Source organism: Leopardus geoffroyi, chromosome D3 (genome assembly GCF_018350155.1).
Source record: "Leopardus geoffroyi isolate Oge1 chromosome D3, O.geoffroyi_Oge1_pat1.0, whole genome shotgun sequence".
NCBI lineage: Eukaryota > Metazoa > Chordata > Mammalia > Carnivora > Felidae > Leopardus > Leopardus geoffroyi.
In genome coordinates, this window is record NC_059339.1 from 67,094,939 (window position 1) to 67,239,117 (window position 144,179).

Here is a 144,179-nt window from a genome sequence, read left to right on the forward strand (position 1 = left end):
GAAAGAAGCATATTGATGGATGACACTCAGTGGATAAAGCTGTAGCTTCGAATGAACCATGAATGGGTTGCAGTGGAGGTGGAAGTCGTTGTCCTGAAGAACTTTACAAAACCGGCTGATTCAGAGCTGGAAGTGCAACAGAGACACAGAAGGAGAAGCAGGCCTGAAAACATGGGTTGATTAATGATCTTTATATGAAGTACTCAGCTTCCCCAGTCCTCACTCTCAAACTTCTTGGACAATACAGCAAACAGTCTGCATTTGCCCCTGGACAAGCCCAAAAGGACTTTCCTCTTAAGAAATTAGACAATCTGGGAGCGCCTGGGTGGCTCAGTCGGTTAAGTGGCCAACTCTTGGTTTCAGCTCAGGTCATGATCTTGTGGTTTGTTAGTTGGAGCCCTGCGTTGAGAATCCGCTTGGGATTCTCTCTCCCTCTTTCTCTGCCCCTTCCCGGATCATGCGCTCTCCCTCTCTCTTTCTCCCAAAATAAATAAACTTTTTTTTTAAAAAAAGAAATGAAACAATCTGAGAAGAGCTAAGACTTTTAATGTGTGCATTGCTGCTCTAGAGTTGGGCTGTTCTTATTTTGTCGTTTGGGAGGCTGTTAGCTTGACTACTGATTCCCTGCTAGTTCAGTCTACAGCCAACCTGCTGATTTTGTCCTTTTCCAAGTACACAGAGCTTCCAGTTAGACATTTCTCCCCATACCAATTATGTAAATATCCACTCACATTCATTATTATTAAATATAAACAGGCAAACAGGACACATGATGAAAACCAGCAACATGAAAAGGAAAGACCAAGATGAAAAAAATCAGAAAACTGACCTGAGATGGAGACAGAGATAATTCAGAAAGAAAAAAAAAAAAAAGACTGTTTACCTGAAACTGATATAACACTGTATGTTAATTATACTTCAATTAAAAAAATAAGGCTAATTAGTGATAATAAAAGTGATTTGACAGGCATTTAAAATAAGTTTTTTCTGGGGCATCTGGGTGGCTCAGTTGGTTAAGCGTCTGACACTTGATTTCAGTTCAGGTCATGACCTTGTGGTTCATGAGATTGAGCCCCACGTCAGGCTCTGTGCTGAGCATGGAGGCTGCTTGGGATTCCCTCTCCCCCCCCCCTGACCCTCCTTCACCTGCACGTGTGCATGTGTGTGAGCACTCTCTCTCTCTCAAAATAAATAAACATTAAAAAAACCTTTTTTCAGCTATTTATGTACAGAAGGCACAATCAGAGAAAAAGAATGAACTCTTAAGATTAAAACTATGATAGCCCTCCAAAACAGGTTCATTGGAAGATGAAGTCGAGAATATAGGGGGAAAAATGAGATAAAAACATGAGACAGAAATATAGAAAGCATAGGGAAAATGACAGTTTCATAAGGACAGAAGTATAGAACAAAAAATACTAGAAGTAAAAATTTCCAGAGATGAAAAGTACACGAGTGGTCAAACTGAAAAAAAAAGACTGAGGACTTACTGGGTACAGAGTAGGTTAAATGGTAATAAATAAATAAATAAATAAATAAATAAATAAATTACATAAAAATTTAAAAAAGCATTGGCTGGACCCATCATTATGAAATTTCAGAACTTACCACATCTTCGATTTAAAGTCCTATTAAAGATTCTAAAAGCTTCAAGGGAGGAAACATGTTACCTATAAAGAAATAAGATGTGGAAGACCATGGTGCACTTCTTTCAAGGTTTTGAAAGAAAATAATTTTACACCTAAAATTCTATAGCCAACCAAACTATTCATGGTGAGAGCAAAATAAAGATTTTTAAGACGAAGGCAAAACTAACATTTTTTAAGCAAAATTATTTTTTTTAAGGTTTATCTTGGAGGGAGAGAGAGCATGGGCATACTCATGAGCGGGGGGAGGGGCAGAGAGAGGGAGACAGAGGATCCTAAGTGGCTCCACACTGACAGCAGAGAGACCAACGCCAGGCTCGAACTCACAATCCGTGAGATCATGACCTGAGCTGTAGTCAGAGGCTTAACCGACTGAGCCACCCAAAATTATTTTTTAAACAAGTTATTTTTGAAAAAGACTTTTAAACATGGAAAACACTCAAAGTTTTTGCCTAGTTAACAAATATGTACTGTGTACCTATTTTGGCATTCTCTTAGGCAGTAGAGATACAACAATAAACACGACAGATGCCTTGACCTCAAGACACTTATATTCCAAAGGAGGTAAGTTTCAAGCATCTTTTCGGAGAAAGTTATTTGGAGATGTACTCCAGTAATAGGTTAATAAAAAGCAAGAAGTTAAAGAAGTGATGGCACTAAACTAAGCAGGCAATGAAAAATCTAAGATGAGAGGTATGCCATAGTCCTAAAAAACATTGATCCGAATTAGAACAAGAAGTCATTGTGCTCCATGAAGAATCTCTTAAAAAAAAAGAAAGAAAGAAAGAAAAAAGATTTCATGTAATAAATAAAATGAGAATCCACTGGAAGATAGAAATAAGGTATGGTACTGATTGATAGTGTTCAGCAATATCCAGTTCAATCCTTCTTAGGTAGATTTTTCAGTGTTCCCTATAGTTAGGTAGGATTGTATCACTGAATTCTGGCTAATGTAATGTGAATTTGATTTTCAGGCCAGGGCAGTTGAGAAAGAGTGGATTTTCTGTTTGATCTTTCCCCCCGGTGTTAATTGGTGGATAGACTGGATCCAATGGAGAGCTCCAAAGATCTCAAGATTGTTAGAGCCACAGCATGGAAGAAAACTTTCTCTTGAGCCACAATGGACGGTGATCTGATTAAGAAATAAACTTTTATAATGTTAAGCCACTGACCAACTGAGATTTCAGGGTTTTATTTGTTACTGCAGCATTTCTTAATCTACCCTAACTACAAATACAGTAAAAGAGAAAGAGAGGGAGTAAGAGAGAGAGAGAGAGAGAGAGCAAGAGAGCGAGAGAGGCACCCTCTTCTCTCAATAAGAAATAAATATACTTAGGACTCAACACAATAAAATGAAGAACAACAAAGTCATGATCCAATATAAAGGCAAGCTAAATGTGGCCATCTGTCAGGGCAGAAGCTGGGTTTGCAGGAGCAAATAAATCTGTGAGGAATTAAGAAAAAGGAATTGGCAGTGACGGGAAGGGGGCAGGCAGCAGCTTGAGGAGAAGGCAGAGTGGAAGAACAACTGTGCTAGGTTCATTTATTCTTAGAGCCACTGGCATCATACCAACTACCACCAGAGTCATCTGCTGGTGTTAGAGTGGAATTAACCTACTTTGGATCTGGAGCAAAGCTACATAATATATGAAAGTTTGAAAGTCAAGAAGCATCTGTATATGTATACGTATAGAGGATAAAGACTCTCAAGGGGACAGGTGGGGAAGTACAAGTAGTGACAGTAAATGAACCATGGCTCAGAAAGAAGATTAGCTTGGTCGGCCACATTTCTGTACATCGGGTCGTCCCCAAGTTCTGATAATTCTCTACAAACCGCACACAAGTTTAGAGCATTTGAGACATCCAAGTCATCTGCATTAGGAAACGCTTACGGAGCAGCAGAGCTTATCCAGCTAAGAAGAGTGCAGTATGGGACCGGGGCTATTTGTTCCTGCCCTGAAGGAGTTTACAGTCTCACCAGGCACGCGTAAGATAGACAGAGCAATAAGAAACCCAAGGCAGCTCCTAAAAAGGGCCAAGTGACTGGTGCAGAAAACCCAATACCCTAATGGGATTTAGAGGAGGGAGAATTTTTTTTTTTTTTTTAAGAGAAGGGAGAAAATCTAAGGGTTTAGAGAGCCAGGGCCAGTGGTGGCCTTGAGCTGCTGAATCTTGAGGGTTAGACAGAGCTTAAAAGGAAGGAGGGCCTTCCAAGTGGAGAAATGGTGCCAGCAAAGGCAAGAAGGTAGGAATTGGGGACCAATGGAGGAAGAGTCCAGCTACGAGATGGCAAATGTAAGTTGGGTCCAAGTTGTATAGGGCCTTGAACAGCAGGTGGGATTTGAGATTTCTTTTGTAGAAAATAAGTAGCATCAAAAATTTTCAAGGTAAACGTGCTGGTACAAAACCTTAGACCATATTTATTCTCCTTGTATTAGTTTCTGAGCCTTCATTGGTGTGAGAATATTCTCCCAAGTTAGTTTGGTTCTGGTGTGGCTGTAAAGGTCAATTAGCCTTGGCTTATTGAAAGTTAAGAATGAAAAGTTCTGCTCCAGAAGATGATACACCCACATCTGTCGTTGCCAAGATTTTTCTTTCCTTGTTACTTAATGTTAAAAACAAGGAAACCTCCCAGGAGTTCTCAGAATTAAGTAGCATCTCCCTTATGTAAGCATCTTTCTTATGTCTGTTGTTATTTATGCAGTTTATTAAAGGAAAGATGTCTTTTTTACAAACATTACCTTGTTAATCTTGGTTGAATTCACCTCACACACGCAGGAAAGATGGCGGGGGCCATGAGAAGGGGGTGCGGAGACCCAAGTATAGCAGGAAGTCTGCCTATAGGTGTTAAATAGGATTCTGGGACTGTGAGGGTTCTAAAAACCTGTTGTCTTATGGCACAGCTTTCGTCTTTCCTTTCTCTAAGAAATGGAAAAACCATGTGGTTTTTTTCCCCCAACATACTTGTCCTTGAACAGAGAATACAGAAAATGTCTTTTATATCTTTAGCCACAGACGTAAGTAAAAATGGGACTACATAAAAGCAACACAGAGAGTGGGTTAAGCATTTGTTTATAGGTTTGGTTTAGTGTGTAGAGGCCTATTCAAGTTCCTTCAGGCAATGGGAGTTGACAGAAGAATATAGATGGCAATACTTAAAACAGGAATCTTCTCTTTGCATCCAAGCCTCATAAAGATCCAAGAGCACCACAGAATCAGACTCAAAAAGATAGGAATGGAGGCTGGGAAATGATCTGAATAGTGAGTTACCAGCCCCGCAGTGGGTTTGCAGCTCCCTCTTTTTGTGCATGGTGATTATGTTGTTTGAAAAGGTAAGTTGAGGCACATTATGATTTTCGATAGTTGATTTGTTCATGCATTGACTTGAATTGGTCAGTGCCAAACTGAAGGTTGTTAGGAGCACTCCACTCACAGGGGCAAGGATTTTACATAAAATATGCTTAAACAAAGTAAATTATTTGATTGGCTATAGGTTACATCATTGCCTTGTTTAGGAAAGCCTGGTTGGCTCTTTGTTATTGGTTGTTCTTAAATTTCCCTTTCTTGGGGTTCAAGTGCATTGACTCTGGCTTAGGCTTGAAATCTCCAAACATCATCCTGAAGAATGTATACCATTTTGCATTCCCGTCAACAATGTGTGAGTTCCAGTTGCTCTATAACCTTGTCAACATTTGGGTTTGTCAGTCTTTTACATTTAGTCATTCTAGCAGGCATGTGATAGTGTCTCATTGTGATTTTAATTTGATTTCCTGATGACTAACAATGTTAGTCACTTTTTCATATGTTTATTGATAATTTGTATATTTTCTTTTATGAAATGTCTATTCTTTTTGGTGAGTTTTTTTTTTTTTTTAAATCGAATTGCTTCTTATTTTTACTAAGGTCAAGGTGTTCTTTATAAATCCTGGATACAAGTTCTTTGTCAGATATATGTTATGATTTCTCCCAGCCTGTGGCTTGCATATTTATTTTCTGATTGGTGTTGTGTGTGATAAGCACAAAATGTTAATTTTGGTAAAGTCCAATTTGTCAGAGTTGGCTTTTGGTTGTTTGGTGGCTGTTGCTTTGTATGTCTAAGAAATCTTTGCCTGCCTGAAGATATTCTCCCATGTTTTTCTCTGAAATTTTTATGATTTCAGGTTTTACATTTAGGTCTATCCTCTGTCTCAGATTAAATTTTGTATATGGTGTGAGGTAGGGTGTTAAAGTTCTTTTTTTTTCTTTTTCATATGGATACAGAATTATTCCAACACCATTTTGTTGAAAAGACTTTCTTTTCTCCATTTCTTTGGCATCTTTGCCAAAAGTCGAATGACCATATAGGTGTGGTCTATGTCTGGGCTCTCTATTCAGTTACACTAGTGTTCGTCAATCCTGAAGCCAGTAACACACCGCGTTATGATAGCTATAACTTTATAGTAAGTTTTGAAATCAAGTAGCATAAATTCCTGAAACCTCGCTCTTCTTTTTCAAAATTGTTCTGTGTACCCTTGTGTTTAATTATAGAGTCATCTTGCCAGTTTCTCCCCAAACTTTTTTTGGGAGTTTGATTGAAATTGTGTTGAATCTATAAACACATTTGGGGAGAACTGACATCTCAACAATAATGACTCTACCAACCTATGCCCATAGTATATTTCTACCAACTATTTTAGGTCTTTTAAATTTCTTTCAACAATGTTTTGATGTTTTCAGAGGAAAGGTCTTACGTATCTTTTGCTAAATTTATAAAGTTTTTAAAAATTGAGATGAAATTCCCATAACATAAAATTAACCATTTCAAAGTGATATTTCAATGGTATTTAATACAGTCACAATTTTGTGAAACCAGTACATCTATTTAGTTCCAAAACATCTTCATCACTCAAAAGAAAACCTTAAGCAGCTTCTACCAATTCTGCCTTCTCTCTCATGCCTGAAACCCGTCAGTCTTATTTCTGTCCCTATGGATTTGGCATTCTAGGTATTCCATATAAATGGAATCATGCATTATGTGACCTTTTATAGCTAGCTTCTTTGACTTAGCATAATGTTTTTAAAGTTCATCCATGTTGTAGCATGTGTCAATTTTTCATTTCTTCTCATGGCTGAAAAATAGTATACACCATATTTTGTTTATCCATTCATCCATTGATGGACCCATGATTTGTTCCACCTTTTGACCATTGTAAATAGTGCGGCTATGATCATAAGTATTTGAGTACCTGTTTCCAATACCTTTAAGTATATAGCTAGCAGTGGAATTGCATAGAAAAAAATTCTATGTTTAATTTTTTTAAGAATTGCCAAACTGTTTTCCACAATGGCTGCACTACTTTACATTCCCGCCAGCCCAAGGTCATAAAGATTTACTCTTATGTTTTCTTCTATGAGTTTTATTGTTTTAGCTTTGATAGACCACACTTCAAGTAACACTGTGTTAGAGCACTTGTAATTCTGAGAACATGTAATACCTTAGTCAAAGGAATCATGCTAATGGAGGAATTTCAGCTTCAAGGGAGTCTGGTGAGAGATATTTTTGTTTAAGAGAGGTCTCCAGCATCCTTCAAATTATGTCAGTAATTGGACTTCCAATTCACCCATGTGTACAAAGGGTCTGGCTTGGCTCTCTTGGCAGTGTGCACCGGAGTTTAGTGGTTAAAAGCAGAGGTTTGGGGGTCACCTGGGTAGCTCAGTCGGTTGAGTGTCCAACTTCAGCTCAGGGCATGATCTCACGGTGTGTGAGCTCGAGTCCCAGAAAAGGCAGAGATTTTGAAATCATAATAACCAAAGGTTCAAATTCCTAATTTTCCACTCACCTACTACGTGACTTAACACCTTTAAATAGTTAAATAGTCTCTGCCTCATTAGGGTTGTTGAGAGAATTAAGTGAAATAATGTGTTAAGACACTTAGCACAATGTTCAGCTTATTGTAATCACTCAATGAAAGTTGGCTGCTGCTATTATTATTGGCTGCCAAGTAATTGGATGATAGTGCCATATAAGCAGAGGGATGAGAAAGAAACGACATATAAAACCACAGTTTCACCAATGACGGTTTAGTACTGAATCCAAACAGTATTTAACCATGTTTTAAAGCACACAATTTGGGGTAAATGTTGATTCTTTAAAAAGTCAATCTCCAGAGGGCCATAAAAGCTATTTTAATCACTACAACTAATTACAAGGAAGTATAAATCAATAAACTTTGCTAAATGGTCTAAAATATAATAAAGAAAACCATCATTAACAATCATCCAGGAAGCCACTGTCCTTAATAGTGAGATGATGTAAAAGTTGGATGAGAAGAACGAATTCTTTTATTTGAAAACTCCAGACGTTAACAATGCTCTCAGGGAAGTTCTTAATTTGCTACAGAGTCGTGGCGTTTCAGCATGATTATTTACTTTAGGTAACTTGAGTTCATTACTTCTAAACTATATGTATAGGAGGCCTGGTTTGGAAATAAGGGGCCATTTGCAGCAAGGTATTTTCAGCTCTTAGCATTTTTTTGGATCCTTTCTCAGCTCAAAACCGGCTATCTTTCCATTCTTCCTCCTGAAGCTACAACATTGTTTCAGAGCCCACATCGAGATTGGAGTCCAGAGGCCTTTAGAAAGCCTTAGCTCTCTTTTAGTCTGTGTGGTGGTTACTGGCCCAAGTCTAGGGGGTCCCAGGGTTATCACCCGATTCCCACGTGTACCCTGCTGCCCTCCAGCTAGGAGAGACAATGCCCACATTGGTTCCTGAGTCAAATTGCTCTCCACCCATCATATCCTTAAGTCAAGCACTGGGTTTGCTTCTTGCCAGCCTATTTATTCTCAGTGGTGTGTTTTCCCAAGGCTGGAATGTGCCCACGAATGCCAAGGGAACAGCAGGTACCCCTTATCAAGGATGATGATGATTGACAACCTCCTGCTCCTGAGATGTCTGTGCTGCTGGGCTCTGTTCCCTTTGTGGTCCCGGCTACGCACCTGGTCACAGCTTTGCTTGCGTCACACAAGAACCCGTGAGGCTTTTTGGACAGTGTCCCTTTCCAGCCTAGTTCCTGACCTACCCTGCGGAGCAGATCAAGTCCATATGTAGCCCATAGATCCATATCATTGGGCTTGATAGCCCAAGTCCATATCATTACCATCTTCATCTATCTATATTGCAATGGGGGATATCAGAGATAGGGACTTGTTCAGCTCTGATGATGAGGCCAAGGGATTGAGCAGAAAAAGCTCGTCATGGCAGTAGAAGAACTGGATTTGAGGCTTGACTCTGCAACTAACTAGCCTTCACATCCACGGACCTCCCTTAGCTAAATCAAAGGGCTGATGACAACGTAAGAATACAAAGATGGCATAAGTATGCATTGGAAAATTGTTACACTAATAAGAGGGGTGTTACTGTCGGCTGATCACTGAGCCCCAAACGGAGAGAAGGGTTTTGCAATCAGAAATTTTGTTAACAGAAAATCTAAAATAATAGTGGTTTAGGCAAGACAGGATTTCATTTCTCTCCAGTACAAAAACCAAACTTGCAAGTGGGAAGTCCAGAGTGAGAATGTTGGTTCAGTAGTTGTTGGGGACCCAGGCTTCTATTTATTATCTTTCTGTGCGCATACTAGCATACGGCTTTTATCTTCAAAGTCACCTCATGGCCCAAGATGGCTTCTGGGGCTTCATCCATATCACAGACATCAGAAAAGAAGGAAAGGGAAGGGAAAAGGGAAACACGGCCTAAGTCAAACTCTTTTGAAGTGACCTTCCTGAAAATTCCACATATTTCTACCTACATCTTATTCACCAGAACATAGTCACACGGCCGCATCTAACCGTTGAGTAAGCCTGGGAAACGTGGCCTTTTATTTAGGTGTATTGCCACCAAAAATGGATACTGTTGGATGGTAACTGACATTTGCCACATACGGTCATTTGAAACCAAATGACATGTTAACATTCTACAAGAGAGAGTTTGAAGTGATAACCATGTAGCAATCTGCTTTTGTGACTGGCTTAAATAAAATAAACAAGATCCACTTAATCAACAAACATATTTTGGGTAGCGACTACATGTGCTCAGCAGTAGAGGGACGGTAGTGAGCGGAAATGGACGTCTCCTGCCTCCGGCAAGTTTATGGTGCACATCTTACAAAAGGAAGAGAGTGTAATTGTAAACTGGGGTGTGGGTTGTGTATGGTGGATCGTGGCAGGTGGTCAGACTTGAACTTGGTGCCCTCAACTGTATAGAGAGACAAAGGACCTCTGTCACTGGGCCCGGGGTCACCTGGAAGCACCCCATTGAATGATGTGGTGACACATTCTTAGCACGCTGATGATATTCCTCTTCTCTGACCTTCCTCACTGCTGACCAAGGCTGTTTTAACTCTTACCCTTAAGTGAAAGGGATCCTATCTGCTTAGAGATAGGAGAGAATTCTCCTCTATTTTCCACAGAGCTGACGCTACACTCATTGCTCAATCTAAGGAAATTGGGGTGTGATGTCCCACTCTCCTTGCCTGTGGCAAATAGATGAGCAATTACTCAGGCGTCCTGAGTATCAAAAGCATCCGTCTGAAATGCCTGTCCCAACAGGAAGTGCTTTATTGTGTGGGTCCAGCTTTCTGCTTTGACTTGCTATGGCCATTTCTGATCTTATTATTTCATTTGGGATAAAAACAGAGAATTTTATTTGTATTGCCCTTAGTCTTCATTAGCTAATAGTTGGCTTCACCTTGGCATTTTAACATGACAAAAGACTCAAAGAAAAGAGCACATCATTTTCCTGCTGTCATTTTGTGGGGCCAAGAATTTTTATTTGTCCTTCTGAAGAGTGGCTTTATTTTTAGCCCCATGCAGAGCTTTAGATGGATGTCCTGTCTGTTTCCACAAGGCAGCTCAGATAACCCAATCATATCCAGTTTTAGGGACAACTTCTTTTTGTTCCAACTTAGAACCATCAAGCATTGCTAGAAGAAAGAAGAGGTATTCACTCTCCTTAATGAGAAAATATGTGGATTAATGACATTTCCATATCATATGCTGGATCATGACTCTTGTGCTCTGAAGGTTTTGGGCTTGGGTGTATAACTTCATGGTTGGCACGGAGGACGGTTAGGCTCTACTGCTTGTAAGAAATAGAGTCTGATAAAATACCTAACAAGCGGGGAGACTCTGAGGTCATGAGTATAAAGACAGCTGCAGTTTCCAAGTGCTTGGGGAAAGATGCACAGCCGGGCTTCGACAGAGCCTGGAGTTTAGGAGGAGAACGGAAAGGCACAACGTATTTCCAGCATCCTCAGCAGGAGAGGCCAACGGTCTTCCACAAGAGCTTGGCCATTAATTCAGTTCAGAGCTATGCCACAGTTACGAACTCCAGCCTCTCAGACATACTGGTGAAATCCTCTGGCTCTAATTTCCTCTTTGCTTCAAAATTATTTGCTGATATTTTAGCACTAATAACTCTGAGACGCTTCAAGCTGCAGTTAGAAAGGAAAAGAATGACATTTCAGGCTCGTTTATACAGCCAGTTGACGCAGCTGTAGGACAAAGGCCTTGAGTTCATCTGCAAGTCTGCTAGTTGACTCCAGCCTGCCCAGTCACTGCTCTTGCTATCTGGTCCTGGAGTTTACACTGGGCTCGGCAGAAAACGACCACTGCTGTCCCCTGGTGGCTGGTCATAAAGCCAGGTCTGCGTTCTCCCAGAGAATTTTCTTGTATTGGCTTAAAGTACAAAGCTAAGGGTGCTGGGCTTCCATCCCCACATATAATATAAAGCCTACATGGAGAAAAAGGTCCACCAACTTGACTGTCCAGTTACCCCCCTGAGCACAGCCGCCAGTTTCAGAAACGTGTGCCACGTCTGAAAGGCTGTGTGAGCCCTATGCTCAGACCCAGGCCAGAACACCTCAGAGAGGGCAGAATGCCTCTCTGGTCAGTCCCAGCATCCTCATATTATCTTCCAGTAGTCGTCACTGGGAACCTGTCCTCGGAGTCCAGAACCCGGTTAGATCCTTCTCTGACTGGCTTCCTATCCCTCATGGGCTAGGAACAAAACCACTAATGAGCCCTCCTTTGGTTTCTCTCTCTGTTTTTTTAAAGTTTATTTATTTATTTATTTATTTGGGAAGGGGAGGGGCAGAGAGAGAGAGGGAGAGAGAGAACCCCACGCAGGCTCCACACTGTCAGCGCAGAGCCTGATGAGGGGCTTGAACTTACGAACTGTGAGATCACGATCTGAGCTGAAATCAAGAGTTGAACGCTTAACCGACTGAGCCACCCGGAGCAACCCCCTTTTGGTTTCCTAATGTGGCAGCAGAAGGTAAGAACATGTACCTCAAGGGTAAATTGTGAATTTTTTCTGATAGTTCGTGATAACGAAGATGGTGGGGGGAAAGTGTCAAATATCATGGTAATACATTCGAAACCTTTTTTGAAATCTGTCAAGGGATGCCACTGGTGTGGAACCTCTTCAGTTAGGATGCTCTTTGGCAACTTCACGGTAAGAGGTCTTCCACGGTAGATTTCTGTGTAACCCAGCAAGACCTTAGAAATCCTGGCCCCAAAGGAGTTATGATTTTGGCCCTTCTACCTCATCTGAGAGGCAGAATTTTTGGCATAAAAGGACCCCAGACTTTGATTCAACATCACAGTAAGGAGGAAGGTACAATATCAACTCCATCACCAACACTGTCAAAAGAACTAGCGGGAATACAGAGGCTTCCTTTACCCATACAAAGATCCTAACACGATGGGAAGGACTCCAGTCACTAACAATGGCCAAAGGAGGCTCACCTAGACTTTAATAATCATTTTTGAAGGAATTCCATTTTCAAAAATAAATTTATTCAAATATTTTATGTCAAAATAATACTAAAAAGTATTCATTGCTATTAGTTGCCCCCAATCAAATGTGCACTTAACTACATGAACACAACTATTACTTCATAGTCTTTTTATTATAGACTTTTTTTTTTATCCACATGAATGTTAAAGAAACTACAACAGAGTTAAATACCATTTTTGATAACATGATTATATTCTTAATTACACTCAATATTAAACTGTAAAATATTTCCAGAGGAATACAATCTTCATTCATACAGCAGGCAAAGTACCAGAGAGGAAGGGGCCACGTCTAAGTCTGTCCAGTTTGTTGTGAAAAGCAGGTTTGTGCGGCTGATGCCATCCCAGCTGTCGAAATGTGATCCCCACTCCTAGGACAGGTCTTGTGTTTCCACCGAGAATCACGTCTTCCAGTGTAAAAGACAGTCTGGCAGAGCCACCCTCTCCGAGTGTGCAGCACCGAGTTCACTTGGGACCGTCCACGGATTTCCCACCCCGGTTGGCTAACAGCACTCCCACGCTCTGGGTTCAGTTGGCCTTGAAAAACACAAAGACTCAAACTTTGGTTCCACCAAAAGATGCGACAAGCATTGACTGCTCTGGTTGGCTCCCCCCTCCCCCCCCACTAATGAATGGCCGCTACAGTCTATTTTACATGGTTGTCCATGCTGCTTTGAGGTCACTTGTCCTTGGGTTCTCCCGAACCTGATTTTGTATGTGATTCCCAAGCCCTTTCAATTCGCAGTCTTTATGTGGGTCAGAAGTGCTCAGTGACAGGCTGTATCTTACAAGACAACAAGAGTAAGTGATTCTGTGCACCTGGGATAGAACAAGAAATGCAGAATGACAACTTCAGCCCCATATAGTCAGATAGTTTAAAAACACATCAAGTAACATTTAGTGTATCCTGAAAGAAGACATTTTTGGTACAGTTTGGATGAAATATTGAAATGGTGACTTGAAAGCATCTTCCTTTGTACATATATTTGCCCGCTCTCTTAGTTTATGCATCTCTGCTGACACTGAGCCAAAGTAGAGCTATTAGATCAGAGTATGCTGGCTTGCGATGCCTCCTTTACAGGAAAGTCATGTTTGCTAGGTTCTAGAAGCTCCAGTTTGCTTAAGACAGCCTGTGGTGAAAGGGGCAGACAGGATTTCATGAGCCAGTGCCCTGCTTTGGCTTTGGCTGGACTGCCCAAGTTAACGTCTATATTTCTTGTCCTGGGGGGTCAGGGCAACCGTAGAAGCATGGCTGGAGTTTCTGTGACTCAACGGCAACAAAACCATCGGATTGGCTATTAACCGCGTGTTTACAACTGATGATAGAGGATGCGGGTCAGGCCACAGTCTCCCGGTACGAATCACAGGAGAGCAGATGAGTGTGGGGTGGCTGAGCCAGGCAGCCTGGCTCGGATCCTGCCACTTGCTCACAGCAAGACCACAGACAACATACTCAGCTCTCTGCAGGTCAGTTTTCTCAGCTGTAGCATATGGTGAGAGCAGTGGACCTTCTCTCAATGGGTTGTTTTGGAGATTAAATAAAAGAATTGACACAAAGCCTTGAGCAGACTAGGAGCACATTGTCAATCTCGATGGAGACTCTTGGAAGAACCTGGTCCTATAGGTCTGACTACAGAGGAGACAAATGGATATGCTATTCCCTCCCTTTGCCTTTGATCTATATAAAAGGAAGACACAGAGTGTTCCATTACAATCCCTCTACATCGTTTTAAGACCTTTTTCTTGTAGTGATTTTTGTAGCAATTATTCCAGAAATGAAGAAAACTAACAATTAGTTACGAGACACAAATCAAAGAGGTAGATGTTGTCAGTATAGGAAAAAAAAATCCTCAAACTCTCCAGAAGGTGGAAGGAAGGAGTAATCTGTGATGAAGAAAATGCAGACATAAGGCAAAAGTAGGGTGGTCATGCCCTTGGGTGTTATATATGGTCTTGAGCATACTTTAATAAAAGCAGCCCCTTTGTGGGAAAAGAGAGAGAGTATGGCAGATGTCTGGTATGCAAGAGTGGTGGTCAACATTTTAGAACTGGCAGAGACTTTGATCAGGTTTGGTCACCTATATTTTATTGATGAGGGTGAGCCTCAAAGAGATTGTATGATATTATCCAAGATAACATGGGGCAGCAGTGTCAGATTTAGAAGCCAGACTCCCTCCAAACAAACCCAATGATCCTTGGGAGACAGAGAAGTGGAATAGAGTCACATGGACCTGAATTGAGTCCTGGTTCTGCCACGTGCTAGCTGAGTGGTCCCACTGAAACTCAGGGTTCCCATGTATGAATGGGGATGACAATAGGATCTACCTTCTAGAGTTGGAATGTTCAAAAGAGATAGATAATGTGGCAAAGAATTTAGCCCAATGTCTGGCATAATCAGTGCTCAACAGATGATAGTTACTATTATTTCTGGCTTGGTCACGAGTTTCTGTATGACTACGAACAAGCCATTTCCCAGGATCCACTTTCTACTTCTGTAGAATGACTGAAAGACCTGGGTGCTTCATCTAGCTACACGGATGACATGTGTATAATGTCAAAAGATGCTCAAAAGAAAAAGAACGTAATGATTAAATTGCTGCTGACATCATGGCACTTTTTTGGTGGTGCAGATTTCACAAAGATCACACTGGGTGTCTGGGCAGGACATGGGGCATGGAAACAACCACAGGTAAGAGAGACTCTCAGGAATAATTCTGGTGTGAAAAACAGTCCTTGATGCAAGGACAAATGCACATAACATTTTGAAATTTTTTTCAAATCATTTTCGTTGTACCGTGAGTTTACAATGAAACAAATACGCAAAGCAGCCCAATGGCTAGTCTACGAGGGCTTGTTTTAGGAGGTGGTTTGAAGATAAAGAAAGAAAGCAAACTACACTTAACACAGCTGGTAGCTAAACAGATAGAATTCATTGCCCCAAAGGGGACTATGCCGAGGTTGAAGAAAGGTTTAGATAAATCCATGGGTAATGGGTCTTTAAGGAGTTATTAAGGGAAAACTAAGAGTATTCAGTGCACGTGCTTAAATTTTAGGATTGGTGTTGTTAAGAACAACAATTTGGCTCTTCTAATGGAATTATGCAGTTAGTAACCTGGTCTGGGTGGAACCTTATTTTGACTCAACATGGAATTTCCTACATCCTAAGGTAGGGCAAAAAAGATTTGTAGAGCAGTGATATGTGGCGATACTTGCTCAGCTTATTAAGTGGATTGCCTGTGGTTTTGAAAAGCTTCCTCCTCTTAACAGTCATATTGGAATCCACTGGGTGGCAAGAACACAGCACACTACCTTAAGGGTCACTCTTGCATAAGACATTAATGCATCAGTCCCTAATTTGGAAACCTGTGGTCACTCAGCAAGGCAGAATTTGTCTCTCTCCCTTGGTGTAATGATTTTTATTTTGTCATCTCTCTTGGGGTAATTCCTTGCAGGCTTGGCATGTTGAGAATCAAATACTGCCTCTAACAATATGGTCGTGATTCTCTGCTTGGCTGATTTAGCTCAGCATTTAAGTAACCACTAATCTTCTGAAAGCACCAGGGTCTACTTAGAGAAATCCCTGTTGTCTGCAAGGATGGAAACAAAATCAGCATGAAGGAAGCATTAGTTACTAAACACAAATCAATCTTTTTTTTTTTTTTTTTTTCCACCTAGCTGTATGCGATGTCACCATCAGAGGCATGGTTTCTGGGCAGTCTTCCTTTTGTAGGTACAAGAGCAGTCGTCATAAGCAAAGAAGATGAGTTGGGGAATAAGAAGAAGTAAAAAGAGTTTATTGAAGTTCCTGAGTGGAGATCAAACTACATTATAATGGATGAATATCATAAATGAGGAGTAAAAGAAGCCAGATACAAAACAATGTTCTGTACAAGGTCCTTTGCTAAAGTTCAAAACCAGGCAAAGCTGATCTTTGTTGAGTGGAGGAATAACTGGACAGGGGTGCAAGGTGGCTCTCTGGGTGCTGGAAGCCTAAGTAGGTTCATCTTGTGAAAATCCATTGAGTTTTGATTTGTTGACTTCATGACTTGATTTTTGAACTTTGATGAATATGTATCATACTTCAATAAAAATGTTATTTAAAAACACATCCTAATATATTCTCTTTGACTTGAAAGAGAATTTGACATTTTCAAATTATTATACCTATGAGTTTATCGGCATTAATTTGGGTGATTCTTGCCTTGATTGCCTTGGTATTCTGAGTTAAGATTTAGTGAAGTCTGACTGTTGTAAAATTATTCATTTCACACAACTGGTGCAAACCTGTCCGCTCTAATGAGAAGGAAACTGTCCAACGTCAACTTCAGACTTAAGAATACTTGAATATATAGACCAGAGCCAACTCACAGGCCCACTTGGTATAACTTCATGGATATGGAAACACAATGACTTATTATTTGACTGTCTTTCTTGCAGAAACATCTGCTTACAGAGGACAGGAAGTGCATGCACTAGGGGCAAGTGGGCACTGAATCTAAAGTCAGGAGCCCTGGGATCTCTTCGCAGCTTTGCAACGTGGACATAAAATGTCACATCTCTCTTCTCCGTACCTCAGTTTCTTGTGTGTAAAATGAAGGGAAAGCATATGAATGAGAGACTGTCTTGGAAATAGTTTTGAGCTCCTGATGAAATATGAGTGACATAATCATCATTATTTAAGACAAATTCTGAAGATTATCACTAATAAAGATGATGACAAGACGTGGGATTGTCATTTGTACAAGGACAGAGGAGGCTTGTGATATGCAGAAAAGAGGCATGAAGGGAAGAACAGAAACCACACACCCGCGTTGTACAGAATTCTTTTTGCCAATAGATTCTATTAAGTTGGAAATATTCCAGAGGGAAGTTCCAGAGGGAAGGATGGGGAAGAATGATTCTGATAGGAATGGGTCACACTGATAAATGACCACAATCCTAGTTGGCCATGAGCACTTACAAATGCTCCCTCTGACATCTGAGTTTTTCCCTGATTTAGCAATTCCAGTTGTTAGGTCATCCTAATGTATTGTCACAGGAACAGCAAGCCTAGTTTTGACATCCCTTCAATTCTAACAATTATATATGTCTTCTGCATAAGCAAAAAGTTGCTTTTGAAATGTTTAGGTATGTTCTGAATATAGTCAATGAACTTTTACTGTCTTCCTTAGAAGCCTGGAATGTTTGTTTTTCAAATTGTTGCCAGGGATGTGACCTTGAACTTGGCTTCAACTCTAGAGAAACAGTGATTGGTTTAGGGAAGGAATGAATGACTCTTCCTACAGAAGACGTTCTCCAAGGTCTGTGTTGCCTGCAATTGTTCACATCACCGTCTGTCAGTAGCTCACTGAAAGCCAGATCTCGGGAAGGCTTTTACAAGCAAAGGAGAGGCAGAGAAGATGAGACACAGTAAACATGATTGAGGACACTCCACTTTCCTGCAGAGGGGCAATACTCAGGCTGTTAGGGAGAACTGCAGACAGCAGAACACCTCAAAACAGAACAAAGATCGCTTCTGCAGACTGAGTACAGACTTTTGTTACTTTTAGGAATTTTCCAGGGAATCTACAAAATGTACATAGCCACTGGCTTAGGAAGTCCCATGCCCAGGCATAACGGAGTTCATCAGTATATTGGCTGAAACACAGGATGCAACTTTACTAATCCCTTGGGCTATGTCGAAAACATCAATAAAGAACATAGCTGAGTAATAATTCAGAATTCAGGAAAATCTCTTTCTTCTGGTAAGCTTACCTTTTAGCTTTTGCTGAGATGGGCACCAAGCTTTTCTTTCCTGATCAAGCTTGCTGCATAGGGGATCTGTAAGATAAAAACAGGCAAAGCTGTCCAGATGAGCTCAATTAAAAAAAAATTTTTTTTAATGTTTATTCTCGAGAAAGAGAAAGAGCATGAGTGGGGGAGGGGCAGAGAGAGAGAGATGGAAACACAGAATCTGAAGCAGGCTCCGGGCTCCGAGGTGTCAGCACAGAGTCCTATGCGGGGCACATTCTCGAGCTGCGAGATCATCACCTGAACTGAAGTCGGACCCTGAACCTACTGAGCCACCCTGTGTCTCCAGAGAAACTAAATTCGAAGACAGGTGCATAGTGGAGACCTTTCATCATGCCTAGAAATTTGAATGCCAGTAAATCCCTCCCTAAGGAGAAAAGGTCTCCATCCGATCGGCAATAGCATGGAGCTTCTGGGACATAGCAATTCCTAAGGCCTGTTAAAAAGCATATCAAGGACAACCAGTGATCACAGTAGACTCTTGCTAGAGCTAGTCTCTGAGGTCAGTATATGACATTTCACCTTAAGAAGTGTTTTTTGTTTTTTTTTTTAGTTTTCATTAAATAATATGGTACTGTTATTTTTTTATTTAGGTATGAAAACTAAGTTATGATGTTATAATGTATGTCCAAAGTAAAGAGACAAGGATGTGATTACAAACTAGTTCAATGCCATCTTTCATTTAATTACAGTGACCGACTATGCTATCATTATAAATCACAAAAATAAGATGAACTAACTAAACACAAATCATTACTCTGGGTAATTTCCCAATAACTACTAAGAAGCATCAGAAATAATTGCACTGAGTGGAAAATACAACCCTTGAGAATACTACCTGGATAAACTTGAAAAGTACTTTTCAGTACTGGGACTTCAAATGAAAGCCTATCCCATTTGATACGTTACTTTTCATTAGAAAATCTGAATGGCTAAAATTGGACTGCATATCTTATTTAGATTTACCTTTCCATTAACCCCAGTGAAGGTAGTCTATCATTATGTTACTTACCTTCATCATTGTAAGACTCAGGACTCTAGAGATTTGCATCTCTCATGCATTTAAAGAAACACATATTCAGCTTTCTAGAATATAACATGAAATATGGCTGTGATGTAAAAGCAGTGAGGGAAATAAAACTGTTTTCATCCGATTCAGCAATGTTTTTGAATACTGGTACATACGCTCTCCATGTTTCCGGCATATCTGTGTTTTGTTCTCCTGATCCCCCATCCACAAATATAAGCCTTTTCTAGTGGGAAGAGACTATGAATCTGTGAGTGACTAATATGGTCCCAATCATATTGGAACCACTATGCCATAATAACTGGTCAGCTGAATAGCCTTTTTTTTTTTTAATTTTTTTTTTAACGTTTATTTATTTTTGAGACAGAGAGAGACAGAGCATGAACGGGGGAGGGGCAGAGAGAGAGGGAGACACAGAATAGGAAGCAGGCTCCAGGCTCCGAGCCATCAGCCCAGAGCCCGACGCGGGGCTCGAACTCACGGACCGTGAGATCGTGACCTGAGCTGAAGTCGGAGGCTTAACCGACTGAGCCACCCAGGCGCCCCTGAATAGCCTTCTTAGTGGCAAAAAAGAGAGAGGACTAACATAACCATCTCACTCTTTTGATACACAGGCACAACATGGATGGTTCCGATAGCCACATATCTGATCAAGAGCACAGACAGCATGAATGAAGTGCCCTTATGGCCTTCATATTTGAGTACCAACCTCATATTTGAGGACATGAGCTGCGATGAGCCGGATGACGACAAGAGCAGTCACATAGGGACCTACTCTAGTTACCTCTTCTTCTCACTGGGCATCATACTACATCTGCTCTCAACAGAGATGCACGTTCCCCATCACAGCGTTTGCTGCGACATGCCAAACACAGGGATTGCCTCTCTCTTTCTGTGCATGATATAACGGAGCCTTGAATGGAATTCTAGTAGTTAGGATAACAATTAGAAATGATGTAAACCTCGGGGCAAGAGGAATTACCTAATACAATGTGCTTGTGTCACGCTCACATTTAGAGACAGTCCTCGACATCAAGACTCCGGTACCACAGTGACTGAGAAAGTGATCCGTCCTGTTCCATCCCAGGCCCTACTGCAAGTTAACATCGCCAGGGGCCCACCGCCTCATCAAAGCCGATAAACTACTCATCCTAACCCTAAGAAAACTGTGGGAAGGACACTGCTTTCATATCTAAGTCAGAATGCTTTTTTCCTTCCTTCCTTTTACCCCAGAAACAATGTAGCATTTCATTAAGGTGGGATGCTGAGGGGAAAAAAAAAAAAAAAAAAAAGCTTAGGAAAAAAGGGATGTTTCCATATATGCACATTTGATTCCCAAATCTACAGACTGGAATTTAAATCCGTTTGAAGAATTACCCACACTCAAACATCGTTGCATTTATGTTGTTAAAACCAAGTGAAATAAAAGCCAAACAAAAACAAAGGCAAAAAGTGCATGAGGTTGTGAGCTGAAAATCATGTATTTTTAATGGTAGGTCCTAAGTCATGAACAACAAAGAATATAGTGCCATGTGGCCCAACTGTTCGTGGGAATTACCCTATTTCATCAATTCTAAAATGTACTTTTTCCCCCCTCATGTTTTAATGTCTCTGAAATTAGGTGTCTTATAATCGATGGTATCTTGGAATAATAGTTGAAAGTTTCTTTTCTTGTGATACATCAAGTAATGGTGTCTCTTACAACTGACAGTGCTTTGGATTCCATGAAATGCAATACTTGATTCACAGAGACTTCTGCAAACACTCCCCAATTTGGGAGCTCATGCTCCTGGAGGCTCCGTTTGAGCTAATTATTCCATTACGTTTCCTGTTCTGGAACTTACAAACACTTTCTTTCCATTTTGACCAGCTTACTATTTTTTTTAACGTTTATTGATTTTTGAGAGACAGAGAGAGAGAGAGAGGACAAGTAGGGGTGGGACAGAGAGAGAGGGAGACACAGAATCTGAAGCAGACTCCAGGCCCTGAGCTGTCAGCACAGAGCCTGACGCGGGGCTTGGAACTCGTGAACTGTGAGATCATGACGGAAGTCAGTGCTTAACTAACTGAGCCATCCAGGCGGGCCATCCATTTTGACCAGCTTAGAAATCACCAAGATTTTCATGGAAAAAAAAAGTCTCTCAAAGCTATATAATAAGTTCTAAATTAGTCACCTAGTTGGCACGAGTCTATCAAAAGTCTGGGGTCTTACCAAGAAAGATAACTTCCTAGTTTGTGCCAAGAAAGAATTAGCCTGAGCTCAGACATTCAGGTGGGTTAACATGTCAAAAGGAGAATGAGGAGAAGGCCACATAACCAAGGAACAAGTGATTGCCTGGTCAGGATGCATGGCAATCGATCAGTAATGGGGAAAGGACCCACTGTAGTCAAAGTCTGGTCTGCTGCTGGGGAATGTTAAGGCAGCATCCAGTCCTCTGACTTGCAGGGACCTCCTTTTCTTGCATATTTAGCCACAAAACCAAAATCCTCTAGTGGCCTAGGGATCTTTTCCTATGAATATAGTGCCAAACAGTAACTGTATTACCTACCTTTAAAAAAAAAATACATAGGACATATTTTTAAAAACTCTCTGGGTTGAGACATTAGAAGTCTGGACAAGTTCCCATCCTAATGAATCCTGGACAACCTCCAAGGAAAGACTGTATCACTGAAGAGCTGTGCCCTTGCCAAGGAGGGAGGGCCCCTCCAGCAGCAGTCAAGACCTCGCTCCTTTCCCTGCAAGGAAGCTCTGTGCTCCCAGCAACAGGAAGTTGTAAACTGCTTTTTTACAAGTCCACAGTGAACGAAACATTAGTACTAAATCTATCGATTGAGCATTATTTTAATTGAGGCTTTTAATGAAGAACTTTGAGACCAAGTTTCCCCTGCTGTGTGTGAGTGCAGCATTCTGGATAAAACAGCAGAGGGCACTTCGAGACTAGCACATTTTCTCCATCTACGCGCCTCTTGGTAGCAATCTAGCAAGTTCAAAGGATGTGAATCTGGATCTAGCCTTTTATCACAGGCTCTCTTCTGCAGCTGCGCAAGGTCCTTCGAGAACTCTGACTAAAGAAGAGTATGTCTTCAACAAACTTACAGTAGTAGTAACTTCTATACAGATGCACTGGCTTGAAAGAAAATTGTTGCCAAATTATCAATGAAAAAAAAAGTTACCAAGGCATCATGATGTGTAAATTATATTATATTCCAGTCCTTGAAAAACCTTAATCAAAAGGTGATACACTGAGTAAAACACCTTCAGCTTCTTTTTTTAATTTTTAAAAATTGAGATCTAATTGATATACAATATAGTCTTAGCTTTTTCATCTTCTTCTTAACTGTACAGCACGATGGGTTTTGTTTTCAAAATTGAACCAACTTTTCCTTGAGTCACAATCCATTTGTGAATGAGATTTTTTTTTTCCTTTGTGCTATAATACAAACTAAGATTTTCACGAGCTTGTCAAGTTTTGGAACTTTTGTATTTGGTTCATAGTGAGAAGAATCTATTTCTTTGCTTGTACAGCTAACTCTGGCTTAGTAAGGAAAACACTTTAAACATTTGAAAACCCAGGGCAGGCGTGGAAGACTTTACTGCAAACTGTGTGAAGTACTTATAGACTCTAATTTTAAGCAATTAAAAAAAAATTAGCGTGTTGCCCATGTATAAATGTTAAACAAACTGCGTAGGCTTTAAATCTCACATTGAGATAAACGCACATTCATTTATAAGTGTACAAATAGAGTCAATTATTTGACTCCGTAGTCATTACACCTTTGCATTTAACAAACTGAAAAAGGAAGCAATGGTGCAGAAATCGCAGTCAGCAGAGAATCTAAAAATGCAGGAGCCAAAGAAATTCATAAGTTTTCTTTCTACAGCAATGATACCCAAGATGCTTTCGATAAAATCTTTTGAATAAGAACACTGCGTAACAGCATAGAATAAATGCACTGTGGGTCTATGGGAATTGTTACAAAATATGATGGTTTTAATATATTTGAATTCTCCATGATTGCAGGATAGGATGGGTTTTTATGTCATCTAAAGGAAAAAAAAAAGCCTATTCTGCAGGCAAATGACTATTCTGTCATATATGCTCTGTAAGCTTTAAATATAAAATAGTTTAAATGTAAAATAATAATTTTGAGTGAAATGCTCTATTCTCAGGAAGCAAAGCATGTAACCATATTTACTGATGAATTAGATCATTCAACTAAAACTACTGAGAAAGTCAAAAATTATGATATCTAGCAACTTCTTTTTTTTTTTTTAATTTTTTTTTTCAACGTTTATTTATTTTTGGGACAGAGAGAGACAGAGCATGAACAGGGGAGGGGCAGAGAGAGAGGGAGACACAGAATCGGAAACAGGCTCCAGGCTCTGAGCCATCAGCCCAGAGCCCGACGCGGGGCTCGAACTCACGGACCGCGAGATCGTGACCTGGCTGAAGTCGGACGCTTAACCGACTGCGCCACCCAGGCGCCCCAGATATCTAGCAACTTCTTGAAAATCTTTAGATCGAAGTCTCTCAGGACATTACCCCCCACATACTTTAGCAAATAAAACAAGCTGAATAAGGGATTTGATAAATTTCTGTTCAGGTGAATTGGAGTCTGCTGCCTCAATTCCAAAGCAGATGGTATAATGTGAAGCCAGGTCCTTCTTGCACAAAAATATATCTAGGCATCAGGACTTGAATAGTCCCACTATTAGAGGTACTGCTTTGAGAAGAGGCATGCTATGAAATTTATTACTCATACTGGCAGAGCATTTGATAACTTGCACGGGCATTTCATGTTTATTAGGCACCTGTGCCTTACTTACTATATTCCTATCAGGGCACAGGTTGGAGCTTCCGAATTCCTTTGGATGAGGAGCTGACACTTAATGGACTATATGGGAGTAGTCTTGAATTGAAGTTTGCAGACCTGCCAGCCTGTGTCTGTTAGTCACAAGGACAGTGCAGTAATACGGGAACACCTCATAATTCACCACTATGGCTTTCTTTAGTCGTTTTAGTAGTAGTTTCTTAGCACAAAAGACAGTTCGAGGAAATCAGGAACGAGCCAGGGAAATTTGGAAAAGAATTAAGAAGACCACTCTATGGGAGTATCAGAGTTGAGTCAGGGGTCATCCCTGGGTGGTGATTCATTCAGCAAATGTTTATGATAGCCATCGGATGATAGGTACTAGAGGCTGCATGAAGACCCTCCCCATATTAAGGCAGGGGACCCAAGAGAAGAAGTGGGAGGGACAAATCACATCTATTTCACCTGTTTCATGTTGTCAGCCTGGATGTGGTTTTGCGGATTTCAGAAATTATATGGTACCTACAGGGCTGGGGGGAAAAATGTCTAGCTTCTCCCAAGGAATTTAATTTGTGACCAGGAATAATTTACTATCTAGAGAAATCTGAATTAATAACACTTGTCTACATAAATGAATATATGATGATAAAATATTTTGCAATATAGTGTAATAAAAACGCTTAGTAATACCAATTTATCCCTTGCATGCACCAAATATCTCAAAAGACACAAGACATTTTTTCTGCTATCAATACTGTTTACTACATGGATGCAGTATCATTTCCTCTTTTACTAAGGAAACCTAATGTCAAAGAAAAGTAAGACATTCAAGCTATATAACTGACCTTAAATAGGGGCACTGAAATAAATGCCTACTCCCTCTTCTAAAGCCCATATTGCTATACGCAACCACTCTAAAATCACAAATTTTTGGTTGTATGCGTGGCAGTTTTTAAGAGTCAGAAAGTGATATGTAGAATCAGTAAGGTCTGAAAATTTTATATCCTTCTGTCTCCAATTATTTGTTTAAATTCTTCCTTTATATAGGGGTGCCTGGCTGGTTTGGTTGGTCGAGTGTGAGATTCTTGATCTTGGGGTTGGGAGTTTGAGTCCCACGTTGGGTATAGAGATTACTTAAAAATAAAATATTAAAAAAATTCTTCTTTTGGACAAAGAAAACAATTAGAATAGTCACAGCAAGTAATCAATAGCTCTTATTATCTAGGTATCAAAAGCTAAGAACAGTAGATACATTTTTTTTAACCCTTTGGGGGCTTAGTAATCAATCAATTGAGAAAAAGCCTTCTGCACTCCCCCCCTCCCATGACTTTAAGTGCAAACAAACCAAACACAAACAAAAACAAAAGCAGAAGAAAAGTCCTGTTTAAGAGGTATCTTACATTGAGGTGACATTCAGAACAGAGAAATGTTAACTGGCCATTGAGGTCAATGAAGACCAGTGGGAATGGTCTAAGAGTACAAACAGCACTTTTAACAAAGCCCCAGAATGGAGGCATTACAAGGTGGCTTTAAAAATGACTCCGAGGGGCACCTGGGTGGCTCAGTGGGTTGAATGTCTGACTTGGGCTCAGGTCATGATCTTACAGTTCTTGAGTTCGAGGACTGCATCAGGCTCTGTACTGACAGTCTGTTTCAGATTCTGTCACCCTCTCTCTCTGCCCCTCCCCTGCTCGTGCTCTGTCTCTCTCTCTCTTGAAAATAAGTAAACATTAAACAAATTAAAAATAAATAAATAAAAGATAAAAAATGACTCCAAGCAATCTCCACTAACACAAGCATGATTTCTCTGATGCAGAAGGAAAATATTAATACTTATCTTCCTTGAGTTATCCTGACAGAGAGCTAGATACCTGGCTGTCTAGACAAGACAGGTGGATATACGTAGATACATGCTTAATAAAATACAGGTAACAGGGAGCAGCTCGGAAACGTCCAGCAACCAGGGCACCTGGGTGGCTCAGTCGGTTAAGCGTCCGACTTTGGCTCAGGTCGTGATCTCGAGGTCCGTGAGTTCGAGCCCCGCGTCGGGCTCTGTGCTGACAGTTCAGAGCCTGGAGCCTGTTTCAGATTCTGTGTCTCCCTCTCTCTGACCCTCCCCCATTCATGCTCTGTCCCTCTCTGTCTCGAAAATAAATAAACATTTAAAAAAATTAAAAAAAAAAAAAAGAAAACGTCCAGCAACCCCAATTATAATAGTCATGCTGGGAATACCACTAAGGATCAGTGTATGTCTCCATCCAGGTGATTAAAAAATATCTTACAAATATGGAGCAGAAATTATCGTCCCCACTGTACTCAGGAAAATGAGAGAGTATGAGACACTGTTTTAAAAGCCCTAATGATTGGGGCGCCTGGGTGGCGCAGTCGGTTAAGCGTCCGACTTCAGCCAGGTCACGATCTCTCGGTCCGTGAGTTCGAGCCCCGCGTCGGGCTCTGGGCTGATGGCTCAGAGCCTGGAGCCTGTTTCCGATTCTGTGTCTCCCTCTCTCTCTGCCCCTCCCCCATTCATGCTCTGTCTCTCTCTGTCCCAAAAATAAATAAACGTTGAAAAAAAAAATTAAAAAAAAAAAAATAAAATAAAAGCCCTAATGATTAATACCAGATCTGTCTGCGTGGGGATGAAGGGTGGTGAATTCAGAATGAAAAAAATCCAAAAAACCCCACTACGTTTATTCACCAGGCACCGTCCTGCTTCCCTGTTTCCACATAAATACAACTGAGTGTCCACTTTTTGGTATGATTAGGAGAGGGTGAATAACACACTTCATTTGGAAATAATCATTTCTTTGAATCACCCTTCAAGTGACTTTATTTTTTTGTTGTTGTTATTTTTTCTTTTTTCTTTTAATATGAAATTTGTTGTCAAATTGGTTTCCATACAACACCCAGTGCTCATCCCAACAGGTACCCTCCTCCATGCCTGTCACCCACTTTCCCTTCCCTCCCACCCCCCATCAACCCTCAATTTATTCTCAGTTTTTAAAAGTCTCTTATGGTTTGGCTCTCTCCCTCTCTTTTTTTTTTCCTCCCCCTCCCCATGGTCTTCTGTTAAGTTTCTCAGGATCCACATAAGAGTGAAAACATATGATATCTGTCTTTCTCTGTATGACTTATTTCACTTAACATAACACTCTTCAGTTCCATCCACGAAAACCTCTCTGACCTCAGCCGCAGCAATTTCTTACTTGACACATCTCCAAAGGCAAGGGAATTAAAAGCAAAAATGAACTATTGGGACCTCATGAAGATGAAAAGCTTCTACGCTGCAAAGCAAACAATTAACAAAACTAAAAGGCAACCAACGGAATGGGAAAAGATAGTTGCAAATGACATATCAGACAAAGGGCTAGTATCCAAAATCTATAAAGAACTCACCAAACTCCACACCCGAAAAACAAATAATCCAGTGAAGAAATGGGCAGAAAACATGAATAGACACTTCCCTTCAAGTGACTTTAATTGATTAAGTGTATTTATACTAAGTTCTCTTGGCAGCAAAGGGTGTGGCTTAGGTCTGGGTAAGGGAAGGAGAGGAAGAGAGAAGACAGGAGCTTCTCGGGCATCCCGGCGCCCCGTGCTCACAAGTTTGCACAGTGGGAGGCGGTGCAGGTACCTCTGGTTCACCCACAGAGACAATTTACACATCTGTCTATTAACACATGGTAGGTAGTTACATCTCGAGGAAACGAACTGACACATCTGTTTATCCTGTGTCTAAGTAAATCTTTTGGTAATTAGCATCTAAACCAGCTGAGAGGTAAGTGGTAAGTGGACCAAAGGGTTTCACGGCAAAAAAACGTGAATAGTTTCTTACACACTGGGTGGTCTGCAAACAAACCCATCAAGTCAGGTTGATTTTTAAGTAGAAATCATCTTACGATTTGTAATTGCTGCACCATTTCTTCTCGGTAGGCTAGTTCCCTTTTCATCTGATCCTGGAAATTATCTGGTAGGAGAGAGAAATAGAGAAAGACATCAATCAAAGTTGCAAAATCTTATTTTAGTAATTTTAGGAACAATGCTCCTGATGGTGCCAGAGAAGCCCCTCTCCGTTTTCGGTATTTTTAGAAAGTATTGTGTGTGTGTGTGTGTGTGTGTGTGTGTGTGTGTGTGTTTTTAAAGTATATCACATGGCTTTTTGAAGGGATGTTTTTAAGGCTCTCTAATGAGAACAGAGAAAATTTTGAGGGGGTAGGGTCTCTATCTCATAGTTCACAGTATCCCATGGCCCATCTAGATGATCCCTCGCATATAATAGAATGCCTGTGCGGTCATGTTCTCCAGCTTTGTGCACTCAAGCCAGTCACAGGTTATCAACAGCTTCCACTGTCTACAGAAGGCTAGTGTGAGTGAGGGGGTGAACCTCAGATCTAGGTGGGTCACAGGAAAGGCAGACCCTTGTCTGCTAAGACAAAGGCCCGTGAGCCACGCCTGCCTCACCTCAATCCCAAGAGAGTAATAAACATACTCTGACTCTGCAAACCTGCAAACTCTCTCACCCTGCATCAGCCTTATTTGTCCTCCGTGGGCCGGGAGCAGTTCTACAGACCTTGCCTCCATCCGAGAAAGGGATCGGGGTGGAGCTTTCAGAGATACCGTTATGCAAAGTATCTTTGCCAGTCTTCATATTGATCATTTTTATTGGGAAACGACTTTCCAACATGTATCATGTTGCAACGTCTCCATGTGATCTTTTCATTTATTAAAAAAAATTTTTTTTAATTTTTTAATGTTTATTTTTGAGAGAGAGACACACACAGAGCAGGAGCAGGGGAGGGGCAGAGAGAGAGGGAGACACAGAATCCGAAGCAGGCCCTGGGCTCCGCACTGACCGCTCAGAGCCCAACACGGCGCTGAACCCACGATCCGCAAGATCATGCCCTGAGCCGAAGTCAGATGCTCAACTGACTGAGCCACCCAGGCGCCCCTCCGTGTGATCCTTTTAAAAGCGTGGGCCCAGCTAACTTTAGCATTTTCTGCCTTCAATGAGAACGTCACAAGATTTCCTATTGAATCTGTTGTGGATAGTCAGGGTAACAGTTTGGGGAAACCAGAAACTTTGTCACATCTTTTCCTCTGCTCTTCCCTTCACCTCTGCAGCCACTGGTGTGTGAGTCCTTTACGGTCTGATGCCATCCTCACTTCCCTTTGCCATTGTCACCTCCCCAACACAGACACCTCTTCCCTGGGTAGCTTCCCAACTGACCACTTGGCCTCCGGTCCCCCCCTCTGCAAATCCCCTTTCCTTCTGCTGAAAACTCTATGATGGCTTCCCAACGTTTACAAGATGATGAATCCTTTACCTCTTGTGAGGTTCTGGGGACTTGGAAATTAAAAACACGATCCTTTTAATTTTTTTGACTTCTACTTTTCTATATTATTTGAATTCCTTCCCTATCCCATGCATGTTTTTAAAATTAGTTATTTAATTCATCAATTAATTAATACTTGGGGTTTTTTTTTTAGAGCAGTTTTAGGTTCACCACAAAATTAAGGGGAAGGTACAGAGACTTCCCATTTACCCACTGCCCCCACACCTGCATATCCTCCCTCATTATCAACAACCCTCACCAGAGAGGGACATTTGTTACAATGGATGGACCCACACTGACACATCATCATCATCCAAAGTCCGTAGTTTGTCTTAGGGTTCACTTTTGGTATTGTACCTTTTATGGATCTGGACAAATATATAATGACATATATCTACCAGCATAATATCAGAGAAAATATAGAATATTTTCACCGTCCTAAAATCCTCTGTGCTCTCCCTATTCATCCCTCTCCTCCACCCTACCCCTGGCAACCACTGACCTTTTATTGTCTCCACAGTTTTGCCTTTTATATTTTTTAAAAAGACTCATTCCCTACTCTCAATTTAATGTGAAAGGTATTGTAATAGGGGTAAGTATGTGGCACAATGCAAGGGGCAAGGGAGAAGCCCTTATCCTCTTGGGGAGTAAAGGCGGAGGAAATGCTTGAGCAGAGATGTAAAGAACAGTGTTTTATAGAAAGACAAGGGAGGAGGAGTGGGGAATAGCAGGTGGTTTAGTTGGTTGCAGCACAGAGGGTAGAGGAAACCCCTGCACCCCATCACCCACTAAACCTGACCAGGGTACCTCCCTGGGATCCCAGAAGATGATAAGGACAACTCAGAGTGGAATGGTCATACTTAGTCCTTACTTAACTCATGCTCATGGCTCTAGGAGGGTACACTTAATACAATTCTTTAAGATAAAATGAAAAAAGGGGCACCTGGGTGGCTCAGTCAGTTAAGCGTCCAACTTCGGCTCAGGTCATGATCTCACAGTTTGTGGGTTCAAGCCTTGCATCAGGCTCTGTGCTGATGGCTCAGAGCTCAGAGCCTGCTTCGGATTCTGTGTCTCCCTCTCTCTCTCTGCTCCTCTCCCACTTGTGTTCTGTCTGTCTGTCTGTCTCTCTCAAAAACAAATAAACATTAAAAAAAAGATAAAATGAAAAAAAAGCCATTAAAGTATCAGAAAAAATGGTGAATATTTTTATAAAACTTGGGTGGGGAAGGGTATCAAAGATAGAAAAACTGAAAAAGGAAAAGATTGATAGATTTGATTAGACAAACATTTAAAACTTCAGTATGACGATAAACTACAAAAAAATTGAACCCTCAAAACATAGAAGATCATAATCAACATCCAAAGCTAATTGGCACAAATAAAAGAATATGTGTGATGTGGCAAAGAATATTTTAGTATATAAAGGGTTCATGGAGATTAATAAGAATACTGAGAAGAGAATATGATGGGCATTCACAAAACCTACAAATGGAAAGCAGACATGAAAAATGTTCACCATGCCGAGCAATGAAAGAAAACAGTATGAGCTACTATTTTTTTCTTTTTTTTTTTTTTTAATTTTTTTTTAACGTTTATTTATTTTTGAGACAGAGAGAGACAGAGCATGAACGGGGGAGGGTCAGAGAGAGGGAGACACAGAATCTGAGGCTCGAACTCACGGAAAGCCTGGAGCCTGACACAGGCTCCAGGCTCCGAGCTGTCAGCACAGAGCCCGACGCGGGGCTCGAACTCATGGACCGCGAGATCTTGACCTGAGCCGAAGTCGGCCGCCCAACCGACTGAGCCACCCAGGCGCCCCGAGCTACTATTTTTTTCATTTAAGTTAGCAGAGATTGAAAGAAAAGGTGTTCCTTTTAGTACAGCCTTTCTGGAGAGCAAATAGACATTACGTATCAAGAGCTTGAAAAAGTGCATATTCTTTAACACAGGAAGACTTTCAAGAGTTTATCCTGAGGGAATCGCCATAGATGTGGGTACGGATTTAGCCACGGCGAAACCCATCACCTAAAGCTTTGATAACTTTAACGTCCAACATGGAGTACATTTATAAACTCAAAATGTATTAAAGACCTAAATGTGAGGCCCAAAACCATAAGGACAAGAACACAGGCAGTAATTTCTTCGACATCAGTCATAGCGACATTTTTCTAGATATGTCTCCTCAGGCAAGGGAAACTAAAGCAAAAATAAACTACTGGGACGACATCAAAATAAAAAGCTTTTGTACAGTGAAGGAAATCATCCACAAAACATAAAGGCCACATGCTGGATGGGAAAAATATTTGCAAATGACATATCCGATAAGGGGTTAATATCCAAAACACATAAAGAACTTATACAACTCCGTAACAAAAGAAACAAATCTGATGAAAAATGGGCAGAGAATCTAAAGAGACCTTTAGGTTGTCCATCCAGATGGCCAACAAACACATGAAAAGATGCTCAGTATCACCCATCGTGAGGGAAATGCATATCAAAACCACCATGAGATGTGGTTACACCTCACTCCGGTCAGAATGGCTAGCATCAAAAACACGAGAAACGACAAGTGTTGGCGAGGACGTGGAGAAAAAGGAACCCTTGTGCACTGCTGACGGAAACGCAGATTGGCGCGGCCACGGTGGAAAACAGCGTGGAGGTTCCTCCAAAAATTAAAAATAGAAATACCATAGGATCCAATAATTCCACGACTGGGTATGTACCCAAAGGAAACAAAAACACAAATTCAAAGAGACACGTACCTCCATGTTTACTGCAGCGTTATTTAGAACAGCCAATATATGAAAGCAAACTAAGTGCCCATCAATAGACGAATCCATAAAGAAGACGTGCTATATATACACAAAATGGAATGTTACGCAGCCATAAAAAAATGATGAGCGTTTTTTTTTTTTTTTTACTTTTTAATTTAATTTTAATTTTTTGTCACTTGCGACAACACGGATAGACCTCGGGGGTGTTATGCTAAGTGAACAAGATCAGACGACGAAAGACAAATGCCACATGATTCCACTCATATGTGGAATCTGAAAAACAAAACAAATGAATGGACAAACAAACAAAAAGCAGAATCAGACCCGTAAGTGCAGAGAACGAACTGAAGGTGGCAGGAAGGGAAGGGGTGGGGGATGGGCAAACTGGGTGAAGGAGAGTAGGAGGCACAGGCTTCCACTCATGGAATGAATAAGTCACGGGGACAAAGGTACAGCATGGGGAATATAGTCAACGATACTGTAATGGCATCATGCGGTGACTGGTGGGAGCTATGCTTGTGGTGAGCATAGCATAACATACAGACATGTTGAATCACGAGTGTACATCTGAAATGAATGTAACTTTGTGTATCAACTATACTCAAACAAGCAAAGGTTTAAAAAAAAAGTACATTTACTTGTAGTAATGGAAAGAGGCTCATGTTACGTGAAAAACGGGAGGGTAAAAGATGGAGTGCTGAATATTTCATTTTGTTTAAAAAAAAAAAAAAAGGATTGGGGCTCCTGGGTGGCTCAGTCGGTTAAGTGTCTGACTTCAGCTCAGGTCATGGTCTCGCGGTCCGTGAGTTCGAGCCCCGCGTCGGGCTCTGTGCTGACCGCTCAGAGCCTGGAGCCTGTTTCAGATTCTGTGTCTCCCTCTCTCTCTGACCCTCCCCCATTCATGCTCTGTCTCTCTCTGTCTCAAAAATAAATAAACGTTAAAAAAAAATAAAAAAAAAGGATTCAATATGCATTAAAAACTGAAACTCCAAAATGTTAACATTGGTTATCTCCAGGTGACAAGACTACAAGCGATTTTTCTTTCCTTCTCTTTGAGTTTCCGTATGTTTAAGGTTTTCTACAACAAGCCATGTGTGTGTCTTTGGGGATATAAAAATTGCTAATCGGCAAATGGGAAAAAAAAAAACCCTAAAATTTCTTCTGTGTTCTAAAGGGTGATGAAGGCACAATTTAAGGAGAGAGAGAGAAGAAATCATTAAGTTGATTTCTCTAATGAGACGCACTTAAAACCAACTATTTCTGGAAAATGATAGTAGAAAAGGAGGTAGCAGAGGAAAGCACTGAGGACAACATGCGTGCAGCCAACACAGCAGCAAAGGCTGTGCTCTGCAAATGCGGACAGTCTGAAAAGCCAGTGTTTTACAAACAGCCTACCTTCCTCAGACCGGAAATAAGAAAACCCATATGGAATATCTGGTCTACCCAGGAGATTCCCACTCATGAACCAATAAGTTTGGGGGCTTATTTTGTTTGCATCATGTTCATTTTGCTATCACTACTTAAAAAAATTTTTTTTAAATGTTTATTTATTTTTGAGAGAGAGAGACAGAGCATGAGCAGGGGAGGGGCAGAGAGAGAGGGAGACACAGAATCGGAAGCAGGCTCCAAGCTGTCAGCACAGAGCCCGGCGTGGGGCTTTAATCTCACAAACCGTGAGACTGTGACCTGAGCCAAGTCCTACGCTTAACGGGCCGAGCCACCCAGGTGCCCATTGTTAGCACTACTTTTAACAGCTATCAGGCCTTTCCTTCTGTATCATGTTCCAGAATTCCCCCATCGCTCCCTCTCTGGAGGATGCTACAGAAATAGAGAGGAAACCACTCAATACAGAATGACTGCAGTAACAGCCAGGGGTGAAAGTTGGGATTGCCGTATTCAAGTAGATGAAATGCAGTTTAAAAAAAATTTTTTTTTAACGTTTATTTATTTTTGAGAGCGGGAGAGAGAGAGAGAGCGAGAGCGAGAGAGAGCGAGAGCGAGCATGGGCAGGAGAGGGGCAGAGAGAGAGGGAGACAGAATCTGAAGCAGGCTCCAGGCTCCTAGCTGTCAGCACAGAGCACGACTCAGGACTCAAACCCATGAACCGTGAGATCATGACCTGAGCCAAAGTCAGATGCTTAACCTACTGAGCCACCCAGGTGCCCCTCTAGTTTGTTTTTAATAAAAGTAACCTTAAAGTAACATGGAAGAGTAGTTCTTTATAAGAATCTAAAATGATGACGTAGTCAAAATCTACTACTGAAATATTTCATGAAGCCCCAGTCACTGGGCCTTCCCTGTCATAACTCACTGGCCTTTCCATCAGTTCTCTTAAGTGCCATGAATTTGTCACATGCAAATCTAAGGACTCAACTTATGAGCCCTCACTAATCTCCTTTATACAACAGTTTTTGGTTTCCCAATCTCATCCTTCATTGTCAGTTTTAATCTCTTTGAATATAACACCAAACTGTGTATCAGTCGTTTACTGAGAGTATATCATGTGCCCACAATATGTCAGGTGCTGCGTGGCCAGCAACAGAACATTTTCCTGAACCTATTGACAATGCCATGGGGTAGAAGGTGGAGGCAGGTGTGAAACAATCAAAAAGAAATCAACAAAAACACCCATAGGGCTAGAAATAAACATAGTAGGATGTCAGCAAAGAGTGCCTACTGTAAGACTATGAAGGCTTCCTGGGGGTGGTGGCTTGAAGTGTGTCCTAAATGATTAGGAATGTTTAGGCGAGGGGAGGCATTCCAGACTAGAGAAACATAGTCCGCAGAGGTCGAAAGCAAGAGGGCAGAGTGATCTGTAGGGTAACTGGAGCTCAGCAAGGAGGAGAGTGGAGGTGAGACTGGAGAGGCTCGGTGGGCCAATTATGGAGCGTTTTAAGGGTCAGTCAGGAGTTAAATTAGATACAACATGATCAACAGTAGGGAATCACTATAGCTTCTTGGGTGGAAGATTTGGAGCCAGAGGCACAATTTGGGCAAGACTGGGCTAATGGCAGCGACCAGAAAGGGTTGGAGAGAGGAAGGGAGGAGACGCCCCAGGGCACCCCGCTGCGCTGGGGGGGGGGGGGTTGGGCACAGAGGGAGAGAGGTGTGAGGGCCCTTGTCCATCAGTTGCCTCATCCAGCAACTTTTTAGCTGGTCCTCAGTTCAGGCCTGGGCTCCTCCTCCTCCTCATTCCCTCCTCCTCCTGATCTTTACCTTTACCCTCTCCAAGCCCTGGATCCATTCCCGTGGTCTTTTTTAGCCCTCAGAACCACAACAAGAAGGCTAAGAGAAACTCAGCAATTTGGACCCATGTTAGAAATGCTTCTCTAGAGCTCAGTGCTAACAATCTCCTCTTCCTCCTCCTGCATCCTTACCACCACCGTCCCCACAGCTGATGATACCGAGCATATATGTTGAGCTGGGATGTGACAGCCCTTCACACTGGTCCTCTCATTTACTCCTTGCATCCTCCTACAAGACAGGAATTACCTAGCCCATTTGACAGTTTCCAAGGTCCTACAACCAGGAAGTGGCCGAGCCCCACAGTGAACTCATGCCTGACAGCTTAGCCTAGGTCTGCAGTGTTCTAAGTGAACCAGGCTTTAAGTGTCACAACTGAGGGTCCACTTCCTAGGAAAAGGGTCTGCGAAATTCTGGCAGGGATTCCTCTCTGCTTCCTCCTGATGTGGCTTCACAAAGTTCCATTTTCCCCTTTCCATCTCAGCAAATCTAAATCTGCCTGCCAGCCTCATGGCCTCTCACATTTAGTTAACGAGCACATAATGTGCATTTGCTATTTTCATCCGTGTGAAATTAACTGCCTCTTTGCGGTATGTCTAAACCACGCATCATTCACACTTGGGCACATGCATGCCACTTCTTTGGTCAGGAGAGTACGCTGCCGACAAAAAACAGGAAAAAAGTTTTGTTGTTGTTTAAGTGAAGTGTTTCATACGTGTGGCAATCACAAAGGATTAATTTTAATTCAAAAGGATGAATGACAGATCTGAATCAAAATGGGCCAGTTATACTATAACATTCTAACCTTTTTTTTTTTAATGTTCATTTATTTTTGAGAGAGAGTGGGGGGGGGGGGTGGTAGAGAGAGAGGGGACAGAGGATCCAAAGCAGGCACTGTGTTGACAATAGCAAGCCGGATGTCAGGGTCAAACTCACAAACCATGAGATCACGACCTGAGCCGAAGTCGAACACTTAACCAACTGGGCCACCTAGGCACCCTTTCTAACTTCTTTTTAGCAGAAACATGTGCATATTCTATGGGAGAGCAGTTAAGAAGGAAAATGTATCAATTATTATCAATTATTTAATTCCCTAAAATGATTAACTTTTATTAAGGAGATTAATTAGGGAGTTAGGTGGGTACTTTAGGGGTTCAATGAGACTTTGACCCACCCTGCTGGATCTAAATTTAAGATTTCAGAGATATGTTTTCAATGTTTCTCTTTTTTTCAAAGCTATAATGTCACGACGATCCCAACACACTGTCAAAAGCTATGGGCCAGTTTGCTAGCATACAGAGAGGGAGACAAACCATAAGAGACTTTTGAATACAGAGAACAAACTGAGGGTTGCTGTTGGGCTGTTGGCCAGGGGGATGGGCATTAAGGAGGGCCCTTGAAACCCGTGGCACTGTTGGTGGGAATGCAACCTGGTGCAGCCACTCTGGAAGACAGTATGGAGGTTCCTCAAAAAATTAAAAATAGGGGCGCCTGGGTGGCGCAGTCGGTTAAGCGTCTGACTTCAGCCAGGTCACGATCTCGCGGTCCGTGAGTTCGAGCCCCGCGTCGGGCTCTGTGCTGGCAGCTCAGAGCCTGGAGCCTGCTTCCGATTCTGTGTCTCCCTCTCTCTGACCCTCCCCCGTTCATGCTCTATCTCTCTCTGTCCCAAAAATAAATAAACGTTGAAAAAAAAATTTTTTTTAATTAAAAATAGATCTACGCTGTAACCCAGCAATAGCACTGCTAGGAATTTACCCAAGGGATACAGGAGTGCTGATGCAGAGGGGCACTTGTACCCCAATGTTTATAGCGGCACTTTCAACAATAGCCAAATTATGGAAAGAGCCTAAATGTCCATCAACTGATGAATGGATAAAGAAATTGTGGTTTATATACACAATGGAATACTACGTGCCAATGAGAAAGAATGAAATCTGGCCTTTTGTAGCAACATGGATGGAACTGGAGAGAGAGTGTTATGCTAAGTGAAATAAGTCACACAGAGAAAGGCAGATACCATATGTTTTCACTCTTATGTGGATCCTGAGAAACTTAACAGAAGACCATGGGGGAGGGGAAGGAAAAAAAATGGTTAGAGAGGGAGGGAGCCAAACCATAAGAGACTCTTAAAAACTGAGAATAACTGAGGGTTGATGGGGAGTGGGAGGGAGGGGGGTGGGTGATGGGTATTGAAGAGGGCATCTTTTGGGATGAGCACTGGGTGTTGTACGGAAACCAACTGGACAATAAATTTCATATTAAAAAAAAAAAAAAGGAGGGCCCTTGATGGGATGAGCACTGGGTGTTATATGTAAGTGATGAATCACTAAATTCTACTCCTGAAATCATTATTACACTATGTTAACTAAACATGGATTTAAATAATAATTTTTAAAAAGCTATCCGCCATTCTCTTCCCTTCTTGAGGCCTCAGCAAACATTCCTGAAACTGAAAACACTAAAGCCCCTGAGCTCCTCCTCTCTGGGTACCGAGAGATCACAAACTTGACACACCCTATTTCTCCTCCTGGTTAGAGCTCTCTTCCATCACACATCTTCCTTGTTTGTATCCCTGCTAGAGGTGTGGTGCAACCCAGTCTGACGTGTGCAGGAACCCAGTACTCTGCAAAGCTGCTACCCGAGAAGGCACGTCTTTTAGTTGTGCTGACGATTACATTTGAGAAACCCTGGGGAATGCAGACCTTCACGCTCGTATTATTAAAATTGTCACAAGGACCGAAAAAGCTTCTCCCGGAGGCTGGTCTGTGGCCCTAGCACAGGAATTGTCAACGTGAGTTTTGTGATTACCAGGTTAATAACAAGGGGCATGCCGACATTTTAAAAAAGAGTCCCAGAAATAACCAATCTTAAATTTACAGAATTCAAAATACAAACTTAACATACTATTTTCTTTCCCACTTTTCTTTCTCTGGAGAGAGGTATATGACTAAATGAAACTCTAAAATGCTTGAAACAACACCGCTGTGATGTATTTGTCCAAACATAACCCAGGCCAAGGCTGGTGAATTTTAGAAATCTGGACACCTAGCATTAAGTCTTTCTGAAATTCTAGGCCTCTGGGAACAGAACTGATAGTTTTTATGCTACATTATCTGCCACCAAATTTGGAATAGAATTTTAACATTAAATGTGGATGGAGAATCCAAAACTACTAAAATTATACTAATCTGAATCAATAAAATAAATATGTGTACGTTGAATTGTTAAATCGTAAATCTTCATATTTATATATATTTTCAAGCACCAGAAAGCACTCCAGCTCTGAAAATAAAAATTCTTTTGTTTTTCCTACCTTGGAGAATAAAAATACCTGATATCTTTTGTTCTAAGATATATAACCTATCAAAGTATTTAAATACGTCTACGTATTTAACGATATATTTGCATATATATTTTAAAATATACATAACACATACAGATACACATTTATCGATACAATAAACACCAAAGGATTCTTGTAAGAAATTTTATCTGTGAGCTGATTCAAAGCATAAATAACAGGCTACAATTTCCAAATATTTGGACAGAGGCCACAGGAAGAGCCTGTGGCACTTTATATAAGCACGTCAGACTCAGAAGCCTATTTTTAAGCATAATAATAGAAACATCATCAACTATCATAATGTAATAAAATAAAGGTGATTTCTTACTGAATACTGGGAAAGACGTATTTCCTTTTAACACTTGGAATTCTTGTTCTAGTCGTCTCCGTAAATCTATTTGTTCAAATAAAACCTTCTGGAGTTCTTCTAATAAAGAAAAACAGAAGAGTCATTTTACTAATCTTTACAAATAACTCTCCAGAGAACTGTTATACATGGCAATTTATTATTAGAAGACAAAATATTTTACCAGTTTAAAAAGTGTTGCATAGACATAGGATAGATTTTGTGCAGAAATCCATGAATATAAATCAATGTAATATATTATTTTAAAGTATTATATTACAGTGTCATGTATTGATTGATATGTATGCATTAATCTCAATTATATCCACCCAATGGTCCATATATTATTCATATGTTGCTTGTCAAGCTTAAAATATGGTGTAGAACAAAAATATCCTCCCATTATCTCCATGGTCTTTTGAAGCTAAGAGAAGTTCTATAGAATTAAAACTTTTCTTTACCTTTCCCCATATTTTCGACATCCTTTTTGAGTGAATGAGGTGAATTTGTTTCTTGTGTGTGTTCACCTTTAAAAAGAGGAGAACAAATATTGGTTTTGTGCAGGCTATTTTCTGAAAGTTTTTCTTTTCATTTTCTTTTCACATCTACGAAGAAGCGTAGTTGGTGTGACTGGAAGGTGGAAGTCCTCAGAACCAAATGTTGTCCTCATTTACTCACGTACAATTCCCCTGAGGCACAGCGGCAGCTACAGGAAGCAAGGGCGCAGTCAACCTAGCCTGAAATGGCGGCCCCGTGAAAGCAGATTCCGGAAGTTAGCCCCCTCCCAGGCCCCACCACTATCCATCTTCTACAACAAAGGTACTTGTTAAATGGGCAAAAGAGGAGGTTGAACAGTTAACATATCCAGAAGAATTCAGATCAGTTCCTCTCCTTCCAGAAGTGAAGGAGCCTAGTGTCAACCAGAAGGCCCCCAAGGCTGAGGAAGCAGAAACCTCCTACCTTCTTGGGTCACCAAAATTTGGGATAGTTAGAAAGAAACAGACTTTGGTTGCCCTTGGGAGCGAATTTATAAGTCTGGAATAATTTCCTAATAACTGATAGGTATTTTTTTTTTTAAATCAACCTAAAACAGAGGTGTGAAATGTTATCTTATGTTGTTTTGTGATATTCACATGCTTGCTGATAGTTTCAGAACTACTTGTCTTCAACCAATAAAAACTAGATTGTAGATAAAGGTTAGGTGTTATTCTCTCCTATTTTGTTTATGTGCTAACTAGAATGATGGCAAGCTAGGAAAATGTCCTTATCTACAGTCATAAATTGAATCTATGTAATCTAGAAAACATAAATAAACCAAAGAAATCCAATCACTTAGCTAACCAGAATCTATTGTTCCAATTTCAACTTGCTATCTGCAACTATCCACATAATGTAACTAAGCTTTCCATTTTCATGTACAGACAGTATAGACAAAGGTGCTCTCAGGTTTCATGGATCCCCTCACCCCTTGACCCCCTTCTGGGTTAGCTCCTTCCTCTGCACCCATGGTGCTGTTTGCTTACTCACTTTCCACACTCACCAGGCAGCGTGCTCCTTGGAGATAGGGGCTCTGTGTTTCCTGCACGGCCAGTGCTTAGCAGAATGCTGGATACATAATAGGTATTCAAGAAAGTGTTTTCAGTTGTCACTGAAAGGAACTCCAGGAGCTCATAAATTCTCAACTATAGCGTGGGCCTGAATGCAGCATTTCAATTCTCTCCTCACTATTTATTCATTTCCCTTCTTCAGCAAGAAATAGAATATAATGGCCCTAGGCACTTGTAGGAATACTGGGAGATTTCATCGTCAAGGTAAAAGCTCCCACAAAGAGGGAAACAGAATTTCTCCACGAAGCAGTGGCCTACAGTATCAAGGACAGACAGGAAAATACTTAGCGTGATATTATAAATGGATGGGGATTCTGCATTCTACCCGATGACCATTGGGAGTAAGTATTTGCAGGAATGAGTGGATGCATATATGTGTGCATATATATGCAAATATTTCTGCACATGTGCATAGTGATGAAAAGATGCTTGCCCTGGATCCCCATCATAAGGACAATAATATCTTAGGCATCCCTGAGTTCCTTAACGACAGGTATTTTCTCTAGTGTCTAGATCATATCTGCACAACCTCATTCCCACTTTCATCTTGGACATGACCTCTCTCCATAGGCTTTCAACATTAAGACCTTGGCTTTCTTCAGGGGCGCCTGGGTGGCTCAGTCGGTTGGGCATCCGACTTCGGCTCAGGTCATGATCTCACGGTTGCTGGGTTCAAGCCCCGTGTCGGGCTCTGTGCTGACGGCTCAGAGCCTGGAGCCTGCTTCCGATTCTGTGTGTCCCTCTCTCTCTCTCTCTCTGCCCCTCCCCAACTCGTGCTCTGTTTCTGTCTCCAAAATAAATAAATCTAAAAAAATTTTTTTAAAGACCTTCGCTTTCTTCATACAGAATAATGAAACTATCTGTGACGCATTTTAAACATGCACCTTAATCTAATTCCTGCAAAATACTACTATCTAAAAGAAGAGTAACATGAAGGCTGATGAGAAATCATAAATACAGAAACCAAGAGTAATGGTATTTTGAAACGAAACAAAATGCATATTACATGCAGTGTTAACCTCTGTCTCCTCCAGTCTCAATCAGTCAAATGCATAGCTGTTTCACACTCACATACAATGTTGAGTCTGAACAAGAGAAGAAACAAGCACGCCCGTCCCTCTGTATCCATCGGCAGGGCAGAGTGACATTTCACCATCCTGCCACTGTCCCAACTACTAGGGAGCATGGTTTAATGGAGATTATTCGTGTCTGAACAGGCAACTCTAGAAGTCATGTCCTTATCACACTATAGACCTTTTTGATTCATTAGTGTATTGTGTGGCCCGTTTATCCTGCATTACATTTCAGTGAGATAATTAAATAGAAAAATTACAATCGGATATGTAAAAATGCAGGTCTTGCAACTTCACAATTTGGAGGTTTACATAGGAGTGAAACCATTAAACAAATGGCTAGCAAATAGAAAGCACGTCAACAACAAACAAATGTGATAATATTAATAATAAGCTTTTCTTTTCATTAGCTTTGTGCAGGTTTTATTAATACTTTACATGGGGGTCTATTTCAGATAGATGCTTTGCTGCAACTTCTCGGTAAAGCCTGCCAATCTGGAGCTTGGATGATTCAAATGTCTCACTTATAAAGGTTTTTTTTTTTTTTTTTAAATGGTTAAATGTTAGGTAAATAAAGAGCACAGACGTTTCAGCTGCCTTTTGTGTATCTTTTACTGGACCGTTGCCTTTTGTATATTACTAATCTGTGAAACCAGATTGTTAATGGTGGTTAAAAATGACCTCTGGGAGCCTGGATATGTTTGTTCACTATTACTGCTAATGTTTTCCATCTGGTTTAAAAAAAAAAAAAAGGCAGTCTAATACTAGATTAAATAAATGAGATTTAGTTGACAATAAGCTTCCGATTTTTATAAATATTCCATTAGGTTAGATGCATTTTACTTTTCCAAAATTAATGAATAGGTTTGGAGACATCCAAAAATTAAAATGTTTACTTTCCTTCCCACTGTATTTCCCCCTAAAAAAAAAAAAGTTACAAAAAGGCAGAGGGAGACCTTAATTTTCCTTTGGAGTTATAGGAAGGAAAATTATAATATGGAAGGAACATCTTTCTTGGAGGCCAGGCTTAAAATATATCTTAAATCAGACTGTAAAAGAAAACAGTCAGGTGGCTTAAAGTTGGAGAGTAATGGATAATCAGGATATAAAATGCATCCAGTGAACCGATGTGACCAGAAGCTGCTGCTCAGGGACATGTCTACACCGGGATTCCACAAGTACATGTTCCAGGAGCCAGTTTGCTGTGACCTGCCTCGCTGCCCATGAATCCTGCCTGCCCTGGAGGGAAGGGGCAGCATAGAGCCACATCAGGGAAACTACATCCCTGAGGGCAGTGAAGCCCAGAGAGCCTGGGGCTATTTGGTTCCTGCTCCCGTGGTCTCTCCAGGGTCCTCCGGCACCAGGCGGACCCACGTTCCAGGTGAAAGTTCCATTCATAGCACCTCCTTTCACGGCACAAGGGTAATTGCTTTCTCTTAAATATCATGGCACACCTCTGCTCAAGAACCGTGCCGTGGCTCCTGATGTCCACATTGCACAATCCACTCTAAGTTCCTCCCCCGTCACCTCCAGGTTCTCCCACTCAGCTGAGCCAAGCTTTCTCTGTCAGTAAGCACAAACCTTTTACTCTAATCGGGCCCTTATTCCTCATGTTGGCTGGCTTTGCCTTATGTTTTCGCTCTTGCTTCAGGCGCCCCTGCCCATCCACCCACAATGAGAACGCCACCCAAGTCCCTACTCTTCCGTAACGTCTTTCCCGACTTCTGCAAACGCTGCTGATCCAAGGGCTGAAGTTCCAAGTCCCTACTGTCTTCACTCTGCCACCTGACGTCCTGGGGTTTCAACTCTGCAAGTCTGGTCTTCCCCAGCTAGAAAATCTGCTTTCTGAGGGGAGAGAGACCCTACCCAACAGGTAACCCCATCACCTCTACCTTCAGGAGGGTGAAATACACCCCGCAAACACCGTTTGCTCTTGATTTAATTCAATCTGGTTTGTGAAAGAAATACAAAGTAATATCACTTTAAATCCTCAATCATCATCATTTTAAGCACTAACTCATTCCTATGAATGAAAAAGCACACGTTGATCCATTTGGCTATCTGAAGACGTGCTCTATATTTTCAGTTTACTGGGGAAGTTTGCGATATTTCAATTTTTGTTCCTATCTGACATTTTGAAAATTTCTTGCAGAGCTAAAACCATAGCACTGAGTTTTAACCGGGACATGAAAATATTAATGTAAAAGTCTTCCATGATCTCCAAGAGCCAAAATACCTTACATTTTTAGAGCTCATTTAATTTTAGGAGTCAAACGAGTAGGTCAGATGACCTGTTCTGTTGGTGGTCACGGGATGATAGGACAAAAAGCTGATTAAATAGGTAATTACTCTTCTCAAGCTAAACTTGAATCCAAAAAACAAGATCATTCAAATATTTTGTACAAATATGTACAAATGTGTGTACATACAGGGTACAAAATGAAATGCCTGACCTTTGGATGAAGAGTGAAAACGCTGACATTCACATCCCTTCTACGGAAATATATTCTCTCTCTTTTCATTCTCCCCTCAGTGTTATACTCCCTGGAGCCTGCAACCAGCATTCGGAGGCTCTGCCCCACGAAGCAGCCCCAGGGGCTGGCAAGTTGCTTATTGCTAAAAGGGCCTCTCTGATCCTTTGGGACTGTTGACAACACTTGATGAAAAACATTTGGAGAAAATGCTTCCATTATGGAAAGAATGTTATTTAATTGCACACTCAAGGATGAATGTGGTCGAAACTATTTTGGTTTGTGGCTGTACCTCAACATAAGACACACGTGCCTTTTAACGTCTGGATAAAGAGTGAAGATTTCAGTCAAATGCCCAGATGCTTCTATAGTTGTCGGGTGGGGGTCTCAAGGAGCAGACCTTGGAAGAGAAGTAGTGACTGCAGATTATAGTTGCACTGTATTCTCACACCCACGGGGCCGGCCTGACGGTCTGCTCTCTGCCTCCCGACAGCCTCAGCCCAGGGCCTAGACTTCTGTTGAACAGACTCCATTTATACATGTTTAACTCTGAACTGTAATAACTAACCTTAGTTTTATAACCTGGTTTTGATTTAGATTTCCAGGGATTTTTTATTTTCTCTTTCTCTAACAACTTGTCTTAGAGGTACAATTCGGATGGGGTCAAAGACAGTCGACATAAGCGAACACACGTAGTACCTTTAATAATTACCAAAAGGTAGCACAACATATGGTTTAGAGAAGTTTCTAAGAACACTTTGCATTTGGGCATTAAAAACTCAATTACACAGGGCGCCTGGGTGGCGCAGTCGGTTAAGCGTCCGACTTCAGCCAGGTCACGATCTCGCGGTCCGCGAGTTCGAGCCCCGAGTCAGGCTCTGGGCTGATGGCTCAGAGCCTGGAGCCTGTTTCCGATTCTGTGTCTCCCTCTCTCTCTGCCCCTCCCCCGTTCATGCTCTGTCTCTCTCTGTCCCAAAAATAAATAAACGTTGAAAAAAAAAATTTATAAAAAAAAAAAAAACTCAATTACACAGAAAACAAGGTTAAGTAATTTTCTCCTCGGTCAGTAGTACACGGACTTCTGCTAATTTCTTGGTGTTAAATTCTACATTTAATTCTTCCCCTGTGACGTGTGGCACTTTAGTGAGGTCACAGAACAGAAGAGAGAACAAAGTCAATACCACTGGAGAGGGTGTGCTACAGAATGAACTAACTAAATATTAACTCCATTAGTGAAAGAAAAAAAAGAGAAGGAGTAAAGGCAAGATTAATACAGGGGAAATTACAGCAAACTAAGAGTTACAGCAAACTTTATACTGCATGATCAAAATGTATTGTGAGTTTGCATACGCATTGCTTCTCGAATGAGTATATCTTGAGTTCACTTAGAATTCTCTGGAGTTTTAGAACTTGTGCTTTCAATTAATGCTATTTGTTTTCTGGAGAATTTTTCACTGTCTTCCTTTATCTCTTAAATTTCATAGAAATTTTAAAAAATCATTCATAAGAAGGGACATTTTTTAGAAATAAAAAGAAACTGACAGCTGAAATACGGGAATAATTTAATTTTGAATACATACATTGAAAGATCCCAGAATTCATTGTTCGTAAAAGTTGCAGCAGTAATTTTGAGGTGGGAGGTTTTGTCAAATTTTACAGGTGGATAAACCGAGGCACAAAGCAGTTAAAGTGTTTACCTAAAGTCACCTAGTGAGAGAATTAAAACTCAGATCTACTGGTTGTGGATTTTAGAATACGTCCTCTTCTTCTTTTCCTTTTTTTTTTTTTTTTAAATCATAAGCATGTTCTAAGATTGAATGGAATAATAAATCAGAGTGCCTCATTCGCTATATATTCATGAGAAGTGTAACTGCTTCTTACTATTCTCAGAAATCTGTCCATAGCATATTAAGTACACTAGAGAATCATACCAGTGAAAATCAAATTGATTTTAAAACTCCTATACATATAACAAGATGCAGCCACGCTCAGACTCCAATGGTGCCGGCGTTTCCACAATGAAATGTATTGAAATCAGGGATGACTCTACTTGCGTGATTTCCTTGACCTGCCATAGCTTTGAGCTGTCTCACCAGCTTGCCCCACTGCATTCAATTTCAAATCACTTAACTTCACTAAAGTTATTCAAAACGGATATGCAAAACCTCACTCTGGGATTGCAAGCAAAATGCTGTCATTTATATTTTTCAGTAGGTGATATTTTGACCAAACTACCAACCCCCTAAACTATATTGCTGGGCTTTAAGCCATGGGTCTAATTTAAAAGATACCTACGGATAAAAGGCTTCCGAGGAATTTTGGCTGCTTAAAAACTTCATGTTTGGTCCTTCGAATTACATAGAAGTACAAGATCTGCTGTGTGTAAGCTTAAAGATCATTAGCAGGGAGGTTCTTTAAAAAATCACTTAAAGATACCATCTTTAAAATTCCTAAAAAGAACCAGTTACTAATAAGGCTGAAAGGTTGAAGGAAAGCTGCATTTAATTAAAGTGATAACCTAAAAAAATAAACTGGAACTAAGTAGGTTGCTAAACTGAATTTGTATCGGGGAACAGTTGAAGCAAGTATCCAGATTTTAAAGATATGGCTATCTCCTTCCTTGTTTTGAGAAAGGACGCAGAAATCTCTTGATAAACTACATTCGTAATTGCCACAGGAGTGAAAAATTCACATCAAAATCAAAAATCGCATCCTGACTTATTCGGTAGTTTGAAGAGACATTTTATCCTTCTATGTTCTACTGCGTACGTGCTGAAATAAAATACCGGTACTTTCCAATGATAACGACTGAATTAAACACTGGCTAAGGGAACACCTGGCTCCATACACCTTATCCGACGGTATGTGATGCAGACCGTTGTTACGGTATTCATATGCTTTACAGTTTACCTATCCCTTCCTCTTGATTGGAAGCAACTTGAGGGCACAGACTGGTATGGATTCCATCTCCGAATCCCCAGGGCCTAGCAAAGTATCTAGCACACAGTAAGCATTTGAAAATATTTGTGGCGTAATCGAGTAAAGAAACAATGAAAATCGACAGTGGTTAGAGGGGTAGATGTGGAAGCTAACAGTTGTTCCACGGGAAGAAATATCTCCAGGACCAGTCAGGGTGTACTGGGTAAAGCTTTCTACTGCTGTCACTCCAAAGCAGTTAATCACAGGCCTTCATCATCTCATCGGCTCTTCCGGAGTTTTGACACTTTGCTAAACGAAGGGATTCTTGGAGTCTGACCATAAGTAAATACGTTAATACCAAAACAAACATAGGACGACTGGACGCCCACTCTAGGATCTTCTCGAATGTGCATTTCAGCACAAAGACCGTGAGCTAATAATCTTCCCTGCAAGACAGGATAGCTGAAGATCCACCAAGTTGAGTCCCAAAACAACCCAAGGAGAGGTAACGCCTTAACATCTTTAGGGTTTAAAACATCATCTCCACATGCTCAGCAAAGCAACCATAAGGATGAAGTTCTTGTGACCCAAGATTCCAAGGTAACTCTAACAAAATAAAATTCTTCACTGGAACATTGGTTCATTTCAATGATATTTTGCATCCCTCCCATGTCCTACCTATCTCCCATTCAATACAGAATAATAATAATATAATAAATATAACATACTACCTACAGACTCCTCTGAATAATGTGAGAATAAAATTGTAATATGGAAAATCAATGTAGAGCAAGTTGCTCTGGGAATCTGTATCAAATTAATTATTGTGAGGAAGGGACTAGTAATATATCAGAAGTATGACTAGATATTATTACCAACATAACTATTGACTGTACTACCCTGAGCTCCGGGCACCGTGGAATTTTTATGTGAACACTGATCCTGATTATACTTTCACCTATTTCCTTTGGCGTTTGTATTTCTGTCTGAATATCAAACAAGAGTGGATTCTGTGGTTTTTATCCGTTCTGGCTACCATCCTTGGGGTTCTGATGGCTTTTCAGGGTTTACTGAACTTACTAAGCATGAGGGAACCAAACCACTCTCAAGAATAGGAGGAACGTATTTTCAAATGGAACCAGCCCAGCCATCCAAATCGGAGGAAGAGGGAGAAATTCAGTTTTTAACAGATCTTCGGAGACTATTAATATACATGAAGAGAACACAACTCTGTGAAGAAATCAGTATGTTCTAATACCTTTAGATTTCTCGTGGGTATGCACATTTTGTCAAATGTTAACTTGAAAATTTTATAAAAAATATGAATACCAGCTATTAAGTGCCACGTAGGAAATTAAAATTCCCAAAAAGAAATTATTCCAGTTTGGGTAATTTGGGTTTTCTCATTAAATCTATGGAATCTCCTCTAAATTTAACAATGCAAACATCAAACTACCTCATAGTTTTGTTCAAATCATTGCTGCCTCTTGAAAAGCTACACACATTTTACATATTTTATAGAATATTTACAAAATTTTTATTTCCTTCAAAATTTGCACCCAAATAGAGTAATAGTTTAGCACAAGCAGCCTTATGATGATTTATGGTTTAGCTAAACGAAGGGTAAGGTCTGGCACGAATTATTCCCTAACTGTGTTATTTTATACTAAATACATGGACCCTATAGTTTTGAGCTTTAATATCACCAACAGCCAACTCTGAAATAAAAACTTCTGAATCCAAGCAATTAAAAACAACTTTCAAATTAATGCACGTAAACGACAGAGTACTAATTCTAACAGGCAACACTAAGTTAAAACCTGTTTTAACATTAGTAAACCAAGGATGAAGTCTACATCCTGCCTCTGAGTGAATTATAATTATTTAAAAACACACTGTCACTGCTACACGAAACTTTTCTTATTCATTGGACTTTGAGCTTCATGGGGCCTCCTCACAAAATGAGGTCATATGTAAAATAAAGTAAAACTAAATAAAATCCCCCTTCTCAGAGTAAGTTATTGATGGTGCCACCGGAATGTGACACAGCTTTTGAACTCTCTGAGCTTGCCATATTTTGGTACAGGGGTATGAGAATTCTCTAAGAGCTCATTGCTGGTACAGCACAGACCTAGCACAGGTCTCCATCCACTTTGGCTGCTGAAACAGCCCGAGTTAATTTGCATTCACCAGAATACATACAGACTCCCATCTGCGGTTTCCAGGCATGGGAGAAATTGGGCTACTTTTAAATCTATTTTTAGCTCTTACAGAGCCGCTAAATAGCATTTGATCTGGGGCTGAGGAATGTTTCTAGAATTGTTTTTTCATATTCATGAATGTGTTGTTTCCAGTGGCTATTAATTTCTATACATATCAAACAAACAAAAGCAATCGAGTATCTAGAAATGTCTGGGAAATGGCTACATATTACAGAATCAATCGAATAGAATTAGAAACCTTTTCTTGGGTGTGTGTGTAAACCTATTAGAAATTCCTTGGTAGCAATCCTTTTCATTTCAGGCCTCAATTTTGTGAAGTATCATACTAGGAAGGTGGTCGTTTCTGGGCAAAGATCATTGCTTTTGTGACTTTACACAGTACACTATAGACTATAACAGGAAAAAAAAAACCAAATCCACATTTAACAACAGTATCATATAGACACTTAAAAGTAAATTTGTGGAAGGTAATTTTATGAAAAGGTATAAGGCCTCAATTATTGAAGTGATGATAATAAAAAATATTTTAAACGTGTTAACAAACAGGTAAAACCAGCTTGCACAAAAAGCCAACATTGTGTATTTCATGTAGCCTTCGTGTGGCCACTAACCGATGACATATACCACAAGACAATTCTTAGTAACTCCTTAGCGCTGTCAACCAAACTTGGAGGTTGATCAATATTTATGGAATATATTCATGAAATAATTTGGAAATATCCGATGATATAGAAAGCTTTCTTCCCGTGATATAGAAAGCTGTGCTTTTCATTAAAACAAGTATTTGCCTGTCGGTATTTAAAATATTGAGGAGTTCCTCTAAGAGAAAATAAAAACAAAGGTTCGGAGACCTTTCTCATTGTACTTTGCTGTTATATAAGATTCCTTTAAGATCCTATTTTCTTTATTTCTGCTCCCCAAACCACTCTTTCTCCCTCTCCCTCACTTCCTAGCTGGCTCTCTCTGTCTCATTTGACAGGCAAATTTGCAGACATTGCCGCAGGATAACAACCTCGTTTGACAGTCAATTAACCGTGAATAGTCAAAGCCAAGGCAGTTTGCATTACATAAATGGAAAATTAGATTCCTTTTTCCCAAGAAACAAAACCCTCTCCTTAAGACACTGCAATAGACAACTTAGTATCAAAACTTCTAATCACGTCTTCCCCAAACCCCTTGGAGACATTTAGCAATCAGTAAAAGGTGGTTTCATTTAATTTGTATAATGTAATTTTTGTAAATGTATTATACATTTTGTGTAGAGATCATTATCATGGAGATAATATAAATGTTGGCATAGATGTCATAAAACACCTTTAATGTCTTTCTGACAGATATTAAAAGCAATAAGCTGTGATCCTTTTTAATGGAAGGTTTCTAAGAGAACATTTCAATTATTGTCATTTTATGCTTTTCCAGCCTGTTTCATTGTGTAACCTGATATATTTCTGAATTTTCTTCTGAAATATGCCCAGCAATTAATAATCTTATTGCTATTAATGTCACTGCTTTCCCATTTGTGTTTTTCTTAGTTATATCTACTAGGAATTGTGTGTGTGTGTGTGTGTGTGTGTGTGTGTGTGTGTGTGTGTTTTATCTTTACCCTTGTACTAAATATTCAGTCTTTTGATTATGAATTTCAGCCCCTCTCTCTGGCATCTGACTCTTCATTCCTATCTATTTGTCCCCAGCATACCTGATCTTTCTCTCCAAAAATCTCCTCCGGAAGCATCAGAGTCTGTGATGAAAAAGCTATGATCCTTGTTCTTATCTAGAATCAAACAAAACACAAAATCTACAAGTGATCACACTGACAAGTGGCAAACAAAGACATCCAAGAATTTTAGCATGTGTTTATGTATTTGTGTAGGTTTCTCGAGTGCTGATGGCCAAGAGTTATGTTGAGATTGGGGGCAACGGCATTGTTATTTGGGGAATCACCATTGCTTGGAAACTAAGGCAAAAACTGAAAAGTGCTGCCTTTTAAAATGCACACCTTACACACACACACACACACAAAGCATAAAATTCAATGGGTGAAAATCCCCAGAATGGTGGGGGGGGGGGGGGGGAGATGCTGGGTGTGTAAGTCTCACACAAACGATTAAATGCAGTAAAGAAAAACTGGTGGTTTGTTTTTATTTTACCTGAAAAGTTGCTGTCATCCTTTGTAGGTAAAATAACTTGGTTATTTTCCTTAGTTTTCTGATTCTGTGTGGAGAAGAATTAGATACACAAATCAATGCCTGGATCAAACCATATGCTAATGTCAACAGTCAGCAGGAAGAAGCATCAATAAAAGTGACTCCATGGAGCCTCAGGAGACATCATTTTTTGATGATGATCTTCTCTGAATAGTCGTGGTACTTAAACATGCATGTACCCCCACACATACCTGTACTGCCCTTTAAGAAGTAATATGTTAATTAAATACACACCTATGGTATGTTCTGTAAATAAACATACCATGTTATTTGTCAAACCTACATGACATTAGGACAGATTCACTTCACTCTGAAGTCCTGGCGCGTGTTTTCTGTGCACACTCGAGTGAACACTGAATGCAGAGCCATTTAAATGTAACTTTGGTTTTTGGGGGGTACCAGCACCACTTGCATGTCTGTGGAGACTGGTTTGGGAGAAGCTGGTCTTGCTGGAGAGCCTGTCTTTTGTTTTACTGGGCACAGTATTTTACAGATGTGTCCATTTTGGCTAGAGAGCTCTGAGGTTCAAACCTTGACTAAAGCAGTTCAAACGAAACTGAATTTAACTTTTGAAGTCAATGAGTTTTCCATCTTTTTTGGGTCACGGTTGGGGGAGGCGCTGAACTATTGAGAAGAAAGGGAACAGCATTATTCAGACTGCTCCAGTTTTTGTGGTCTCACTGCTTTGGGGGGGAACAATTATGCTCCGCTGGGGGCGGGGGGGGGGGGGGGAAACAAAGGAGATTGGTGGATTAGAGTTGGTCAATTAAAGGGTCTTTTCCAACTTCTATAAGCAGCCAACTCAAATGTAGGAAGGAATCGAGGCCCCAAAGCCTTTGAAAGGCTTTGTACAAGACCAGAAACCACATTTTTATGGAGGACCATTGGCAGAAAAGAAGCCCTCTCAAACACACTGAATATTTCATTTCTGTGGGGAAATCTGGTGATTCATCTTTCCTGCGCATATGTAACTGATTCAGCCTAAAGGTGCATTTAAATAATAATAATTAGCTTGAAGGAGCCTAAAGGGGATATTTACATCTTTGTAGGAGGGCTGCTCCTCCAGTGATGGATGGTGGACCGGGCTGCCCGGGCTGCTGCCACCGCCGCCGCCAGCTTTCTGGGAGGCCAGAGGCGGGGGCGGGGGCGGGGGCAGGTCTGAGCCGCTGGGGTCGCCCAGCTTCCCGTCCTCCTGCAGCAGCCTGGAGGAGTTCAGGGCGAGTGGGAAAGCGCCCGCCGCGGCCGGTGCGCGGTCCCGGCTGCTCGCCTTCTCTGACAGCCCTCGGCCCTGGAGGTAGCGGCCGCCCCCGACTAAGGGGTCCCCTAGCAGGATCCCCGTCTCCTCGTCTTCCTCCTCGTCGTCGTCGGGGTCTCGACCTTCTTCCTCCTCTTCTTCGCCCTCGGGGGGTTTGTGGCCCTCCACGTCCACCTCCTGCTCTTCTTCCTCGTCGTCCTCGTCCTCGGAGCTGTCCTCGCTGGGGTAGCTGCAGCTGGTGCCCCCGGGGGACAGAAGGCCTCGGTGGTGCGGCTGCAAGGCCAGCGGGGGCGGCGGGGGCGGGGGCGGCGGCGGGGCCGGGTGGTGGCGCTCAGAACCCGGCTCGTCGGGCTGCGGGGGCAGGAGCAGCAACGGTGACGGCGGCTGCGGGGGGTGATGATGATGGTGGTGGTGCGGGTGGTGATGGTGATGGTGGTGATGCGCTTGGGCCGAGTGTGGCGCTCCCGCTGACGCCCCGTGCAGCTTGGCCAGGCTCTCCGCGTCGTCCTTGCCGCCCACCGGCCGGAAGGCGCTCGAATGGTGGTAGCTGCCTCCGCCTGCCTTACGCCCCTCCAGGAGGTGCGGATGGTGGGGTGCGGGCACTCGGGCTCCCGCGGGGCCCGCGCCGGCGGCCGCGGCCCCTGCACCGGACACGGCGCCGGGGTCGGCTGGCGGCGTGGAGCCCGCGCTGCAGTCCCCGCCGCTGCCGCCCGGGGGCGACTCGAAGAGAGTGTCGCGAGCACCCGCGCCCCCAGCCGGAGGCGGAGGGCCGGAGCCCGGGCCATTGGCCACGACCGGAGGGGGCTGACCTGGCGGGGGAGCGGCATCAGCGCTCCCACCGGCGCCGCCGGGCTCGGCCAGGTCCAGGAAGGCCTGGCGCAGCAAGGCAGGGCTTTCTCCAAGCGCGCAGCCGAGAGCCGAGGGCGGCTGGGGCGGGGGCTGCAGGTAGGTGGGCACGGGAAGCCCGCCTGGGGTCCGCGGAGGCCAGAACATGCAGAAGGGCGGGTAGAAAGCGTCCTTGCGGCCCGCGGGCCAGAAGAGGCCGGACAGGCCGGCCTTGGGCGCCGCGCCCGCGCTGCCCGCGCCCCCCAGGGCCTCGGCCGCAGCGCCCGCGTCCTCCTTCTTATGGCACAAGCCGAAAGCGGCGGCTGCGGCCGGGAAGGTGTAAGGATGCGGGAAGAGCCCCCCGCAGCCGGGAAACTTCTGCAGCACGCCCCCGAACGAGCCCTTGCTGGGCACCGGGATGACCGGGTAGCTGCGCGGGCCTTTGGCGCCAGCCGCCGCGCCCGCGCCCGCGCCGGCGCCAACGCTGGTCACGCAGCCGCCCCCGGCGCCGCCCCCTCCCGCCCCGGCGCCGCCCGAGGCCGCGGCCACAGAGAGGCTGGCGGCGGCGGCCGAGAGACTGGCGGCGGCCACAACGGCCGCCTCCTGCAGCGAGTCGTCGTCGTCGTCGAAGCGCGGCCGCTTGTGATGGGCGTGGGGCGCTCCCGCCAGCTCGGCCAGGGGTGGCGGCGGCGGCGGGGGCGGGGGCGCCCCCAGCAGGTGCGGACCCAGCAGTCCCCCGCCTCCAGCCACCGCAGCCGCCGCTGCCACGGCGGCCGCCTTGACCGAGCTGAGCGGGTGGCAGGCGGGGTGCGCGCCGGGCTGGGGCAGCGCGCGCTTTCTGCTACCGCCGTTGAACATGGCCTTGACGTCCTCCCAGGCGAAGACTAGCTCGTCCTGGGGACTCTTGTCGGTGAGCTTGAGATGACGGCGCCAAGAGTTGAAGTTGGCTGCGTCCGGCTGCGTGTACTTGGCGTCGGGCGTACGGTGGGAGTGGAAGATGAACTTGTTAGGTGAGAAGTACATGTTGCAGTAGCTGCATTTGATGCACTTGGCGCGGGAGCTGTTGTAGCGCGCGGGGATGAAGCTACCGCGGCAGCCCCAGGCGCACTCGTGAGACACGTCGAAGGCGAAGTTGTCGGGCAGCTTGGGCGGCCTGTTTTCGCCCAGGAACGACTTGCACAAGCGCTCGGCCTCACGCTTGGTGATCATGCCGCAGCGGCGCGATGAGATGGGCATGGCCCCGGCGCGCCGCAGGATCTCCAGCTGCACCGGCGTGCACTGCACGCACGTGATGCCCAGCGCCACACGACGGTTGTGGATCTCGTTGTAGCTGAAGTTCTTGAGGAGAGTGTTGGAGATCTGTGCCAGGCACAGGCGCTCCTGCCCGTCGATCACCAATGACACGATGGGAATGCCGTAGAGGATCACCTGGCCCACCTGGTTGGGTTTGAGGTTGGCGTGGCCCGGCCGCGGCTGGCTCAGCGCTTCGGGCTGGAAGGCGCTCGACGGCGATGCCAGCAGGATGTCGTTGGGCCCCGGCAGCGGGCTGGAAGCCATTTCCTCCGCCGCGGAATCCCGGGCCGAGCCCTCCGGGTCTGCCTTGGAGACTGGAACGGAAAGGAGAAAGCGTTGACTAGAGCTAAGACAGAGGGGTGGGTTGAATCGCTTAACTAAAGAATTATAAGAACTTCCTTGCTTTGGTTGAGACAAGGTTAGCGCTGGGCAAAGGAACCAAGTTTCAGACAGAGGAAGTCATTTCTCTTAATTTTCTTCAAGGTCACCCTTTGGAAATGCAGGGATTGGGAAGTACTTTTCTTCTGTTCTAAACATCCAAAGAAAGTTAACTGTTTAAAACAATGCAATCAATTCCTAAGAAACTCAAGACCTTGTCTGCGATTTCTAAAAGTTGTTAGAAAAAAATGGCGTGCCCGCCAGAAATTAGAAAGTAATGATGACAGTTGTAACTCTTGCAGATTCTAAAAGTTCTGGAAAACTGGGGGTTGGCCATTGAAACCCAAATTTAAAAAGAGAGACCATTTACATTTGCTTAAAAATAGATTGATTTTGGTTAAACAGTAAATCCAACCCTTTACGAAAGTGATTTTTGTGGTATTTGTGGTTTCCTTGGGGGAAATACGCTACTGGTTGAGACACGACTTATTAAAGCAAAACGAAATCCCTTCTCCCCACCTTTGCCATTGGGTATTTTGGTACTGTAATTAGATTTGTTTTGAAAGATGGGGAAATGTACAAAGCCATATACATGATTGCACCAAAATAGGGCGCCTCACTTTCAATCTTTCAAAAGCCACTTGCTGAACTCTGGTGGTTCTGGTTCCATAGAGGTAGCTCAGAACGACGAACTTGTAGATTTGTAGGCATTTAGAAACAGTTTTCTGTCATTTCCGTGACAATGAGCAAGTAAGTACAGGCCAAGTTTGAGAAGCCCAGAAACAGTCTAAAGAAACTAACAGTTCCTGGGGATCATTATTGGCGGGCTTTAAAAGGCCAAGTGAGTTTGGAGATGAACCTCTTTCTGTACGCTTCTTTTTCTGATCTATGTATTCATCTCTGTATCTTTAAGGGGGGAAAGATGACCCTGGGTTTAGAGATTTCGTGGACGAGGTAATCTGTAGGGATGTCGGAAGCGGAAGCCCAGCGTTGGGCCTGCGGTAAAATTTCTATCATCTTCGGTCATTGGGATACCGTAAGCGGGGAAAATTTCCAGTACGTTGAAAAATACACAAAAAGCAAGCGAAAGAAATCTTTGTGATAAATGCTGCTAAGTCAAAACCAACAGAGTTGTTCATTCCCTAGGAAGACAGACAGTGACCTTTCCACGGCTACATGTCATGTGGGGTGCCGTGGCTACCACTGCCCTTCGCCCTGGAAAATCACCAGTGGCCACTAGCATCTCCGCTCTTGGCCAAGTACGCTGGAATTTGCTATTACAGCGATTTCAGAGGATATACTGTCCTACCCTTTCACCCAAATTGCCACATCCTTGCCCTCTCTGAGCCCCTGAGACATCTATCCCGTCGGGTCCCTTTGCCCTGCTGCCCCCCGGATCCTCAGCTCTCATTACCTTCTGCGGCCTCTAGGAAGGTTGAACAAACCTCGACATGATCAAACGAGAGGAGAGCCTGGCTTGTCACTTCGGATGGATCGGAGACAATATTTCCAGGGGACAGAGCGTTAAATGGCAGTTCAAGGCACAGTGATACCTGAGCCTAACATAACCAGCACTAATTTCTCCAAATGGTCCTTCAATGCTCATTTGCCCCCCAAACAGGATTCTTATGATCGGCATAAGACCCTGGGATTAACAGGAACTCTCGCTCAGGAGCAACGGCGCTCCCCCGGCCTGGCCCTGGCGGAGAGCTGACCTCACGTTCGAGACCCGAATTCTTAGCAGCCTTAAACTGGGTAAGGTGCCGCTTCCTGAGTGCCTTCCACTTTCACCCCAACCCCTCCCAGAAACTCCTATCAGAACAGAGACACAAATAAGAGGGTTGAGGTTGGGGGAGGTTAAAAGCGAGTGAGGGGAGAAGAGACAGAAGTTAGTTGACCTGAGAAAGGAAGCTGGCGAACTTCCCTGTCCGGCTCGAGAGCCAGAGACCCCCAACTTGACTCCCCTTGTTCCCAAACCAATCGCCACCCTAGCCCGCCGCTGCCGCCGCCGCTCAACCTAACCCGGAAAATCGCACCGCTGGGAATCTCAACTCGTGAGTCGCGTGCTGTGTGCCCAGGCAGGGCCGGCAGGTTCCGCAGTACCTGGTAACCCCTAAGTGTCTTTACGCGCGTGGCTGCCGGCCCATCTTCCGAGGGCGCTCGGAGGCGAAGCATCCAAGCGGGTCCTCGAATCCAGCGGGCGGGACTCCGAAGGGCTCCGCGTGAAGATCCTGGCGCTCGTGGGCGCTAATGGAGCTCGAACCCGGGTCCGGGGAGAAAGACAGCCTGAATTGTGTCGGGGCGTCCCCTGGACCGCAGAAAGTGTGGGCGCGCAGAAACCCGCGGCAGGCGAGCCCCAGGTGGAGCGCAGTCTGACAGCGCCTTTCTCTGTCTCTGAACTCCTGTCGGACCGAGGGGACGCCACCCAGCGGGCAAGGTGACGTCACCGTCTCCCTGACACTCCACATTAAAGGGCTGGCATGTTACAGGGAGGGAGGGGGAGAGCGAAAGCGAGAGCGAGCAACACCGAGATCCTTTCTCAGCAGGCAAGAAAGCTAACACCTAACCACCCCGCAATTGACAACAACCTCTTCGACCCAGAGCAAAAAACATCAGTAGTGCTGTAGCTGTGGACCAGATTTAGGGGTGGATAGTAGAACAGTCTGCGTGCATCCCAGGGACCTGGATCCTAGAGGCCCCGGATCGGAGAAGGACGTCTCTAAATTGACTGTATCTCTGCCGGTTGTTTGTCCCCTCCCCTTATGTCTCTGAGCCACCTCCTTCGTGAATGATCCCTCTGGCACAAGGTGCAAACCAGTAGCCTCACTGTGTCTCCGAAGGTATAGAAACCACAGTCAGCTGGAGAACAAATCAGCTTCAGCGCCTCGTTTGAAACACTGTGAAATGAGACAAAAAGGAGAAGTTTCTGCGTGGGGTTCCCAATCTAAAAACTAGGAAGGAAGCATGAAGAGTGTCCTTGCTTTCAAATATACATTTGCTTTTTAGGACAAGATACAGAAACTCATTGTAGCAGTCTCTATTTTAGAAAGCGTACAGTTAAGTAAGGACCCCAGTGAATGCACACAGGCATCCGTCAACTTCATTCAGAATAGTTCTCCAACCCATTTTATAAGACCCAGGCAGGCCACCTCAGCACAAGGAAAAGGTGAGTCAGGAAAGCAGGGAGGTCCCCAAACCTGACCCGCCACTGAGCCACTTGCCAATTCTCCCAGAAAAGTAAATTTCTCAGGGAACTATGTAGGAGCATGCACAAAATAAAATACAAATAAAGGCAACTGGGATGAGAAAGAACCATTCCCCACAGCTTCCCCCAAGTGAGGCATACCCCAAGATACAGTGAAATGTCAGTGTATTGCCTCCTCATTGATCACCTGTCAGGAGTCAAAATGACTACCCTTAGTTCATCAGAAAGAGACACAGCTATCTGTTGAGAGGACATTCTAAGAAGTATATCGGCAGGGGGTGAGATTGGGGGATCCTTTAAATTCTTCCTTTACTATCATAGCTGATTTTTTTTTTATTGCCGCCTCATAAACACACAGGCTTAGAATTGGGCAGGCACATTGTGGAAGTGACCAAATGACCTCCACTAGCCGGGAAGCCCAACCAGCCTCCATCACAATATTAATGACAAACTACCACTAAGTACAAGAGTGAAAACGTGCAATCCTAACACCTCATCAAAAGTCAAGAAAACCGAGAAGAGTGGATTAAACAGAAAAGTGGGAGGTATAGGATTTGTGGCTGTTTTAAATCAAAATGCCAAAAACACAGTTTCAGAGCTATGAATATTGTGACTTTTTTCGGGAGGGGGAGATAAGTTTCAAAGGGCAATGAAATAACTTTTTGCCCATTTCCTAGTTTCTAAAGGCCTTAGTGGCACAAATTAGACTCTGTCCTAAGGTGCTGAAGTCAATGGACTGCTCCTTCTCCAGTGCCTTCCAAGCCTCCCATCCTTAAAAAAAAAAAAAAAAAAAAAAAAAGGAAAACTCACATTTTGTGTTTCCCCAGTCCATTAGCCAAAAGAGCATCATTGTCATTCACAAATCCCTTCCCTCCTAAGGCTGAAAGGCATTTCGCCCTTCCGAAGTTTCCAGAGCCAGGCCTGGTTTTTCCTACCTTCCCTGCCTCCTCTCTGGGGTCTGGAACTTTCAAAAAGCAAGGTCCCGGCTTGCTTACTGTTCCTAGAGCCCAGGCTGCTAGGAACAAAGTGTGAGCTGCTTAGAAAGGAAGACTGACAATGGGCCAGATTTTAAGACTTGAAAACAGAAAAATACCTGAAAAGTCCTATCAACTCATTAGCGCGCCCATTACGTCGCTCTTTGGTTGCTGCCGAGGAGGAAGCACCATGGGGTTTTCCCTTTTTAGGGAACTGTTCCCATCTTTGTCCCCTCTTCCCAACTCCTTTTCCCCTTACAGATCCCTATTTTGAAAAAAAAAAAAAAGTATCTTCAAAATTATCTTTCCTTGAAAAGAGAAACAGGATGAATCTTTATCTTCCCTCCCACCCCGGGTTACCCTGAGAAGTGAATCCCCCCCGCACTCGATGTTACCTGTAGCCACCTCCTCCCCTGATTGTTAAACACAAACATTTATACATTACTTTGGGGGCTTACTGCCATACAAACCTGGGACTTTATTTTAATGCAAAAACGTTTCACTGGGAAGAGAAATGTGTGGTGTTAGGTTAAGTTCCTTTGTACAAATAATTCTAAGGTAGCTCAGAATTTTATTTCCCTCAATGAGTCTGGGGTGCCTGGTTGGGCTGTCAGACCAATTATATTTTTGGAAGGTGCACCCGAGGGGGAGAACAGTTGTTCAAAGCCAGACTCTCTATTCCAGAGAATCTGCAGCTGGACTGCAAAATTACATCTTGTTAATATGTTTTGAGCAACTTTTTGCCACCCACTCTCTCTCTGACTCTGCTTTTCTTCTCAGTTTGAAAAAGTCTCCTGGTGGTTCTCCCATTTTCCTCTCGTGGACCAGGGGCGCCTGATTCTTGTCAGTCCCTGTCCTTGCCCCTGAGACCCTGGCAGGCTCAGGGAGGAGCCAGCAGTGGTGGGAGGCGGCAGGTCGGGCCGAGTTAATCAATGCTTTCCTATTCGAGCTGACATGCATTTTACACGTCGGGACTCTCCTCAGCCGGCTAATTGATTCAAATTGTTTTATTGGTTAAACTGGTGTCACCCGTTTGCATGATGTATCACCGCACGGAGGAGAGCATTTCCACTCTCATCTCCGTTCCGGGCGGCTGCGGTTCACCCAGGCCAGGGACAGGTAAAGGAGCCCAGACACCGGACCCAAAGGAAAACCGCAAACCGAGCTGGCCCCCGCGGAACTGGAGAGGCGACGCCTCGATGCAGGCTCACGGGGCTGTACGGCAGGCTGGATGGAGGTTTCCGGCTACTGCTTTTAATAACTGGGTGAAGCGAACCCAAACCTGGCCGGGGAGTCCTCCACTTTGGACGCAGTCTGTTTCCGAGCTGCGCGGAGGACCCTGCGGGTTTGAGCCCGAGGCCAGAGCAGAGGCAGGATCTGTTCGCGGTGCTGACGCGAACGCACCGCTCAGAGGCGTAGCCGACCCTAATGCATTCAAGGCCCTCCCGGAAGAAGGCTCCCATCCTTGTAACCGTCAGAGCCCTAGATTCGTCTCTAGGCTCGAACATGGCTTTGTAGCCTTAAGAGGCAGGCAGAGTGGGGGCACAGAAACATACTGCCTACCTCTGCCACACCTGCCCCATTTCCATGGACGGTTTTTGCATGGGCCCACAAGGAAGATAAAGGCCTTAATATAAATTCATTACAATTACAAACACCAGGTATTTTCTCTTCTCCCACTCTGAGTCTTGGTATTGGAGAACCCATGACAGTTGCAGAGAAAAGAAATACTCTCCATCCCTCTCATTCATTCCTCTTTACCCCATTCTCAGCTCTTAGGCAGAAACATTATTTTTTCTGTGTCCCTGACTTTGATATTTCTGCATCAGGCAGGGCAAGAATGTTAGCTCCAAGTCTGCTAAAGGAGACTCACATGATCCAGAAGGAAACTGGAAGGCTGGCAGAACTGGAAGGGACACAAGAATTCGGGTGTATCAGAAAGTACAGGAAATTCAGTCAGATGAAATGCTATAAATGTCTCCTTGATCACTTAGGAGCTGTGGATTTTTGCTTTTATAACCTAACCTCCCTAAACCCCAGTTTCTTCATCTGCAAAATGAGGAGATTGATATGTAGCTCACAGGGGTGTTTGAGAGTTAAATAAGATAATGTACGTAAAGTGTTTGGCACACAATAGTCATTTAATATCTGGTAGCACCTTCCTCAGAGAAAGGGTACAAGAGCTAGGCCTGCACTGTTACAACATAACATTAGGAATGTTCAATAGTCCCAGAATAAAAGACATCAAAGGTAGTTTAGCTTAGTGGTGAGCAGAGAGGGAACCAAGTTCCCTGGAGGAATCTTAGTCCCTTTCCTTAGAGCTTCGTTATCCTGCCTGTAGCTGGTCTAGTGTTTATTTTGTATACAGGTAGCCAGAATCCCATCAAATGTTTGCTTATCCCATTTTAAATATGTTTAATAGAAATTAGCGATGACTATGACCATAATGATAAGACTTACTGATAGTCCCTAGTTTTCACTTTCTATCCAAAGGAGCTTCCTGAAGCCTGGCAAGCCCAGCTCAGACTCCCTGGTTTTTCCTCCATTGCTCTAGCTGGAGTTACATGAAACAAACCAAGGATGAGAAGCAAGTCAAAGACTCATCCATGATGGAAGTCACGGAAGAAATGAGAAAAGCCTCTGCGCATTCTGAGGCTGTCTCTTTTTCTTTGACTCTTCTCCAAAATATTGTCTATAAACAAGGAAGGGCCTTTTTTTCCTCGGGTAGAGAAGCCTGGGAGGATAAAATGGGAGCACAGACATATGTATCTAAGCCAGAATTGGGGAAAGGAAGGGGCAATGAACATATCTGCACCTGTATCCCTGCCTTGGTGATCCCTTGAGATCCTCATGCACCAATGGCTATGGCAATCTTCTTATCTTTCAAACAAACAACTGTCAGAAATGGACTGTGGGGGAAAGAATCAAGACTTAAATCCCCTTAATCAAAGGAAATCATTCTCACAAGAAAATTTGCCCTTGGGTATGTGGCAGGGAAGGCTCTTACCCCACCAGTTCCCAGAGGCCAGGGACGAATGGAAGCATTTGCTATGGAACTTTCTTTTTTATAACAAAGAATTCACCTTTCTTTACGAGTCCTCACAAACGTGTAAACACGGCAAGGTATACACATGGGCACGTAGTTTACATGAAGTAATAAAATCCAGAATGGAACATATCCTTGGTGTGCTTGGTGGTTATTTAGCAAATATTACTTGACCAAGATAAAATTCAAAGTCACGCAAAATACCTGAGGACACACATATGCCCATGAATACATGCTCCTTGAACACACCTGTGAATGTGCATGGAAGAGGGACTCTGGCACAAGGAATAGCCCACTAGGCTCTCTCCCTTCCCTCTCTTCTTTCTCTCTTTCTGTGCATGCATACACATATGTACCCGCCCCTTCCACTTCCCTCCTCCTCATATTGGGAAGGAGGGGGTCCTTTGAAATGGAGGTGGTCCCAGCTGGAAAACCCCAGAGCTCATTTAGATCACATCACTTCAGGCTTTTGTCTCTGCTCCTGAATAACCTAGGTCGCTACAACAAAAGGATAGGCATCTACATGGAGTTTTCATTGGCAAAGATGTATCTCAAAGATGCTGCTATAATAATGAATAACGAGGCAAGATGCTTGCTTTTTTTGATTGCCACTCCTAAAGAAGGGAGAGGACAAAAAGGGAGAAAAAGAGGGGGGGAAAGTGGAGCAAGAAATACAGGTTGTGGGAGAGAAAACCAAGGCAAGTATTTGGGTGAATTTACGCAAAAGACTCTTTAATTGGAGGAAGACCAGCTATCACCAAGAATAAGAAATGTGGTTTGGGTTTTGTTTGTTTGTTTGTTTGTTTGTTTTGTTTTTTGTTTTTCGTTTTTTTTTTTTTTTTTTATAAACGAGCTCTTTTGTTTCAAGAAACCAATTTAAGAAGTAACTGAGGCTGAAGAAGCAGAAAGGGTGTGGAGCAGGACCTTTCAAAGCTTGGGGAGGGGAGGCAGAGAAGTGGGAATAGGGGGAGGGGGTATGTATTGTCTGTTGACATGTCACAAGAGAGAAAATGACATAGATATACATTTAACATCTTCCCAGCTGACACTGGTGGAAGGAACATTGGATTTTATTTCCTGGGGAAATGAGGGCATTTTTTCCTGTTCTCTTCCCTCCCACCCCTCCCTATTAGAAAATTTGCTACTTTGCCAGTGAGCTTGATCCCATTAGCTAATACACTATTAAACTATCATGTGCTCTCTGGCTACCCAGTGAACATCATGCTTTCAGCTTTTCTCCTGCCTGCAGTCGTTAACTCAGTGGTAGCAAAAGGTGAAATTAGATATTAGGAAAATAAATCCCAGGAAAGAGGGGGGTAGAAATCTGAGTCATTGATTTTTTTTCCCCCTGAAACATAGCAACCAGTGAACATTGAGAAGAATTTTCTTTTTGTGTATTTAAAAGTTTTTTTTTTAAAACAAAAAAGGCTTTCCTCTGTGGGATTAGGGGTTCAAAGTGAAAACAGCTAACCAGACCAAAGGCAATACCAATCCCAAACTTTTTCAAGATGCGTTATGATATCATCGACAAACTCTTAATGTTGGCAAATAATTAAATTTTCCATCTTTTAGAACTGTGTAACCTTGGGTGTCTTAGAAACAAATTGTACAAACAAACCGCGGAGATGAGCACTGAGGGTTTCAGAGGAGATATAATGAACCAACTTTAATTACTAACTTGAAATTAAAAATGTAATATACAGATTTAAATTTATTTTCACCTAAATTGTGTATAAAATTATATGGCTTTTGCAGGCTAAGAAATGCTTTGTAACCAGCCATGCTACTAAAAAGTCTGAAGTAGTTTCCAAAACCGAGTTCCCAGACTCACACAGTAATAATGATACATTTATCATTACTGATGACCACCTACTGGGTAATTATTGCTTTGTTACTACTATTACAATCAAGAGATTTCTTTATTTACTGTTAACATTCACTTAAAACTGAATGTTAATGACTGTTTTGAATTCACCAAAGAGAGTTTTCTGTTATATTTCAGAAGTACTTACGTTCTGGTTCAGAAATGGAAAACCATATTATAACAGAGTGGAAGGCTGGGTGAACACTTGGCTCTCACCCTCTCTTGAGAATGAAAATGGCATTCTGAGGAATTCTGGAGCAAAATTTTCCAGCTCAGAGTTGCAAAAGGTTAACATAATGCAACCACTTGACTTGTGCTAATTATGTAAGTATTTTATTACAGGAGATTCATTCATTATTGATTCTTGTTTGCAGTAACTTCCTGCTTGGGGGAGTTATATTTTATATGAGAAGTAAACAACCCATGGTTCCAGAGCTCCCCACCCCCCACCCCCTAGATCTGATTTCCTCCCACCCCTTTGTTTAGTTTCACAATCCTGCTAGGTTGTTACGTCCCTATTGAAGCAAGGAGACAATTCCCTAAAACCTTCCCATTCTCTCTTCATTTTCCTTTCCTATCCAGTTTCCCCGTTGTTAAAAAGGTAGGAGTTCAGGGTTTGGAGAGTGTTGGGTTGGGGATGAGGTAGGTGAGAAAATAAAACAGGTTTCAGTGTTTTCTTTCATATAACATAAACATAAACATATATAGGTTATATATAACATGTAAGCCTCAACTCCCAGCCCAGAAAAGTCAGGATGACCTTTGGGATATCCAGAGGTCAGTAGGATTATTAAGGAAGTAGGTGTACTGGAAATTGTTAGCCAATGGAAAGGCTCAGAAAGAGGCTCCTGCCTGCCCCTAAGTCAAAACCCAACCTCACAGCCAGTGGTGGTTCCTAGTCTCCAATATCTTTTTCCCAGGGCCTATGCCAAGTTGCACTAGGAGAAGACATGCTTTGCTTGTGGGGTGGCCTCAGGGAGCCCTTGTGAAGAATTATGCTGGCTGCTAGGCTGAGAGGCCTTCAGTAGTTTCACTCTAAAAACATGCACTGGCCATTTGAGGCTGCCTGCCTGGTGAGAAGCCAGTGTTTCCTAGAAGGGTCAAAAGGCCCTGGCTGGCATAGGCCTCCAACCTAGGAGCAAGGGTTTCCTTTTGGGCTTTCTTTCATGTTCTGAGACCTAAGAGCCTAAGAGCTCTGAGCCTAAGAGTCTCAGTTCAGATGGGATGGACACAAGGTACCAGAGGTCCATATGCTTGAGACTCTTAGAAGAAGTCAGTAATTGGAGATGGTGGAGGGGCAGTAGAAGAGCATGGAGGAGTGTGTGAGTGTGTGTGTGTGTGTGTGTGTGGTGTGTGTGTGTGTGTGCGTGTGTGTGTGTGTGTGTGCGCATGTGAGTAAATACCCTGTTCCTCCAGGTTCTGGTGTGAGCAGATGGGAAAGAACAGCTTGAAGCTGGAGTCCCAAAACTTTGGATCAGCTTGAAAAGAAAGACATGGTATGGTCTGGGATCAACGGGGTGATTTGGGGAGGTGCGTGCAAATTAGTTGGGATTGGGCAAGACCTGCCAAAGGCCTGGGTAGAACTGACAGAGTTCAAAGCCCAGGTTCATCCCTGGGTCTCTCCTACTTAGGCTAGAATTTTTGCACTTGGGCGTGGGCCCGGGACTGACAAGATGGGAGAATTTGAGGGGAAGGGTGGGTGGTGGGTGGGGCGGGGATGACGGATGACCAGAGGATGACTAGAGGTTCAGAGGGCTTTGGGAAGGTAAGTCCTGGGTGGAGGAGAAGGGATGGGGAGAGTGCTGAAACCGGGTCCTGAATGGGTGCTCCGGGCTTGGTCAGCACCACCTCCGCTCCCCTGGGTGCCTCCCCTCCCTGCTTTTACCCAGGCCTGGGTGGAACCGCTCTGCGTGATCTACGGAGGAATGCCGTTCCCAGCAAGGCTTCCTTAATGGTCCTTTAACAAACTCTTCGATCTCTCTTTGGCCGCCCTGGCTCTCTCTCGCCTGCCTCCTCCCTCTTCGCCTCTCCACTGCCTCCATCAGTTATTTATGACCAGCGTTAATTATTCATGAGAAGAGAAAACTCCAGCTTTGGGAACTTTTGTAGGAGTGTTTAGGGGTTTTCTCCTTTTCCTGACTCTATTCGGTCGGATCCTGCCGCGAAGTGGTGAAAGGGAAGCCCAGTGGTTGGGCCGAGGACAGAGCGGAAGAGGGGAGAACTGGGGGGAGTGGACCCTTCGTGCTGGTCAGCTCCTGCCTCTGCCTGCGCTGGGTAAACTCCTGGAACCCGGAAGTTACCAGGCGCGCTCGCGGGAGTCGCTGTCCTGGGGTGGAGGTGCTGAAACCGCTCCGGCTGCTCTGGGCTGCGGGCTGCCGGGGTGTGGGCGCGAAAATGCGGCCGCAGTCCTAGAAGGGGTAGCCTCTTTCCACAGTTCTCCAAAAAGTCTCGTTCTTTTCTCTATCTCTATACCGCCCCCCCCCGCACAAGTGACACTAGAACGCTGTAACCAAAGATTAATTGCCTTAATCAAATTGACCCACCCTCTGCAATTAATCTTTTAGCAACAAATTAGAGACAATTTACCTGAACCTCCCGGGTCAGGCAGAGAGAAGAGGTGGGATGGGGTGGGGGACCAACAGGATGGGAGAAATTGACAAAATCCACAAACGATGCGGGGTGGGGACTTGGGAATGGATGTGCGTTTAAGGTGGGAGGGGAGGGGTGGAGGTAGGGGTCAGCTGTGGGGCTGTACCGGGAGCCGGAAGTTCCTGGAGTCCCTTTCAACCCAGTTTTCTCCAAAGGAGGGGAGGCCGAGGGCGGAGGACGAGGCCACTTACCTGACTGCGCCGCCCTCGCGGTCTCCGACCCTCCGCGCTCGATCCTCCCTGCCTGCCTCTCGCTCTTCGGCTCCACCGCCGCTCTCGGCCTCCCGCGGCGCCTACCGCCTCCCAGCGCGGGATCCGCCTCCGCTGCCCGCTGCCCGCCGCCCGCGGTCCTCCGCACTCCTGCTCGCGGTCGGGTCTTCCGCCGCTACTCTGTCCCGTCCCGCCTCTCCCCTTTTCGGCGGTCCCCCGCAGCCACCCAGCTCTTCCCACTCCTCTCCTGGGCAAGTTCGTAAGTTTGGGGTGAGGGTCGCTCTCCTCGCGCCCAGCTTCTCGGCTTAGCTTGCTTAGATCCGCACCCCCCACTCCCCAGCTCAGACCTAGATCTCTGACGCCGCCTGTTGGTCAGGCAGGGCAGGGCAAGGCGAGGAGCGCCGCGCCAGCCCAGTCCCCCACCCCCACCTTTCCACGCCCAGTGGTCTAAACAGGAGAGAAAGGAGGCGAGGGTTGGAGGCCTGATAATTGGAGTGGGGCCAGGGGCAAGAAGGAGCAAATTGCCTTGGGGGCGTGCAGCCCGGGATGGCAGCTTGGGCTCCCTGCCAGGAGAAGGGTTATCCCGGGGCGCGCAGGTGCGCCTCTCCCTTGCCGCCCTTGGGCAGTTCACTAGCAGCAGGCACCCCTCCCCCAGACCCCCGGAGAACGGCCACTGGAGGTGAGGTCCGACCTGGAGCGCAGAGTGCATAGGGAGTGCAGGTTAAGACACTGTGTGTCTCCATTACGTGGAGATGTGTGCGTGGAGATGTGTGCGTGGATATCTAGGGGCTGTGAATGCTGGAGATGAGTGAGTTCTCAGCACAGCCACAGGGTAAGGCTGTAAGACTAAACTTTATGTTGCTTTAAAAAGAAAAGTTAGCCGAATCCATCACTGTGAAGTGTTAGACCTTTTGGCGGGGTGAGTGCCGGCCAGGGGTTCCAGTGGGAGTCCAGCGCTCCAGGGCGGTGATGGTGAGAATATGGGCTATGGGCCGAATTCGGGAGGACTGAGTGGTGTTACAAAGGCAGCCTTTCGGCTTCCGGCCTCGTCCCTCCCTTGGCAGCTTTCCAAACGCCGGCAGTGCTCACCGGGCCACTCTACGCTTGAAGCTTCTTGGGAAGCCTCGGTCTAGCCCTGGCTCCATCAAGACATCCGCGCGCAATGGAGGTCGTATCCCCCTCCCCACTCTCATCCTGTCTTTTTCATTGAAAGAATTGATGGACTGTTTCTCCCCTACCCCCTCCTTCTCTAATAAACGCTTCCCATAGATTATTCGACGCAGAGAAGGAAGGCGGCTGCTTAAAAAACAAAAAGCCATAGCCCTAATGAGTTCAATTACAATGTGGTAAACACATTGCCTCTACGCTTTAATTAAGCCTGCTGCCCAATTTTAACTCATTAGTAATTCATTAAGAGAACAGCCCGATGCTGGCGGGTGGAAGGCACCGCAGACCGACTGTGCGCCACGTAGTCCACACACGCTCCAGCCGCCGCCGCCGACCCTGTCCCTAGTGGTGCAGGTGATCAGGTCGAGTTTGCGACCCAGTGACTTCGGTACCTACAGATACTTAGAGTTCTCTCCCCCAGATGAAAGGGGCTTTGCCACCCTGAGCTGGGAGATGACTTTTCCTGGCTCAAGTTCCTCGGACTTGAAATGGAATTTGCAAACCTGTTGGGTAGGTGGTGGTGTGGACTGGCCCAGAGTGGGGAAGAAAGTCCCCGGATTAAACGTGTTTTTTACTCCAACGTCAAATCCAGTCTCCGAGTTCTGGGCACACTCCCTCCCACTTCCTTCACTTTGCACTAGTTTCTGGAGAAAAATCTAGGTCCAGCCTTAGAGACCTGCTCTGGCTACCTGCTGCAAGCCTCAGACACTGCCATCAGAAGCTTCCATACAAAACAGATAGTGACTTGGGGGGTGGGGTGGGTGGATGGGTGTGAGGTTGGGAGAGAAGATTGTTAGCCTAGAGAAGTGGAGGTCTGATTGGGAGCTCAGACCTCTGCTTTCCCCTTTCACTTTCTACTCCGCTGCTTGGGAGCAAGCAGGGGTATGGCCACATTTGTAATTATGTCAGTTGAGAACCGTCCTCTTTCTGGAAAAGAAAGGGAGACAGTTGCGAAGTAAATCACGCCCCAGGCAAGGAGAAAACTGTACGGCTTTTCCCGTAATAATCGAGAGGAGAGAAAAGAGTGAGTGCAAGCAGTTCACCCCTAACTGGGCGGGTTCTTGGAAGAAAGTGCCTGCGTGGTTTGAGCGTCCCACGGTTTTGATGGAACTGAACTCAGAGGTCCCAGCCTCCAACGTGGAATTTCCAAAGAGAAAGGAAGAGTGAGTGTTAGTGGGTGAAGCTTCGGTTGAGAAAGGCATCTTTACCCTCCTTCGTTCCCCAGCCCTGGCGCTTTCTTCCGATAGGAGGAAGAAACCGGCAGCGCACCGCTGCGCTGGGCGCCCCCTACCTAGGAGAGACAGGAAACTTCTCCCTCGGGACTGCCGCTAGCCCGGCTCCCATAGGCGGCTGGGGACTCCCTGGAGAGTCCATGGAGAGCCCTCAGCCCTGCCCCTGGACCTCGAAGAAATGCCAGAAGCTGTTTGCCCTCCCTTCATCCTGGAGCTCTTTGTCAGGGTTGCCAGTTGCCTCTGCAGGCGCGGGGCCCTCTCATTCCCTCGGGTGAGCGGCAACTCCTCCAGGAAGCCAGTGGACTGACGGGATTTCCTCTCCGCGAAGGGTATTGGAACCTGCAGTCCAGCACCGTCGCCCTGGAGGAGCGCCGGGCGTGCGTAGGGGCTTCTTTGACGTGTGTGTGTGTGTGTGTGTGTGTGTGTGTGTGTGCCGTTCGTTCGGAACCATGGGAGGCAGGAGTAGGTCTTTAACTTTGAGTCTACCCCATCCCTTCTCTCTTTAAGTCCGGAGTCAAGAAATGGTGCGGGATCAGATTGGATGCCCCGAGGACCAGGGTCAGGCTGGGCGTCTCCCTCCAGGTTCCGGGGAGTCGGCTGGCTGGGAGGAACCGTGGCCCAGCGTGGTCCCTGTGCCAGCTCCTTTTAGGAATTTGCGGGGGACCGACCGGAGGAGGGCGGATGCCCGGCGGTAGCTTCCAGAAGGGTTAGGCGCAGAGCCGAGTGGACCCGGGTCTTAGATGTGAGGCTCAGCCGAGGGTTTCGTGGGGATTTGTTGTTGTTTTCCACGGGATCTGCGGGGGCCTCGCCCTGCTGCCGCTTGCTGGACTCTGCCGCAGCGCCTTCTCATGCCCCGAAGATTGTCGCGCGGGACTTGCCTGGAGAAAGGTCACTCTCCGGCCCAGAGTGCTATGAAAGTATATTTAAAAAATAATAAATAAATAAATAAATAAATAAATAAATAAATAAAATCCCTACCTCAGGCGATCAGGGTGCCTGAAATGAAGGAGGGCAGCGATGGGATCAGAAATGCTCGCAAGTTGACAGCTTTGCAGGAAACCCGCCTGGCATTTCCGAGTTTGGAATCCAGTTGGACGTCTGCGGGGAGCTCCGAGCTCTCACCCAATAGTGGCGTTCTTGGCTACTCTGGGGGAAAAGTGGCTGGGGCAAACGTTTCAGAAATGTCCCTCTTGCCTGATGTTAGTGACATCTGAAATAGACTCTCTTCCTTCATTTTTTTCCTGCTCTAATGCAAGGACGGGGAGGTAGGATATCCTTTATTTCTGTCGACAGTGGGAGAAGTGAGCACATTTTTGGATTACTGAGACTTTCCCGGTGGAGGAGGGCCTCTTTCGGACAGCCTCAGACGGAGGCTTTAGAATTGACTCGGGGGCACGGAGGTGGCCGTGTTTGTCTAGTGCTTTTTTCCCCACCATTACCGCAAATAGTTCCTACCCTTTTCTTTCCTGACCTGGGATATGGAGAACTAGGGCAAAGGAGGCTAGTTTAGGGGGCACAGCTGTTAGAGATTTGCCGGCGTCAGCTTGAGCCAACCTTTAGGTTTGCCTTTCATTTATTTCTTTTGCCACTCTTCGGAGCACTGGCTGCTGTGAAAATACATCCTTAGATATCTGGCCACACCAGATATCAAGGGCAGATACCTGTTACTATGTCAAAGCATTTTTTTAACTTTCTTGAGAGGTCACTACGGTGGCAAGGCGGTTACCCCTTAGTTTAGGTCTGTACATGGAGAGAGGTGTGGAGAGGGGAGGAAATGGAAGAGAATCAGCTCTTTGGAATTGCTCAGAAGGCAAAGATACCAGTTTATTAGTCCCAAGTAAGCAGCCTACTTGTAGCTGTTTACAAGCCTGTCTTAATAGGCACTGGGAGAACCTGGGCACCTGCTTGTGAAGGCAGGACTTAAGCCCGAGCTGAGAAGGTCTGCAGGAAAAGTGTCCTGAGACTCAGTGTAGTACTAAAACAGGAAGTATGTGCTGACTCGTGTTTGAGAAATTTTCTGAAGAGGAGGAGAAATGTGTCCATGCTTGAAGTATTTGCCATGTGCCAGGCACATGTGAAACATCTGACATGCATGTTTTATTTAGTTTAGTCCTCACGTGGTTTCCAGGAGCTAGGTATTATTATCGACATTTTACGGACTGTGGAATTTGATGCTTAGAGAGGATAGGTTTTCTCAAGGCTACGTAACAGGTAAGTGGCAACACCAGATATCAAGCACAGATCTGTTTGGATCTCAAATGTGCCGCTAATCAATAAGCCGGACTATGGCTGGACACCATAATATTTCGATCCCTCTAACAATCTCATTAAGTGTACATGGCTTGCCTTAGTCCCATTTGCCAGGTAATAAACCCAGAGGCCTCGGACCATGGTTCTCAAATGTGAGTCTGGCCCCACCCCTAGAGACTGATTCTGTCATTCAGCCTGGACTGGAGCCCAGATCTGGAGCCGGTGATTCCGAATCTGGGATTCTGGGAGTGCATTTTGAGAAACACTGCCACAGAGGTTAGTAGTTTGCTCAAGGTCATAAGGATTGGGCCAAACTGGTAGCAGACCCCGTTCTCCTTTCCTCTTCATCAAGGTCTCAGTGAAAAGTGATGTCTCCTTTATTGAAATCCACATAGTCAGAAGCCAGAGGCTGGGTGGGGGTGGGGAAAGAAAGCTGTGGCTCTGACAGCAGAAGGCACCTCCCCTTCACTTCCCAGCAGCTACCAATCCAAACTTCATGGAGGTCAGGAACCTGAAGTACCTTAATATCACACACATCCAGCTCACCTGGACAGGCAGACCCAGGCACTCCAAGCAGCCGGGAGTGCTTATAGCTGGGACTCAGCAACACCCTCCGAAAGAAATACCGAATAGAGAGAAATGAGCCACAAACATGGACTTGTCCTTCTCTACAGGGTGCAGCTTAGAAGGAGGTGGGAAACACTGTCAAAGAAGACAAATGTCTGGACCCAAATGGCATACAATTTAAGAGAAACTACAAATCAAGGTCTGTAGGAATGTGAATGTAGGACCTGCTCCATCCCGAAAGGTTTGGACTTTCTCTGGGTGCATCCTGAAATGTACCCAGGGTTCCATTCAGGGAAGCAGACAGGCTCTGCCCCACCGGACACCAGAGAACCTATTGGTTGATGACCCTTGTTTTTTCGGTCCCACGAAACTCTCACCATTTTCATGGGAAATTCCCAGGAGCAGTTCCCTTGTTGGTCTCCAGTTTTAGGCCCATGCAAATCTTTATTATCAAGATGAAACCAAATCACTCTCCGAATCCTTGAAAAATGGCATCTGTGAAAGTAGACGGCAAGAGGTTCTTACCTGCCAAGTCATAACTGTGGGGTAGTGATAGGAACCAAACACGTAGACCCATAATCTAGCTTGGCTTTTAGGCGTCGCAAGACTGTATTAGTCTGTTCAGGCTGCTGTAACAAAATACCACAAACCAGGTAGCTTATAAACAACAAAAATGTATTTTTTTACAGTTCTGGAGGTTGGGAATTCCAAGATCAAGGTGCCGTCATGGTCAGATGAGGACTCCTTTCCTGACTTAAGGCTGGCACCTTTTCCCTATGTCCCCACATGGTTGGAAGGGTCTCGGGATCTCTCTGGAACCTCTTTTATAAGGCACTAATCCCATTCATGAGGCTTTCACCCTGAAGACTTGACCACTGCCTAAAGGCCTCACCTACGAATACCATCACTTTAGGGGGTTAGTAGTATTTCAACATATGAACCTGGCAGAGACACAAACATGCAGACCATAGCTCTGTCTTAACTGTGATATATCATATATTTGCATTATGCATGAAATAACTTGACATATGCAGTTTTAGCAGCACATTATTAGCTCCAGATGGAGTGCTTATCTGCCCTGCCTTTTGGATGACACACATTCTGTATTTATCTGGCTAGCTGAGTAGCAGAAATGTATTTAATATAATGAAAGGGCCAGATTTGTCATTATTACATCATATGGTGTGAACTTATTTGATAGTCAAGCTATTTCACTGTAACAAATCTCTTGATGGAGGGGCTGATAGAATTTCCATTGCTTTTTTCTTGCCCAGGAAAACAATAAATATGCCACAGTTGTTTTCTTTTTAATTTAAATTTTTTTTCAACATTTATTTATTTTTTTTGGGACAGGGAGAGACAGAGCATGAACAGGGGAGGGGCAGAGAGAGAGGGAGACACAGAATCCGAAACAGGCTCCAGGCTCTGAGCCGTCAGCACAGAGCCCGATGCGGGGCTCGAACTCAGGACCGTGAGATCATGACCTGAGCCAAAGTCGGACGCTTAACCGACCAAGCCACCCAGGCGCCCCTGTTTTCTTTTTAATTTAAAAGGCTGACTATAGGGGCGCCTGGGTGGCTCAGTTGCTTAAGCATCTGACTCTTGATCTCAGGTCCAGTCATGATCTCAGGGTTCATGAGTTCAAGCCCCGCCTCGGGATTTTCTCTGACGGCCCAGAGACTGCTTGGGATTCTCTTTCTCCCTCTCTCTCTGCCCCCCTTCTGCTTGCTCTCTGTCTCTCTCAAAATAAATAAATACACTTAAAAAAAAATGAAAAGGCCAGCTATAAGCAAGAGGTAGGAAGTAGGAAAATAATTGATGGATAGGCTTTTGTTTAGGCCCAAAGAGGTAGATGCAGAAGTCACTGGAAAGTCTGGAACCTCAGAGGCGCCAGCAAAGCCCTATGCCCCTCAAAATGATGTCATTGTCAATCTGCCAGTACTTAAAATTCTAGTGGTATTTGTTTGTGTGGGCATTTCCTTAAACTCAAGCGTCATTTATATGTTAGGATGAATTAGTTTACTAGAGTTTCCCCAAGATCTTATTTTGATTCGCTTGAAGGTTTCAAAAGTATGAAGATGCCAGGTACCTGGGATCAGAGAGGAAGTGGTGTAGTCCGTAAGGGGAATCAGGAGCAAAAGAATAGGGCCCCAGAGGAAGAAACGCTTACTTGACAAACTTTACCAAGGGCTGGTGAGGCACTATGGGGCACTATGAGGGATTCAGGCATGGTGCCAACGAAGGTCCTTATATTCTATGTGGTGAGATAAGATTGACATTGACATTACGGAGGACAAGATAGGACAGCATGTAACCAAGGCTAACTTGCGTGATTCAGAATAAGAACAATACAGGGGTACAGAGAAGACAAACCCTTTTTTTGTGTTGAAGGTCTGGGGCAGAGATTTAGGGGACTTTTGTGGTGCCAACAGAACCTATGTGATTCTAAAAACACCGAAACCCAAGGGCGCCTGGGTGGCTCAGTCAGTAAAGCATCCAAGTCTTGATTTCAGCTTGGGTCATGATCTTGTGGTTCATGAGTTCGAGCCCGGATCCAGCTCTGTGATGTCAGTGTGGAGCCTGCTTGGGATTCTCTGTCTCCTCTCTCTCTCTCTCTCTACCCCTCCCCCACCTGTTCTCGCTCTCGCTCAAAAATAAGTAAACTTAAAAAAACCCCACCCAAACCCCAAACCAAATAAACATTTTTTGGATCTACAATTTCAATTTCAAAAAAAAATAAAATTTCACTTTCAAGTGCATATATATAATACATAAAAATAAAATATATAAATATAAATATATATTTGTATGAATATTTTATATAATTTTTATATATTTTATAAATATTTTATATATTTATATAAACATATTTTTTATATATAAATAAATATAAATATAAATCTTATATATATATATATATATATATATATATATATATAAGATTTCTGGAATATCTCCTGATTCTTCCAAATATACTTGGTTGTGGGTAGAGCCCTGTTACTTGCACTATTTCCAAGGGTCCCTTTTACTTCATAGTTATAATTAATAAAATTATAGTTATTGTTTATTTTGTGTCATTTAATTCCATTACATGAAGTCTTTGTTGGTCGGATCTGCTGTCTGTGTGTTTGCTAGTTCTAATTCATAATGTCTTGGCTTCTTGTGTGGTTTATGATTTTCAGCTATGACTTGCTCACTTTATTTGGAACGTTAATGTGTCGGGATTCTTTATGAAGTTATGTTCCTCCAGAGAGGACTTTCATTCCTTTAGCTGGCCACCCAGACACTGTTGACCCAGGAAACTTTATTTTATTTATTTTTCTTTTCAACATCTTATTTAAATTCTAGTTACTTAGCATACAGTGCAGTATTGGTTTCAGGAATAGAACCCAGTGATTCATCACTTACGTACAGCACCTGGTGCTCATCCCAACAGGTGCCCTTGTTAATGCCCCTCACCCATTTATTCCATCCCCCACCCGTCTCCCTCCATCAACCCTTAGTTTGTTGTCTATCATTAAGAGTCTCTTATGGTTTGTTTCCCTTTCTCTTTTTCCTCCCTTCCCATATGTTCATCTGTTTTGTTTCCTAAATTCCACATATGAGTGAAATCATATGGTATTTGTCTTTCTCTGACTTACGTGCTCCATCCACATCACTGCAAATGGCAAGATTTCATTCTTTTTGACGGTCGAGTAATATTCCATCATATAAATATACCACATCTTTTTTTTTTTTTAATGTTTATTTATTTTGAGAGAGACAGAGCACAAGCATGGGAGGGGCAGAGAGAGAGGGAGACACAGAACCCAAAGCAGGCTCCAGGCTCTGAGCTGTCATCACAGAGCCCAATGCAGGGCTCAAACTCATGAGCTGTGAGATCATGACCTGAGCTGAAGTTGGATGCTCAACCGACTGAGCTACCCAGGTGCCCCTATACCACATCTTCTTTATCCATTCATCAGTCGATAGACATTTGGGCTCTTTGCATAGTTTGACTATTGTTGATAACGCTTCTATAAACATCAGAGTGTGCGTACCCCTTCGAATCTGTATTTTTGTATCCTTTGGTTAAATAGCCAGTAGTGTAATTGCTGGATCATAGGGTAGTTCCATTTTTCATGTTTTGAGGAACCTCTATACTCTTCTCCAAAGTGGCTACAGCAGTTTGCATTCCCGCCAACAGTACAAGAGGGTTCCCCTTTCTCCATATCCTCGCCAGTACCTGTTGTTTCTTGTGTTGTTAATTTTAGCCATTCTGACAGGTGTGAGGTGGTATCTCATCGTGGTTTTGATTTCTATTTCAACCCAAGGAAATTTTATTTATTTATTTATTTATTTATTTATTTATTTATTTATGTATTTATTATATGAAATTTATTGTCAAATTAGTTTCCATACAACACCCAGTGCTCATCCCAAAAGATGCCCTCTTCAATGCCCATCACCTCCCGTCCCCTCCCTCCCACCCCCCATCAACCCTCAGTTTGTTCTCGGTTTTTAAGAGTATCTTATGCTTTGGCTCTCTCTCCCACTCTAACCTCTTTTTTTTCTTTTTTTCCTTCCCCTCCCCCATGGGTTTCTGTTAAGTTTCTCAGGATCCACATAAGAGTGAAAACATAATGGTATCTGCCTTTCTCTGTATGACTTATTTCACTTAGCATAACACTCTCCAGTTCCATCCACATTGCTACAAAGGGCCATATTTCATTCTTTCTCATTGCCACATAGTACTCCATTGTGTATATAAACCACAATTTCTTTATCCATTCATCAGTTGATGGACATTTAGGCTTTTTCCACAATTTGGCTATTGTTGAGAGTGCTGCTATAAACATTGGGGTACAAGTGCCCCTACGCATCAGTACTCCTGTATCCCTTCAACCCAAGGAAAATTTAAAAACAACTTTGTTGAAGTATCATGTATATATCATAAAGTTTTCCCATTTTAAGCATACAGCTCAATAAGCTGTAGTGTGTTGGCAAGGATGTGCAATCATCACCATCATCTAGTTCTAAAACTTTTCCATAATTCTCCAGAGAGCCCTTTGCCCATTTAAAGTTATTCAGCATTCCCACACCCCAGCCCAGGCAATCACTAGCCTACTTTCTTCTTCTGTAAGCTTGCCTTGTCTGGATAGTTCATATAAATGGAATCATATTATATATGGTATTTTGTATCTCGTTTCTTTCACTTAGCATAATGTTTTTGAAGTTCATTCATGTTCCCAGGATCATTTTCAATTAAAGTCTAATCTTGAGATTTATTGGACCACATAAGTAGCATGAATTCAGACCTAAATTCTGGGTGAGGTCCATCTTATAAATACAGATTCTGACGGAAGAACTTTTCTTCCCGCTCAATGGTTCAACTAAGGCTGAAATAGACACAGTTCCTTGTTGACTGTTTCTCAACAGCAGATTTAATTATCGTTTGCCCTTTACAAAGGGTGGAGTTCTTTGTGATCCCACCTTCACATCAGGGTCCCATCAAAGTGGGAACTTGGGGTGTTGAGGTTTCAGAAGAGATGCTAAGGGCAGCCCTGGCACCCATTTCCCCCCAGAATTCTTGCTTTCACTTTATCTTTGATGTTTGTGTGTTTCTTATGATTGCGCCAATTCAGCAGTGCATTTAAAAATATAGTTTTTACATTTATCCAGTATTTTAGTATTTTAGATGTTTTCATCGAAAGAGAAGCACTGCCAGAAATGGAAGGCTGGCAAATGCCTCTTACCAAAGTCATTTGCTCACCTCTTCAGATCTCAGATGGGTGGATAGTGAGGGGGAGATTATTCACATTTTGAGCAGAAGGCCATCCCATCCCTGCCTGCTACCTCCTCATCCTCACTTACTTACTAGTCTAGTTAGGAGTCCTACCCATGGGTCCACTTTGTTAAGCATGTACTTCCTTCATATACACCTGCATATACCCCTCTTCTATACCTTTGCTGATCCTTTTGCACTTCTAGTGGGTCATTAAAAACAACCATTTCTTAGAATGCTTTGGGGATTGCTAAGATCTCTGGCCAGCTTAATGCGTGTCAATATTTGTAGTTGAGGTGGAAAGGGCAGGAATTAGACGTGAGGAAACTGGGGCTCAGGGAAGTGAGGAGACTTACCCAGTTTCATAGCGAACCAGAACTGGAGCCCAGACCCGCAGACTAACTGGGACAATGCTCTTTCCACCACCTATTCTGCCCCGTGTTGGCGACTAAGGAAAACGGAATGGGAAGGTGCAGTATCGACGCATTCATTGATTTGAGAAGGAAAGCTTTTGGAGAGTCTGGATTTTCCTGATCTTTGATTTCTCAGGCTCCATTGCCCCTTGTTAGGTGAGAGCAGCAGTTGAGAAAAACAAACCGACAAACAAACAAACACTGCTGCTCAAGGTTTCTATTTTTAAACAATATGAATCCTTCCACAGAGAAATTACTGGCATCTCAGCATGTTATGGCTGGCTGGTTTGACCCTTTCACTGGAGGAGAGTGAGGGAGAATCCAAGAGTTTCAATCCCAGCCCGTTCACCCCTTTTCAAGGAGTCGTTTGCCCCATTTTGGGGGAAAGATAATGTTATTAATGTCCTTTCTAGCGATTTGGAAAAAACAGACAAGCATGGCTTCGAGAGAAATCCTCGGTGATTGAAAATATCATTAGACACAAGCTCCTGGTGTTCGCGGCGTCATTTCCAAGTGTTGTGATGAGTCTCATTTGAGCGCTGCATTGTACGGAGCTGGCGGCAGCCCATGACAGTGAACGTGCGTGTTGGCGATGGGGGAGGGGCAGGCGGGCAGGTGTCACTGAGTCACCTGCGTTTGAAACCAAGAGAAGCCCCAGACAGAACCTGCAGATTTGCTTCTGGTGCACTGACCAGTTACTGCCTCCAAATCGCCTCAAGCTGTGTCTTCGTGGTGCCAAAATGATGCACTGATGAGTAAAAAAAAAGCAGTCAGGATGGTCATCTGAGTCATGGAGACAAACGATCACGACAGCGGGGAAAAACTCACAACCAAAACACCAGCTGTTGGACTGACTTCAATAGTTTAAAAAAAAAAAGAAGAAGAAGAAGATATAAAGGAACCTAAGGAACCTTCTCCTTAGGGTCTCATTTGCATGTAGGTAGATTCAAAACAGGTGAAGTTGTGCACGTCTAATTGCATGGAATTCAAGTTCCTTCCCTGTGCTGTAAAAAACATCAGAAACAAAAACAAAAACCAAGCGGGGCCCAGAAACATGACTAAGTGTTCTTCAGGTGACAAAGACTTGAAACTGCTGCTCATGACACTTGGAAGAGATTCCTACATAGCCTTCAAGGCCATACCGCCAAGGAGGTGCCGAATCGGCACTTTTTCCCGTCTTTACCTACATAAGAAATGCACAAATGGAACAGAGGTGCGGCAAGAAAAATCACAATGGATAATTTCGGCCGTCGCCAAATCTTGAGACCTGATTTCATTTGCACTGGACTCTCTTGGAAATAGCAGGCCAAACAGTAAGAGGTAAGAAGGCACCCACTTCAGTTTCCAAGTTGTCACTAATGCTGTGGATGTCCTGCCCATAACGTTTTGGCAGTAACTGTTCTAGTACGTGCCCCTGGCTTCTAAGGGAAAGCCTGTGACTTCCAAGTGAATCTGTGACTCTCCTTGTAGGCTGGAAGTGTTGGGGACTTCATGCCCTTGGGCGTGGCTCCGAGGCAACGATTGACAGAAGCCAGGAGTATGATTGTCCTGAGTACTTGCTCTCCAGGCAGCACAACTCCATGGCCTGTTCCAGACTGACAGCATGACTGAGCTTGCCGACAGCGGTCACTTGACTGCTGGCCCACACAGGGTTGCCTTCCTTTTCTCTCCTGTCTCACTTTCCTACTTCCCTCCTGGCGTTTGCTGGGATCATCTCCCAAATAGAGTATTTGCACTCAAAGTCTTGTCTTCGAGTTTATTTCTAGGGAAATCCAACGGAGACACGGGGGATCTTTTCCCGTTAACTAAAAATTCTTTGCGACATCTGATTCTTTGTCCTACTCATTTGGCCACAGATTCAAAGCATGTTAAAGCTGAGAGTGCAGAAATCCCCGCCCCAGTGGTGTATTTTATGTAAGAGGAAATTGAGGCTCATCGGACACACGGCCAAGTGGTTATAGAAATGAGACTAGAAGCCAGCGGTACCCCCCCCCCCCCACCCAGCTGGCACTCTCCAATCCCCACAGCTCACCCCCTGGGTGTCTTTTAACTCTCATGTTTAACAAAGAATCCTCCCATCAGGGTGGTAGTAGGAGAAATCACTGATTCTCCCCTTTCTCTACCAGGCAGGACTTTACCTAAGTCAACATCCCTATTATTATTATTATTGTTGTTTTCAAATTCATGTGAGTCACTTTGTCTTAGACTGGCAGATCATCATGCGATTCCATTTTACTTTTACACATTTGACAGATATTTACTGAGTGCCTAGTTGGGCACCAGGCAGTGCATGAGGTGTAGATTTGACAGGATGCAACAGTCCTGCCCTCACAGAGGGAACAGTCTGCGGGGAAGAGGAAACAGGGGAACAGGAAACTGTAACGCAGAGCAAAAAGGGGGTTGCTGAGTGCTCTGAAAACACAGAGGAGGGGCGTGTAACCCCGCCCAGGGGTTTCCGGGAAGTCTTCCAGGAAGAAGTGGGACGTGTAAGCTGAGACCGGAAATTGTTAGGAGAGGTGGGTGAAGGGAATGTTCCGGTCCCCGCATAAAGGCCTTTGGAAGGCTGCAGGAGAAAGCATGGTTACTGAGAAGGACGGAAAGAGGTTCAATCTGGCTGAAGCTTGCATTGAAGGTGTACAGGTGAGTATTAGGAGGGAGGAAGGGCCCCCATCACCAGGGGCCTCGTGAGGCATGTGGTAAGATGGGATATTATCTGGGGGACAATGAGAAGCCATTCAGATACTTTAACCAGAGGAGTGACAGGACCCCAACTACATCATAGAAAGACTGCCTTGATGGTCCTTAAAATGGATTGGAAGGGTGCCAGCCAGGAGGCAGGGAGGCTGGTTAGGCAAGACCGATAGCGACCTGAGTTAGAAGACGGGTCATGGGGGTGGAGAGACAACAGCAGAACTAACTAGGAGGGAGCCTCAAGAAGACCTGGGAAGGGATTGGGGAGGTTGGGTTGGGGGTCAAGCCCATGGCCAGCTTCAGCAACTAGGTAAATGGTGTTGCTGCCAGTGTGCCACTCTTGTGGCTGATGTAGAGCTCAGATCTGCTGGGATCCAGGAGAAATAGAGGAAGGGAAGTACGGGACGCCCAGGTGGCTTAGTGGATTGAGCTTCTGACTCTTGATTTCTGACTCTTGATTTCCGCTCCGGTCATGATCTCACGGTCTCATGAGTTCAAGCTCCGAGTTGGGCTCTGCGCTCTGACCACGCAGAGCCTGCTTGAGATTCTCCCTCTCTTCCTCTCTCTCTGCCCTTTCTCTGCTAGCCCTGTCTCTGTCTCTCTCAAAATAAATAAATAAACTTAAAAAAAAAAAAAAAAAGAAAGAAAGGGAAGTCCACTATCTTTCAGTCTGGCTGGGAGAAAGGATTAACACATGCAGGGAAAAATTAAGCACGAAAATGCAAAACAGCAAAGCAATAGGAGAGAAAAGAGGAACGTGTGTTTTACTCCGTGAAATTTCAAACACATATCAAAGTAAAGAATATGGTACAATGGATCCCCATGGATTGATTGCCCAGCTTCAAGATTTGCCAACTCAAGGCCAGTCTTATTTCATCTGTACCCCTAGCCTCCCACCCCCACTGACTTTTTGAAGTAAATACAGACATTATAGCATTTCGTCTGCAACTATTTCAGGAAATACCTCCAAAACATACTGGCAAATGGGCTCTATAGAAAAAACATAACCACAATACCTTTATCACACCTAAAATGCTGAAAAAAAATTCTTTAGTATCATCAAATATCCAGTCAGTCAGTGTTTAAATTTTTGGGGTATGTACATATTTTTACATGTATACATCCATATGTATACACACATATATGTATGCATTTGGGTCTGAATCAATGTCCAAATAAATGCATTGGATTTATTTAACTTAAAAAAAATAGACTTTATTTTTTAGAGCAGTTTTAGGTTCACAGCAAAATTGAGAGGAAGATATAGAAATTTCCCATATACCCCATTTCTCTCCCTACCCCATGTATAGCCTCCCCCGTTCTCAACACCCCCTACCAGAGTGGCACGTTTCATTTGTTATAATCCACGAACCTACACTGACACATCATAATCACCCAAAGACCGCAGCTTACATTAGGGTTCACTCTCAATGTTGTACCTTTTGTGGGTTTGGACAATGTATAATGACATGTATCCACCATTGTAATATCATAAAAGTAGTTTCACTGTTCTGAAAATCCTCTGTGCTTTGCTTATTCATGATTCTCTCCACCCAACCCCTGGCAACCGCTAATCTTTTTACTGTTTCCATGGTTGGTCTTTTCCAGAATGTCATATAGTTGGATTCATAGTATGTAGCCTTTTCAGGTTGATTTCTTTCTTTGAGTAATACTCGTTTAAGTTCCCTGCATGTCTTTTCATGATTGGTAGCTCATTTCTTTTTAGCACTGCATAATATTCCATTCTCTAGATGCACCACAGTTTATCACCTGTTCACCTACTGAGGGACACCTTGATTGCTTCCAAGTGTGGGCAGCTATTTTATTTATTTATTTATATACTTATGTATGTATGTATGTATTTTTAATGTTTGTTTGTTTGTTTGCTTATTTATTTATTTAGAGACAGGGTGTGAGCAGAGGAGGGGCAGAGAGAGAGGGAGACACAGAATCCAAAGCAGGCTCCAGGCTCTGAGCTGTCAGCACAGAGCCTGACGCAGGGCTCGAATCCATGAATTGCAAGATCATGACCTGAGCTTACGTCGAATGCTTAACCGACTGAGCCACCCAGACGCCCTGCAGTTATTTTTAAAAAATGTTTATTTATTTATCTTGAGAGAGACAGAGAGAGAAAGAGAGAGAGAGAGACCCAAGCAAGTTCTCGCTGTCAGCCTAGAGCCTGACGTAGGGCTTGATCTCATGAACCATGATATAATAACCTGAGCTGAAACTAAGAGTCAGGCGCTTATCCAGCTGAGCCACCCAGATGCCCCCAAAGCTTGGACAGTTATAAGCAGAGCTGATACACACATCCATGCGCAGGTTTTTGTGTGAACATACATTTTCCAATTCCTTTGGGTAAATACCAAGGAGCATGATTGCTGGATATCTTTTAACTTTTAATCTACAGATTCCCCTTTTGTCTCTTTTTATCCACGTAATTTATTGATTGAAGAAACTGGGTTGTTTCTATAGAATTTTTCACAGTTTGGATTTTTCCAGCTGTCTCCCTGTGCCCTTGTTTAATGTGTTTTCTCTATTGATGTATTTCCTATAAATTGGTCATAAAATCTGGTGGTGTCATCAGATTCAGATTTGATTCTTTTCTTTTTTAGTAAGAATACTTCACGGGGGTGTTGTGTTTTTCCAAGAGCCTTTTCATCAAGCTGTCCTGAAGATGGAGTGTTATAAGATCAGTGAGGGAGATTGCTTTTAGTGATGTGGGCAGAGATGTTTCTAAGGCTTCAACTTATGCTGGGTAGTTGTCTATTGATTTCACCTGTGCATAAGATCAGCTACCATTTGGGTGCGTGCGTGTGTGTGTGTGTGTGTGTGTGTCTGTCTGTCTGTCTTTATATATGAATTTGTTCTCTGGGATGAGAAGATTACAGGATTTTAGATTGTAGCTTAACCAGGGTATGCTAAATTTTCTGGCTTCTCAAGGAAATAGAACTTAATAGGGAGAAGACATTCTGACGTTAACAGTGAAGATTGTACGGTAATATTACTATAATGAGGGGCTGTGGCCACAAAGAACGAGGAAAACAGTGTTTCTGTTTCTGAGCTGACTTTACTGTGGCAGTTATTTTCACTTTCTCACCAGGCCCCTTTTTAATTTTTCCATCTGCATTTGGCAATCACATTAGTTGCCATATTAGTTTATATATATATATACATATACATATATGTATAGGTATATACATATATATGTATATGTGTGTATATATATATATATATATATATATATATATACATGGGATATTTGTTCCCATGTATATATATATATATATACATATACATATACATATATGTATATGTATATACATATATATGTATATGTATATGTATATATATAAATACATGGGATATTTGTTCTTAGACTTTTAGGACTACTGCTAATTCATGGTACAGTTTTCTATTAGTGTTTGAAGTTCTAAAAACTACAGTACAAGGAAGTTCTAATATTGTTTAGAATGTTGCTTCTTAGGGGCACCTGGGTGGCTCGGTCCGTTAAGCATCCGACTCTTGGTTTTGGCTCAGGTCATGATCTCGTGGTTCATGGGTTCCAGCCCCACGTCAGGCTCTGTGCTGGCAGAGAAGGGCCTGTTTGGGATTCTCTCTCTCCCGCTTTCCCTGCCCCTCCATGCTTGCTCTCTCTCTCCCTCTCTCTCCCAAAATAAACAAACATTAAAAAGCCCACTTTTAGTTAAAAAAAAACAAGACCCAGAATGCATTGCTTCTTCATGGATTGCCAGATTTTCTGACTCAGGTTCTGGATCTCAGTGAGTTTGTATTCATTAAAAGAAGACACCGCAGTTTAAAGCCCTTCTCTTTTGCTAGGTAGAGAAACAATTCCTTGGAACCAGGGTTAATGCTGAATAGCTTGTTGCACATTCCATGCCGATGGCTGGTTTTCAAGGAGTTGTGCGAGTTACTGTGACTAGTAGAGAAGGGCCTGTGTAATATCCACCCCCCCCCCCCACCGCATCCCCTGCTCCCAAAGGGCTGCCCCTCTTCCTGTTCATCCCACAGCCCATGCTCATTGCCCTGTCATGGTTCCAAATGTTCTCTCAGTGGGAATGTCTTCTTTTCTTCCTGGTCATGCTTTCCACCTTCTTAGGGCTTGCTCAGGTACCATTTTCTCCATGAAGCCTTCCCTAGTCCCAATTGCCCAAAGCTCACTGGTCTATACCTCAGTTTAGCATGTAAATTTATCTTGTGTCATTCGTTAACTGCCTCTTGCGAGTTACCATCATGACTTTAACTGGAACGTAAACCCTGGCAGGGTAAAGGTAGACCACCTCATACATATCTTCAGTATACCCCACAGTCCTGCAGATACTCAATACTCTGTCGATCTGTCGTTCCCTATTTATGGCAGATGAGGGGTCAAGAGTGAAATTTCAGAATGAAACTTATGACCCATGTCGATAGCTTTAAATGTAGAATCATACAATCATCAACAATTGGCTTCAGACATGCATCAAAGTCTTGTCTTCCCTTTTCTCCCACAACTGCATACCGGGCACCTGCTATGTATCGTGTCTAGGTCGGCACTAGAGACGTAAAGGTGACAAAGACACAGGGCTTGCAGTCTTGTAAGTGAGTAGCTATATTGTGATGTGGCTCGTGCTATGCTAGACACAAGTGCCAGGTGATGGGATGGCAGAGAGAAGGGTGAGAAAGTCCTCTTGGGGACTTTCTTCATCTCTCTGGATCCTTATTGACTTCAGTGGGTCACTTTCCAAGGGTGGGGTTTCGTAACATCACTGAGTAATAGATTCTGGCATGATTATCCCTTAACGTCAGGGAGAAAGCAGTTTCACATATGGCTTTAGAGCACAGGCCCTGGAGCTAGATCTGGGTTCTAGTCATGGTGCTGTCACTGTCTAGGGTGGCCTTCCGAAAGCCTTCCTAACCTCTCCCTGACCGTTTCCTTGTAGGAAAAGGGGGGATCATCATTACCCAACCACAGGTGTAAGATGAGGATTCAAAAGGATGACTCAGGAGTTGTGAGTCTGGCACATTGGGGATACTCGGCAAAGGTTGGCCATTAGATGGCTGGGAAACGTTCCTTCGAACTTGACTCACCTTCTCCTCCCCCTCCCTATGACTTAAGTTCTTTTCCTCTGCCGTCATGCATGCTGTTCAGCCTCAGAGAACGATCTCATTGGATCCCAGGGCTTAGATAAATAGAAGGCAGTGGGAGGACAGGAGCGTGGAGGTTCCCGGTTCCGAGCCTGCTTTCCATCACAACTGCTACCTTTGCTGGGCTTACTCTTTACCAAGTGCAGAGAGCCAAGGGGTGAGGATTTTTGTCTGTCCCGCTGGGACCTAGGGGGTGAATGAGTTAACATTTACAAAGTGCTTTGAGCTCCTTGGAGAAAAGGCGCAATCTAAGTATTCTCATTACTGCATGAATAATAGATGAGCATAAAGCACTTTGAAAATACGAAGTTCTTTAGCAATGCTAAATAATACTCCCACCAACCTACCTGTGAGCGAGGGCTCAGTTCTGGAAACTCCGATGGCTCTGGTCTTGGCTGTCACTAATGCGAAGGCTGATCAGAGGCAAAATCGTCATCCTCCTCTGGGCTATGGCAGGGGTCAGGGCAATGTCATTTGTAGGAAGGAGGTGATGATGACTCCTTCAAAGCAGGACCGGTTCCTGGGCAGAGATTCTGGGCAGGATGTGGCTACTTTCTCCTCCTCAGTGCCTTTTCTCCAGGTGTGGAGGGGATGGGGGTCCTTGCACCCAGGACCATGGAGGAAAGATCTCCTGGATTTGAGGGCTATAAAAATACCTAATAATTTTCTCTCCCTCCCTCCCTCTCTTTGAATTGTAATAAAGTACACATACCATAAAATTGCCATCTTAACCCTTTTAAATATACAGTTCAATAGTGGTAAGTACACTCACATTGCAGTGCAACCAATCTCCAGAACTCTTTTCATCTTGCAAAACTGGACATCTGTACCCATTAAACAGCTGTGACAACTGCCATTCTAATCTCCAGCTCAGAATTTTCTTCCTTTTTAAGACTGAATAATATTAAATATTATAAATATAATAAATATATGAATAAATATAAATATATTTATATATAGGTATAGACCACATTTTGTTTATTCATGCGTCGAGGGACCCTTGGGGGGCTTTCACTTTTTGGATATTATAAATAATGCGGCTAAGGACATGGTTGTATGACTCTCTTGAGACCCTGCCTTCATTCTTTTGGGTTTATACCCAGAAGTGGAGTTGTTGGACCATATGGTAATTCTGTTTTCAACTCTTTAAGGAAATGGTCATATCTTCTTGTTCTCCAAAAATGTAGAGCTGGAAAATAAACTTTGATAGCCTTCGATTCTCTATTCTGCGTGGTTATCTCCATCAAGAGTCCCTGCGTTCGCTTGTAGTCACTCAATGTTGACCGGGAAGATCATTTGCACTTTTCCAAGAGGATTTTGTGATTTTATTTATTTATTTTTTAAGTATTTATTTTGAGAGAGAGAGAGAGAGCCCAGGCAGGGTAGGGGCAGGGAGATAGAGAGAGAATCCCAAGCAGGCTCTGTGCTATCAGCGTGGAGGCCGACACGGAGCTCAGTCCCATGAACCGTGAGATCATGACCTGAGCTAAAACCAAGAGTTGGACGCTTAACCGACCGAGCCACCCAGGTGCCCCGGATTTTTTAATCTTAGACTCTTGGGCTTGGATGGGACCTTAAAGACTTGCTATATAATAAAGAATGCTTTGATTTGGCCACACGCAGGGGCCAGAAGACTTACAGCACGTAGGTTTCCTTGGGTTGGGCAACTCCAGTTAGAAGTATCAAGCTAAGGGGTGCCTGGGTGGCTCAGCCATTTAAGTGTCCAACTTCAGCTCAGGTCACCATCTCACAGTTTGTGAATTCGAGCCCCGCATCGGGCTGTGTGCTGACAGCTGGGAGCCTGGAGCCTGCTTCGGATTCTGTCTCCCTCTCTCTCTGCTCTCCCCTCTCGTGCTTTGTCTCTGTTTGTATCAAGCTAAAACTCACCTCTCTTAACTTTCCCCCATGAGTCCAGTGGGACAACACAGAATAGCCTCCATCCTCTTCCATACCCAGACCTTAAAAAAACTTTAAAGCAATTCTCATGTGGCTTCAAGTCTTTTCTCTCCAGCCCACACATTTGTCCATGACCACTTCTTACCAGGCATTTCTCATCATCTTTAGCTTTAGAGGTAAAATTAGGTGGGTGGCACCTTTTCAGAATTCCTGACACTCCAATGAGGGGCCCAGATTTTTCCTCCTGTGCCAGCACTCTTTGAATGACACAACACATAGTCAGACCCCACCCGCTTTAAACCACAGCTCTGGGCTCCTGGAGAGTCTGCCAAATACAACATGTGGGATAATGTTGGGAAGCTGGATAGATGGCGATGTTTCTTCCAGAACATGCACAGAAGAAGGAGATCTCTTCTTGAGGATGGGCGAGGTTACATATACCATTTGGGAAGTGTTTGACTGCAAGTAACATGTACCTTAACAGTGGCTAACATAAAAAAGACATTTAGTGAACTCGAATAGCCAGAAGTCTTGGCAGTTTTAGACTTGGTGTGGTGGCTCAACCATCTGGTGTCATCTCGGAAGCAGGTTCTCTCTGTATGTCACTCAAGCCCAGATTGTTAGCTTTTCGTTCTTAGGCTTCTTGCCAGAAGGTCGCAAGTGGCTGCCTCATCTCCACAGAGCAAATCCTCACATACTCATGTTTTAAGGGAAGAGGAAGCAGAAGCCCCCAACCTTATCTGTCTTTCTCTCGCTCCTTTTCTGACAGGGAAAAAGATTCTTCCAGGAGATTCCTCAGAGCAAACCTCCCCTTTCGTATCTTTTACCAGAACTGAGTCCCACGTCCCTACCTAAAGCAATCACTTGCCATTGGAAATGGCATTCGTGGGCTCATCATGGACCAATCACAGCTGATCCTTTGGGGATAACGGCTCTGTGAACAATGGCGGACACCCTAGCCCCAAGGAAGCAGGCAACCAGCAGCGTCTACACATATATGCTACCCAGAAGAAGTATCAAGAGTGACCATAATTTTTTACCTGAAAAATTTTAATTTACCGAGGCACCTTTAATTCAGGGGCTTTTAACCTTAGCAGTCAAACTTGTGACAGAAAGATCAGAGCCTTTGCCATATACCTTAATTTCTCTTTCTTTAGTTCCCCTTGACCGTTTCTCAGCCGCTCAGGAAAGATAATGATGCTAATTACATATCCGAGTGACATTTCATGGTTCATAAATAATTTTCACGTACATTATCCATTTGACCCTCACAAAAACTGTGTGGGGTAGGTAAAGGATTATTACAATTTTCATTATTTTTTTATCGGGCTTCGGTTCAGAGGGCTGAGGTAATCATACTTCTCAGCCCATGGCACCCGGCACACCAGCATCTATTGTTTGTAATCTGCCCTTCCCTTGTTTTAATAATTAATTAATCCATCCATCCCCCTTTATCACTCTCTCCCACTCACACTTTCCTTCTTCCACACAGGCCACCGTTCTAAATGTGTCTGGCGTTTACCTTGTTACCTATCTGTGTGCACGTAAAATGTGAATTTTGCTTAGCGTGCATGCAACTTTCGTTTACAGAAGTGGTACCATCCTGTCGATCTCACTCTGCTTTGTGCTTTTTTGGCTCCACACTACGTTTTCAAGAGGGGTCCATGTTGCTGTATGTATGTACTCCCTTGCCTCAGTATGCTGCATCACGCTCCGTGGTGTGGGTGCATCTGTTTTATTCATCTACATCCTCGAGCGGAAGCCTTGACGGCCTGCTCTGCGCACACAAGCATCTTCGCCACCGCTGCTGGGCCTGGGTGGGAATTTCCCTGGGATGCAAGCCCCCGAGAACCGCTGCTGAGCCATATGGCAAACGCCTACTTTGAATAAGTACCACCCAAATGTCTTTCCGGAGAGGCCGCACTATCTGTGCGGGATCAGGAATCGCTCACGTTTAACTGGAAACTGTGTCTGGAGGAGGCTTCACTTGTTCGAGCTCACATAAGCACTAAAAGCAAATTCGGATGTCATGAGCCCAAACCCAAGTCAGTTCTTCTGACTCCAGAGTCTTCTCACTTTCCAGGGCATCACCCGGAAAGTCTCTGGATCGTAATAGTGAACGCTTAGAAGATTTCTTGAGGCTTTTATTATGTAGAGAATGCATGGACTTTCAGAGACGGCTTCGCTGGTGCTAATGGCAAGCTGCAGTGAAAGGGGACAGGTCCCTCATGTTCTGTGACCCGGGTCCTTTTGGCTGCTTTACCACACAGTTGCCATCACATTCATCTGAGCAACATTTAAAAAAGGAGAGGAGGGGCGCCTGGGTGGCGCAGTCGGTTAAGCGTCCGACTTCAGCCGGGTCACGATCTCGCGGTCCGTGGGTTCGAGCCCCGCGTCGGGCTCTGGGCTGATGGCTCGGAGCCTGGAGCCTGTTTCGGATTCTGTGTCTCCCTCTCTCTCTGCCCCTCCCCCGTTCATGCTCTGTCTCTCTCTGTCCCAAAAATAAAAATAAATAAATAAATAAATAAAATAAAAAATAAAAAAGGAGAGGACTTGCCGCGTGTCTAAGCTCCCTCCCTCCCTCCCTCCCTCCCTCCCATCGGCCAAGGGCCAGGACGCGCCTCCAAGCTGGTTTGACTTAAAAGAAAATGAAGCTCAGGGGGATGTATGCAAGTGTTTCATTACATATTGTACACCTGAAACTAACATAACACTGCATGTTGACTACTCGGAATTAAAATAAAAAGCTAAAAAAAAAAAAAAAAAAAAAGCAAATGAGGCACCATAGGTCAGATAGTTCTATAATCAGAAGAGGTCCTAGAGATTGTCTAGTTCAATCCTCCCTTGTTACAGAGGGGGAAGGGGAGGCTCAGAAGGAGGAAGCCACTTGCCCGAGACCATATAGCTAGAAGTAGCGACAAGACAGGCACGCGGGTCACCTGAAAACCAGCCCATCACTCTTTCCTCTTCCATCCTCAGCAACTTTTCCTGCCTACACTCGAAATCTCAACAGCCTATGAACAGTGGCATACTAGCAAAAGCATACGAACCACCTCTCTAGGGGAAAAAAAAACCCAAATAAACTCTATTCGTAGCATTTGTCAATTTCCGTGGTGTTAATACTCCCACCACGGCCATTTCAAGCTGCCAAGGTGATGTCACTGAATGTGGGGGTGGGGCGTGAGGGGCAGTGGCGCCCCACGACGAGGCATTTTCACCGCACTGGGACAAGGGACACAAAGGGTTGCAAGAACATGGAAATAGCAAAGTCTAGGACAATGATTGAGAAGCGATGCGTTTTGATGACTTATTACCTTTGTTTTCAGTATAATTTATTTGGTTGCAAGTTTATCTAATTTAATGCCTAATGACGGCTGTGTTTGCCACTCGCTCACAAAATTCCTGAAAACGTAACACCCTGCTCCCACGAGCCCGCGTGCCCCAGCCCCAACACACTATTGCCTGCAAGGTGATGAAGCCAGCTTCTCAGGATGGCAACCTGTCTTCGTGGTTTATAAGTTTGTCTGAGTTCTTTTGAATGCTCTTTGGTGGAAACATGAATAGATTGAAAGAGAAAAAGGCAGAGGATAAGTAAGTCATTCTGGAGATGAATTTTCTGCATGGCTGATGGCTTAGCTCTTTAAGCTGCCAAACTATGAAAGTTTTAACTCTGATGGACGGACTTTTAAAAGAATAGTGTCATACCCTTTCCTACTTCATTATGCATGTGGTATTATAGCTTATTACTTTCTTATTGACACCTGGGGGCACGTGGGGGTGTGGATAGCTCTTTGCCCCTGGAATAAGTGACCTCGGGCTGCTGTGCTGTTGGGGTTCTTGACTCACTTTCTGAGGATGTTTATTCTCGCTCAGTGTCCAGAACTATGACTTCTTCCCACCGTCAGTGTGTCTGTCTCTTGCTTTCCCTCTTTTTTTCCTAATTGACTGGAACAACAACAATGACTCTTATTAGGGTCATATTAAAAATTTCATTAATCTGCTGGGATGCAGGCCTGAGGAGTAAATGCTAAAATTTTAGAGCCCAGATTTTGCAATATTTGTTTTGGCTGTGCAGAAGCCCTTTGGCTTCCATTTTGCTTCTTGCAAAGTCTCTGGGGAGGGGATATTTCCAGATGACTATGTTCCAGATCAGTGGGTATGGCCACAACCTTATCATTATTTACTGTAAGACTATACTAAAGTTGATTAAGTATGGCAATATTTTTTTTTAACGTTCTATATCATCAGTAAGGTTAAAAAGTTAAATTCAAAAAGTTAAAAATTAAAAAAAAAATAGATACAATTTTGCACTCACCCAATTTGTGAAAGTTGAGTCGGACAAGAACAAGTATTTGTAGAACACAAACAAAACAAAGGCTTCTCATACGCTGCTGGAAACGTTTTCCTTGCATGCCTGGTGCTCCATTGTAGAAGACAGGAACATTCATCTCTGGCCAGGCACCGTGTCAGATAGGAATTAGAGCGGTCCTGGCCTGTATGTTGAGAGACTCCATGATGCTGCTGCTGGAACATGAGGTGGTTCCATTGGGTGAGCTTTGAAAGAATGGTGAGAATTCGATGGCAAAGTTTGGGGCATGTCTGCTTGCTATCAAGGGGATCCCCGGACTCTCGGTGCAGCCCCAGGGGATGGGTGAGGAGGCAGATCTGTGTTTGAGAGTTTTCCCTTGTGGAGTAAGGGAGGTCCCTCCGTGCACCTGCCACCCCGGAAGTGCTGCTTGCTGGGGCTGGGAAAGGAATGGAGCCTGGTGCCCCCGCGCTGCCCTATATTCACCGCCGTACCCATTCCCTTGCTGAGAAGGAGACAACGGCAGGTCATTATCAGAGGAACGGGTTTCCATCCCTCTGTCTTCCTTAACTGCAGCAAAGGCAACCTGAGGCGCTGATTGAAGGGCCAGCCTCTGCCGGGCAGAAAAGGGGCACCCCGTGCCATCCCCAGTACCTTCCTCACAAACTGGCCTCTCAGCCCTTTGGAGCCTCATTATACTTCCTTCCCTGAAGACTTGGTTAACTCATTTGAGGAGGTTCGTTTGATGGGCCATGGAACAGAAGCAGGGTCCAGGGCTGGGAGGCCGCCTCGGGAGGGCCAAAGCCAGGAGGCGGGCAGGCCCAGAGACAAACTTCCTTTCCGGCGCTGGCCCCGGGCTGGCTGCTGTTGACATCATTCGGGCAACTTCTCTGAAGTCTCTGGAGCTGGGGTCACCCCGCATAGGGCAGCGGGGAGCCCAGTAGCAGGGCTTGCTCCCCCACACCCCCGTCATTGGCCTAATTAACAAGTTGGGTTTTTTCCAACTCCTTTCTGTGGCTCTCGTGGGGCTGGGCTCCACTGCGGGCGGGCAGACAGTCTTACTTTAAGCAGCGTATTGATCCTCGCCTGGTCATGTGCCCCTCTTGGGGGAGCACTCTCATGTTTTAAGTGCATGCAGTTACTCTCTTGACTGGCTTGTAAACAGGTTTTAATGGGGCTATTAGTGTAAAAGGACAGGAAACTTTCAAAAACAGCCTCTTAAATATTCATGAGGATGTTAAATCTGGCGCTTAATCACCAGTGTTTGCACACAGCTAACTGGGAGGGAGGACAGCTGACAGGCTGCCTTCACTCTGAACAATTGACAGGGCATTAATAAACGCTCTTACAGGCATGATTAATGGCCAAGAGAACAGCCCCCCCCCTCCCTTTTTTTTTTTTTAAACAAGCAGAGCCCCTCTCCTTTGGGGACTGCTGTTCGGGGAGGCGGGGAGGACGGGGGTGTCCCTGTGGGGGTAGGAGTGGGATTCATGGGGAGATGGAAGCCGGCAGGGTGCCCCATCCGGAGAGATTCTATCCTCTCAGAAATAGTTAAGTGGACCCCTCCCCTCCCCAATATGGCGGTTCATTTCCTAGAGCGTGGTTTCTCAGGGGAAACTTTCCAAAAACTGAAGCAGAAAATAATCTCTGAAGAATTCCTACCTGGAGAATTCTTAACTCAACCTTGGCAGGGCCATGAGGGAAGCACCTGGGACCTCATTGTGGGAGCTCCCTGGAGGGTCCTTACCAGCTGCCTCTTCGCTAGCTGAGCTCGCACGCTTTCAGAGTGGAGTTAAATGCAGACAAAGGTGGTGGACTGGGGCTCGGGGGCTCCTAAGAGCTGCCCTCCTCCCCAAGCCACCTGTCTGCGTGTGCGTTTTAATTCCTGGAGCTGCATCTTTCTCTTCTCTCCACAACGTTTGATGTAGAATCCCCATTGGAAACATCTGGGAAGAGTGCTTTTTAACTAGTCAATGATCCACACTGTTTTACTTCTGGAGTGGACCTTGGAGACTGTCTAGGTCCATCCTCCCTCCTGCTAGATAAGGAGACCGAGACGCAGAGAGATGAAACAGGTTGTCCAAGGCCAAGTACTGAGGAAGTGACAGAGGGCACTGGCCGCTAGGTACCCTGACTCCTAGTTTACCCCACGTTGGCATGAGGTGACGACTTCTCCAGGGAGAGTCAGAGAACACCCAGCTGATTCCTCCACAAGTGCTGCGGGCTCGAAGTCCAGATCTGTCTCAAGTATGGCAAGGCTACTGCTACCAGAACCCAAACCAGGTTAAGCACAGAAAGTTCTGGAGAACATCCCACAATTTCTGTGTGGCGGGAAACCCCAGCTTCATTCTCCGAGACCCACTCAGAAATTCAAAACTGTTTCCTCACTGTAAGTGTCAGTTGGGATTTTTCGTTGACAAGTTCTATTTAGAAATGAAACCAAGGCTACCTGCCCTGCATAAAGTCAGAAATCTATAAAAATCCATTTAAAGGGCTAGGAAAACCCCCCCACGGTGCTTTACAATGGTAGGTCAGCATCTTCCATAAAACTTTTCCCAGTGCCTAGCCATTGCTGCCTGTATTCCACACGCTTCCTTCCTGTGCATAAGCTACTGAATTAGAGGCTGGGGTAGGGGAGGATTGCCACGAAGACGGATAACAAATGTCCCCATCCCCAAGGCACGCTTCCTCTAGTTAGCAATATAATGCTAGGGCCATGTCAAAAGACGGGGTGCAGTACCTTGCTGAGTTGTTATCAATATCACTTTTTTGCCCCTAAAGTGGCACCCTCCACATTTGGGGCCAGCCCGTGTTGGCCCTCCTCTGAACAGCCAGTTTTAGCTTCTCCTCTGAGACAAACGCAACCCCTCCTTTCTAGTCAGTGGACCTCAGAACATTCTACAGGCAACGCAGATATGATTATTAATCATAGACTTGTTTAGAGACTCAGTGCAACATTTTTTTTTTTTTTTTATGGAATGCCAACCAGGAATGAAAAATCAGCCTCTCTTGCTAAACAGTTTGCATTAATGACTTCCATAAGAGCCAATCTATTGATTTTTTTTTTTTTTTTAAACAAAACTCCACTTGTCTCTTTCATCTGGATATATAGCTGGTAGGTGCTGTTGGTAAAGCAACCAATTTGAGAAATAGTTTCCTTCTCACAATTCGAATGAATATATTTTGACAGTTTTTACCAATAATGGTTACAATGGTTGGCACAAGCGCAAAGCACAGACGAAACTTTAAACCCCAGTGGAGTTGGGCACTCTTTTCTCAATGGAGAGCTGACTGTCAACAGTATGGAGTCTATGTGACGGAGTCTATATGATGCCACATGTTGGACAGCACAACATTGATTTTGCAGAACATGACGTCGGATTGACGTTATGCCTCGTCTACCAAAGTCTCCTGTTCTATAATATTTTTGGTTTTGTTTAATCAGTCAGATGCAGAGGACTCAGCACGGCTTACTGAAATTATTTATTTATTTATTTATTATTTTGAATATGAAATTTATTGTCAGACTGGTTTCCATACGACACCCAGGGCTCCTCCCAACAGGTGCCCTCCTCCATGCCCATCCCCCCCCCCATCCCCTATCAACCCTCAGTTTATTCTCAGTTTTTAAGAGTCTCTTAGGGTTTGGCTTCCTCCCTCTCTAACTTTTTTTTTTTTTTTCCTTCCCTTCCCTTACTGAAATTATTTAAATTAGGATGTAGAAAAGTTAGGTTCTACTCCCAACAATCCCCCTAAGTTGTCATGTAGATTAGGCAAGCCTCACTTTCCTCACCTGTAAAATGGGTAGGGTAAAACCTGGCATATCCATTCTGTTGTTTCAAGTGACGTAATGCATACATTGCCTATATGCTGTTTCCCTTCGCTGGCTCAGTCATCTTAAAATGAAACTTCCCTACACTGAGCTTAGATTCTCCTCCCCTCGAACCCTATTCCTTTTCCAGCATTCTCAGATCTATCGGTGGTATTACAAACCACTCAGGTGCTCAACCCAGAAACCGGAGTCATCCTTTCCCCCGCATTATGGCTGATCAATATCACATTCTGTTCTGTCTTTTAAGTAAGTGTCAGATGTACTCGCCTCACTGACCAGTCTGGTCCAAGCCTGCTTGTCTTCTCCTTACTCTCTTGCTCTGCCCACCATTGCCTCCTCTGGTTGTTACCCCTTAAAGCAGCCAGAGCCATCCTCTTAACATGTAACCTACTTGCATCTATAACTCTCCTATTTATACTCTCTGTAACTCTCCAATGGCTGCCCAGGCTCATCAACATGATGATCTTGTTCCTACCTGTCGCTCCAGTCTTATTTTGATCTCATTCCACTTCAAACACACTGGCCTCTTCTGCTCCTTGTGTGCTTTTTTCAAGCCTTGGTGGCTTCACGGTATAGTTCCCTCTGCTGGAAAGTTCACAAGCCCATCATTGCCCAGATGGTTCCTACGCACCTGTTAGATTTCAGCACAATTATCAAAAGTCACTTTTGTAGAGACCTCCCTGCTCCCACTCCCATTTCCCAGTAGGTCGGACTCCTATCATCATTATATTTTGCAGCATTTAACAAAATTGCAACCTAAACATTTACATTTATGTGATTGTTTGCATTGTAAGCTCCACGAGGACCACTTTGTTTGCCCCCGTGCCCTCAGTTCCTTGACAAAGTGCTCAACATGTGGCACATATGGAAAGTTAACGGGACGAACACATATGTGAATGAATGGCTGGAGACCACGCATCCATACAAATTCAAGTTATTTTCATTCTTGTGTCTGTGGGATAATACATTAAGTGGCAAGATGAGACATATCTTATGAGTCAGAAATTTTTTGGGTGTAGGTTAACAGAAACTCGTCTCAAGCTAGTTTGAATATTTAAGGGAAAGTTTATTGGCCTCTGTCACATAACTAACCAAAAGCAATATTGGAGATGGCCTCAGGTATTCAAAAGATAGCAGTTAAACTCTGTCTTTTTCCTACCATCTTTGTCTCTCTCATTCCTCTTTGACTTCACTCTTCAATGCAACTGATTTCTCCACTGGGTAGGGCACAAGGCCATGGGGAACCCTCGATTCACAACTTTTTCATTTCTCCTGCCAAGAAAACTCCAGGAAAGCATTCTGATTGACTATGCCTTGGGTCATAAGCCCATCCCTGGTCACCGTGGCTGCTGTCCCCACCATGGCCAAGAAGGTGGAGCCATTATTAATCCATCCCAGAGCTCTTGGGGTTGGGGTCTGTTACCAGAAGGGTGGGGATGGCATCTGGCATTGGGGAGAGGTCATGGGTTTGGCAGTTAAAAGTAATAACCATCATACAGCTCAAATCCCGGGGAATGGAGACCAGTTGATCTGGAGTCTAACGTTCGTGATTTAAGCCTCGATTTTTCTGACTCCTGGCACAGCTCAGCATCATCAGAAAACTCAGAGCAGACGTGGCTCTACTTGGGCATAGAGTAGGCAGCCAGCGTCTTGAAATTCCACGAAAGGAGTTACTCTTTGGGTTAGGACAAGAGTCCTCAGTGGTTAATTACAATTCAGGAGCTAATATAAAGAGTCAGTCTTAGAATTCATCCTGTCAGCAGCCACCACTAACCTAACTGTTGTTCTCCCTCCTTTCTAGGGAGTTAGTGGTGGAGATCTTTGGCATAAAAAGGCAATGATGATCCTGCCTGGTGATAGTTGAATTAAGAAGTAAGATGTAGAAGATGATATATTCCCACCCATACCCTATAGCCTAATTAAAGGTCACCCTCTCTCTGAAGCTTTTCACTGTCCTATAAGGACTAATAGTTAAAGTTCTATTTATAGGATTGTTATGAGAATTTAATGAGTTAATACATATGAAGCACTGGGTACATTGTAAGCATCAATGACTTGTAGCTATGATTCTTGCAGTAGGACAAAAGGGAAAATACACGCATGGTGGCTACCAAACACAGATGTCACAGCCTTTCTCTGTCTTGGGTCTGTATATATTTTTCCACTTGATACATGTAACTTTTGCTTTAAGAACTTGCCTGGGAACCACACCATGGACATTTCCGGTTCAAAATCACTGTGCTGGAGCTGGATTATCTCACGCACGGACATTTTTTTAGCTGGATTCCTATAATAGCTTTACAAAATTTAGATACCTTTTGTGCTTAAGGGTCATTGGTAGAGCTTGTTTATTTTTTTTTTTAATTTTTTTTTTTAACATTTATTTATTTTTGACACAGAGAGAGACAGAGCATGAACAGGGGAGGAGCAGAGAGAGAGGGAGACACAGAATCTGAAACAGGCTCCAGGCTCTGAGCTGTCAGCACAGAGCCCGACGCGGGGCTCGAACTCACGGACCGTGAGATCATGACCCGAGCTGAAAGTCGGACGCTTAACCGACCAAGCCACCCAAGCGCCCCTGGTAGAGCTTGTTTAAAATGTGGTTTTCCCGAGTCTCCTTCTGAGAGATTCTGATTTGGTAGGTCTGGGAGAGGGGTCCAAGAATGTCACTTGTTAACCACAGCTTCATTGTTCTGCGGGGTGGTTTCATGGAGCATGGTTTGAAAAACAGACCCAGAGGAGGGCACAGTAGGGATGAAGAAAGATGGGGAGATGAGCAGCACTTACTTTATAGGTGGGATTTCCCAAAGCCCCAGAGCGCTCCCTACCAAGAAGAGAATTTCATCGTGTTCCTCTCACGTACCAGCCAAGGTGAGTGTCACATATGTATGAATCATCTACTGTGCCTACTTCCCCACTCAACCTGTAGCCATCTGGGCTAGTGACAGGGTCACACCTCTGTCAACCCCCCGATTCAGCACCCATTCATTGTTGAGCTGCCCGTCTGGAAGAAGGGACGGTAGCGGGTAGAGGCCTGGAGTGCCAGAAGTTCCACAGAATGAAGGTCTTTATGGACATCATGGTGGACGCTCCCCTCAGATCTTTGTCCCCTTGCATAAGAAGATTTCCAGGAAGGTTCAGGAATAGATTTTGAATGGTCAGATGCAATCCCAAAGACCCTGCCTTTGGGCAGGAGTTGGTGTGTATTAAGGCAGCCTATCAGAGGAACATGCATTACCAACTCTTATGCTTTTGTATTAAGCATTATGTCTCATCTTTACAGTCAGATTAATGGAGATTAGTGGTTCCATTTAAGAGTTTAAACATTGCGCTGACCCAAATTGTCGGAGCCATCGTAACATGGTGCTATATGTTTAAGGGCTGGGCCAGCTGGTAGTTGAGTGGGGGAGGGGAATCACATTTTCACAAAGCGATTTCATTAATTGTTTTGCGTCAGAAAGCTGGGGTGACTCTTTCTACATAATGTATATATGGCATTTCCTCCACTTTCCACACATTTAAATGCCCATCAGCCCAGTCTGGTGATGCTCCTTTGCTAAGAGGACATTTAATAATCAACGGTCACTCATGCTTGCCTCCCCTTGGCTTCTGTGGGTGGAGCCCAGTCCCTGAAGTCTCAAATGGTTTCATTAATGTCTTTTATCCACTTGAAGGATAAAAATAAATCTCTCAAAAGCTCTTAGAAACCCTACACTCTGTATGTAGGAGGAAAAAGAGTAGGCTGTTAATTAATAAACTTAAACCATCTCCACAGGAGCACACAGCTGTGATCCAGAGAGCACGTGAACCAAACTTGGCCTTCCTGTCTAGTCAGAGTTGCTTGTGTTCATTGGACAGATTAATTAATTGAAAACTCTACATCTCAGTTCAGACTGTTATGATAAAATACCATAGACTTGGTGACTTAAACAACAAATGTTTCTTTTGTGTCATTCTGGAGGTTGGATAGTCTAAGACCAAGGTGGGGGCAGATCCTGTGTCTGGTGAGGGCCCACTTCCTGGTTTTCACATGAATGCATATAGTGAGATGGGGAGAGAGGAAGAAAGGAAGGAAGGGAGGGAGGGAAAGAGGGAGGGAGGGAGAGAGAGAAAGAGAGAGAGGGAAGGAGGGGGGGAGATCTCATGTGCCTTCCTCTTGCTATAAAGGCATTAATCCCATCATGCGGGCCCCACCCTTATGACCTCATCTAATCCTAATTGCCTCTCAAAGGCCCTACCTCCAAAACCCATCACATTGAGGATCATATGCTTGCACACTCGAATTGGGGGTGAGGGACCATAGAACTCCGTGGTTGTTATAAAATTAAAAAGGAAGTCACGTATGAATTTTGCTTTCAAGCAAAGCGGGTCTTCCCTAGCGAGTGTACTCAGGGTTGGCAGGAAAATCTTTTGCATATCTTCAAAGGGGAAGAACTTGGTTGGAAAGAATCGAAACCTGCTGGGAACCAAATCTGGTGAATAAGATGAGTGAAAAGCTGGAGAAGGACACGTTTGGCTAGGAGGAGAAAATGGAGTAGTTTTGTTGTGGGGCCAGCTGGAGCTGGACGTTAGCAAGAAAGGAAGCCCCCAAATGCTGGCATAATAGTGGCATCACCAGATACAAAGGTTATCGGTATGGGCAGAAAGGATCAGGATTTGGTGGAAGGAGGGGTGTGTTTGCATGGAAAAGACTCTGACCATACCCTCTCCCCCAAATCCGGTTATGAATAACTAACTGATCTAAACTGTCAAAGGGATGTCCTGGAATATGAACATTCACTTAATATTCAGAAATTTTTTTCTAAGAAATTTGCTCTCAATTTACAACCATACATGTATATACGTGACTAGAAGGATTTTTTTTTTTTTTCTGAAGTGGCTTCTACTTCATGTTTTTCTAAGAGTAGTTATACGTATCTTCACAGTTTCCTCTTTCAAGAAATTCCTCCAAACGCTGCATGTAATGCAAACGGTTATTTGAACGAGAAGAGTATCAACTGACTCCCCTACAAAGGCTGATGATGTCAGTAGCACTGGGGAGGCAGGTGAGTATTATTATTTTGTCATGTTACAGAGGAAGAACCTAAGATACTTACATACATGTTAGAGTTAGGATTTTAACTTTTGGCTGTATGACTTGAAATGTATGCCGATGACAGTAAGATTTCTGTCATTTCCTGCCAATCTGGAGAAAAGGAAGGTGGGATTTCCCTCAAGTCAATCAAACCTGTTGGAACTGAGCCCTCCCCTTGGGCTGGTTCTTTTAGGGGGCCCAGATGGAGTTCAGAGGTCATCTCTCAGGGGCTTGAACATTCATATTAGCACAGTGTTGTAAATGTTGGGTTAGAGACGAAACTTCATAAATGCCCAAAGGCCTTGGAATTCTTGCATAGCGCCAGGGAGCTGGGGGAGTGGAGCAGTGCCATTTTCTTACTTCCGTTGGCCATGATTGTTTGACATATATTTGCTGTGAAATGTTAAAGTAGAGGTTGGGGGACACCTGGGTGGCTCAGTTGATTAAGCATCCGACTCTTGATTTCGGCTCAGGTCATGATCTCATGGTTCGTGAGTTCAAGCCCCAAGACCGGTTCTGCACTGACAGTGCAGAGCCTGCTTGGGATTCTCTCTCCCTCTCTCTCTGCCCCTCTCCTGCTTGTGCTCTCTCTCATGCACTCTCCTTCTCTCAAAATAAATAAATAAACTTAAAAAAAAATAAAGTAGAAGGTTGGATTCCCAGTTGTGCTTACTCTTCCTAACTCTGTGTCCTTCTCATAGGCTGGTCCCTTCCCAGTCTCCCTGACCTGAGGCCCCACCCAAATGCTAAATCTATTCTATGAGGTTACTGATTCATAATTGAACGTAGGGAACACTCCATTGTCTTCTCTACTCTGTTTCCTTCTTTAAGTGAGCCAATGAGCTCACTCCTTCCAGGATTTAAGTGTCCTTAATTGGAGATCTTCTAAGGCTTTGCTACTTAATGGTGTAGTCAAGGGACCAGCTGGAACCATCAGCATCAGCCACCTGGGAACTTGGAAGGCAGCAACTTAGGCTCTGCCCTAGACCTACTGAGTCAGAAGCTACATTTTAACAAGACCTCCCCAGGTAACTTAAAATTTGAGAAGCAATGCTGTAATGAACCCACAAAGCCCTTCTGCGCAGGTAGAGGTCAGGTTACCTCTGGTACAGGAGACACCCTCTGGGGGTCTGTGGTTGGTCTGGAATGAAAGGCCTGGAAGAGAGGGAGAATTTGTGTGGGAAGACCTGAGATCTCCTAGTTCCTGCTCCATTCCTTTCTCCCTCGGTTTCCCTTAGAGTCAACACCACCCAGATGAACTCTTTGGATATTGTCTAATAGGCCCCCGGCCAAGGGAAAGAAAAAAGAACTGTTTTCTTATGATCTCACATTCTTAGGAGGGGAAGAGGTTCCTCTGTCTCCTCTCCTGAGCAGGAGTCGCTTCTATAGCATCTCAGATCCACAATGACCTGCCCTTTCTCAAATACTTCCGATGTTGGGGATTTCACCACTTCCTGGGCACTTTTATTTTCCAGCACACGTTTGTCAGTTGCCTTCTGGGGGTCAGGCTGTTGTTAGGGCACAAAGACAATCTGTCAGTCTGTTCCTGTCCTTAGGTGGTTAGCAGTTTGTAACTTCAGCTCCATAAAACGTATCATATTCTTTTGAAGTCTTCCCCAGGCCAATTAAACCTATTATGGTGATGAAATGTATACATGTATATATAGATGTATATAGTATATATATAGTGTATATATGGAGTGTGTGTGTGTGTGTGTGTGTAAATATATATGTTTTGGAATTAGCGTTTTCGTGGATCCCTATGAGTCTCATTTGCTACATCTGTACTAGTATTATTTTGCTGGTCGCGATAGCGCAACTCTCGTTAGCTTTGGCAAAAGGGAAGATTTATTGACCCATGGAATCAAAGGCATGGTTGAACAGGCACACTGCAGTGAAGCAGCTAGGGTTTGGGAACTATTGCAACAAAGACCAGAAACTCAGGAGGTCCCCTTTGCCTCTTTCTGCTTGGCCTGTTGACTTTAGTCTCTCTCTGCACGTAATTTTATCAGAATATGACTACATTTTATAGCTTTAAGGGCTTCTGTTTTCATTTTTATTTTTATTTAATGTTTATTCATTATTGAGACACAGAGCATGAGCAGGGGAGGGGCAGAAAGAGAGGGAGACCCGGAATCCGAAGCAGGCTCCAGGCTCTGAGCTGTCAGCACAGAGCCCGACGTGCGGCTGGAACTCACAGACTGCAAGATCACGACCTGAGTCGAAGTCAGATGCTCAACCAACTGAGCCACCCAGGCACCCTATAACTTTAAAGGCTTCTAAGGATTTAATTAAGGTTAAATGAAGTCATTAGGGTGGGGACCTGATCTGATAGGATTCGTGTCCTTCTAAGAAGAGCTAGCAGGGGGGGCGCCTGGGTGGCGCAGTCGGTTAAGCGTCCGACTTCAGCCGGGTCACGATCTCGCGGTCCGTGAGTTCGAGCCCCGCGTCGGGCTCTGGGCTGATGGCTCAGAGCCTGGAGCCTGTTTCCGATTCTGTGTCTCCCTCTCTCTCTGCCCCTCCCCCGTTCATGCTCTGTCTCTCTCTGTCCCAAAAATAAATAAACGTTGAAAAAAAAAAATTAAAAAAAAAAAAAAAAAAAAAAAAAGAAAAGCTAGCAGGGAACTCAATTTCTCTATCTCCAAGCCTGCACAGGGGAAAGGCCAAGGGAGGACACAGCCAGAAGCCAGCCATCTGCAAGCCAGGAAGAGAGACTCTCCAGAAACCCACTAGGCTGGTATCCTGATCTTAAACTTCCGGCCTGTAGAACAGAGAAAGTAAATGTCTGTTGCTTAGGTCCCCCAGCCTGTGGTGTTCTATTAAAGCACTCTAAGCAGACTAACATAGTATGCGTTTCCCTAATGAGGAATGATGTGGAACTTTTTTTCACGTGCTTATTAGCCGTTGGTGTACTTTCCTTGGAGAAATGCCAGTTCAAGTCCTCTGCTCATTTTGAAATTGGGTTGTAGTTGCACGGTAGGAGCTATCGCTTTTTGTTCATTTCATGCTTTCTTGTCCTTTCATGATAGATATTCTTTCTTCCTCACCCCCAACTCCAGTCCATCACTGGTTGTCGCTGCCACGCTCGAATGCGTCCTCACTGTTGTCATCTGGGATACAATCTTCCCTCTTTTTCTCCTCTCGCCGCTTCTCTCTCCACCCCTGAGTCCAGTCTCCACGCCACACACAGAATATAAAATCTGTCATGTCACCGCCCTGCCACCGCCATGCTCAAAACCATTCAGTCCATCTTTAATTCCTTGTAATGAATTTAAATTCCTTTACATGGTTTTAAAGCCCTCCATAGTCTGCCTCCTATCTACCCTTACCCCTCTGGCCTTATTTCTTGCTATTCTTCTAAAAATCTAGACCATCTCTTTCTCTGTCTCTCAGGTTTCCTTGGGGTGCATTTCAAAGTCAGTTTAGAGGCCAGCACACTTCACGTTAACCATCTCAGCATGCAAATAATAACATCTCTTATTTGTTCTGGAAGCATTGAGGGTCTCCCATGGGGCTAGGTGACAGGGTCACAGAGATAGGTGCAACTCAGGCAGGCTTTGAGGGGCTCCAGTCAGTTGGGGAGGGGGATTATGAAGAAGCAATTACTAACCAACAAGCTAAGTGCTACGACAGAAATATGAAGAGGAGTCTATGAGATCAGAGAAGGTGAAGAATGGCTTCCTGATGGAAGTAAAGCCTGCCCTGAATTGCAGCGGTTAAGTAGGAGCTGGCCCCCCCGCACAGGCGGTTGGGATGTGGATTTCCTGGTGGAGGGAGCAGCCAGAGCAAAGGTCCTGAGGTGAGTTTACTCAACTGAAACATGGAGATCATAGTTCATAGCTTTGTCTCAAGGACTTTATGAGGTAACAAATGAGACATGAGGTTGTATTGTATGGGAGGCACGTACACTAAAAAAACCTTATTCATTGTTTATCTGAAACTCGAATTTATGTGGGCATCTTGCGTTTTTATTTGCTAAATCTGGCACTCTCAATGTGATAACACTTACCACAACATCCAAAAAATTTATGTTAAATTTAATTTTAAGCTGTTTACCTGGAATGAGAGAAGAGGAGTAAAACCTAAAGGTAGGACAACTAATAAAGTATAATAAAGAATTTAGTTCTTTGAAATTGAAGTCATCGAAAATGTCCCTTTCAGGGGCACCTGGGTGGCTCAATTGGTTAAGTGTCCGACTTCGGCTCAGGTCGTGATCTTGTGGTTCATGAGTTCGGGCCCTGCGTCGGGCTCTGTGCTAACAGCTCGGAGCCTGGAGCCTGCTTTGGATTCTGTGATTCCCTTTCTCTCTGCCCCTCCCCCACTCACTCTCTGTCCCTCGAAATAAATAAATAAATAAATAAAATAAATGTTAAAAAAGAAATTTCCCTTCCAGGAGTAAGGGCATATTCTGCCAAGTGCAAACGTGTTTAGATAGGTCCTCCTTCATGGTTACAAATACTCTTGGAACAATGCTGAGGGGCTCCCGGGTGGTGGGGGTCCTTTGAGGTGAGCAGTGGGCATGGTTCTGGGGTAAGAGGACCAGAAGGGTAATACTAGGCACAGTTTTGCTCCAGGGCGTTGAATGTAAACATTCTTCCTTTCTCAGCCTTCTTTGCAGTCGGAGGAGTTCTGAAAATCCAGTGACCTCTTAGAGAAAAAATTTAGCACTGAAGTGCCTCAAGAACCACAAGGCCTAGTTCCCCACCCCGGCTCCCATCTGGGCCTTCTTGGAAGCATGAGTCACCTCCCCCCAGTCTTCTGGACACCCCAAGGGCCCAGCTTCCAGGACCACACTTCCTGACCTGCTGTAGGAGGGGAGTCAGGGAGCTTCCAGCCCTAGGTGATATGGCTGTGTCTAGATGTGCTTAACAAATTGCCTGTTCACTCAATTACATTTTATTTAATCATCTGTAATCATATAAATTATGCCTGATGGTAGTAAATGTTCGTGTCAGTTCCTAATTACAGATTGATTAATTGGCTGGGGTGATCTGTATTCCTACTTATATAAGAATATATGAAGCTGATGATAAATGAAGGCTGGTGGTACTGAGCCCAGGAACATGGAACATTTCCAATTGCATCCTACTTTTGGGGGTGGGAAAGCCATTCTCCCTTCCCTGACCTGTTCCCATCAGACGCCTCCAGGAGGGTTGAGCTTCTATTGGTTGGTTGATTTCGGCAATATCTGAGTCAAGAAGTACTTATTATTATTTAGTTAGCGTACGTGTGTGTGTAAAATTTTTGCCACGCCATGCTTTCCTTTTTGGCTGTTGGCAGATGCGAATAATGACAAGCTCATTAGGTTCAGTTGGGCTCATTACAGCCTGCTGGGCCCAGAAAGTTCCCAAGGTTGGATTTGGCCTGGAGAGCAGGAAGCCAGAGAATGAGGAGATGGCGTGACTCTATCAGCATCTATGGAACAATTCGCTATTAGGTAATGTTGTCTTTTTGTTTCCTTGCAAGTTTCAATGTCAAATGGCTCAGGTGTACCTGATGGTTTTTCTCTAGTAACAGCAGCCCTTTGTGGTGTCTTCAAGGCAACTTGCCTGGGATGTGTAATTATTAATTCTCAGCTTTTGAGACTATAATCTAATTAGAATGCAGCCTGCTTCCATCATCCTTGCCCCCTCCTCCCACTCATACCTGAGGCTAAAGGTAAAGATGAGGCAACATGGGGTAAGACGTGGACCCTGGTTTTAAGGAAGGGACTTGAGGCTTCATTCCAGGTTCCTTGCCTCCTGAGAAGTAATGGACAGTAATGGGAGACACTCGTGGGCTTTTCTGCCATTCTTTCTCCTACACCCTGCAGACACAGCGTCCCAGGGGGTTGCTAACCGGAGAAGACCTCGGCTCACCTCTCTCCTTGACAAATGAGCTACAGTAGGAGCTCCTTCCACTTACTTTATTAGCTGAAGTTCCCCAGCTGGTTTTTTCCTCAGATCCTGTTGGCCACGATTAGCTCCCAAGTCCACCCTACATCAATCATTGTCAAGGGGACCGACATACAGCTGTGATTGGCTTAGACCAGTCATGATTGACTCCCTAGTGGTCCTTGGAAGAGGGCCACCTTTCCTGAATATGTGGCCTGGTGGAGGGTAGTCTTACCTGACGGTGACACTTGAACAAAATTGAGGGTCTATCAGTTACCAAGAAGTAAGAGAATATGGGAGTGTGTGTGTGTGTGTGTGTGTGTGCGCGCACAGTTAGGGACAATTGTTGTTTGTTGAGTTGGCAGCCGATAGTGTCTGCTCTGGGGAAATCACAGCAATCCTGAAATGCAGGAACCATGCATGAATATCTCATATCAGATCCACAGAAATGAAGATTCAAGTGACTCGGAAGAAAAACGTAATAAACAAGGCATATCCTTCCATGTGACTTAGCTTTTACTTAGCTCTTCTCATTTTGCTTTCATAATAACACCTTGCAGTTATAGATGGCTTTCACAGTTTTATTCCGTGCGTCGCCTGCAGCTGTCAAATAGCTCATCTATTAAAGACGCCATGAAAATGTCGGAGGACATGGTTAGTAGCCTCCTCAGCATCCATTCTCCCAGGGTTCAGACTGAACCCTGATGAATGCCATCCCAGCTTCAGAGGAGGATCTTCACGATTCTGAGCCAGTTGGGGTCCGGCAGCCTCCTGGCAGTGGTTTTGGGGGAAGGAACAAGGCAGCATGTGATCACCTCCACTGTTGCTGGCAGTCATCGTGGGGGAGCAAGTGTGACACTGAATACGACAGGGCCGGGAGAGGGAAAGAATCTAGGGACTCAGCGGTCTCACTGAGCCAAACCAGGAGCTCTGCCTTTGACCTGCTGAGTAGGATGGCAACTTTCCTTATGACTTAAACCAACGTGTACCGAAGTTTTTGTTTGCCTGCAGTTCAAAGCGCCCTCTTGACTGAAACAGGCATCCGTTATTATTTTCTTTTACAAACGAAGAAACCGAACAAGTCAAAGTAAGTGAGCTGCCTTAGGTCTTACAGCCAAGAGAGGGGTGGAAGAATTAGAAGTCCAATCTTCTGACCCTGAGGTGGCTTTTTTCTTCCCACTGAATTCTCTCCCGTAATGAGGGACTGTTTCCCAGCGATCAGAAGTATCTTGAGCTGATCTGGGGAGGCCAAGGGGAAGGGTGAAATGTTTCCTAGGAGTCCCAGCAGGGTAGGGCTGAGAAATCTAACTCCCCCTGGGATGGCTGCTGGCTGCCATCTGGATGAGCTCATTATTACCCTGCCCTTTTCTTTGTTTAACTGGCTCCATAGTGGGAACAATGGATTCCAATGAATTGTGCTGGGAAACAATATCTTTTGCTTCCTGGGGGGCAATTTACAAGACAAAGGATGAGAATGCCCCCACCAAGAAAGAAGGGCAGGGTGGAGAAGGGGAATAGACTCTTGAGCCATGGCAACAGTGCCTCTGAGGCTGGTCATGGGGAAAGGTCAGGCTTGTGGAGACAAAGTGGCTAGAGCCACGGCTGGCTCCTGTCCTGAGAGGCCAAAGCTCCACACGAGAACTGGTGGATTCCCTGGTGCGGAGAAGTTGGTATTTGATGCAAGCCCAGCCACAGCCTGAGTGATTCTCCAGGGAGCTCTGGAGCGGAGATCTCCCCTCAGAGTTGTCCTGCACTGGGTGTTTCATAGCCTGGCCTTTATAGTTTTGCCTTCATTAGTCGCTGGCTATGAAATGCCCCTGGAAGGGCATGACTTTGAGCAAGGCGGCTCTCTGCAGCTGAGGTAGTCCTGAAGGGGCAGACAGCTGCGGGTTGACCGCTGACCGCACTCCTGGGCAGCTAGGCCACCAGTCCTTCTGGAAGAGAGACCAGGTGGTGCATCTTTGTGTCTATCCCACCTGTCCCCACTGACTACCCACTGAGACTCTCCCATCTTTGAATTCTTCTCTGGAGACCAGGACGCCGCTGTCTCTTCCATCTATGAGGATGCCGCAGGAGAGGGAGCCCTTTGAACAGGGAGACTCTGTTGTAGCATCTCAGAATATGTTCATGCCCGCTGTGAGCCCAGCTGGTGTCCAGGAACTAACAGCCAAACCTTAAAGGCTTGGGGACCACCTTGCAGCTTCAGAAGGAGGTCCTATCAATGGGGAAGCAGCTCTGGGCTTTTCAGGTGGATGGTCAGAACGAGGGTTGACTAGCCCCAGCCTGGGATGTCCGTGGCAAAGCCTACTTTTATCTCTTTTCCCTCATCTGTAAAACTCAGAAAACCTCTCCTTTCCTGCCCCTCATGTAAGACGAGCGTGAAGGTAACTATTGCAACGCATACGAAAACACGTATGAGAACAACAAATTAAAAGTCTATGGAATTGTGGGCAGTGCCACTGTCGTGTTTGTTGTAAATGGAAATGGCCGATGGACCGTGTGAAAGCCATGCCCCGCATGCCATGGCCCTGTCCTAGCAAAGACAGAGGTGAAATGCAGTGCATTGGGGCTCAGGGGGGATGACTTTCCCTGCGCACCAGTCCCCCTGGAGAACCCTGTGCCTTCTTCCCTAGAGGGCAGCTGAACTCTGACTTCCCTGTGGCTCAGGGCTGGGCACTTCTCTGACCTGCTTGCCTTGTGTCTCCTCCTTGCGCACTTACTAACGTGGTCTTCCAGAAGCCTCAGGTTATGTGTAACCCTGGTGAGAACGTCAACACTTGGATGGCGGGGACTGTCTTTGTTCTCGGTCCTGTCTAAAGCCTGCCTAACCAGGGCTGGACACACAGGGCTTTGGGTAGCCAGATTCTCTGCCTGCAGCCACAGTCGAGAGGAGGTGGGGGGGGGGGGTGGGGAGAGCCTGGGCACGGGGTCAAAGCTGTTCCTCAGCAGTTCAGGGACTTACGGACTAATAGGCCGTCAGCCCTGGGAGAGACTGCAGTGGTCATTTGTTGTACTTCCTGCCACTTTTCTTCCCTCTTCCACGAATCTGATATTTAGCACATATTTTTGGGGCACCTGAAACACGCCAGGCCCTGTGCTGGGGGTGGCAGGAGATATAGTAGCAGTGAACAAAACAGAGTAAAACTCCGGGCCCTGTGGAACTTACATGCTGGTTGGGGGTCGGGAGCACATCATAAACAAAGCAGGTATAAAATATATATTGTATCAGATGGTGACAGAAACGCAAAAATATCAAGCAGGGAAGGGGAACAGGCAATGCCAGAGATGGAGAGGAGGAAGGGGTGCCATTTCAAACAAGGTGGTCAAGGAAGGGCTCCTCTGGGAAAGTGCCTTTTGAACAGAAATATGGAACAAATGAAGGAGCAGCCATGTGGATATGGGAAGGAAGAGCATTCATTCCTGGGGGAAGGGGTGCATGTGCCAGCATGTGCAAAGGCCCTGAGGGGGGCCTTTGCCTGGTCGATTTGAGGTATGGCAGGGAGACTGAGGGCTGGAGCAGGGTGGAGGTGGGGGAACAATGGTAGGTAGCAGATGATCAGAGAGGTAGTGGGGCGGGACTGCTCACACCAGAAAGGGCCTTGCAGGCCTTCGCGAGCACCCCGGCTTTTGCTGTGTGAAACCTGCCCCTGCAGGTTTCTGAGCGGAGGAGTGACACAATCTGGTTTAAGTTTAAAAGGGTCCCTCTGGCTGGTGAGTGAATAGATAGCAGGAGGCAAAGGATGGAAGCAGGGAGATCTGCTCCTGGGGATTACTACAGGAGTCTGTGGTCCGTAACCTAGGTAAGAGGTGAGGGTAGCCCAGGCCAAGCTGGTAGCAGTGGAGGTGCTGAGAAGTGGTTGGCCTCTGGAAGCATCCTGAAGGCGATGGCACGTTGATGACAGATAAGGAGACTGGCCCAGAGAGTGATTTGGACCCAAAAGGAGACATCTGCCTGAGGTTGTGCGGTTAAGTGACAAGAGGACCAGAATCGGCTGAATGACACTGACCTCTGTCTGAACCGTGATTCTGGTGTGTTTGATGTGCCTGTCGGCTCATGGGCATGTGCCTGCGTGTGTCCTTGTGTCCGTGCAGGGGGCAGGTGGAGCTGGCTGGACCAGGGGATGGCAGCCAGCGGTGGGGAGGGGGGGTGTCTACATCTTAGCCCGCTGCCTCTCCCCACAGCTGGCTTGCTCTCCCCTCCTGGCACCTTCCACGGGCTCCCTGGGCGCCTGGCCCTGCTGCTCCCAAGTCCCCCCGATCTGGCTTTCACGAAGCAGCCCTTCCTGTGTCTGCTGTCCCCATGGAGAAGAAAGACTGAACCCTGAGGGCATCACGCTGATGACTTTTTTTCTACGTGTAATTTTCTCAGTCCAGGTCCCAGCTGACCAGCTCGGTGGCTGGGCATCCCTCTGTGGCTCGGAGGAGGGATGGGGACGTGATGGGTGGCAGATGGGATCGGCAGGAAAGGACCTGGTGAACGGTCTTTGTGTGGAGGTGGAAGTGGACACTTTACCATCACTTGGGAGAAAGACCCTTGACCCTAGAAAAGGAATTCCCACTGGAATACTGAAAAGACCACGCCAGGGCAGTCCCTGAGGCCCAGGATTCCTTCTCGCGGCTTTATGGGTGGGCCTCCCTTAGTTCTGGCAGCCGTTATGTGACCTCCAGGAAATGCTTCCCTTGATTAGCTGTTCTTGACATTTCATCCAGGAACTTATATGGCCTTATGCAGGGAAGTCCTTCCATGTCTAACGTGAACTTCATCTTGGCCCATAGGTTGCACAAAGATGCAACTCCCAGTTCCCGTTATCATCCGCCCACCAATTTAAAAATGAAACGCAGCCTCTGATACGGCTGTCTAGAGAGTGACTCTTTGTGTTTTGGGAAGTTTGCCTCCCATGATTCTGTAGTGCCCGTGCCACGCCTGTATGGACACCCGCCCTTGTCTCCAGCCCCCGTGAAGCCAGGATCCTAACATCCAGACATCTGTTCCCCCAACTAGCCCTCCAGCACGACCGATGGGACTTTCTGAAAATCCTACCAACTATTGGCTGTAAGTGTTTCTACAGAGATTTGAATATAGAATTTGATCCACTGAACTGGATGAATGGCTGGCTTAAATTGGGGGATGCTGGATTAGCGACTCGCCCTTTCAGCAGGAGGAGTCTGAGATCTGATGACAAACTCTTGGTTAAAGTGACTGAATGATGACAGGATCGGCATTTACAAGTGCAGCCACCGCACATGGCTCCTTATTCAGCAGAATCACTCATCGCTACATCCTCAAAGTGGTGTTCGCATGGCTGCTGGCCAAGGCGTGGGCAGGGCCTCCTTTGTGTGAGCTGAGCGTCTATGCGTCCTTTCCTTACAACTACCCGTGGCACTCAAGACCCACCTCAGTCTGGCCCCAACCTCCCCTGGCTGCGTGATGCTGTTGCTGCTTCTCTCCACACCTGTCCTTATCCTCCCCACCCGACACTCCAGCTGCTGCCTTTCCTCTCCCCGCTGCTCTGTGCCCGCCAGTCACCCAGCCCCTGGCACTGGACCTGCTTACCCGGTGACCACCTGCCTCTGCATCCAGCAGGCCTTCCTTCCCACGCTGGCAGCCGGATCTGCTCCCAACACTTCCACTTCCTGGCCTCTTCTCCTGCCGCATTTCTCCTTCCGTGTCCTGCGAGGCACGAGATGCCGAATTTTGCAATCACGTGGCCATCGGCTGGCTCATTTCCTGCTGCCCTGTACACATCGTGCTTCCCTAGCGGGCGTCTTTGCCTCCCACATGGCCAGTCCTCTCTCTCTTCTTCCGACAGGTCTCTCGAAGGCTTCCTTTTCCAGGAAGATGGTCCTTATCACAAGGTGAGCTCGTCTTTCTCTCCACTTAACTCTCTCACTCTCTCTAACTTTTGTTTGGGCTGAATCCCATGCTGTCTAGTGACCTCTTTGATACTTCATTGTCCTTTTGCATGACACTTTCTATGGACTGAATTGTGTCACCTCCAAATTCATACATTGAAGCCCTAATCCCAATGTGCTTGGATTTGGAGGTTGGGCTTTTAGGATGTAATTAAGATTAAATGAGGCCATAAGGCTGGGGCCCTAACCTGATAAGTTTGGTAACCTTACAAGAGGAAGAGAGAGGGAGCTCTGTGTGCACACAGGCACAGAGGAAAGGCCATGTGAGCACACAATGAGATCGTGGCTGTCTGCAAGTGGGGGAGACAGCCCGCACCACAACCTGACCACACCGGTACACCGATCTTGGGCTTCTGCCTCCAGAACTGTGAGAAAATCAAGTTTGTTGTTTAAGCACCCCCATCTATGGTATCTTGTTAAGGCAGCCCGAGCTAAGACAACACCTTTTCGCACATCTGTCTATGGCTGGTCGGCCCAGGAGACTCTGAGCTCCAAGGCCCCCATTTTTTTTTTTTTTTAACTTTTTAAGTTGAAGCTTCAATATGCCTAAACAATGGTACCTGTTATCATTCATATGGAGCTTGCTGGATGTGGACAAGCTGAGCACAGTCATGTGACCAACGTGCGTCCTCCTGGTCAAGAAATAGCACACGGCCGACCCCTCTGAGGTTTCCTTCGTGCAGCCTTCCAGCTTCTGCCAGTCCCCAGGGTAGCCACAATTCCGACCCCCATGCATAGATGACTTGCCCGGCTTTGTGCTATTCGGACCTAGAATCCCCTGCATGCACTCTTTCGTGCCTGGCTTTTTGTTGTTGTTGTTGTTGTTGTTCAGCATTCTGCTTGTGAAATTCATCCCTATTATTGTGTGTGATTGTGGATTATTCATTCACATTGCTGTCCAGTAGTCCGCTGCGGGAATATGCCACAATTTCTTTGTTTGTGCACTCTACTGCTGATGGGCATTTGGGGAGTGCCTGGTTGTAGCCGTTGCAAATAGTACTGCTATGAACATTCTAGTATGTGTTTTTTTCGTGCACGTAGGTAAGTTTTTCTTCAGGGTCTGTGTCTCAGAGTGGAATAGCTCAGTCAGAGGACAGACTTGTGGTTTTGTGGCACAGTTTGCCGAAGCAACCGAGTTATTTTGCACTCTTACCAGTCAAGTGTGGGAAGAACTATTTTTTAATTCTCGTGTATGCCTCTGGCATGGGGAGGAGTAGACACGGGGTATTTAAGAAATGCTTGCCGGATGAGGAGAGAGAAGGATTTTCTTGGTGTTTAGGCAACGGTGGACCTAGGAGAACATGGATGAATGCAATAGGTAGGGTTAATCAGGACCTTAGTTAGCAATCGGTGTCACAATGTTCAGAAAGCCTCCTTAGCCATTGAAAAATTGGTCTGTATGTGTGTGAGAGTCCTGGTTGGGGAGGCAGGGGCTCCACCACTAATTCCTGGGTTTCCTGATTACTTCTTGAGTATTTGCAACAGAAATTCATTTGGAGAAGTTGCCTGGCACTACAATGATGCAGAAGCTGGCTCTTTCCTCTTGTCAGATATTTCCACAGGGTAAGCCAGCAAGCTGGAAGGAAGTTAGGGGTGAGGAAGAATCCGTCGCACAGCTTTGGAGCCATGTTCAGAGGATGACCGATAAAGTTGAGATGGAGAGCGGGTCTACTCCGTTAGAGGGCTGCCCCGGGAAGGGGAGAAGTGGCAGACAGGAGGGGGGCCCATTGCCTCGGGCAACTCTGAACACTGTGTTCTCTACACAAATGATGTGCACTTCAGCAAAGTCCCCAGAACTCGGGAGAGAGAGGTGATGTGGTCAGTGGCCAGAGCAATCAGTTCAATCAAAGAATACGAAGGTCTCGCAAAGAACTTCAGAGGATTTCGAATTCCCCTATTGCTGGAAGAAGGAGACTCCCAGCATCTCAGCCCCCTCCTTGGGATACATACCAGACTCTGTGTGCCTTTTACAATCTGGAAGCCAGGAGAAGGGACCGGAAGCATAGATACGGTCTGTCTAACACAGAGCACAGTGGCATCAGCACTTCCTTGATAGGGAATTTAAATCCACACAAAGATTTTAATTTGCTTTATTTTTGCAGCAACTATATTACATTGTTAATTCACACTGAGTGTGTGGTGAACTGAAAAAACAGTCCACCCCTTATCTTCTCAATATAAACTGCTGCTTTATTCTGTTCGGGCTGCTGAAATGAACTACCATAGACTGGATGGCTTACACAAGTATTTACTTGAAGTCCAAGATCAAGGCACTGGCAGATTCGAGGTCTGGAAGACGTGGCTCTTGGTTCATAGACGGCTGTCTTCTGGCTGTCTCCCTGCATGGTGGAAGGCAGTGAGAGAGCTCTCTGTGCTCCTTTTCATCAGGGTGCTAATCTATTCAGGAGGGTTCCACCCTCATGACCTGATCACCTCCCAAAGACCCACCTCCAAATACCATCACATTACGGATTAAGCTTCCAACATATGGATTTTGGAGGGACACAAACATCCAGTCCATTACAGCTGCTATCTAGCTTTCCCAGTTGGCTTGTGTGCAACTGCCATTGTTATTTTTAGCTTAATGGCAATACTTTACATTTCATCTTTGCTTGATTTCATCTTGAAGATTTTAGCTTGGGGCCTCAGTGTGACCTTCAGAGTAGGTTACCTAAGCGAAGGTAATTCATGCTTATAGTTTAGAACTCTGCTCAAATGCCCCTTCCCCCAGAAGATTTTCCTTGCACCTCCAGATTAGGTTAAGACTCCCAGCCCATGCTTTTATCGTACCTTGGACATCTCCTTTGGTTCCTTATCACAACCGTCTGTCTGTAATTTATTGAGCAATGTGTTTGGTTTTTGATTCTTGTTGTAGACTCTCAACCCCCTTGAGGGCCTCTTTATCCCCAGGGCTTAGCAAAGTGCTTGACTTATAGTGTGTCCTCATTAACATGGAAGGGAGGGAGGGATGGAGGGAGGGAAGAAGGAAGGGAAGGAGGGAAGGAAGGAAGGACGGAAGGAAGGAAGGAGGGAAGGATGGAAGGATTGTAGGAAGGAAGGAAGGATGGAAGGAAGGATGGAAGGAAGGAAGGAAGGAAGGAAGGAAGGAAGGAAGGAAGGAAAGGAAGGATGGTAGGAAGGAAGGAAAGCTGTCCTAAAAGAATCCATGATATTTATCCAGTTATGTCCTCCCCCTACTCTGCAGAAGAAAGCCTTATGAGATGATCTCTCCAGCCTGATTATAAGCAGCATGAGGGACCTCCCACCAAGAAGTTAGTGCTTTTCTTTAAAGCTCCTTCAATACACTAACCAGTGTTTTGTTCTCAGTGGCACTGTCTCACCAGAAATAGTCCAGGCTCTGCATGCGAAGAGCCTTTGGTACTCATCCCGGTGTCCAACTCCTTTCTTGCCTCTTCCACTCGTGCACCTGGGGCTGGGAAGGGGGGCTGGGAAGCCACCTCCACTCCAGCTCTGCTGATGCCAGAGGAACTCTCCTCACCACCCAAGGGTCTACCAAGGGTCCGTAGTGACATGTCCTCTGTGCACCACCTGCCTTCCCAGCAACAGGGTGACAGTCCTTGGCTACAGAGGTTTGGCTGGGAGGTTCTTCTGGAACAAGCAGGGTGGTTGGTGGGCAGCACGTTCAGCTGCCACAATGCTTTGTGCCATGGAATGGACGTGACCCCCACCCAGGTCTCTGGTATGTGGTGGTGGGGCTGGGGGTAGAGATGTGCCTCCTTATCTAAACTTCCTCCTTCTTCTTCTGGTGCCCCAGACCTCTCCCTTTCGTTGGTTTTTCTCAGCCTTCCAATCACTCCCATTGCTTGTGAATCTACTTCCTGGTTCTACAGAAATAGCCTTGATTTGATCTGTATCAGTCTTTCTGAAAGACGATCTCAACCACCTCCATTTTGACCTCAGTCTGTTACTTTCTAATCGATGAGGTTCTTTCCAGCTTATCTCTTCCCTCAGGCCAAAGACCCAGCAGGCAAAGTGTCCGGTGATGGGAACCGGAAGTACCCCCTCAAGCAATAAGGGCTGTCCTGAAGCCAGCAAGACCCGGAAGTTGACCACAGACAATGATCCGTCTGACTTTACCACCTGTCTGTGTGTGCTCACTGACCTTTGTCCTGCATTCTCTTCACATAAACCTGGAAGTATTTCAGCGCTTGGGACATGGCCTTTGGGACGCTAGTCTGCTGTCTTCCTGTTGGTCTCACTGAAATAAATTCCTATTTCACCTCCACTGGTTTCTCTGCCCTTGACTTTTGTCAGTGGCAAGTGGCCGAACCTGGTCTGTTTGGGACCCCCGGAGTCTGGCGCTCTTGCACCTGGGGGCCCCAGTTACGCCTTCTCGGTCTTGCCAGTTTGGTAGTCGTGGGGGTTGGATGCCAACCTCTGCTGCCAGGTTTACTGTTGCTCTGCAGAGACTTGGGGCGTTTTCTAGTCTTAGCGTCTGCTGGGTACTCCCGAGGGCGGGAAGATCGGAACCCGAAGTGGTGAGGGATGAAATGATGCGCGTTGTTATAGGTGGAGTTTTGTCCCCTAAAAAGATATGTTGAAATCCTCATCCCTAGTATTTATGCATGCAACCTTACTTAGAAATAAAGTCTTTGCAAATGTAACCAAGTTAAGATAAGGTCATTAGGGTGGGTTTTAATCGGATAGGACTGGTGTCCTTATATGAAGAGGACAGCACGGTAGGGGAGGAAAACATTTTTTTCCCCTCTACCCATTTTAGGGTCTTTTCCTGGTGCCCAGTAAACTAGCCTGAGAAAAGACTATCAAGAGAAAGGAAAACGTAAGTTTATTAACACGTGCAGGGTATATACACGGGGGAGCACCCAGCCATGAGTAGCTCAAGAGGGGGCTCAGAACGTGGGCTTATATTGCATCTTTACAAAAGAACCGCAACTTTTTAGAGATGTGGCAAGACAGAGGAGCTTTAGGAGCAGCAGATTGTGGGCCGGCAAATACATAGAGGAACCAACGGCGGATAGGGCTGGTTAGTACTGCGTGTTACGTAGATTCCTCTGGTGTATGTCTGGGCTGATAAGGGCCTGGCATTGTTGCTGGTGATTAACTTCTGTCTCTTCTGGTAGAGAGGGGAGAAGAGGCACGTACAAATTTATGTCCTGCTTTTAGGCAAGTAAGGGGTGGGCGGAGCGCTTTTCTTGTATCTGCTTCTCAGTCGCCTTCAGCTCAAGATAATCCTTACGCCCAAGTGGCACATTTCAGGGTAGCCTGTTCTGCTGCCCTTCAGCACCCCGTGAACAGAGACACACACAGGGAGAAGTTCATGCCACGATGGAAGCAGAGATTAGAGTCATGCGGTTGCCAGCCAAGGAGCACCAAGGGTCAGTGGCCTCTATCAGAAGCTGAATGTTTGTATACCACACCCCGCATCTTCCCCACTCATATTTTGAAGCCTTAACCCCAGTGTGGCTGAATTAGGACATGGGGCCTCTAAGAAAGAAGGAATTAAGGCTAAATGAGGGCATAAGGGTGGGGCCCCAGTCCTGTAGGTTGAGTGTCCTTATAAGAAGAGACACTAGAGAGTTTTCTCTCTCTCTCTTGACCTTTCTGTCTATCTCTCTCTGCACCTCCTAAAAAGAAGGGCCACATGAGGACAGAGTAGCCCTCTACAAGCCAAGAACAGAGCTCTCACCAGAAGCTGAACTCTGCCAGAGCCTTGTTCTTGGACCTTCCAGCCTCCAGAACCACAAGGAAATAGGGGTCTGTTGTTTAAGCCACACTAAGTCTTTGTTGGGGCAGCTGAAGCGGCCTAAGACAGCTTACATTTAAAGAAAGGGTTCTATGGCCAAAAGTAAAAGCTTGAGATGCTCTGCTTATAGTCTGAGCCATCCATTTTGGAAATGAAAGATGGACTTGGGTAAGACCAGATGAAGTGTTCGTTGATGGGATGGTGACTAATTCCCATTCCACAAATGTTGCGTTTAAGGTTAATCTCACTGTGAGTGAGAATGATCTTACTGTTACTGAAACAAGGAAAGACAATTTGGTAGGGTAGAAATCCAAGCCTGGGTGTTGATCAGGACCAGGCTCAGGGCCTATCAGAGAGGCACATGGAAAGTATAGTCCGACCCAGGACGGGGAGGGTTGAGGAAGGTGAATGGGATTTTTGTTACGCAGGATGTTTGGGCCGTTTGGGGTCTTGAATGAAGGGAGGGCTTTGACACACAATCTCAGTGTAATTCAATCCCAAATCCCAAGTCCTAACGAAACAATGGGAGAAGAATGGGATCCCGGGCTGGGCTGGGAGAAGGTTACAGGGAGTGGGTGTCCCCATAGCGTCAGACTCAGGATTACAGCCTCCCGGTCAGTAATGGGCACCTCAGCTTTGGAAAGTTTTAGCAAAGACTGGACATCCAGCAGTTTGAAATGCGTCTAAGAAGGTTCTGCTCTGGGTAGGGTGTTGGATCCATTCTCTTTCTCACTGGGAGACTCTGAAATTCTGCAAAAAGAACTCGATGTCTTCACATATGGGTCTTTTAGAAGGTGGAGGCATGGAATGAGAAATCAATAGACAGGAAATAGAGCGAGGGATGGACTTTAAACATGGATGATTATAAACCAAGGGAGTCAGAGTTGAGGTCCTGGATTTCAGGGACAAAATCAGTTGACCCAGGGAGAAGATGCTGGTTTTGGGGTTGAGGACAGAGGTGGGAGACTATGGTAGAATGTGGCTCTCCCTAGAGATTGTCTGAAAGCTCCGCTGATGCTCAGTTTTGGGGGGATTAGGAGCAATTCTGCCCGAGGCAGAGTGTTGGACCAGATGACCTCTCAAGATTCCTTCTCTTCTAATGATTCCGGGAAGACATTTCTCATTGTCTTGACAGTCCCGAAATGTCTTTTCTTAATGGGGAATTTATCTGCTGGATTCAATTTAACTGTTGCATTTGTATTTTGTACATGCACCTGCCCTGGGGCAATGGTTACATTTTAAATAAATCAAATAAATCAATAAATATGATACGCCTCACTTTAATCATTACATAATGCAAAAAATTATGATAATGCCACATTAAGTTGCAAATTAAGACGTGCAAAAGTAAGGAAATGTGGAAATGAATGTTCTGACAGCAACATTAACTCCCCTGCCTTGTGATGTGTTATAATAAAGTCTATATTTATATCTGCCTACCTAGCAGTCTCCCATTCAGCATGGGCCAATGTGGGGGATTATTGCCATGATATGAACCTTAACTTTTGTGTTTGATGGCTTGTTGTAAACGTGGCATCTTAAATGAACATCAGCCTGGCTCCTGCCAGGGGGAGGGGAGGGTGTGACAGTGGGGGCACACGCTTCGAGCAAGATTGCCTGGCCTGGGAATCGCAGTTCTGCCTCTGAGCAGCTATGCAACCTTCCCAATGTACTCAGCTCTCTGGACTTCTGTTTCCTCAACTGTATAATATGCGATTGAAAAAAAACGGATTGAAAAATCTGTCTGGAGTGTCTGGATCTTTGCCTCCTGCACTTTCCATGCCGGTATTGACCAGGGAGGGCAGTCTCCAGGGAGGGCAGTCTCGTTTTGATCGGTTTTATTTGTTTATTTGTTTATTTATTTATTTATTTATTTATTTATTTATTTATATTTATTTTGAGAGAGAGAGAGACAGCAGGGGAGACACAGAGAGAGGGAGAGAGAATCCCTGCAGGCTCCGTGCTGTCAGCACAGAGCCCGACATGGGGCTTGAACCCACAAACCGCGAGATCATGACCTGAGCCGAAACCAAGAGTTGGACGCTCAACCGCCTGAGCCACCCAGGCGCCCCTGATCTGTTTTGTTGTGGTTCCTTTATACTTTCATTTGGAAGAAATAGGGCTCTGCTTCAAACAATTTGCCATCACGGCTCTAGTCCTAATGTGATGGAAAAGGAAGATCAGGGTGGTGAAGTAACTTGCCGGGGATCACACAGCTGTTTATTCTCAAAGACGCTTCCACCCCAGGCCACTGCTTGCTCCCAGGTCAGCGACTTTCCACTGACCTTGTTTCACCCCCCTCATGAAAGCCCTCTGGCTAGGGCCTGGCTCCTGGCTGGTCCTTGATGCAAAAGCACAGCCTGGTTGTATTTGTGCAAGATCCAGGAGGGCTCTAGAGCAGCAGGGGGTGACTGGAACATCAGAGGTGCTGGGGTTAGGTTGATGTAAATTCCAGACCCACCACCTGCCGCTCTGTGACCTTGAAGCATTTGGAATCTCAGTTACTTCTTCTGTGAAACAGGTGGAAGAGAATGGGACCTTTTAGGACCCTGTGAAACAATGTATATAAAATTGTTACCATGCTCAGCTCCTTGTGGGCGCTTAACAAATGTCAGCAGAGTTTTCAAAGCATGCTCTGATGTAAACAGCAGGCTGTGTTTCCTCAATTTCCCTTGAGCTGCCTCAAGAATTTTCCTATCGAAATTCTGTCCATAGCGATACATTTATTTTCTTAAATGTTATCTGTTTATTTTTGAGAGAGAGAGAAAACAAGCTATGCTCCCGTGCAAACGGGGAAGGGGGATAGAGAGAGGGAGAGAGAATGCCAAGCAGGCTCCGGGTTGTCAACACAGAGCCGGATGCAGGGCTTGATCCCATGAACTGTGAGATCGCGACCTGAGCCCGTATCAAGAGTTAGATGCTCAGCCTGAGCCCCCCAGATGCCCCAGTAGTGATACATTTAAATGAATTAAGCATTTTCCTCTCCGCACCAAATAACCTCTTTTTGCTTGCGGAAAACCTGAAAGACGATTGTACTCAAGGGTCCTACCTTTCCTGGCTCTGCATTCCCACTGCCTAGGGGATCAAGTAAAAGTCCTTTACTCTTCACCACCTGCCAACATTGCACACAGGGCGATTCCCTGTGTTGACGAAGTGTTTTTCGCTGTATGACCATTCCCATACTACAGGAGAGGCTGGGGCAGGGGAAAGAGGCTGGGCTGGGGGGACAAGGAGAGGCTCAGGAAGGCCAAAACGAACGTGGAAGCCCAAGCTTTTGGGCACCACAATTTTGTCAAAGGTGGGATCTGCAAAAATGGCCCTAAGACCCCCACCAAGATCAAGCCCAGGAGAAGAGGGTGTTGGATGTGTTGCTTACTGCTGCCTTAGTTCTTCTGGAAGCCCATCCGTGTCATTAATGCCAGCCTCCCACCAGGGCCTGGAGCTTTCGAGTCCCAGGGCTGGCATTATTTGGGATCAAACGGGTGGAAATGAAATTTGTTTTTCCTGTTTGTTTCACTGCCGAGTGGGGTTCGTAATCCCTTGGGCTGCACCCCGAGGAGCCTTGTGTTTTACAGACTCCACTTTCTGCGAGGGAAGGGGTGGGTGGACGATTGAGGAGGTGACTTTCCTTCTCCTGTGAGTTTGGGGCAGAATCTGAAGTCCACAGCCATACCAAGAAATGAGGCTTTTGTGGGCGGAGTCAGACAGCAAGGGTGACACCAAAGAGATAGAAGACGCATCCGCTGTTCCTGGGGGCCGTGTGCTGAGCTGGGTTCTGTCTCGGGCAGTCTGCTCCATGGCAGGGATTTCCTGGGTGTCAGTTAGATGCCCCCAACTGTGTAAGGACGAAACGGTTTTGACAAAACTATGCTGCGATCAGGATGTCTTTCACCTGTTTTCAGGTGTCCAGGAGGGTTGGACCCACATGCAATCCAGGCTGCAGACCCACCATGCACATCTTGGTGTCAGTGGCAGTCGCTGGGTCCCTCTCTTCACATCATTTGCACCTCCAAACGGATATCCTTTGGGGGTGACCATGGAGCAACTACCTGCTCTGGGTCATTCACGATGCAAACCTTTTTCTTTTATCCTTAAATCATGGAATATTTCAAAAGTGCAGAGAGGATAAACTCTTTATACCTGCCCAGCATTCACATGTTAGTGTTTGCTCATATTGGTTTCTTTCTTTTTTTAATGTTTTAAACATTTATTTATTATTGGAAGACAGAGCATGAGCACAGGGGTGGGGGGTGGGCGCAGAGAGAGGGGGAGACACAGAATCTGAAGCAGGCTCCAGGCTCCGAGCTGTCAGCACAGAGCCTGATGTGGGGCTTGAACCCACGGACCATGAGATCATGACCTGAGCCGAAGTCAGATGCTTAACCGACTGAGCCACCCAGGGGCCCCCTTTCTTTCTTTCTTTTTTGTTTAAAGGTACCAGAAGCCTCATATATACACTTAAAGTCCTGTGAGAACCTTCTCTAACACGTGACCTCACTTAACTCTTACAACAACCCACTGGCTTTAACGATGTGGCATTGCCCTCCCCTTCCAAGAAATCATCAAGGTGAGGGTCCATGAGGATAAACAACAAGTGTAAACATCTATTGCTTGTAAAGGAGCTCATGATCCTTCACACTCGGACCCAGCTCACCTCTCAAGTTCGTCTTTCAACCTTCCCACTATTCTAGTTCTTTTCACAGGAAGGAAGAAAGCTTATATTCTCTAGGTTTTATCAAGACCCTAAAGGAAGCAGTTAGCAGACAGAGAATTTTGTTGTTGCGATGGGGATGATGGGGGACGTGAGAGCCTTCTGAGTCTGGGAAATTCTGCTGCTTCTGCTCTGTCTCCTCTATCAAAGCCCCTTTGAGAAACCGGGCAACCTGTGAACCCAAAAGGCAGGCAGAGCCCAAGCATGTGTGCCCGTTACATCTTATCTCTTTCCTTTAGGAAACTTTAGAGGAGGGAACAGAATCATTTAAGGGGCAAAGGTGGAAGGGGCATGTTGGTTTCTGCTTTTGTGTCTCCACAGCTTTTGTGCAAGTGTGGCCGCCCACACCGCTGGTCCACCAAGATGATCTGAAGGGTTTTGAGTCCAAGCTTCTTGAGTCTGAAGCCCTGTGAGTGGCTGGTAAGATGCCCTCAGCTGCAAGGAACAGGGAATCTGACTCACAACGACTTACATGCCACCCTTCTGTTACCTCCAGGTCAAGAGGTTAAAGGTTCTGAGTAGAGGTCTGGAGGCTGGTCATCTAGGACTGCTTCTGAACTCACACTGCCAACAAGGCCATCTTTCCAGCGACACTATCCTTAGAATTTTGTCTTTTTGTCCTCATGCTTATTGCCTTATGGTCTCACGCTGGCTGCAGCAGCTCCAGGCATCGTAACAATATTTGAAGATAGGGAGAAAGAAGTGGTTGGGGGAAAGGGGTTGACAAAAAGGCAGCATTTTCTTCTCTTACCTGGGAAGAAATTTCCTTTTCAGAAACCTTTCAGAAGACTTCACTTTATATTTCACTGTGGGTTACATGGTCACTCCTGGCTGCAAAGAAGGCTGAGAAAGTGAGCTTATATTTTTTCCCCTAGTGTTAAGGGCTGAATGTTTGTGTCCCCTCTCCCCTCCCCATCATGCCCCAAATTCATATGTTGAAGCCCTAACCCCCCAAATGTGATGGTATTAGAAAGTGGTGCTTTGGGTAGATAATTAAATTTAGATGAGGTCATGAGGGTAGGACCCTTAGGATGAGATTAGTGCCCTTACCAGAGAAGGAAGAGAGATCAGAACTCTCTGCCCTTTGAGAACACAGCAAATCATATAGAAGGCTCTCACCAGAACACAACCATGTTGTTACCCTGATCATGGACTTCTGGCTTCCAGAACTGAGAAAATAAATCTCTGTTGTTTAAACTCCCCACCCCAGTCAATGGTGTTTTGTTACAGCAGCTTAACTGACTCATACACACAATAAATGTCTTTTTGTAGACACTGGGGTGGCAAGCAAGCAAGGGGAAAGGGACTGGGAGTTATTTTAGGTGTGAAGGATTTTGTGGAAATTGATTCCTAAAGCCTTGTAAAGAATGGGATGGTTTAGGTCTATGGTCTCTAAGCCTGACTTTCTTCTGGCCCCCTGGGGAGCTTGTTAAGCATTCAGGTGCCTGGGTACTGCTTATGCAATCAGAATCTCAGGGAGCAGAGCCTGGATCCTGCATTTACTGTCTTCCCTCCTCCCCTTAGGTGATTCAGAGGCAGCCGGCTCCACACCATCTGGGGCTGGGAGCTGTTGGCTCAGGGCAGTAGAGTGTGGTGAAGAGGTCTGTGGCTGTTGTGCACTAGACATGACCTGCCTGGAGCACAGAGGTGGTTTGGCATCCCAGCCTTCAGACAAGAGCCAAGGCCTTCCATAAATGGGCTCCATGTTGCCTCCTTAGGTTGATCTCTATGCTCTTATGTTCACTGGCCTTGATGCTTTCCCCCTCTTTGCCTTCCTGCCTTAGCGCACGTTCCTTAGTGCCTCCCTCCCTCCTTCCTTCCTTCCTTCCTTCCTTCCTTCCTTCCTTCCTTCCTATCTTCCTTATCCCTTCCTCCCTCATTCATTCCTTCCTTCCTCCCTTAAAAAACTCTTACTGATAGCTAATCCTTTTCCTGTAGCCTTGACCATCTGTTTCCCACCTTTCTGCTTATCTAAATCCTTTCTAGTTCCTTCTTCTTCTATATATATATATATTTCAATTTTTATTTTGCTTAGATTAAGCATGTTTAGGTAAATTGTTTACAAAAGTTCAAAAGTAACTTAGATTTTTAAAAATCCTCTTTCAGCCTCCCTATCAAATTTTGTTTTAACTGAGATATAATTGACCTATCAGATTGTATTAGTGTCAGGTATCCAACAGAATGATTTAATATTTGTATATATTGCAAAATCATCACCACAACAAGTCTAGTTAACATCTGTCACCACACGTGGTTATATACCCTTATCTCCAGTTCCTTCTTAAAGCTGTTTTGGTCATCTTCCCACTACCTCCCTTTCCTCTGAGATTATTTTCCACCGCTAGCTTTAACCTCACAACAGCACCCTCTTTATCCAACACTCAGCAACTCTTGATTGAGCATTTCTGCTGCCCAGGGAATATTCCAGATGGTGAAAACACAGAAACAGAAGAGACTCACAGCACAGACCCTTAGAGTGGCTTATGGCTCAGTCTGGATTTGGTCTCTTTCTACAAGTGTATGTTAAACATTTGAAGAAGTAATACATTGCTGTAAAAAACATTCTGACAGTAGAGTCTAAAAAGTGACAAGCAGAAGCACAGCTCTGTGGAGTGTCCTGGCTGGGAGGTGGGTGCTCCTGGAGGGGCTTGGGAGCTCCGCCCCTTCCACACACCTTGTCCTGTGCGTCTTTTCCATCTGGCTGGTCTCCAGATAGAGGCTTATTGTAATATAATAAACTGGCGATCTGATACCTGGAGGTCTGCGTAGCAAACCTCAAAGAATCTATGGAAAATCTTCTGGAGCTAAGAAGAACTAGAAAAAGACGAATATACCACCCCCAGAGTTAGCAGAAGGAAGGAAATCACAAAGACCAGAACGGAAATAAATGGAACAGAGATCAGAAAAGCAGGAGAAAAGGTCAACAAAACCAAGGGGTGATTTTTTTTTTGAAAAGATAAAATCGACAGAGCTTTAGTGAGACTGAGGAATAAAAAAAACTCAAATACATAAAATCAAAAATGAAAAAGGGAACATTACAACTGAGACCACAGTAATACAAAAGATCATAAGAGACAACCTGAAAAATTATACACCGACAAGTTGGATGACCTGGAAGAAATAGACAAGTTCCCAGAAATGTACAACTTACCAAGACTGAGCCATGAAGAAATAGAAAATCTGAACAGACCAGTAAAGAGTCATTAAAAACTCCCCAACAAAGTAAAGCCCATGACCTGATAGCTTTTCTGATAAATGCTATGAAACGTTTAAATAAGAATTAATACCAATCCTTCTCAAACTCCTCCCAAAAATTTGAAGAGCAGGGAACGCTTCCAAATTCATTTTATGAAGCTAGTATTACCCTGATACCAAAGTCAGACAAGGACACCATAAGAAAAGAAAATTACAAGCCAATATCCCTGATGAATATGGATCTAAGGAAGTAGATCTTAATTGTTCTCACCACACACACGCGCGCGCACACACACACACACACACACACACTGGAAACTAGGTGAAGTGATGGATGTGTTAATTAACCTGATTGTGGTAGTCATTTCAGAAAGTATACATGTATCAAATCATCACACTGTATACTTTAAATATATACAATTTTATTTGTCAATTATACCTCAATAAAGCTGGGGGAAAAAAGCACAACTTTGTTCTTCTTTTCCCTACTCCCATTTCCATTCTTCAAAGATAAGTGGGAGCACCAGTGTCTTATATGTCTTTTCCAGAAACATTCCAAACCTTTTTATTTTTTTCCCTAATGGTTTTGTGTGTGAGTCCCAGTGGGTGACACATAGCACTTAGTTTTGTCACTGTCCCTCCACGTTACTTTTCACAGGCCTGGACACACTGCAGGTAATCCATATTAATAGCTTGGCACAAAATTCAGGGACAGAAACAGTTCTTTGGGATACTTGTATTACAGATCTCTTAGTATTTCTCATGTGGCTTCTTGCCCCACCTAGGTGAGATGGCCCTAGAAGCCAGGGCCACTCAGACTGTCACCAGATTTCTCTTTCAGGCCTATGGGGCTTTGGGGTTACCTCCCCTCGGGCCAGAGCTCTTAGGTGGGTTCCAGGAACTGGAGCCATTCTCTGGCTGGAGCAGGGACAGCCTGGGCATCAACACCCTCCCCCAACCAGCCACTTGCACGACCCCACTTGTGTGTTCGAAGGAGTCTCAGAGACCAAACATCTTCGCTGGCATGATGCAGCTTGTAAGAAAGAAATGCAGGGGGCCTGTTGATGTGGTGTCTGGTGGGCACCCAAGAGAGGAGGCTGAGCTGTCGGAATGAGAGAGACTGAGAGGGAGCAGGGGACAGCAGGGGTATCAGAATGAGTGATGTGTGATGTTCGGGGGTCAGCGCATTACAAAATGATTCTCGTTAATTATTTAGAGCCTGCCATCTATCGTATGGCAGGTGTGGACAGGGGGATGGGATGACTGCTCTTCTCTCTGAGTCACGGGGAAAGGGAAGGCTGGGTGGCCACGGGTCAGTCTTTGGATGGTGGTTCTGGGGATGGCCCCATTGTGGGGGTTCCCTGATAGGAGACCCAGGCTAAGCAGGACTCCCCATCTTTGAGAATTATGGCATTTAGTGTCATGGTGGCCCTCGGCACTGTGTAGGTAGAAGACTAAGGAAAATCACCCCCCCCCCCTTCCAAAATATGATCTAAGACAAGGTCACGTGCAGGCAGCTGAGGCCATCTGATTAGGCAGAATAAGCAGTAGGAGATGTGAATTAGGGAACACAGAGAGAAATGTCTGGAAAAGTATTTTCTCAGCCTTCGGGAGAATGTCTTGCTTCCTCTCCAGCTCTTCCCCTTCTCTGAAATACCTCCCTGTCTCCCCAGGCAAGTCTAATGCTCTCTTCCCAGAGTTGCCTGGGGCAGTGTCTGCTGGTCTGTGCTGTTCTTGGTTGCTCATCTTGTCTCCCCCGCTGGGTGTGGCACTGGTGGCCCCTCCCCTTCTGGGTGTGGCACTGGCGGCCCCTCCCCTTCTGGGTGTGGCACAGGCGCTCCCTCCCCTAATGCTAAGCCAGCTACCCTGATTGCTGAAGAAGTGTTTTCTTTCTTGGCTTGAATGAGATTGTTTTCAGAGAAGGACCAGAGAAGAAGATGTTGAGGAGAAATGGAACAGAAGAAGATCTAGGTAGCAAAAACAACCATGGAGCAGAGCTAAGGGGTCAGTGGCACGGGCCTGGAGTCAAACACATCGGGGTTGGGCCTTGGCCTGCTGATGGAGAGCTGTGTCCACCAGGCAAATTGAGTGATCTCACGCAGCCTCAGTTTTCTCGTCTGTGAAGTGGGGCCTGGCTGGGCACTGGGCACAAGAGTCTTCTGTGTCTCACAGTCCGTCCCTTGGGCCATTCTCATCGCAGTCTACCCTGGGGCCGACTCTGTCCAACCTGGAAGGAATCTGAACGCCAGGGAAAGCCAACCAGCAGGCACCACGCTGCAAAGGCACATGAATAAGCAGACACACCACTGGCTCCAGGAATCCGGACACCCTCTTGTGGCCCTGGCTCTGGAGCTGCCCAGCTGGGTGGCCCGGGACACACTGCATTTCATTCCTGGGCCTTGGTTTCTTTGTCTTTAGAATGACAGAGGTGGACCGGTCAGCACTTTACAACTTTAGCTGGAGCACTCCTGGTGGATGCCGCAGAGCCCCTGAGATGGGGCAGCAGATTCTGCAAGCCCTGCGAGGAGGAGGGGTCCGCATTCACAGCTCTTGTGTGGTTTCATTTGGCCTCCGCTTGAACGGCACCCCCTCCCTGGATCTTTCACAGACTGCTATGAAGAGAACGCACGCCGCCCGTTCCTTGTCCACCCTCCCACGGGTGCGTAGTCTCCTCCTGGTGGAGTGTGGATATTTAATCTTGTCTGGGAACGGCGTGTCAGTGTTTCCAGAGCCTCTGTGCGTTCATTCCAGCCATGCCTCCGTGCTCTGTGCTGGAACAGAAGTCCCTTGAGGGTTATCCTAGGGGGTGGCCCGTGGGATGGAAGCCATAAGTCGCTGGGTTTCCACGAGAGCATCTCCTGCAGATGCAGCCCCCTTCCCAGGTTGAAAGTAGGCAGGCTTGCGGGAGCGAATCCCTCGCCCGGCAGCCCCTCCCCTTCAGGGTGCGGCGCCCCGCCCCTTGTGGGTGTGGCGCCCCGCCCCTTATGGGTGTGGTGCCGGCGGCCCCTCCTCTTCTGGTTGAGGCACTGACTGCGTCTGCGCCAGGTGTCCTTTGCTAGATTTGAGCCCTAGTGTTGAGAGGCTGGGGTTCCTCTGGCCTGTGTGTCCTCAGCTACTACTGCAGTGTCGGGCAGGTACGTACTGGGTGCAGGTACCTGTCAGGTGCAGGTACGTATCGGGTGCCTAACAAAGGTTTGTTGGAGAAGGGATGAAGGCGTGGTCCTTGCAGCCCCACGAACTCAGTGGGGAGAAGAGGCAGTAAGACCATCCTATTATTTACTGAGCATTTAGTAAATGCCAGGAAGTTTCCCCGGTGGGTTTTGTGTATTAAACCATATAACCCTCACAATAATTCTCAGAGGCAGATACTCCCACTTCAATGATGAAGAATTAGAGGCACAGAGTAGTTCAGACACTTACCCCAAGTCGTGCAGCTGGTGGGTGGTCAAACTGGAGTTAGTGTCCAGAGCAGTCTGGCTCAAGGGTTTATCTGCTTCATCGCCAAGCTGTTTGGATCTGAGAGGTGGGCTTCACGTTCCAACAAGCATCTGAAACTGGGGACAAGTGAGTGAACACTGAGAGGGGCCCGGGGGCTTAAGTGTAATTCTGAGGTCAAGGAGTTGCGGGACCACACTCGGTGTCACCTGTCAGCTGAGGTGTCACTCGCTCTCTGGGGCAGAGGGACCCACTTTGTTCACAGTCCCTCATCTGCTCTAGCACGTCGGGGCTGCTTGGCTGGCAGTTTCAGCGATGACGGTGGCAATGTTCGTGGCTTTCTCTCCCTCCTCCCGGCTTATTCTCTAGCCAGTTCTCATGGCCTTCCCCGCTAACATTTCTGATTTTCCTTACTGGAGGTTTGGCACCTCTGGGGGGCAATCAACACATGCCGTTTTCAAGCTGGATGCCATCCTTCCTCACTCTGTGTGCCTAATCCTGGGCTGGGCTCGGAGAGTACAACAAGGGATGCCTAAGGCGTGGTTCTGGCACAGAACAGTTTTCTGATTTACTTGGAGAGAGATGAATGAATTGTTGGAGAGCGTAAAATCAGGTGCCCCGTGATACAGTTCCTGTAAGTGTGAGAAGGGATTCAGAGAGGACAGATGAAGGCAAAATGAAGACAGTGGGAGTTAGGAGATGTGTGGTTCAGTCCCAGAGACTGCACTCACTTGCTGTGTGACCTTGGGTCACTTCCTTCCCCTCTCCGGGCTCAGTTAGCTGAGCAGTAAAATAAGGAGGTAGTCCAAACTCTAATGTTTGCTTCAACTGTAAAGTTCAATACTTGTAAGACTTCCTGAGATGAAGAGGAACTTCAGATTTGTCCCTAGTATGAGGCAGCTCTGAATGGGGGATAGAGGACCTGGTGAGTACTTTCTTCAGGTCCTATTTGGCAACTCCCAGGGCTGCCCTTGGTCCCATCTCCTCATCAGGATTGGACCCTCCTCTCCGTTCCACGCTGCTCCCTCGGTTACCCCGTGCTTTCCCCCACCTTCTTTCCCTCTTTCAAGCCTAGATTGTTCCAGTATTTGTAACTGGTTCTCTGCTTCCCTCAGACACCACTGAGTCCAGCTCAGCCAATTTCCCTCCCTCTTGATGCATCGCTTTCTTCCTTCCACGGTTGGACCTCCCCCCCCCCCCCCCATCACTGCTTTCCCTTTCCCAGAACCTTGACTCCAGCTCATCCGTCTTCCTGGTGTGTGACTGGTCCTGGCGTTCCCTTTCCAGTGCATTCGGGGGACAGGTGCTGTCGGGATGCACACATGGAGAGAATGAGATGCTCCCCCCTCCCTGGGTACAGGAGGATAATGATCTGAGTGCTACCCTCCCAGGGCACGATGAGAATCAGTGAGTTAATGCCCATAAAGTATTATAATTACTCCACAGAGTCATCTGAGGGAGTGATGAGGAACTGGGCATCTGGCTCGAATTTACTTAGAGCTGGAGAATTCAGGCAGAAGCAGTAGCCTTAATTTTTTTTTTCTTTTGGTGCCAACCACTCACCCCAACACAGAGCAGATTTTCTTAGCGGAGGCTGACACCGTCTAGTGAGATATAAATGCACCGCATTCGTGACTCGTGAGACCTATGTCTGGAAGGTTCATTCCAGATAGGCTTGTCCCCCTCTGCCAGCCTCTGGTGAACTAGGAAACAGGTTCTGAGCCCTTCAGTGACATAACCTTAACCACCCGACTGGTTGGTAGTGGGTCCGGGAAAAGAAAGTTCGTTTCCTCGTTCCCAGCCATGCGCTATTTCCCACCCCCATTTCTCCCTCCTTCCTTTTGTCCCTTCCACATGTATTTGTTAGGGTGCTTTGTGTGCGATTCCAACCTGGACATGACCTCAGGTGTCCTCTTTTGGGTGTCCAGCCAGCAGAGTAAGGAGAAGCTACTGCCAACCGTGGCACAGAGGCAGGTGTTCTGATAACAAGAGTCACACAGCCCTTGCTTCAGCTGCGCCCACCAGCCAGCTCTCCGTCCATCTCCTTCCAGCTTCTCACCCTGCCTGGTGCCGCTCTTCCTTCTCTATCTTCGTCCGTGTGGTTCCTCCTTCCACAAATCTCTTCCTCTGGAGTATCTGCTGAGACACAACCTTCTCCTTTCAGAAGAAGGATTCAAAAACCTTCTCCTTCTCAGAGCTCACCCCACCCGCCTCCCCCAGCTCACTGAGAAGCATTTCATCCTGAATCTTGCTGACGTGGGAGCGCATTGTTCAGCCGTTGACTCTCTCTGTGCCCCAGGCTCTTTTGGCTCACTGATGTCCCGGGCTGCATTGCAGACAGATTTTGCTTTACATGGTGGACTTGATGGGGATGACCATGCCCTTTGCCTCACTTGCTTGAAGGCTGGCACCAGACCCCTTCACCCTGTACTCGTGTTACCCCACAAGAGCCCCAGCCTCTGGTTGCATTGTCTCTACCGTATCTGCAACCCCTTAACGGTAACAAAGGGGCATCGTCTGTAACAGAGGCACCTCAGGACCACTGGTCACATCTTGCTCGGTGTCTGCCTCACCTGGAATCCAGCCCTCCAGCGGTGAACTTGCGTGTTAGGAATACTAACTACCCGAGTCCCTGCAGATGTCTCTCCTCTCGGACTTCCTTGAGCACCCCAGCTTTGTCCCTTTTAAACACGTAAGCCTTATTTCTGCCTTTGGACTCGAACATCCTGAAAGCAGAGGCCATGACTGTAATAGAATCACAATGAGCCTCAATAAATATTTGCTGATGAACTGACTCGCCGACATTACTAGCCATCAATCTAATTTCTGCATTTCGGGATCGAGTCTGTTGCTGTGTTAGGCAGCTGAGGTCGTAGGTCTTGTCTGGCCCAGACTCTGGTGGAAAGGTCATGAACCCTGGTTCCGGGGTGGGGGTGGGCCAAAGAATTAAAAAAAAAAAAAAAAAGCATTTGGCAACACCCTAGACTTGAGTTCATGCCTGTAAATAGTTGATGCTTTGTAGCAAACATGGTAATTCTGGTCCTGCTGTAACTGTCAGGAGGAACGGTCATTTGTTAATATACACCAGCCCCGTGCTTCCTGGGGATTCTCAGCCTGCTGAAAGATTGGACCTGCAAAGCTAAGCACCATCTCCCTCACTGGCAGGCGTAATGAGTGGGAGAGAAAACAGCTTTGGTTCAAACGAATACATGTTTATCACCGATCGCAGAAACAAGAACGTGAGGCCGAAGAAGAAATTCGTAAAGCATCGTCCCCGCTTTGTAGACTTCTGCCCCACTTCTCTCTCTCATCCCTCTGCCTTCCACTTCCTCGCCCACTTCTGCATCCTCCTCTCTGTGATCATGGGAAACCCTTCTGCTGGCCTCTCAGTGACAGGGGGAACCTGCAGATTTTTCCAGAAACGTTATGCACGCACACACCCACAAACGGTGGAAATTAGGTGGGTTCTCGAAGGCACCGGCCTGGGGCCAAAAAGGGCTTGAGTGGAAAAGGCCCTTCCGGGAGATGGTCTGATGTCAGGCTTACGGCTGGATCAACTCCTGGCTGGAGTGAAAATCGTCTTGCATCCTTGACAGAGGACATTGGTGGGCCGGCCGTTGCCCAGGTGGCTGCCTTCAGCTACCTGGCCCCTAGCTGCCCTTTCTCTGGGGTCCCGCACCAGGCCCTCAACTGGCCGGGGAGGGCTAGTGCCCGGTCCCTGGGCTGCCTCCACCCAGGGGCTGGTGAGAGGCCGCGGTCTGTTCTGGGGGCCCTGAGCCACATCCAGCTTCCTGTCTCCTTTTCTTTTGTTAAAGCCAAATGAAACAATGTAATTAGCTTGTTACAATTAAAGTGACTCGACTGGATAAATTGTAATCACCCAGAATCAAGTCAGGCATCCCTGCAGGTCCCGGACATCGCAGCTGAGCTGCCTCATTTGCATAATTAAAATATACAAATGATAATGGATTTTGTACTCAATTTCCAGCGGCTGTGAATTTGAGAAACTCTGAAATTAGAATAACAGAGATGAAGCCCGCCTTGAGGTAATGGGGATGACAAGTTTTGACAGTAGGGGTGTTTATAACACTAGTTTCTCGCCACAAAATAAATAAGTACAAAAAAGATTAGAGAGTGATATTAGTTAATAGTTCCACGGGCAGTGGGAAGTGGAGCTAGACTATGATTACCTCTGTGAATTTACGCTGCCTTTTTTTTTTTTTTTTTTTTCCTGACAGGCTCTCGCCTAACCTTAGGGGATACCATCCCCCTGATTATGAGAAATTGAGAATGAATTAAATGCATAAAAAGGGTTGTCACAGATCGACTCACCAAAGGAAAAGAAGAGAAATAAAATTAGTCTTGCTGTTCTTGCTTCCAGCTAGGGGTGGAATGAAGGCAAAGTGCGTGCTGGAGGAGGCAGAGAGAGAGGGTGAGAGCGTGAGGGTGGGCTGGGGTCGTTGGGGGAGGAGGGGGCCCAGAGGGCAGAAATCAGGGGCGTGGCCAGAACTGAACAGGGGGCGAGCCAGAGGACAAAGTTACTGTGGAGTGAGATTGGAGAGTCTTGGATAGATCCCTCTGCTCCAAATCTGCTCTGCAGAGGGCACCCCAAATTCTGGAGGCCCCCACTTGTTAGTATAAGCTCTGTGTTCTCTGCCAATACACCGAACACGAGCGTATGAATAAGGTGAGTGCTTTCCTTCCCGTAAAACACCAAGGGGACAGAAGCATGTCCGTCCTAGTCATCTGTATTTCGAGGACTAAGCGCATAGTAGGTATTAAGTACTTATTGAAAGAATACACGAATGAGTAGAAGATACTGCGGACGATGTTAGAGTGTCAGGAAGCAATGAGAAGGACTTCGAAGGCTTAAGTCGCCGATTTTCCCGTTTTTCTTGAAGCCAGCCGAGCTCTGGTATTGGAGTCCCAATCCGGAACGGCCACGAGGTGTCAGAACCCGTCTCCCTGAGGCCAGCCTGCCTTCATCTTGCGGTCAATTGTGGCAGCGGAAGCTGGGCGGGTTCCCTGTGTCAGGAACAAATGGGGACGGGCACGAAGACAGTAAGCTGGGGAGGGCCAAGCACACCGCTGTCCGGGGAAGAAATGCACAACTAAGGCTCCGGGGCTCTCACACTGATGGGCTCAGCACAGGGGCTGTGCAGTGTGGCAAGGAAGGAAACTGCGGGTCCCGGCAAAGCTGTTGGCTGATGTGACTTTCTCACCTCGCTGAAAAGGGTGTGCAGAGTGGGGCGATCAGAAAATCCACCAACCAGCCAATCCAATGTCTGGGCAACAGACGTGGGTGAGGAGATGTGCCCGAGGTGATGGGGCCTGTGGTCGGAGTCTAAGGACGAAGGAGGAAGGGAGGCAGGGAGTCAGCTCCTCTGACAGGGGTTGGGAACCATTGTTCTTGGGAGCACACGAACTGAATGCTGCCCTTGGCGAAAGTGTGAGCCCTCTGAGCGAGGTGAGGGAGGAAGGAAGGACCACCATCAGGTTCCCAAAGGGGTGTTCCTCACTCTTTCCTTCCGGTAGGAGAGTAGGTGGAAATTCACATCTTCTCTTGAGGGTCCTAACTCTGGGGTGGCAGGACCTGCCTAATCCCAGGCTCTGAGGAATGATGGGACAAGATGCCACAGCAAAGGCCAGGCTCCTTGGAGGAAGTACCCCAAGGTGCATAGGTCTGGGACTCTATGGACTCCAAGGCAGGCCTGGTGACTGCAAATTTCAGGTTAGTGATGAGGAAAGCCAGCCATGCCCTTGTTGGCTAGACTAGGCTGGGGGAGAGACCCTCGGGTGTGCCTCAGCATCCCTGGGCGTCACTGTCCAGGGAATCAGAAGTGCAACCATGGGCCATCCATTGGTTCATTCAGTCTTGGCATCTGGCCCTGATGCGGGGGGCAGGGGGGCATTTGACAGATATCACTTTAAGGGCTCAACAACTTTGAACTTTCCCCCAGCACCCCCAGACTTCCTCTTAATTTTTTCATGAGTTTATCCAAATCATTCTCGAAACCACTTGAACTATGGCTTGCTTGCTGCTTCATCTCAGAATTCCTGCCTTTTGTCGGTGGTCTTATTAATTGGGAGCCTTTTTCTTTCTTCTGTTAAGGTTGACAGGCAGAGGTGGTCAAATTCTGCCATCTGGGTAGCACCATGCCTGTTTTCCCTCCTAACTTTGAGCCGCGATCTCAGCCCCAACATCTGAGCAGCGGTCTCCATCGTTCTCCTTGTCCCTGGGCCGCTCGATCGCCTCCCTGTTCTGCCCAGCAGTGCGCAGGCTAATTCACCGAGGCCAGGGAAGCTGGCTTCACGGTCAGGGTGTGGCAAAGCCCTGAACTCTGTTCTTGGGAGTGGCAAGACCCGCACTCAGGATTTGAGGGACTGCCACCCACCCCCCGCCCCCAATGGGCAGGTCAGAGTTCAGGAAAACTCAGCAAAGGGAGACGTAGATCTTCAATGCAGTGATATTCACCATCCTGTGGGAGGCTTGGCATTGCTACTTGGCTTGAGGGCCTGGTTATTTCTCCCAGGCATACAGTGCCAGGAAGAGAGAGGCCAATTAATGATCCGCTGGATGAAGAATTCCCATGGGTGGGCCACTGAGAGAAGTGGGAACAGCACGTGCTATTCTCAGTTTTTCTGGGAAGCAACACACTAAGTCAACATGATGGTAAAAAATGTAAGTGGACCGTATGTATTTTATTATTGTGTTTGCAGCATCTAGCATAGTGCCTGGCACATAGTAGGTGCTTAATAAGCATTTGTGGAATGACTTAACGAATGAGCCTGTGCTGTTTTTAAAGTCAAGATACACTACAGAGTACTCCAAGAGAGAAAATGTGTTCCTAGTTTCTAATCTGTCAGCTGTTTTACTGAATTTATTGGTGGTTATTGGTTGACCCACGCTTGTTTTCTGGGCCCTTCCCTCCTTTCATCCCCTCACTCATTCTTTTTGCCAGGCTCTGTTCTCCGCCTGGGGTAAGGGCTAACTTTGAACAATTCCTGGCTCCGTAAGTGATACTCTTTTTTTTTTTTTTTTTAATGTTTATTTTTGAGAGACAGAGACATGGCACGAGTTGGGGAGGGGCAGAGAGAGAGGGAGACACGGAATCCGAAGCAGGCTCCAGGCTGTCAGCACAGAGCCCGACGCGGGGCTCGAACTCACGAGCTGTGAGATCATGACCTGAGCCGAAATCAGACGGTCAGCCGACTGAGCCACCCAGGCGCCCCTTTGAGTTATACTCTTAACCCTGCCTCTTGACATTGCTGCCATATGGCCCCAGCCCAGCCACCATTGTCTCTCATCTGAATATTGTCTTTTTGGGCTCCCCAAATTCAATTTTCCTCCCCTCTTGTTGTCTCCACACTGTAGCTCCAGTGAGCTCTCTATAAAATAAATCTGACCACCTCCTTGTCTGAGGTGAAACCCTTCCTTGCCTTCAAGGCTCAGGGTGATCCAGCCCTCCAGACTCACCTCTCACCTCTCCATCTGGACTTCCCCGCAAGCCAGGAAGGGTCCCAGGTTATGAGTCCCCTCTGAACCTCACCCCAACCACTGCTGTTTCCTTGGATCTTCTGACTATGTCATTCAGGGCTCCGATCAGACTTCATGGCCTCCAGGAAGCCTCCCAGGTGATTCCAGCCCCCCTGCTGCCTGGCTGAGTGTCTCTTACCTCATGTCTCCACTACATTCTGAATGTCCTCCACCTTGAGCAATCGTTGGATTGCTCATTATAATCACCACTTCCTTCTGCCTAGAATTGGAGATGCCAGGAAGGCAGGGGAGACCGTGCATCTGACTTGAGGGCGTTGTTCAGCATAGACCGGACTTGCTGAGTGAATGAGTGCACAGAGGCAGCAACCAGAGGTATGAGACTGCCAAGGAAGAGAAGAAGTGGAGGGAGGAGGAGGACCTCAAGGGAAATTTGCATCCGGAAGCGGAAAAGATACAGCAGCGCTAGAGGGAAGCACTCTCTGAGAGGCCAGAGACAGCAAAGTTCTGTGTCACTGATGCCAGGGCTGGGCTTTTGCACGAAGGATAGGACCCATCCTCCTCCCTCCCACATGGTCCCAATCTGGGTCAGGGGATTGTCAAGGTATTCCATTTTCCAGTCCTTGATCAGGAAGACCAGGTCAGTGTTCCTTTCCCATCTGGAAGGATAAGGGACACCCTGTTCTTGGGGCAGACAGATGTCACTAGGGTTGCTCATGGGTTCCCCCAGGGACATGGATTTGGAGAAGGGACACCCAGGGACATGGATTTGGAGAAGCTCCACTCTTGGGCTACCCCTGCTTTTGGGTGTCTCCTTCCTAGAGGCAACGCACATCTGTCTTATACCCGGAACCTCCGGGCAGCCAATTTGAGCCCTTGTCTATTAGAGAATTAATTTTTAATGGGTCTTATAGCATGGCGGATAAATCAGTTAGGGAGAGACAAGGAGCTGGCGATGCCTAATGAATATCGATTGGGCCATTTATAAGAGAAACCTTGCCAAAAGGGGGACAGCCACCCAGCAGAGTCAGATCAGCTATGCTGAGTCGATGGAGGGGCACCAGTGGCTTCTCTCTGTCATCAGTGACTGAAAAATTTCTCGAACTTGTTGGCCACTGATGCCAAAAATTTTACCGCTTTTGGATAAGAGTCATGCCTTTTGTTAATATTTGTATACCTCTGAGACGGGATAAGGAACCTATTACCAATACGTAATCCCCTAATATAAAATAATTGTGTAGATATTTCCCAAGGGACCTGAGAGGGAAGGGGAGAACTGAGACAAGGCGATCCCGACCATTTTCCTCGGGTTGGGTGGATTTGGGAACCCAGAAGACACCTTCTTAAGAGGTACAAACCCCTTTGGGGGGTGCTTGATGTTACAGAGGGCAGACAAAGCCTTAGGAATAACACGACACATTTTGCAAGGTCACTTTTACTTAAAGATTTGATGAAAAATGTTTTTCATTAAAACACATTTTCATGGAGGGAGCGAACAATTGGCAGGCGTAAAGAACTGTCTTCGTGCCGTGCCCCACCCCCTCTTTCTACTATAAGCAAGACTTCCTACAGTGATGGAGACAGGACTGGCCTCAGGGCAAAGTTCTGGGTTCAGGTCTTGCTTCCAAGCCTAACTAATAGAGGCACAACAGTAATGGACACGCCATTCATTATTCTAATACAGAGTATATAATTCACTGCTAAATTTTGCAGTATAGACTCTAACACGAGGGGGTTCAGTGATCTCCGAGGACCCTTCTAGCTCTAACATGCCTTGACTACTAAGAGGATCTATTGTATTTAATACGACACGGTGTTAAGACTTCTTATATGTGCCCTACTTCTCAATGAGGATGTCCTTCTCCCATCGGAAAGTCATCTGATTTTTCAATGATGGTGTCTTAATGCAACGCATGTGAGGAAGTTCTCTTCAAGGGTCACCTTCAGGGCCTGTGAGCCATGAATAAACATTCACTTTATTAAAAACATTTGCACCATAAGCACAATGTGCGCCGGGGGTGGGGGTGGGGTGGTGGGGAGGGGATGGGCAGCGGGAGGACGAGAGGATCAGGAAAGACCACCTAGGAGTGTGGACTCCTAGCGGTTTTTACTTTAGGGGGCCCCTCTGTCACCTGGTTCTTTTATCACATGAAATCTTCCTTTTCTGGTTCAGTTCAGGGTTCTGTTGATATTGCTAAATAGATGATATTCTTTGCCACCCAAAGGTTGGTCATGCGGTTCTCTCTGACCCATCCTAGGGAAACCTTTCAGCCCCCTGCCACCAGAGGGCCACCAGGCAGGAAAGGGCTGGACGGTGATTCTCACTGGGGATGGAGACACATACATCTGATTCCCAGGGGAGGGGGAAGCGTTCCGCTCCCTCCCCCTGCCTCCCCTGCCCCCCCCCCCCCCAATGCTTTTCTCTGTTTCCAGAGACGGTTTGGCTCATGCTGTGAAAGTCAGAGGAGTAACTTTAGCAGGGCAAATCAAAGACCATGCCATTCCAGAGGGGACTCAGCCAGATAGCCTGCAAGGTCTCTTGTGTTTCAAGTCATATGGCCAGCATGGAATTTCTGTGAACAAACTCACTTTCCTCCAATTTGTAGACTCGTAGAATGGCCTCTGGAGTTGGAAGCAACTTTAGGAGAGTATCTAGGCCAACCTTACTTCCTTTTGGATGAAGAAACAGGTCCAGAGGGGTTAAGTCTTGCGAAGGTATTAAAGCTAGTCAGGGACAGAACTGAGTATGTAAATCTTGACCCGCTAATCGGACTGTCAACTCCCTGAGGTCAGGTGCCGCATAATCTCCTGTATCCTTATACCATGGGGCATAATTGTAGGCATATAGTAAATGCTCATGAAAATCCTAATGGCCTGCAGTCGTGGTTCTCAAAGTTGGGCGGGAACCAACATCACCTTGTGAAAACACAGATTGCTGGGCCCCACCCCCAGCGTTTCTGGCCCGGTAGGTTTGGGGTGGGGCCCAGAGAATTCCCATTTCTAACAAGTTCCCAAGTGACATTGATGCTGTTGGTGCAGGAACCACACTTGGAGACGTGCCGCCGTATGTGTTTTACAGACTTCTTCATTTCTATATCATTTAAAACGCTGCATTCCCAGGAAGGCTGCCTTATTAGACAGTAAGTGGCTACGTGAGAAATCCCAGACTTAAAAGATAGTAGTTTAAAAGTATTTAAAGTGAATGATTACCTTCAGGGTGGTCTAGGTGGAAAGATCAAATAAATTAAGTTGAGTCACAAGGAGTTTAAGCATCATTTGTGAAAGAGTACTATTAGTTTTTCTTTTCCTAGTGGAAATTCTCGCCTTGTCACATAATCCTAATTAATTATTGTATAAAGACCTGAAAACTTAAATGCACAAGGGAGTAATAATCTTATGTTTCATTAACCAGCAGCTTCGAAAGCCAGCACCGAGCGTGGAGGGAGAACACGCACACCGTGTGCTGAGCAGGGTCTCCTTCCAAGCCGGCCCGAGGTCTATACCCCCTTTGCCTCCATTCGTCACCGAATGTGTTAACGTGGACGCACGTTTACGCTCTTAAATACATCGCCTCTGCTTCATATAATCTTATCAGAGCAAGCCAATCAATAGGAATTTCAGGAGTATTTATCATTGATTTTGCAATATGCTTTGTAATTACTGAATCGATATAAAATTCTCAACTCATTAGGAGATTAGCTTTTTAAATCATTTATATTAATGTGTTTAACCAAAGGCATTGGAGTTCCTTTTATAAAAAAAAATCGCTTGTTTAATTACTTACATTAAAAATGAACAAATGCCGTGGACTAAAAGCCCACTTTGATCTTCAGTGGGCACTTGCCTTGCGCGTTGCCTTGGCAAGGATCTCAACAAATTGGTTTTGTTGGGGAGCCCAAACCATGATCTGGACAAAATGGGAATGCCCATCTGAATAACCTGATGAGAAATGGGGAGAAAAAAAAAATCCAACCAAAAAACCAGCCTTTGGGCTTGTTAAATATTGGCCCTGATGTGCTCATTTAGTTTGATGGCTTTGACTTTTGTCCCTTGCTAGTTGCGTATGTGTGATGCCTCCTCCCTGGAACAGCGTTTGCGGTGTGTGCTCGGCTCAGAGAAACTGGCCATTTGGGCATTGAATACACGCACGGTGGATTCAATAATTATGCACGTTTTCAGCGGGTGATAATAGCAAAATCTCACCACAGACCCGTGAGTGTTTTGGGAAGGTGTTCGTCCGTTTTGTAAAGGAAGAAATTGAGTCCTGGGGGATGAGATGACAAACCCCAGGTTACCTCACCTGTATGTGGCAGAGATAGAATAGGCCACAGGTGTTCCCGTGTTGGGGGGGTAAAACCCGGGCAGTAAAGTTGTAGGGGTTGTAGCGGTCTCTCATAGGACGTGTGCCTGTGGGAGGCATTCATGGGGACCTGAGAGCCCAAAGGATCCCCCTCGATCCCTCCCACCTGGTCACACCGACCCAGCTGAAGTGGATTACTAGTAGTGAGTAACCCCCAACGCGGCGCCTTCCCCCCAGGACAGGGAAGTGCCCTAAACTCTGGGTCCGGAGGCCAGGTTCTGGTATCCGCTCAGCTCTTTACTTCCTTGGATCTCAATTCCCATCTCAGGGAGGTAGGGATGGACCTCCCCCTCTCCTCTTCTCCTGGTGCCTTTTCCTTCAAACATCTAGCAACGTTTATTGAATTCTGCACCCATCATGGCAGGGCTGCTTGTTTCATACCAGGTACCACGGAACAGACCCGTTCTCTGGCTTCAGGAACTTTGCGTTGAAAACGGCATTCACCCAAGAACCCTGTCGGAGGATCAAGCTTCCCTCTAGTGCTCTGAGGTTGACGAGTCTCTGGTTGGTGCCTTCGCAAACACACTGTTTGTGTGGTTACGGTTTCAGCCTTTAAACTTCCCCCATGCTCTGTGGCCAGTCTGAACCTGTAGGCCCAGCCCTCTCAAGCCCGTCAGCAGCCTCTACGCACTCACACCATCCCTCATGCCTCTGGAAGGTTGGCAAGGCTGAACGAGGGGGTTCCTAGAGTACGGAGGATTCCGTGCAACTACCCTCCGCTGCGGACAAGAACAAAACAGCAGAAATGCTTGCACCCTTGCCTAGGAGATGGTCTCATTTTGAGGGATGCTCTCTGACTTTAGCCTGCGGAACTGCCATCACCGGCAGCCCCAGAGATACCGCCTAGGGGCCCTTTCCCTTATCCAGAAGCCTGGAACAGAGATGATAGTAAGGATACTTGTGTACATCTGCAGTTCATAAAGTTCTTCCCAATGCATGGTCTCAGCTGAGGGGTCAGCAACCCTGTGGGATGGCTGGGCAGGTCACAGAGCTGCCATTTTGAAGGTGAGGAGACCGAGGCTTGCTGGTCCCAAGTCTGAGTTGGGTGCTCCTCCTTCGTGCTCCCACAGTGCCCGCCCATCTCTTCTAGAGCACTTAGCCACATGCTACGGCGATTGCCCATTGACTTGGCTCTTCCCCTGCCAAGATGAGAGCTCGGGAGAGCGGGACTTTGTGTCACGGGGTCCCTCTTGCTTCTCCAGTGGTTTGTGCAGTGCCTGGAATGTAGCGGGCACTCAATAAATATTTACTGAATGAAGTATGAATGGAAGGAGAGATGAACGGACAGGTGGATGGGTGGATGGATGAACAAGTGAATGGTGAGCAGAGTCCCTCAGACTGGCTTCCTGTCCAAAGGTCGCCCAGCAGTGCGGTGGCTGCCGGAGGTCAGTGGGGGTGCGGGCTCGCTGGTGGAGGTGGAGAGTAAGGGTTCTCCTGTTGCCCTAGACAAAACAGTGATGCTGGTGTTTGTATGGGGGCCCAGCTGCCTCTCCTCTTGGAGTCCCCTCTCTTCACTCCAGTGGACTCCATTGCCCCACAGGACCCAACTCCTTTTAGCATACCATTTTCAGGCTTTGAAATGCCCCCCCCAACCTACTATGCCAGCTTCCATTCCAATACGTGCCTCAGCTGGCTGAGCAAAGAAAGGAGCCAACAGTCATTCACGCAGAGGTGTAAATGACTAATAAGGTTTGAATGTGTTACCCCTGTGCCCTGTAGAGTTTCAGTCACCTCCACGGGGGCAGAGTCTGTCTGATCGAGGGCGCACATCGGCCGACAGCGGGGCCCTGC

General features: G+C 45.4%; 1 protein-coding gene across 2 annotated transcripts; it reads right to left on the minus strand.

The window, feature by feature from the left end:
- Positions 1-12,573: 12,573 nt before the first annotated feature.
- On the minus strand, positions 12,574-57,770 carry SKOR2 (SKI family transcriptional corepressor 2). Of its 2 annotated transcripts, XM_045457906.1 has the most exons (9): positions 57,498-57,770; positions 52,683-55,330; positions 51,587-51,650; positions 51,136-51,210; positions 39,609-39,674; positions 39,130-39,228; positions 28,008-28,075; positions 18,234-18,299; positions 12,574-13,298 (listed from the first exon to the last, which is right to left on the minus strand). In XM_045457906.1, the coding sequence occupies exons 2-8, from the start codon at positions 55,278-55,280 to the stop codon at positions 18,237-18,239; spliced, it is 3,033 nt and encodes a 1,010-aa protein (XP_045313862.1). In that variant the 5' UTR covers positions 55,281-55,330; positions 57,498-57,770; the 3' UTR covers positions 12,574-13,298; positions 18,234-18,236. The 2 variants fall into 2 exon arrangements, with proteins under 2 accessions (XP_045313862.1, XP_045313863.1); XM_045457907.1 differs by lacking the exon at positions 57,498-57,770 and having other exon boundaries at positions 52,683-55,803.
- Between the last annotated feature and the right edge of the window lie 86,409 nt (positions 57,771-144,179).

What these genes read in the sequence shown, in the direction of transcription:
- SKOR2 (XM_045457906.1), bottom strand. Translation starts at nt 55,280, where the DNA reads ATGGCTTCCAGCCCGCTGCCGGGGCCCAACGACATCCTGCTGGCATCG. An exon ending in TGTCGAAAATATGGGGAAAG is followed by an intron (nt 39,229 to 39,608) that starts GTAAAGAAAAGT and finishes TTTCTTTATTAG; the next exon opens with AAGAACTCCAGAAGGTTTTA. An exon ending in TACGTCTTTCCCAGTATTCA is followed by an intron (nt 28,076 to 39,129) that starts GTAAGAAATCAC and finishes CTCTCCTACCAG; the next exon opens with ATAATTTCCAGGATCAGATG.